Source organism: Vicugna pacos, chromosome 10 (genome assembly GCF_048564905.1).
Source record: "Vicugna pacos chromosome 10, VicPac4, whole genome shotgun sequence".
In the NCBI taxonomy this organism is placed as follows: Eukaryota; Metazoa; Chordata; class Mammalia; order Artiodactyla; family Camelidae; genus Vicugna; species Vicugna pacos.
The window spans coordinates 67,251,320-67,380,299 of record NC_132996.1 but is presented as its reverse complement, the minus strand read 5'-3'; the positions used below and the strand labels follow the sequence as shown (position 1 = coordinate 67,380,299).

Genomic DNA, 128,980 nt, shown 5'->3' with positions numbered 1-128,980 from the left:
TTGCCACGTAGGATAGAAAAATCATATACTTAAATCTACTATACACTGAAATTTAAGGTCTGTTACCTGACAGTATGGCAGTTTTGTTAGAACATACTTTTTTTTTTTTTTTTACCCTTCATTCCTAAAGATTCTTTCTAGAAAAGAGTCAAACATGCCTTGAAAAGCCAGGTAACTCATAATAAAAGGAATGAGCTTAATACTTTAGGGGAAAAACTTGAGTTTAAATGAACCACGTGACCTCTGATAAGTCACTTGAACTTGTGCCTTGGTCAGATTCACTGATTGTAGGTTTATATACATATACATGTTTTACACAACTCACGCGCAATTGTCATGTGAGACATTTTGTTTTTGAGAGTTCTGCATGAGAACAGAACTTTATTAAGGATTAGAGGAAAGGCGTTACCAAACATACTGCCTTTAATTGATGTCCTGTTTCATGTGGCTTAGCAGTAAATCAGGTCTTCATCCAAAACGTTTATTTGCATTCTTCTATGCACTAATGTTTCTAATAATGAAGCTGAAACAGTTTTATTTAGTGGCTCATCTTTTACTTTATACATGTTACTAGTCTGGTAGCTTTAAAATAACTTTGGCTTAGTAAGGACCAAAGTCCCACTTACATATGGACGTATAATATCTTGAAGTATCTAAGAATTCTTTTTTATTTACCTTGATTGATTTTTTATTTACCTTGATAAAAAAAAATTTTGTCTATTACTTGCCTTTTCCTTTGATTTATAATGGTGAATTTTTGTGGATTTTAAAACTTCATAAATTGCCTGCAAGTATTTATATGAACATTCAGGTATGTGAGCCTTAATTCTTAAGATAATTTTAAGTTTGTTGTGGAAGGGAGGTAGGAAGTTTTGGGCAGATTCTGAGCGTAAATTCTATGTACATGAAGTATAAAAGGAACATGGAAAAAAGAAAGTCTCTTCTGGCATGTATTCCCTTTATCAAAGAATGTTGACTATTTTATATTAATACTTTACCACTCAAGTATTTTTTTATAAGTTCTGAATTAATTTCAAGTGTTTTATATATTTTTTCGTATTTACATACCATCTTGCCCTGAAGTTTTTGCTATTTTTTGTCATTGTTAAGTTTTAGAAAAATTCCAGCTTGTTTTAAAAACTTCTAACTTGCATATCGGTGATGCTTAACTTTGTTAAATTAAAAAGCTTAGTTTTGAAATTTTGCTGCATTTTCAGGTGGCCTCTTCCTGAAAGTTCATATTTATTAGCTAAAGGCCTCGCAGGTGCTGAAGATACTTGGGTTTAAATGCTTTCTATAAGCACATTTATAGATTTCAGAACACTTGTCTAGAGTGAGCCCACTTACAATGGTGAGAAAAAGATGCTGTGTCTAAAACTTTAATACTAAACTATTAGGTTTTTAAAAATAAAGAATATGTGATAATGTATGGTTTAATGAAATCTTAGGATTTAGTTACTATTTAAATTCATCATTTCTGTTTTGATCTTAAAGGAGTAACTTGGTTTGATTACCCTGGAGAAGCTTTTTTTTTTTTCCTCCCCAAATCTTTGTTGGTTAATTTATTCTGTTTCTGGAAATTGTTTATAAAATTGTCTCAGTGAGGATTCTTATGAATTTCCTTTGGCTTGTTTTAACAGCAAATTGATGATTTTATATCAACTTTTCCAATAAAAGATGCATACTCATTGCTGGCTGTCAGTAGTCCTGGGGAGGTATGATCAGATTGAAAAGAATGTCTTTTCCCTTCCCTCAGCCTTAATTTGTGGGTCAGGAACATTACTTAGGACTATGAAGGTTTTGCTAGGTGGTTTTTTTTTTTTTTTTTTTTGCTTGGTGTTTGTCACTCTGCCGCTCCTGCCTTTCCATGCAAGCATTTTTAATTTGCACATTCCTAACAGGACATGGGACACATTCCTATTAACATATAAAAGGTTTCCAAATTTTTTTATGAGAAGAATTCATTTTAGGAGGAGTTAAATGTTAGGTTTTTGGGTATTTTTTAAAGTTTTTTTTTTTAATAGTTCCAGTTAGTGTCTTATAGTAAAAATAATAGAGTCAAAATTTGGATTCTTTCACTGAGAAATCTTTCTAGATTTTGTGTAGAGAAGATGAGGGAAACCAATCTTGTGTGGTTACAAAGCATCTTCAGAGTCATACCTTATTTTAGCAGTATGCCAAGAAATTGGTTTGTCCCCTGGAGTTTTATGTATTAACACCTACTTCATACTTGGTAAAGCTGCTGTGAACATTGTTTTTATTTTACCTGTTCTTTTTTTCTTTTTCATAAAGTAAAATTCTTTACGCGAAAAAACAAGACAAACTGCCTTGTATGGCAGTGTGTTTCTTTAGCAGGACATACCCAGCGTTCTCCCTGGCTTATGAAAATAGTATCTTAGGATGAGTTTGGATGAGTATGTATGAGTTATAGAGAAATTAAATAGTTGATTTAGGTCCAGGCAAAAGTGATAAAAAAAATAGTTTTATTTTTCCTTAGATTTTTTTTTAAATAATGTGACTTAATATGACCATCTTCATAGAACAATTCTTTTCCCCCGTAGAACTACTGAAATGCAATTTAGGATTATTTAGGATGGCTACCATCTAAGTCAGCCAACATAGGCTGCATCATTCCAACTTCCATTTAGATCCACAAAATTTTAGTCAAGGAATAAGGGCATAATGAAGACAGGCTCCAGTTACTAAACTACAAGTTATTTGTGTCAAGTGACATTTTAAAATGACATTCAGAAACGTATTGTAAGAGCCATTTGCAATTGAATAGTTTTCCTCCTGTTAAACCATACCGTAGCTCTGTTTTGGGTAATGGTTGCTCCCCAAAAAGCTATCTTGGAGTGCATAAGACTTAACCCCTGGGATGTGTTTAAAAACATTCAGATTCCCAGCTTTATACCCAGGGATTGCCTCAGTGAGTCTGGGTCTGAGCTGTGGCCCTGGAATCACCACTTTTATAAACAGCATAGCAGGTGGTCCAGAGACCGCGGCGATAGAGACCACTCGATGGAATGGGAAAGTGCAATTCAGTACTGTCTGGAGGCAAGTGGACGGCTTCTACCTGAGGTTCAGAATCGGTGGTGTCCTGCCAGATGCAATCACTGAGAGTTTACATACGGTGTTCAGAGAAGTAAGGATGCCTGTAATCTAGAGGCTTGTCTAAGCTTAAAAATGTTTTTTCTAAATTAGGATGTCATAGTGCCTTCTCTGAAAAATGAATGTACAAGTGTCCTATTTAATTACAGATGTAGTTATGATTAAAGAAACTATTTTGAAAGTTCTTTTAAAAAGCAAAATTCAGCACTGTGACTGGAACCCCTAAGTCTTTCATGCACAGAAAACCTTAAGCCATAAATAAAAATAATGAAGGAGAGGATCATAACTTTGAAATTCAGTGACAAAATACCCTTTGTCAGGGCCTTTTCAAGATAGATTTAAGGGCAGAAAGATTTTAGGAGAAAGTTTTCTTCCTTGGAAAGGAATTTCATGTGCCAGAACTAAAATTTAAATGTAGTCTTATGACCAAGGGAAGGTTGCATTTGATTCCCAAAGCTTCCCAGTTTAGATGAATAGATGCTGTCATGGATTTAAGCCTTAAATGAGTTAATTTTGAGCATATATAACTTTTCCTCTCTTATCTTTTTCTTTAAAAAATGATTTGGCTTAAAGCACTTTCTTCTAGACCCTATTTGAAATGGCTTTAAAATTTAATATACTTTTTTTAAAAAGTGCAATGGGATGAGATTATGCTATTAGTGTATTAAAAGCATGTTTCTGTTTCTTAGTTTTAAGGTCATTTAATGGAATAAAGATCACAGCACTATGTTGTCTGTGTTTTCTTTCTTTCTCTGCTCTTTAATATGGGAAGATCTGTGAAGTAGATTTGGGCTTGGCAAAGTGAATAGGATTTCTAAGGGATGAGAACTTGGTGTCAGAGTTGGTAGTGGTAATGTGGTTTGAGTGGGTCAGCTTTCTCTGTCCTGCAAGACAATACCGAACTCGTCTCTTACTAGCATAGTGCTGGAGAAAGCTGTGCTGTTGGTGGTATTACCTCAAATTGAGCACAATATTTAGAGTAATGGATATGTGAGGGCCTTTGAATGTGTAGCCCTTGCATTTGGTTGCCCCATCTGGAGCCAACTGGTTAAGTGTTTCCTCTTTTGGAGTAGGGTGAGGCAGCCTTCTACTGAAAGCGTCTCCTTTCACTGGTGACCTTGGAAGCAGCAGGGAAGTTGTATTGAACTTCTCAAATATTGGCTAACTGCTAGACATAACCCATTTAGCCCTACAATAAAAAGATTTTTTCCCTAGTTTGAAACATACACTGGGAGGGGTCAGTGGCCACCATCCTCTCCATCTCTGATCGTATGTCAGGTACCACTGAGTTCATCACAGTTTAGCAGGGAAGCGGCAAACTCAGTTGATGTGACAGAAGAGTAGAGGGAGTGCTGAGGACTGGTGGGGAAAAGTGGCCATGTGGGAATGGGGAGAAGTCAGACTGGCTTGTGTTTAGTTCACTGACATTCTCGCTTTTGATTACCATAAACAGTTTGCCAAAGATAGATGCAACTCTAATTAGCTCAAGGAAGAAAAAGACTTGTAACTAGGGAAACATTTCTTGTAATTGGATGTCTAAAAAGTTAAACTGACAAGAGGAAGAACTCAAATGTCAGCAGGGCTATGATGTCTGCAGTGGCCACATTATTTCCTCTTGAAGATAGGTTTTCTCCATGCGCGGGGGAGACAGGGACACATGGTTCCATGGTTACACCATCCCACATTAATGTCCCTAGAGGAAAGAGGCTTTGACCCACAGTCTATTAAAAAATGTGAGTGTGTGTGTGTGTGTGTGTAGAGATTCTGACTGGTCTGGGTTGGCTCATATACTCCTTTCAGGGTCACTGACTGTAGCCTGAGGGCTGGGGCATCCACCAGAACCACATAGTGTCACCAGATGAAAGGCTGCTGGACAGACAAAAATGAATGAATGTCCATTACAGGTATCAGTTCCCCAGACTAGCCATTTAACAGACATGGTGGAATCAGAGAGCCTGGAATTTCGGGGATGTGCTTCGAAGGGAAAGTAGAGGTGGTTATGCTGCACATTTTTGCAGTGGTCTCTCGCTAGGGGTTTATTCTTGCCCTTATTGGGAATTCAGGAGGATGTTACACTTATAAACCTCCTCTTCTTTCATAAAAGCCTGATTTTTCTGGTTAGAGCAAACTGTTGAAGTTAGTGTGGTCAGAAAGCCTGCACAGAGGGGCTTGGAGACATGTAAAAAGCCTGAATCCAGTTGGCTGATGGAGCAACTTTCCTGTGAGGGACACTCTGGTTTTGAGAGTTGCTGTTAAGCAGCAGAAGCCCTCCTGTTACCCCAAAATGCTCCTATGAGTTCTTTAGCCTTCAGTGAGGTTTGCCTACCCACTCTTTCCCCACCGCTCCCCATTGCCTCCTGCCCTGGCCTCCCTACCCGTACCCACCCATCCTGCTCAGACTCCCCAAGGCTCTCTTAGGTCTGCACAGCACTCACCCTTGTGCTGTTTCCTCCCACTTCCTCAATTACTCCTTCCTCAGAGATAGCCCAACAATGGATTTTCCTGGAGGAGCCGTCCTCCTGCTCAGAAGGCAGAGAATGGAGAGATGGCAAATAATTAAATATTGATGTTTTCCCAGAGAATTGTTAGGTAAGTGATGGTACTTGCCGTGATGGAATATTACAGAGTCATTAAGAATTGAAGATTCAGGTTTATATAAAACATAATACATATTACATATAATATATAATGAAGTCACAAAAGCAGAATGAAAAATTATATATCCAGAATGAGTGAAAGTATGTAAAAATGAATAAGAAAAGAAAAAAATATAAGGAGATGCACAAAAATACTCAAAGTGGCTGCTTGGATAATAGGACAAAGGCTGTTTTCCCCTTTCTTTCCTGTTATATGTATTTTCCAAATACCATAAGTATTGCATGTAGGATAATGAAATAAACATCTTTTAAAAAATATTAACGTTTTCCACCCATCATAGAAAGAAGAATGATCCTCCATAGCTGTGGTTGCAGAAAAGACCCCAGGCTTTGGAGGCAGATAGCAGTTTGATCCTGGCATGGCTGTCCACCCAAATCGTAGCAATGGGCTTGGAACGGAGCTTAAGGACCGCCTTGCCGGTGACGGTGCCTGCCTCCTGTGGTAGCTTCTCAGTCCCGGGGTCTTTCTTACAGAGCTCCTCTTTTGAGAGCTGTGTGAATGGTAAAAACCCTTCCCAGAAAGCCCCGCCTTCAATGTGCTTTTTGTTTTGTTTTGTATTTCCTGGCACAAGAACAGGAAAAAAAAAACAACAAGTAAAGGAAGTTTTTAATATTTGGGCAATACTGAAAGCAGAGATTAAGGAGAGGCAGAAATCAATCTGGTTTCCTCAAAATCGAAACTCTCCATCCTGGGCTTGGACAGACTTACAGATAATCACTTGCTCAATGTGCAGAACAATTTGTTGGGTGAATAGCACTGCACATAAATCTCCGTTGTTTACTGTTTTTTTTGAGGGGGTGGTGGAAATAATCAGGTTTACTTATTTATGTTTAGGGAAGTACTGGGGATTGAACCCAGGACCTCGTGCATGCTAAGCATTTGCTCTGGCTTGAGCTATATCCTACCTCCTGGTATTTACCTATAATGCCTCTGACTTTCTTTGTTGGGGAGCCAGCAAATAAAATGTGATGTTGATGAACACATGTCTTTCCTCCCATTAAAATGGCCAACGTGTCCTGAGTGGGGACTGACTGTATGCCAGACATTGGGCTCCCACTTTATGAGCCTCATTTCATCCATTACTCTCTCTTTGGGGAATGTGTTTTTATATATTACCTTCTATGTTGCACAATATCATCACCACTCCATTTTACAGATGAACAAACTGAGGCTCAGGGAAGGGTGCCCTGGACCCTTTAGCTAGCAAGTGACAGGGCCAGGATTTGGCCCACGTGTCCTGAATCCAAGGCTCAGCGCAGGCAGGAGTGGCAGGAATAGATATGAACAGGAACTGCTTCTACCCTGTGGAATCTCAGCCCAGTGCAGAGGAACAGCCTATGTTTGGTCATTCATTCATTCATTCATTCATAGTTGCCTACTGTGTGCCAGGTTTGTGCCAGGTTTGGGGGACATCTGTTGGCTTAAGACCCGTAAGTACTTAAGACTTAAAAGTACTTTCTGCTAGGCCCTTGCCTTTAAATGGCTTTAAAATTTAATATACAGTAGTCCCCCCTTATCTTAGGGGGATATTTTCCAAGATTCCCCAGAGGATGCCTGAAGCCACAGATAGCCCCAGACCCTAAGGTAGTCCCCCCCTTATCCCTAATATTGCCTCTCATGGTTTGTTACTCAGTGGACCCCAGAAAGCGAAACTGTGGATAATGGGGGCCTGCTGTACTTTTATTTTATTTTATTTATTTATATTTTTTATTGAATGAAAAATTCTTTAAATTCTATAATGTTTTACAGTTTTCAAAAGGATCACACATATTATTTCCCATAATCCCATAATCATAATCACATAAAATAATAATTCTTTTTTTCTACCCTGATATTGCCCCCCCTTCCCCACTGGTAACCACTAGTTTGTTCTCTGTATCTGTGAGTCTGCTTCTTTTTTGTTTTATTCACTAGTTTGTTATATTTTTTTTAGATTCCACATATAAGTGATATCATACAGTATTTGTCTTTCTCTGTCTGACTTATTTCACTTAGCATAGTACCTTCCAAGCCTATCCATGTTGCTGCAAATGGCATTATTTCATTCTTTTCCTATGGCTAAATAGTATTCCACTGTGTGTGTGTGTGTGTGTGTGTGTATTTTATATATATATACACACACATACATACACATATATATATACCACATTTTCTTTATCCATTCATCTGTTGATGGACACAGTTTGCTTCCATGTCTTGGCAATTATAAGTGATTTTGCTATGAATATTGCCATACCTGTGTCTTTATTGAATTAATGTTTTGTTTTGTCTTTTTTTTGGATATATATCCAGGTATGGAATTGCTGGGTCATATAGTAATTCTATTTTTAGTTTTTTGAGGAGCCTCCCTACTGTTTTCCACAGTGACTGCACCAGTTTACATTCCCACTAGCAGTGTACGAGGCTCCCTTTTCTCCACATCCTTGCCAACACTTACTGATTCTGTTCTTTTTGATGATAGCCATTCTGATGGGGGTGAGGTGGTATCTCACTGTGGTTTTGCTTTGCATTTCTCTGATGATTAGCAATGCTGAGCATCTTTTCATGTAGTTGTTGGGCCCACTGCAGCTTTTTTTTTTTTCTTGAGTGGCATATTTGTTGTTTTACTGTTAATTCGACACATCTGAACCAAAGCATTCACAATACTTGATATACTTTGAAGAGAATCATATACTATAGTCTTAGACATAACCACAGAACAAGCAGAACAATTAAAGCTACATAAGACCTTAAAATATATTCACAATGTATGTCATTTCAATATTCATTCATTTACAAATTGGTGTATATACTGTTAATTTTCTTTTTCTTTCATTGTTTTATTCAGGCAGGATTCATGCAAGAAAAGGCAACTTAGTTTTTGTGTGTGAGCTTTATTTTTTGCTACATTGGTTAATATAAAAAGTATGAATTAAATGTTTTCTTATCTCCTGCATCCAGGGGTGAAGCCATGAAATTCTCGGATAGTAATCCAAAACAACAGATTCTATTCTTAGAAACAGTCAAAGTGAAAAGGGACCAAATTGCCAGTGTGTTTGTGATCTTAAAGGACATCTAGTGGACTTTTAGGTTTCCTAATAAGGACAGTACTGCATTTTGACGAGGTTAGTTCACTTGAGTGGAGGAGACAAACTGTGTGTGTATACACGATCTTAAATACTGAGCGCGCTGCAGGACCGGTGTAGACTGGCTGAGAAGGAGGTGGACCTGAGCTCGGTTCGGGGGCGACTCGGGGCAGAGGAGGGTTTGAAGGGAACAGGGGGCATCCTGGCCTGTGTGTCCTAGAGGCTGGAGCAGGCTGTCCCTGTCGCCCGGGACAGGGAGCTCTGGGAGACTCTAATTAGTCACATGGGGAGGGGCCGGGCGACCTCACGCTGGTCTGAACTCTGCGGCCATTTAACCGGTTCCCTTTGCCGTGGAGGTTGCGCTGCCTCCCAAGTCCGGAAGGTGGGTGGAGCGGTATTTTTCGGGACTTAAGGAAGGCTTGGGGTGGCTCTCCGGGTCCCCGAGGCTGCGTGGGGGATGGGGAAGCTTGGTGAGGCGGGAGACAAGAAGTTAGGCAGCAGCTGCAAGCAGCGTCGCCTTCAGGGGCCCGGGAGGCAGGGCGGGGCGCGCGGGCGGCTCGGCTGGCTTTCTGGGGCGCCCAGGCGACACCGATCGCGCTCCCCGGCGCTGCGCCGCCCGCCTCTCCGGTGTCGGGTGAGCCTCCCTGCCCCCTTCAAGGGATTCATCCGTTCGAGGCCCAGTGCAGGGATAGGGAGAGGGGCGGAGGAACTCGCAGGGAGTGAGGCAGTTGTTCCCTAAGGGGTCGGAGACCAATCGTGCTCGGTCTGCCCACCAGCAGCCAGTGACCCTGAGGTCTTGGGGACGCTGTTTCCCGTTAATGACATAGCAAATCCCTGCTCCCCCTGCTTCAGGCATCTCCGCAGCTGATAAAGCCAACTCCTGCCTGAAATTGAGGATCCACGTCACCCAAGAAGATGCGCGCGCTCATTGTAAGTGTGGGGCTGTCGTGGGCTAGGGGTGGGGACCGTGTTTCAGTAGGCACTCGCTCCGGAGCCCGAGTTATCACTTCAGAGAGAGGATCCTTGAGGATGTAGGCGCCACCCCTTGGTCAGCCGCTGGGCATCAGGTGTCAGATGTGGGTCAGCTGGAGCCCTTTGGCGTTGTCTCAGTATCAGTACTTGTGTGGGCAGGTTTGGAGGCCACCCTTCCTGAAACAGGCCCACGGGAGGGCAGGACCTACAGGAACAGGGAGGCAGCAAGGGGAGACTCGCTCCTCCAAGACCCTGTGCTGCCTTCCAGAGTCAGACCAACACCTGCATGGGCTGCACTGGTCTGACCGCAGGTGCCTTTTCTGGTCTCAGCTGAGGTACCTCCTGACCAGCCCTGCCAGCAACTTTCCAGCTCCCACTTTTCCTATTTCTAACCTGTGATGTGGTTCCGAAATCAGAAAGGGGCTTAGTCAGTGTGCCCTTTCAACCCAGCAGGACCCGCTGCAAAGAGGTTCTGAGCCCTGGCTTTTGAGGTTGACCCACCTGGGATTGTGTTCCTGCTGAGCCAATAGCTGTTGTACTTTGATCAAGTTTCAGATCCATTCTGCTCCCCAGAGTGAGGGTCATATGACTTAATACTTATGAAGTGTGCAGAACAGTGCTTCATACACATATTAAGTGCTCAGCTGTAACTCATTATTATAATTATTTCTGTATTATTATTATCTCAATTCATGTAAAGGGCTTCACACAGTGCCTGGCATTAGGGTGTTCTTGGCATATTTGATGCCTGGATATGTCATTTAAACATATCCTTCTCTTTTATCTAACAGCAATATTTTCAGTAATAATCATGCAATGAATTGTAACAATGGCCAGAAAAGAAAGTAAGTTTCTTCTACTAAGCCTTGTACATGAAATTATGCCAGTGAAAAAGTAAAAAATGAAAAATAAAGTCAATGTTAAAATAAACAGAAAAAGAGAAAATAGTCATGGATTTGTAGTTTTTAATTGCATTAATGTATTTTGGAAGAAAACTTATTCTTACATATATATAGGTTGGTCACAGTAATGAATAATAAAAAAATTACAGTTTTTGTTTTGGAATTTAATTTCTGAAGTTATCCTTGACTTTGGAAAAATTCATCTTCTTTGCATGTTCATTTTCAATGTTCAGTCAAGCTAGATCTGTCAGTCCATGTTTGCTCACATTGATTGAAGAATACCTTTTATTAATTTTAATTTCAAAAGCTTCTCTCATATGAAACAACAGATACACAAATAGAAAAAGCCTTAACCATTAGGATAAGTTTGTCGGAAACCCATAAAAATCCCTTTTCATAATAAATTCCTGGAAATGCAATAGTGTCTATGTCTTTAGAAAAAAAAAAACACTGGTTTTTAAATGACTCCACATTTGAAACATTTTCATTAAAACATCTTCGCCAGAGAATTCATCATAACTTTTAATCTCATTTGACAAAATGCTTTCAAGTTTTTCTTCTGCAAAAGTCAGAGAAAGTGACTGATTGATGGTGAACTTTGACATTTATTTAATCCATTGCTTTGGAATGAGAGTCTAGTTCTTGGTGAAGTTGATCCAGACTTTTCAACCCTTTTCTTTTGGTTTCTTCTGGCCCTGGGCGAGCAGACTCTCTTCTGTTTAAACGCAGGAAAATGCAGGACCACAGGGGTTGGCGGCCCAAGCCCTGTGGAAAGTGAACTTGAACCATTCTGAGCCGTTCAGAACTTACTGTTGGAACAGACACATGTAGTTGAGTCTGTGTGATGGAGGTTGACCATATCACTGAGTGTTCTCTGATTAAGCTTCCAGGTAGAAGACTAAGTTTATCAAAGAATGAGAAATGAAAATGTGCTAATTTAAAGCTCACTTATATATTTATTATTATTGTTGTTGTTGTTGTTGTTATATATATATTAATTGAAGTATAGTCAGTTTACAATGTTGTATCAGTTTCTGGTGTACAGCATAATGCTTCAGTCATACATGAACATACATATATATTCATTTTCATATTCTTTTTCACCATAAGTTACTACAAGATATTGAATATAGTTCCCTGTGCTATACAGTATAAACTTGTTGTTTATCTCACTTATATATTGTTAAATCTCAACACTAACTGCATCTGTTAGAACTTAGACGGATACCACTAATATTGTTTAAAAGTGTTGGCACATGGTGATGAGAACAGCAGACTGACTTTTGATGTCTTATTATTGTTTTAAAATTCTCTGCGGCAACTCCCCCCTATTTGCCTGCACCGAGGGGACTCAGCCCCCACACCCCTACTCCGGGTGTGCCAATGCTTGGCGCTCAGGGCTTGACAAATGTTTGCTGTTGTTAAGGCAGCTCCCCGAACTCCCTGGGATGGAGAGGAAACTGATGGGCCTGCTCTGATCTCTGACTCTAGACTCCCTTAAGGACTCCTTTAGGACCCTCTAAGTTGGCCGGATGTTTTGACAGATCTCTGCGGGGCTGGTTAAGGTGAAAGGACGAGGGAGGAGAAACGGATGTTTCAGGCGGGGCAGGGGTTCAGCCGCACTCTGGAGGGGCCCCAGGCTGGGCGGGGCTGGGGAAGGAAGCAGTGCGCTGGTCGAGGCTGCAAATTTCTGCTGAGAACGTTGCATGCACCGAGCTGGCTGCTCAGTCTGCGGGCTGGGCGTGGAAACCGACCGCTTCTTCCCAGGGGTTCGGCTCAACAATCACAGTCACTGGAAAAGCAGGGCGGTGGCCGTGGGGGCAGCGACACTCTCCTGGGACGTCGGGAGGGGACGGGGAGGCATTGAGGAGGTAGAGACGTTGAGGGATGTGTAGGAATTTGCCAGAGAAGAGCCAAGGGAATTTGAGGCCAAGAGTACAGTGCTGTAAAGGCAGATCTCACCATGTGGGTCGTTATCAGATGTCAGTACCTTTGTGAATTCCTGGGTGTAGTGTCCTGGCCTTTGGATTCAGGCAGACCTGGAGCATAATCCCAGCACCGCTTCTCGGGCAGTTCTGAGAACTCAGGCAAGTTACTGACTTGGAGCTGTTTTCTGGTTGGTAAAAATGGGGCTGGTGTAAGGATTCCAGATAACTGGGGAAAACCCCGAGGAGTGCTTGGTGACGGAGGTTGGGGTGGGGGTTCCCAGATGAGTTCAGGGAGAGTCCTGGCTCACATAGGGTGAGGTTCAGCATGGAGAACAGATATGGGGCTGGGAGGTCAAGAGCCTGGGAGGGCGGATGAGTTTTGCCTCCTTTTTTCAGGATATTCATGATCTTTGGGCCCCTGGGACTGGACCTGGTGCCTACTGAAGCTGTCCCTGTCCCCCTCCCACAGGCTGACAAGGGAAGAGGTGATGTGTCAGCCCAACCTCTCCTCCGCCTTCTTGCTGGGCCTGAGGCTGGGGAGTCTGGCCAGTCTGGCCTCCCAGTCATGCTCCCTACACCCACCCTGCCTGGGGCATGGGGTCTCAGCTCTCTCATAGGCGTAAGTGATTTTAAGCTTTCACGCCCATCATCTCATTTGTTCCTCACAAAGGCCCTTCTGGATGGGTCTTGACAGCCCTCTTTTACCAGAGAAGCTGAGAGAGGTTAAGTGATTCCTGAAGGTCACACAGCAATATAGCAGAGAGGGCTTCAGACTCAGGTGGACTGGGCTCTGCTTCCAGAAACGCAGCCTCTGACAGTGGGCTCCTAGAGGGTTTCTTTTCTTCCTAAAACCTTCGCACCAAAACTCTCAGCTCTGCTGGGAAAACCCCTTCTGTGCGCTCACCCTGGACTTCAGGTTTCGTTTTTGTTTTTTTAACCACAAGCTTCTAGATGTCTTCTCCAGAATATCAGAACCGAAGCGGGTAAGGTGAGGGATTTCCACACTTACCACAGCATATAATTTTGGGACAAGGAGAACTTGCTCTCAGGCTGGGTTTCCCCACCTCCACGGTGTCTTCCAGCTGGTCCTGGAGCTGTCTGTGACATTTCCAAATCAAAAATAATAAAAACAAAGAGGGGAGGGTAGAGCTTAGCGGTAGAGTGCACGGTAGAGCGCATGCCTAGTATGCACAAGGTCCTGGGTAAAATCCCCAGTACCTTCATTAAAACAAATAAAATAAACCGAAGTACCTACCCCTACGAAAATGAAACAAACCCCACAAAAACCAAAGAACAGTGGTAGCAAAAACTGCATTTACAGAACACTACCCATGTGATTTGCTGAGTGGTAGGTATTAGCTTATCTGAGCCTCAGGACAACGTGGTGAATCAGGTACTATAATTATCCTCATTTTAGAGCTGAGGAAACAGGCTGGAAGAAGAGGGGTCACTTGCCCAAGGCTACCCAGTAGCAGAGCCCGAATTCAAATCCAGGCTGTCTGGCTCTAGAGCCCCTAGGCTCTCACCCACATCTTGTTTCTGAAAACTCAGTCCATCCTAATTGAAACACTGAGCAGTCATGCTCATGAGACTCCTTTGTGTATTTTCTGTACGTCTGAAATATTTCATTAAAAAGAATAAAATTGCAAAACTCTGATGATGAGGCCAAGTGAGGCTGAGCGTGGGTGGATTGGAATACTTCCCTAGTGGCCTTGAATTAGAGAAAAACATTCTTTCGTTTTTTGTTTCAACCCTGGGGTTGAAAAATTCTTCTGAAGGTGACTTTACTTTCTCCTGTGGTCCCGTCCGGGGCCCACAGCTGAGGATCTTGCCCCAGATCAGAGTTGCAGGAGTGGTGGCTTATCACGCAGGGGCAGATGGCCAACTCTGCTGGCCGGCTGGGCTGTGTCCTTTCTCCCTGTGGTGGGGGACGAGGCTGGGGTTCAAGTTCCTGCTTTGCTACTTCCAGGCTGACCCTGGGTAAGTGACCTCATCCCCCAGCCTCAGTTTCTCCACCTGCAAAATGAGGCGTGACTGCCTCTCTCTGCCTAACCCTCTCCCCGCTCAGACCTCCTCTCTTGTGGTTCTCACTCTGGGCTGCACAGTAGAATAACCTGGAAGCTTTAAAAAAAAAAAAGCCAAGCCTGGAGTCCACCCCAGGGTTCCTGCTCCTAGCCCAACCCCAAGAGCACCCAGAGATGCCTCCACCCTGTGCTTTTTCTTCTGTTGCCCTGCGTCCCTGTTTACCTGTCTCCATCTATCCCCCTTCCGGCCACTGCCTCCCTGCCGCCTTCACTGATTTCGGTAGAGTGTGACAGTTAAGAGCGAAGGGTCTGGGTTTGAATTCTGTCTCCACGACATACACGTTCCCTCTCATCTTTCAAGACTTCAACAAAAACCTCCAGTGCCGCCTTTCCTAGTGTCATCGCCAGTCCCTCTCCTCCCTAGATGACTTATTTACTAAGGCTTTAAAAAAAAAATCCTCTCTCCCTGATACTGATCAAAAGCTCCATGAAGGCAGAGATCTTTGCTTTGTTCAGAGACACAGCCCAGGTGCCTGGGGGCGGTGCCTGGGGTCCAGCTCTGTATGCTTCTGTTGAGTGAATGAGCAAATGAATGAGTTCCTTGACCCTCCTAGGCAGAGGTGGGCATCCCCAAGGTGAAGAGATGCTCAAAGTGTGTCGTTGACCACTTACACCACCTTTCTGGGGGCATTTGTAAAGGGCCTGGCGTAAAGGGCTGCACGCGTGCGCGTGCCTCCTGTAATTTGTGCGCAGGCTCAAGTCAGAGAACCACAGCTGGGTTCAAGTGTGGAGTCAAGAACCCAGTGAGTTCTAGAACACAGAGTTAGAGCATGTCACATGCTTAACTGCTGCTGTCATCGGCCTGGACTCCCTCAGTGTTTTGCCTTTGCCTCTCGCAGAAAGAACACTGATCATTTAGAAGAGCTTAAACATTTAGAAGAGCTTAAAGGTACTACACAGGTGGAATGAATAGGTGGACATTATTTGTGATGAAGGAAATACAGTAGCAGAATAGCAGAGTCTAGGTGGTGAGTATACAGATGTTTACTTAAAAATGCTTTCAATTTTGAACGTTTGAAAATTCAAACTGTATGTTTGAAAAACTGTCATAATAAAGTGTTGGCAAGCACATGTTATAAGCTTAAAAGTGTTCATTGTAGAAAAACTGGAAAATGCAGAAAAATAGAAGGAAGCAAAATAATCACAGTAACCACCCATAATTCTAGCACCTGGAGGGAATCTCTGTTAGGATGTTGGTGTATAGCTTGCTAGTCTTTTGCTGTGTGTATTCATTCTGTTACATAATAGTAGTTGTATGGATTGCCCCAGATTGAACACACTGATGTTTGTCAAGCCTTACTTTGTTTTTTTTTTGTTTTCGGATTCTCAAACAAATATATGTGTATTTAGAACATTTTGGAAAACTAGAAAAGAATTAAAGAGAGAATTAATACCCCAAATTCCACCACTGAGTAATAAACACTGTTTACATTTTGATATATTTCCAGTTTTTTAATGCATTGATTTTATTTTTTGGACAAAGCTTAGACAATATACTGTTTTGTGTGATACAAATTACTATATATAAAATAGATAAACAACAAGTTCCTACTGTAGAGTATAGGAAACTACATTCAGTCTCTTGTAATAAACTCTAATGGAAAAGAATCTGAAAAAGAATATATATATACTCAGTTATAACTGAATCACTTTGCTGTACACCAGAAACTAATACAACATCGTAAATCAACTGTACTTCAACAAAAAAAAGCACTGTTTTGTGTAAAGCTTTTTAAAAAAATATTTTATTTATTTAATTTATTTTTTGTTTGTTTTGTTTTTTGTTTGTTTCAGGGGGAGGTAATTAGGTTTATTTATCTACTTATTTTTTTTTTTGGTGGATGTACTGGGGGTTGAACCCAGGACCTCATGCATGCTAAGCAGGCACTCTACCACTGAGCTATACCCTCCCTACTGTGTAAAGCTCTTTTTTCTTTTTTGTTAACTTTAAAAAAATTTGGATTATAGTTGATTGTAAATCTTTTTTATTAAACATTATATTATGGACATTTCTTGTCCTTAAGTACTCTTTTAAAATATAATTTTTGTTTTTTTAATCTCTATTTTATTTATTTCCTCCCTGATCTTTATTATTTCCTTCTAAAATAAAACTTTTAAAACACAACTGTATAGTATATAAGTACATAAATATGGCAAGATTTAACTAATTCCTTTATGTAGGATATTTAGGTGTCTAATGTTTTGCCATTAGATGTGACTTTGTGATGGACATCTTTAGTAGGCATTTCAGATGATTGCCTTAAGATCTATAAATAGAAATTGAGTCAATGGATATGAATATTTTTAAGGTTAGTGATACAAGTTGCCAGATTGTCCTTCAGAAAAGTAGTACTGATTTATATTCCCATCTGCAGTGAATGAGAGGGTCTTTACCCACATCTTTTCCTATACTTAGTATTTTAATTTTTCCCCAAAACCCTTTTTAAGTTACACTTATTTGATTACTGGTTAGATAGAATATGTTTTCTTGTATTAGTGGTAATATGTATTTCTGCTTTTAAAATTATTTATTATAACCATGTCCATTTTTTTCTATTTTGGTGTTTAAATCTTTTTATTGATTCATAAAAATTCTTTATATATTAAAGTTGTCATTTTCTTCCAGTTGGTCATGGTAGTTTGTGGTGTTTTTTCCAATGCACAGAATGTTCTGGTCTAGCTCTTTTTGTTATAAGTAACAAGTACCCCACTTAAGCTAGCTCAAGTAAAGAAGGTTTGGTCTAAGGACACATGTTGGGAGGTAAGGAAATTCTCTTGAAAATTTAAGTACAGGAGCTGTAATAAGGTTGGGCCTCCCAGGGGCTGGAGCTGGGAGGCATTTCAGGGTCACAGCAGCTCTAGGCACTCAGCAGCTGGAGTTTGTGCATCTCTGTTCCTATGCGCCATCCTTCTTGTGACTAGGCTGGCTGTTTTTGATGTGCCCGCTTTCTTCTCTGTCAACAGGGGTTTTCTACTTGGTCAGAATGGATGTTCTCTCTTCTCACCGTTGGTTTGGTCTGTGATTCACTGAGGTCTCTCTTGCCTCGTCTGTGTCATGACTTTTTAGTATTAGCTCCTACTGCCAAAAAGCTTTTTTTTTTACCCCCCTGTTACTTGGTTCAGATTTTTGAGAGAGAGAGAGAGAATTTGATTGGCCAAACTCTACTTACTTTGGAGGATCATAGGATGCTGACCTGCTTGGGGCCCAAGCCCAACTGGCAAATGTGGGGTTGCAGTGGTCACATGGTGTAAAAATGGCTGCCTGGGCGCCGGGATTGTAGGTGATCATTTTCTCTTAAAAGGGAGTATGAACGTAACAGGCAATGACAGAAATTTTTAATCATAAGAATTTTAACATTTTTTTCAATTGTAAAAACTTTTAGTCTTTGACTTTTATCTTTAGAATGTCTTTCTCTATTCCAAGACCTGATACATATCCATCTATGTTATTTTAAATTTTATTTTATGGCTTTATATGTTACATTTAAGTGTTACTGATTTTTAAGCATCATTAACATGGTAATATTTATAGGCTCCAGGTGGGAGATGGTTTCAAGAGGTTTTGGGGACAGATAATGTCCACTTTTTCCAATTAAAAGAAAACTACAAGCTTATCAATATGAAGGATTTCTTTCCCATCTCAAAATCTTTTAAAAGTTTGTATTATATAAAAGTAATTTACATTGGTTAAAAAAACCAATAAAATAATGTAGTATAAAATGTAAAATCTCTGAATCCCAACCCCCACTGTATATAATATACAACAGTTTGGTGTATTCTCCTTAGCTCATTCATAGCGTATAATACATCGTACACTAATGTTTTTTAAGCAAAAATGGGATAATAATGGGTTCCAACTTACTTTTTCCTATTATTTCTATGTCTGCTCATGTAAATCCATCCTGTTCTCTCTATTGGCTGTACATAGTACAAATATAAGATTATTTATGTAATTGGTCCCTATTAATGTTTTTTAGGTTGTTTTGCCATTATGAATTTCAGAGGCCAGATATTGTTCCCCAGTTTGCTTGCTAAGGAAAATGGCTGTTACACAGCTCTTTGTAACTCTGCTTTTGTGGAGAGGATAAAGACTCTTTGTTCTGAAATCCCGTGGGTGCAGAGTCTCAGCTTTGCCATTGTGGTAGCCTGTGTGATGTTGGAGAGCCCTGGTTACTGTGCTCTGGAGAGTTTCTGGCTTCCTGCTGGCCCACCTCGTTCCTGGGTGATAAACCACTTGGCAACAAGATACACTCAGATTTCTGGGACTGAGGAGCAAGCTGAGTGAGGGTGAGGGAGAGAGAGCTCACTGTTGATCCTTTCATAACAAGAGTTTGGCAATTTTTTTCTGAAAGTGACCAGAGATAACTTTACTATCTCTGGTCTCTGTTGTAATGACCCAACCCTAGCCCTATGGAGAGAAACTAGCCTCAGCCAAAATGTCAATGATGGGTATGGCTTTGTGCCAATAACACTTAATAGATACTGATGTTTGAATTTCATATAATTTCACATATCACAAAATATTCTTTCTTTGACTATTCGCCAGCCATTACAGAATATAAAAATCATTCTGTGTTTGCATACAAAAATAAACAGAGTTACAAATTTGGCCCATGGACTGTAGTTCTCATACTTCTAATTTGAAAACATGATTTCTTGAGTTCTTAATTTTGATTCAGCTGAGTTGGCCCTATGTATCATTAAGTAGTTATTTCTCTAGTTCAAGTGTAGTGATAGAGTTTGAAATATTCATATCCTTGGTTCATGGCACCCTGTCCTCACTGGCCCCTGCAAGACCTCTTGTCTTCTGGGTTTTAAAATTTTTTTTATTTAAAAAATTTATTTTTTTTTTAAAGTTCTCTTTTATCATCAACCCTTACTCCATCTTTCCAATGGCTAGCATCCTCATATAATTAATATTTGTGCTTTAGTTTCTAAATTTAATGTGTGTTTTTTAGATTCTTTTCTTGTTGCTTTTTTTATTATTGTTGTCTATTTATTTTTTTAAATCACTCTGGGTGATTTTTTTTTTTAATGAAGGTACTGGGGATTGAACCCAGGACCTCGTGCATGCTAAGCATGCATTCTACCACTGAGCTATTTCCCTCCCCCTTCTTGTTGCTTTTTTAAAGTTATATTTTCTGGTATGGTTCTTATAAGATATGTATTACTGGTTTGTGTGTGGGTATCATTAATTTATATAAGTGGTGTTTTGCAAAGTTCATCCTCAGTTTTCCACTCAGCACTGTGTCTAAAAGATTATCCATGTGGTCATGTGAACATTGATTCCTTGCTTCTAACTAGTGCACAGGGCTCTGTGGGCAACTCCGCCACCTTCCACTTCACTTTTTAAAAGAAATTTCCTTGAGCGGTGTCATGCTTTAAGCTAGTGCATATTTGGAAATGTATGTCTTTTGCCCTTACAAGGGACAGGCAATATGATTCAGTTTTAAAAAATCACAGCTTTTTTGCTTTCCAATTATAGATAACCTTTAAAAATTTTTTTCTGTTTTCTATTTTACAGAGGTACATACAGATTGAACCCAGGACCTCGTGCATGCTAAGCAGGCACCTTACCCCTGAGCTATCCCTTCCCTCTGTAGATATCCATTTTTTAAAAAAAATTTTAAAAATTTATGTATAAAAAAAAACCTGGTGTTTAAAAAATTAAGGTCTAATTTACCCCTTTTAGTGTTCAGTTCTCTGAATTTTGATACACACATACAATTGTATAACCATCATCACCATCAAATACAGGGCAGTACAGGAAGTGTAATTGCCCTGAAATTCCCTCATGCCCCTTTGGGGTCAACCCCTCTCCTCACTCCCAGCCCCTGACAATCACTGATCACTTTGCTGTGCTATAGTGATGTCTATTCCAGAATGACATATAAATGGAATCATACAGTACATAGTTTTTTGGTATGGCTTCTTTAACTTTGCATCAGTATTATAAAGTTGAGTTTCTCTGTAGATAATTTTGTTGGCATCTTATGACTGATGTTCAAACTGTCTCCTTTTCTAATCGGTATCTTCCCTGAGGGCTGGGTCTCTGCCTTCCCTTTATGCCCTTGCTTATTCATTGAAATCCTCAGTTAAATTTCCCTTTGCGGATCCTTGAAGACCCCTAACTCACACCAAACAATTAGTATATATTTTTTCTTTTATTTGAGAAAACAAATGGGATTCATAATTTATGACCATTGTCCGTTGTTCTGAAATAGGTTCTCAGTAATGTCTGGGTGCCTTCTTTTGGGAAGATAAATTATAACTACTGAAATAAGACAACATGATTTATCTGTAAAATTCCTGTGAAAAGAGTGTTTTCCTGCCACAGGGGATGTTTGTTTGCAGTTTTAATGTTTCTATAAATAGAAATGAACTGCCATCGACCCTGCTTCATAGCCATTGCAGGGCTGTGATCGGCTAGTCCCACTGCCCGTCATTTTTATCCCAGGGGAGGCCATACAAGGGGAGTCCATGCTCCCTTTGTTACCGGAGATTAGGTTCTTGTCTCACTCAGAAAAGAATTCAAGAGCGAGCCATAGTAAAGTGAAAGTAAATTTACTTAGGGAGAGCCACACTCCTTAGACAGAATGTAGAGCCTCAGAAGGCAAGAGAAGCCACCGAGGTGTGGGGGTGGTTAGCTTTTATGCACTGGGTAATTTCATATGCTAACAAGTGGGAGGCTATTCTGTCTGCAGAAGGGGTAGGGATTTCTAGGAAATGGGCCCAGCCTAATTTTGTCCTTTTCAGGTCAGCCTGGGTACTGTCACGGTGTCTGTGGGTGTGTCATTTAGCATGTTAATGTGTTACAGTGAGCCTATAATGAGGCTTAAGGTCTACTGGAAGTTGAATCTTCTGCCATCTTTGGCCAAGTTGCTTCTAACCAGTGTATGTCCTATCCTCAATTGCTGTGTCATTCTTTTAATGGTTATTCCCTGCCCTGTTCCCTCCTGTCTCCCTCTTCATCTTTGATAGAATCTCTCAGTCAGGCTGACAGAGTTTGGCGGTGGGATGTGGGCAGATCCCTATGAATCTGTCCCCTAAGAGCGGGTGGGCCAGAGCCCTGGCCCCACCTCTTCACTGTACTGAAGGGTGAGCAGCAAAGGACAGAGGGACTCGAACAACCTCTGATGGGCTCCTTTGATAGGTGCTTTAAAGTGGTTTAAGGTTGGCTTGGGTGAAAGATGCTCATCACCTCTGATTCTGGTCCGAGTTGGTGTGCCCCTTCAACCTGCAGCACTGGGACCTTATTACATTGAATGAAAGTAATCTTGAACCGCCCCTGACTTTTCTCAAGCTCTGGCCATTCTTCCCTGACAGAGCGGGGCTCTGAGGAGCCTGAGAGTATCCTTCCTACCTTCCCCTGCACATACCCACATACTGTCACTTCCACACAGGCTCGCTGTGTTATTATATATATATATATATATATATATATATATATATATATAGTCTTTGTCTCAGGTTCCTGCCACAGCATTCCTAAAATCCGAGTAATTTCCTGAGTGGTAGAGGTGAGAGGAATGTCTTTTGTTATTCAGAATAAGCCTTTCCCAACCACATTGGAGTTTATACTAATAAAGTGATGGGGGCTCAGAGCCAAAGGAACCAACCAGGTGACCAGAGGGCTGGAGGTTGCCTCAATCACCAGTGGCCAGTGATTTAATCAGTCGTGCCTATGTAAGAAAGCCTCCATAAAACCCCTAACCCGGGTGTTGGTGAGCACTCAGAGGTGCTGGAGAGGGGTGCGCCTGGAAGGGACATGGGAGCTCCGAGTCCCTCCCCCCGTGGCTTGCCCTCTTCGTTTTTTCCATTTGACTGTTCCTGAGTTGTTTCTTTCTTTTATAATAAACTGGTCATCTAACAAGTAAAATGTTTCCCTGAGTTCTATGAGCCATTCCAGCAAACTAAGAAAGGAAGGGGTTGTGGGAATGCCCAATTTATAGCTGGTTGGCAGAGCACAGATAACCCGAAACTTACAGTTGATGTCTGTAGTGTTTGTGGGGCGGTCAGTCCTGTGGGGTCTGCACCAACTCCGGGCATCTGGTGTCGGAACTGAGTTAAATTGTGGGACACCCAGTCAGTGCCCACCGAGGACTGAATTGCTTAGTGTGGAAACCTCACACATCCAGGATCCAAGTGTTGGTGTGAACCCAGAGTAGAGTTTTCCCTCACTTGTCTCACACACACACACACACACACACTCATCCTTGGGATGAGCAGCCTGGCAGTCTGATACCAGTTCTCTGCCAGACAGCCTCCTGATTTGACAGCCTCTGGCAGGGTCCCCAGGTGGGCAGCTTCAGTCAAATAGCCTGTGGTGTCTGCCTGACAGCGAATGTGACGTTCAAGACACTGGGTCTGGGACTCAGACAGCCTAGTGTCCTGGCCATGTCACTCATGGGCTGTGTGGCTTTGTGAAAATTCTTTTGCATCCCTGAGTCTTGATTTCCTCATTTATAACATGGGGTTCACAGCAGTATCCACCATATAGGGTGGTGGTGTGAATTTATTGAGCTATACCTGTCAAACACATAGCAGGGTGCTTGGCTCAGAGTAAGCGTTCAATAAATAATATTCCTAGAAAAAGTAACAGTGAGGCAGAGGCCCCAGCTAGTGAAGAAGTGTTTTAGGTTCGCACTTTGCCAATTACTACGACAGGTGGACAGACTCATCCCTGAAGGTCTGGGACCCGGGCTTGTGAACTCGGATTGCCGTTGGATGGGCTGGGCAAGGCTCAGGAATCCGTCTAGATGAGCTGAGAGCTGGAGCCTGCTGAGCTGCACCCTCCTAGCTGAGCCCTGCCCCTGGTTCCAGGTCTCTTACCACCTCTAACAGCCCTGTTCTCCATTTTGCAGCCAGAGCCCCAGCTTGGAGACCTGATTGAGATTTTCCGCCCTTTCTACAGACACTGGGCCATCTACGTTGGCAATGGATATGTGGTCCACCTGGCCCCCCCAAGTAAGGGTGCCTGGGTCCTCTGCTGTGCTGGGGCTGAGAGGAGAGGGAGCTGGGGGAGCTGTGGGTGACAGGGGACTCCAAAGTTCTTCTCACTCCCCAACTGGTGGTTGGTTCCTGAGTGCTACAATAAGACAGCTGGGTGTCGGGTGATGGTTTTCAAACTCTTCTCCTTAGAACCCCAGGGGTTTGCAGAGAAACTAAGGCGAGCTTCCAAGAAGGCAGGTCTGCTTTTGTGTATTTTATATGTTATGACTTTGTATAAAACACTTTCAATCTTTAAGCATAAAACTCCTGGGACGAGCACGGGTATTTGGGCTGCAGTCCTGGCTGTGAATTCAGTTTCACTCTCCAGCCTTGGTTTCCTTATCTTCAAACTGAGGCTAAGAACACTTGACTTGGGGAATTGTGAGAATTCCTCACCCCTTTTCTCAAACTTTTTACTTAAACTGAGATATAATACCACTAATAAAGTGTGCCATATAGTCAAGTGTAAAGTCAGTGGATTAAAAAAAAAATGTATCCATCCATGTGACAATGACCCCTAAAAGGCTCCCCGCTCCTGTGCCTCTTCCATGTCGTCTCTCCCACCCCAGAGGCAGCCACTTTTCTAGGTTCTCTCACTGCAGGTTAGTTCTGCCTGCCCTAGAACTTCAGGGAAGAGGACTCACACAGCCTGTGCTCTTTTGTGTCCGGCTCTTTCACTGGGCCTGTGAGAGTCGTCTGTGTTGTGAGTAGCAGAAATTCTTTTTCATTGTGGTGTATCTTCTGTTCTATGGATACACCTCAGTTTGCTATCCATTCTTCCGCTGATGGACACCCAGATGGCTTCTAGTTGTGGGCTGCTCTGAGTGCCATCCAGTGATTACTGCAGAGAAGGTGAATGGGATTTGAAAAAGTGCATCCCATCCTTCTCGGAGCAAAGGAAACAAAGCCTCACAGCTGCTCCCAGAGGTGTGACACCAGGGAGGCCCAGCGGGTACACTGGCACAGCCCTGGCCGAAGCTGAGAGGCTGGGAGGGGCAACAAAGTTCCAGGAATGAAACTGCCTTGAAGAAAGGTATTCAAGGGTCAGCACAAGGACCAGGATGGTGGGGGAGGGAAAGCTAATGCCAGCACACGGACTGGGCATCTCTCTGGAGCCCAGCCAGCCTGCCCTGTGCAGGGAGGGGCGTGCTTTGGGTATGAGGGCTGGAAAAGTGGGTGTGCACTAAAGAGGCAGACCTCAGGGAACATCATGAGGGGAGGCTCACTCTCCCTCAAAGAGCCTCTGTGGCCCTGCTGGGATCGGGAAGCCTCAGGGCTCTTCCCAGCAGGGGAAGCACCCTGTTACCCTGGGCAGGACCCAACTTGGATCTGTCTTTTGCTGACCAAGAATGGTAGCAAACTAATGACTTCACCTTCTATTTACTGAGAAGTCAGAAGTAACCAGAGGCAGGGGGGAGGGTATAACTCAGTGGTTAGAGTGAATGCTTAGCATATATGAGGTCCTGGGTTCAATCCCCAGTACTGCCATTAAAATAAATAAATAAACCTAATTACCCACCCCACCCTCCCAACACACACACAAAAGAAGTAACCAGAGATGTCATCTTCCCACCCCTGATCAGCCAAACCACCAATATCTGCCCCCACATAATCTGCCTTTTCTTCTGTTAAAATGCAAAAGTACCCCAACCTTTGTTAAAAATCCAGCCCCTGTGTGTGGGCTCTGGCCCCCCTCCCCTTACTTTCATAAGCACTTTGCTCCTCAAACTCCCCTCTTTCTTAGGTATTGCTCCTCTTGGCCTAGAGATCACTGTAATATCTTCTGTTGACAAAACAAACAATGCCCTCCTCGATCTCACATCTTCTCTACCTAACTCCCATGGAGCAGATCTCTGGTCTACCACGGCCATTGGCCACCGCTGGTTCCTCACTTCCTTCCTCTCTTCTCTTCCCTCCACCTGGATCTCTTATTTACCCCCTCCCGGAGCAGCAGGTATCCAGGCTCCCATCAATACTACCAATATTCTGTTCACAGCTTCCTTGGCTTTTCTGTAGCATCTGACACGAGTGACCTCTCTCTACTCTTCATCTGGCCCCTGCCTTTCTTCCTCTCCTACTGGAGACCAAGACTCCTTGGTCTCCTGTGTGGGCTCCTCCTCTCCTGTATCCCCAGTCCTTACTTTCTCCAAGTGACCTCACTGGGTCTCCTGACTTCCAACACCTTCTATTTGTTGATGTCTCTCTAAGACCATAACCTTATCTTAGGCTTCCCTGCTCAGCTTCAGACTTGTATAACTTCTTGACTACTTGGCATCTTCACTTGGGTGTCTCATCGGCATGTTGAACTTGACATGCCCCACATGGAGGGTTCTGGTGGACAACACCATCCAGTTGCTCACGCCAGAAATCTCGGTATCATCCTCGGTCCTTTTCACCCCATGTATAATCCATCATGAAATCCCATTGGCTTTATCTCCCAAATCGATCCCCAATCTGGCCACTTCTCAGCATCTCCGCTGCTGTGCCCTCCGATAAGCTACCATTCTCTCTCTTGCCTGATGAGACTTCAACTTCCGGGTGGTCTCTCTGCCTCCTGCCTACTTACTGTCACTCCTTCCTCCCCTGGGCAGCCAGCATGATCATTCTAAAGTATAAATCCAATTATGTCACTCCCCTCCTTAAAATGTCCACAGGCATTTCCATCACACATTGAATAAAATTCAAATCTGTGCTCTAGCCCCTGCGGGCCTGCCCAGGACCCATCCCTCTGCTTCCTCTTGGTGAATCCACAGGTGAAATCCCGGGAGCTGGTGCGGCCAGCGTCATGTCCGCGCTGACCGACAAGGCCATAGTGAAGAAGGAACTGCTGTACGACGTGGCGGGGACAGACCGGTACCGGGTCAACAACAAGCACGATGGCAGGTACCCGCCGCTGCCTCCCAGCAAGATCGTCCAGCGGGCGGAGGAGCTGGTGGGGCAGGAGGTTCTCTACAAGCTGACCAGCGAGAACTGCGAGCACTTCGTGAACGAGCTGCGCTACGGCATAGCCCGCAGCGACCAGGTGCGTCCCCGCTGTGTCCGCGTCCCCGGGAGCCGGACCGCCTCCTCAGCTGTCAGGGCGTCTGTCGGGGCTGGGCTGGGCTGGAGACAGAGGCGCGAGCAAGACCAGGTAGCAGAGGCAGAATCCCTGCCCTCGAGGACGACACGGTGGGGAGGGGACGGGGGTGGGGAGCTGGGCGCTGCAGACCAGTGCGGTCCCGGGGAGACGTTCGAGGTTGGAACACGGCCATCACCGTCAGCCGGCTTGCCGAGCCCTCCCTGGCCGCCTGGCCCTGAGGTTGACCCTTCCCGCAGCCCCAGAGGCAGGATTCATTATCCCGCTTTACAGATGGGGAAACTGAGGCTCCCAGAGCTTAAGTAACTTGTTGGTGGCTATTCATTTCATCAAACAAATCTGTGTTTCTCTTCTCCTGGGAGTTGTCTGCGACTGTGCTGTCAAGTTGCAAAGGTGGGATTTGAAGCCCAGGTCTGTTTGACATGGTTCCGGTGCTTACAGAAAGCACTGTGCTCAGCCCAGCTGAAACCCCAGATCAGTCCAGGAGGCCCCAGCCCAGGCAGTTGTTTACTTACTTACTTGATTTTGGCCATGGCCCCTCTCTTTTTTGAATCTCTTTTTCTCCTGGGTAACTAGTTTCCTTCTCATTTTCTCTCACCTCCTCCCCTGCCTTTCTGCCCCTTTGACACCTTTTTTGTTTTCTTTTTCTTTTTTTTTTTTTTTTTTGGTGACAACATAGTCTGGAAAAGTTCTTAGCTGTCTGTTGATGCAAAAGAGTGTGACTTTAAAAATTTTTTTTCTTTCAGTGAATGGCAGGCAGTTAATTTTTATTACTTTTAAATTTTTTGAGGTCTGGTCTCCTCTTCCTCGGTCAGTGTTGGGCTCATGAGCATGGGGCCCTGGAGTCAGGCAGGCCTGGGCTGGATCTGGGCTCTGCCTTTGCCAGCTTTACGACCTTAGGAGATTTATTCAAGTTCTCTAAACCTTGAGAAAGCACCAGTGATAATACTGATCTTAGAGGGTTACTGCATGAATTAAATAAGAGCATCTTTAGGCACCCTAACAGTGCCAGCTCAGAAACTGCACTTAATAAATTATAGTAGTAACAGTAGTCAAAATTGCCCTCATCTTCATTCTTTTTCTTGGTTCATTCTCTGTTTTGTCCACTGGCCTATCGGGGCCACAGTGACTTGATGGGGAGGACATATCACTTTTCTCTTCCTAAAGCTTTAGTCTGATCCCCCACCCATCCACCCAAAAGAGGCAAAACCATGACAACGCAATAAAACAGTATCAACAATTCTATTGAACCCCCTTCACAGTACTCACAGTAAATGAAACCAGAGCACACTACGAAACAAGAAGAGGGGCCATCTATACTGTTTCCCAAGATTTCCTCTCTCATTTCTTGGCCGACATGAGGGTTTCTTAGCCTCAGCACTGTTAATATTTTGAGCCATTGACAAGTTCGATAAGTTCTCTCTGTTATGACTTGCCTTGTGCATTGCAGGATGTATAGTGGCATCTGTGGCCTCAGTGCACTAGATGCTGGTAGCATCCGCACCGCTAGTTGTAAGAACCGAGATGTCTGTAGATAATACCAGATTTCTCCCAAAGAGCAAACCTGTTCCCACGTAGGTGAGTCATGATGATAATACACGCTGTGGCCAAACTAAAATGTAGCTTCCATACTTGTCCCATCCCACTGGAGATGGTGGGTTTAGTGGGTGTTGGACAACGTCTAGCACTAATTTTCTTTGTAATCGCTGTCAAAGCAGTGACCTTCTTTTTCATTTAACTCAGGAGGACATTTTTGTGTGTCTTTAAAGAATCTGCTTGGCCATTATGTTTATTTGTGTTTGGCTCTTTGAAGTCGACTAGATTTTCTTTCTTTCTTTCTTTTTTTGTAGCTTAAGCAACAGAAATTTATTTTCTCATAACTCTAAGGGATAGATGTCTGAGATCAAGGGGTTGGCAGAGTTGGATTCTTGGAAGCTGACTAGATTTTCCTCCAACAGAAATATTTGTGACTTATCTAACTTTCCAGATAAAAAGGGAGGCAAAGCAATGGATTGAAACTAAAAGGTAGTTTGTGCTTTACATACCTAAAAGTATTCTTGAAAAGTTTCTCCTGTTTTCCACCTACCTAACTAAAAATACTCAGGCTTTGAAAAATGTATACTTAGTAAACTTTCGTAAATAAGCCTTCATACTGAATAGTACTTAAAAAAAAAAAGCAACTGGGAGCTACACTCATGCTGAAGTCTACTCTGTTTCAGATAAAATATTAAGATATAAGATAAATAGAAATTGAAGATGTGGACGATGATGATGTATATATTACACAAACCTGGACAAATTGCAGAGTATTATTTAAAAATGACTGTAAATATTAAAGCCAAATTTCTGTACAAATATTTTATAGCCATTCTTATTTTGTAAACTCTCTTAGACTGAGCTCAATTGCTTTCTGAATAACGTTACTCTTATATTCACTTAGAACATTGCTGAAAGTAAAGAAAGCACCTTAGAATTTTCTTTTCCCCAGAAACAATTCCGGGGCTTAACTCAGAGAAGCTGTGTAGCATATGCAATGAATTGTCTGCAGTCTGATAGATTTTCAGTTTGCCCATGTTAAAAAAAGATGGATTTCTTAGCATTTTTAATGATGGGGAATTTTTCTCTTTTTTAATCTTCTTATTGAAGACCTGGGACACACGCCATGTAGCCCATTTCCATGATCAGAACTCCTGTAATTTCAGGAGTGGCTGGGCTGACTCATCGGCCTTGCAGCAAGAAAAGTCCTCAATGGCATCTGAAGGTAGCCCTGTCTCTGCCGGGCAGATCATTCTTTCCATAAAATTTGCACTATCAGGGCTAACTATATACTACTTTCTTGGATTCAGTCACACACTTTGACTCGGTACAAAGCCTGAGCACAAACAATGAGGCTATTGTTGTTTTCCTTGACAAAGTATCTTTTGTACGAACTGGCTGCATCAGCGTTTCTTCTCACACTGTGAGGTTCTGTAAAGAACTGGAGGCTTATTGTTCCTACTCCATTATCTGCAAACCATTTCTCCCACCCTGACACATAGCTGAGGAAAGAAAACACTGGCTACAAGTGGTTCTATGCAGGGTCCCTAGCAAGAATGCAACAGAACCATGGTTGCCACAAAGCCAAAACTAATTACCTTTAATTTAAGAGGAAGGTCTAAAGACTGCCTGGCAGTCAAACCCTAGGTCAGTAGCTTCATTCAAACCTTTGTTGCCATGCGTTCTGCCGCTAAGGACACCAGTTCTGGGTACCTTGTGATGTTAGTTATGCTGGTGTATTTCCTGGCATTTCACATGACTATGCTGGACATGTTTATGGCTAGAGAGGACTGAGTGGTGCCAAGATATATGTATTTTAACCATTGACGCTTTCCAAATTCTTCTCTATGTTGGTCATGTGGGAGTTTTGCAGCCACAGCATATACAACCTAGGCAAACTTTGCGTTTAGGGTGCCAAGAGCAGCGTTGGTGTTGTGGTGTAAGGATGTGGGTTTGGGTACCAAGTCCACCTTTTCACCCTTTTTATGCTTGAGATTTTTGATACACTGTCTTCGTTGGATTTCTTGGCATAAAGTGGTTAAGAATTTTTTCTTTTGCTGTTCTTGATTCTGCTTAACTGCCTGGCTTGGTTTAAGGGCTAGATTTCTTGATCTGTGCTCATGACACTCTTAGTGGGAAAAAGTAAAGTTTTGCTGATTTGGGGCACTATGCTTTCATTGGGGACAGTCGCTCTAAGATGAAGAGAGAGTTTGTTCTCCCTTTGCATTGTCACAGGAGCTGATGTTCCCAGAGTTGGGGCCTGGGTAATGCTAGAAGTAGGAAGAGGCTGAACGTAATTGCTGTTGCTTGCAGATCTGAATCACTGCCACTCAGTTTTGTTACCTTCAGTGTCGCTGCTACACCTGATAAGACATGAAGGGCTGAAATAGTGGATGTGGGGACATTGTGGCTAAGGGGGTGGGAAGGAAGCTGGGGAAAGGGCCATTGGATACACTGGCCTTTCAGCCAGACTGCAGAGGGGGCAACACAGTCTGCTGGGAATGGTTTCTAAGCTTCGGAATGCATCCTCACCACTCACTGATAGAGGCTCTTTATCTGCACTGAATCTGAAGCTCTCAGTGTTTTTGGAGCTCAAGTCCATGGTTGCCATGTTTCAGTTCCGTGGCAGACTATCAGGTTCTGGAGTTGTAGATGAACAGTGTTGTGTACATCAAACGTACTTGAGTGCTGAGGTGAAGAAAGAGCTGGCTGTACTGAATCTAATTCTTAAAAGCTTATTAAAAGTAGACAAATCCCTGAAATCTGAAACACCAATAGCAATGCTAGGTGCACTTTTAGGCACTTGAGATAAACCATATTGAAGATCAGAGGTCAAAGGCAAAGGGGAACGTTCCAAACAAAGTGGAAGATGAATCTGAGCTGTGTGTGTGTGTGTGTGTGTGTGTGTGTGTGTTTGTCCTCTCAAGGCAATTGCCCATCACTGGACAAAACCAAGCTACCAAAACAGTTGCTTCTGTTAGATCTGAGCCAACATAGTTATCTGTATAATAGGTTAGCAGCATTTTCTTGCGGCTGTTTACTAGAATGCTTGTTTGTCTTCCTAAAACTTCCTGTAGTCTATACCCCCAGGATGGGATGGTTTCATCATCACCTTCTTGACTCTCAAGTTTCGTAGACATGGTGTTGATGTTTGAAATTAGTGGGTGCAATAAAGTTTTGTATCAGGTTCCCAGGCTTACTATTTCTTTGTCTTTTGTTCTTTCCGGGAAAGTTTTCAAATTTAATTTTTAGTTTTTCAAGGTTATACACGCACACAATTTGCAAAGGCAACCAGCACCAAAGACTTACAATAAAACACAGGATTCCTTACCACACCTCTCTCTACTCCTCCCAGCCCCCATCCCAAGAGGCCACCACTCTTCTTTTAGTCATTTATTTTGGCATTTACCTATTTCTGATTTTCTAAACAATATGAGGTTACTACTATTATCTTCTTATACAAAAAATTTAGATGTGTTCTTTTGACTTCTTGTAATGGTAACTGAAGATTAAACTGTTTAATACTGTCATCCCCTCCCCCTCCTCATTCAGTATAATTTCGTAGTATATATTGTTTATTAAACTGATATTCAGTGTTTGTTTTATGCCTAGGCAAATTTTGCTCATGGCTGAGTGAGTGTTGTGGTGTATTAGGATAGTTTCCTTCTTTTTTGGGTGACAGGGTTGTTTTTTCTCTTGAAGATAACTATACCTCCTTTCATTGCTTAGTTTTCCTTACACCTGTTGTCAGTTCTTCCTGCACTGTTCAGTTAGCTCTCAGTACAGTTTTCCACAAGAGAAATCACATCAAATAATCTAGCAGATCTAGTATATTTCCCATGGACACATCCGTCCTGGAAATGACCATTCTGCTGTCTACACGGGTTGGCCCTTGAATGACTACATGCTTCACCCTAGGACTTCCCTTTGTTGTCACCCTTGGGATTTCCTTTGCCTTTCTCTTGGATTGGGTTCCCTGGTTCCATGATCTCTTAGTTTCTTCACTCTTTCTCTTGTGCAGGTGGACCATATCCCCTAGAAGTTGCTTTAGGATATACAGGATAATGGTGCCAAATCAGGTCAACTCAATGTGCCAGGCTCTCATCTGTTTTGGTTACTGTATGAGTTTCCTACTGCTGCTTTAACAAGTTACCACAAATTTAATGGCTTAAAACAACACAAATGTATTGTCTTATAGTTCTGGAGGTTGGAAGTCTGAAGTGGGTCTCACTGGGCTAAAATCAAGGTGCCAGGTGGACTGCGTTCTTTCCTGGAGGCTCTAGGGGGGGGCTGTTTTCTTGTCTTTTCCAGCTTTTGCTGCCTGCATTCCTTGGTCTGTGGCCACCTTTCATCTTCAAAGCTGGAAATGGCTGGTTGAGTCTTTCTTACATTGCATCACTATGACCCTGACTCTTCTGCCTCCTCTTCCATCAGAAACTTGATTATATTGGGCCCACCTGGAAATACAGGATCATCTCCCTATTTTAAGGTAAATTGATTAGCAACCCTTGATTCCATCTGCCATCTTGTAATTCCCTCTCACCATGTAGCATAATATACTTACAAGTATTAGGCATTAGGACATATTATGGAATCAAGACATAGATATCTTTGGGGGCTATTATTCTTCCTACCAGTTACTCTCTACACCTGATACAATGTTATTGTTATTGTCCAGGGATGTCCCCTTTTTGTCATTCCAGAAAGAGCCTCTTCTTTTCTCTCCTGTACGGGAGCATCACCTTCTGTATCTCATGTCTTCTTTCTTGGTTTACTCCCTCAATTTGGTAGAACCTCCTTCCATAGCTTCCTGAAAAAGGATGCATGGAAGGTGAATTTTTTGAGTCCCTGTATGTCTGAATTATTTTTCATTTTGTCCTCCCATTTGATTTGATCGTTTGATTTGATTTGATAGAATTCTAGGTTAGAAATTGTTTTACTTTAGGATCTTGGAGGCATCATTCCATTGTTTTCTTGCTTCCAGCATTACCATTGGGAAGTATGAAGCAATCCTGATTTCTGGTCATTTCTCTGTTTCGTGTTTTTCTCCCCTGCTCTAGCAAGTGTAACATCTTTTGTTTACCCAGTGCTCAGAAATTTCACAATAATGTGCCTTGGCATAGGTCTGCTTTTATCCATTAAGATGGGCCTCGAAGCACTACTTCAATCTGAAAGCATACAGCCTTTGGTCCTAGTAAATTTTCATGAATTATTTCACTCTTGATTCCTCTTCTCTGTGTTTCTTCTATTGTCTCTTTCTGGAATGTCTATGCAGATGTTGGGCTGCTTGGATTATTTTTTCATTTTTATCTTTGGCATCTGTTTTCCATATCTTCATCTTTTTTGCTGTTCCTTCTGAAATCTTTATTTTCAACCTTTCTATTGAGTTTGTAATTTCCATCATATTTTTATTTTCTAAGAACTGTTTTTCTTCTCTCAAAGTTCCATCATTTTTAGTAGCATTTTGTTCTTTTTTTTGACTGTTTTAAAGATCTTTTTGTGTGTGTGTGAGAAGGAAAAATTTGGGCTGGGCCAAGACTGGGCCGGGCTAACTCACGGATTTTAAGTTTCACTCTTGCCAGACTGGTTTCAGGTTACTGGAAATGACTTTGCTTCCTCTTTTTTGACACTGCCTAGCTGTACGCACCCTATTGGTTAATGGACCCCCAAGCTTGTAAGCGACCCTATAAATCCTCACTCACACTTCCTAAAGGCGCTCAGAGCTTCGGAGCGTAAGCCCCACTGAGTCCGCCAGCGTAATAAACCTGAGTGCTCCAACCCTCCAAGTGGTGCTTGTTTCTTGGCTGGCCTGCCATTTCCGTAACATTTCTGGAGGCCCCAGTGAGACACAGCCACGCCGGCCACTTGAGTGGCTGGACTGGTGGCTCTGGCCAATCGGGGGACGAGACTCCGGCGACGAACGAGGTGGCGCCGCCCAACGGTATTCCGGGTTCTCTTTCGTGGCGGTGGCTCAGCCCTCCGTGAGGCTGGACCTCAGCCAGACGCAGTGGAGGGACAGACGAATGCACCAAGCAGCTGTCCAGACAAGGTAGGACCCCGGGATTAAAGTCAGGTCCTGTCCCAGTGGACAGAAGAGGAGGTTGATCTCCTCCTGCACCCAAATAGTGCACCAGGTTTCAGGATAATGTGAGAGAACTGTTGTTAACCCGTGTGTGTGTATGTGTGTGTGTGTGTGTGTGTGTGTGTGTGTGTGTGTGTGAATGTGCGGCCTGAAAAGCATGCGATCAGCCTTGAATTTGTAGCTCCACGGCCTCTGGCTATGGAGTTCAAGTTAGTCCCAACCTGGTGACCTCATACGGCTCAGGGTGGTATTGGCCCCTCGGGGTATCAATCAGAGTCAGCGGTTTATACTGACCCGCCAAAGCTAAGAGGCACCTTCGTCCCCGCGAGGGGAGCGGCCAGGCAGAAGCAGCAAAAGTCCTCCCTTGTCTTGTCTGTGACACCGGCACAGGGTGGCCACACCGAGAGGGAAAGGGACATAAAACGGCCAATGAGTCAGCGCCCCTGTGCCCCTGGAGCCTAGGCCGCCATTTCTTTGAGAAAGTCTCTTACCTAACCCGGTCACAGAACACCCGAGACTTGCTGTCCCAGCTCCTGAACCAACTTAACGAGTGTCCCTTTTGCCTAACCTCAGACCCTCAGGACTTGAGTTTAGAACAGAGATTTCTTCAAGACTGGGCTCACCTGGCCTTAGAAGTCCCCTTTCTAGTCCATTTGTTTAGCCATCAGCCGTCAGTCCCAGTCCCTTGGTACGTTAGTTCAGGATGAAGGGAGGATTTGGTGAGGAAGCCCCTGGAGCTGGCTCTTGCCTTGGGCTTTAGAGACATCAGCTGTGGCTGGAACCCAGACTCCTGACCAAGTTAGCCTTCAGACGACTCACAGAGCCAGCAAGAGAGCGGTCCTTCTGGGAGCTCCAGTGCTTTGAAGAATGGAGAAGGAGGAGATATAAAGGCTACCTTCCCAAGCACCCAAAGCAACAGAGCTACCACCCTTAAAACACCTAGACAAAATGGGGGGCTCGAAGTTGAAGCCCACCATCCTAGACTGCATGATTAAGAATTTCAAGAGGGGGTACACAGGAGACTATGGAGTTCGAATGAGCCCTGGCAGGCTCCGTACCTTGTGTGAGCTCGAATGGCCGGCCTTTGGAGTCGGGTGGCCCTCAGGAGAAACTTAGGACCTAGCAACAGTGCGAGCAGTCTATTGAATAATCACCGGAACTCCAGGCCACCCAGACCAATTCCCTTACGTTGACTCTTGGCTGAATATTGCCCAGACTCTACCCCCATGGATTCGGTTCTGCTCAAATGGACCTGGACAATGCAAGATATTAGCAGCTCAGCTGGTCCAAGCTGAAAAGACAGATAGAGAAAAGCCTATTTTCTAGGGAGACACAGAAGATGAGATATGCCTGCCCCCTCCATATGTCCCTGGGGCACGAACACTTCCGGTCCCACTGGAGACACTGCCACCCTCTGTGTCACCACCTCCCCAACCTGAGGACCCAGAGGCAGAGCCCAACCCTCAGCCTGAGCCGGTAGGAAGGAGACTCTGCCCAGCACAAGCCAGGAGACTAGCACCACCAGCCCTCCAGATGCTGCTGTGGGAGACACAAGGGCCACAGCAAGTTGGGGAAGACGGGACTGTTCAACCCGGGCACCCCATGTTTTACTATCAACCCTTTAGCACTATAGACCTTCTTAATTGGCGCCATCATACTCCTTCCTACTCTGAAAAACCGCAAGCTATGATTGACCTCGTACAGTCTATCTTCCATTCTCACTGGCCCACCTGGGAAGATGTCCGCCAGCTGCTTCTGACCCTTTTCAATACGGAGGAAAGGAGGGTGGGAAGGGATAGACTGGGATTTCAAAATTGTAGAATAGATAAACAAGATTACACTGTATAGCACAGGGAAATAAACACAAAATGTTATGATAAATCACAGAGAAAAAAATGTGACAATGAGTGTGTATATGTCTATGAATGACTGAAAAATTGTGCTGAACACTGGAATTTGACACAACATTGTAAAATGATTATAAATCAATAAAAAAAAATACGGAGGAAAGGAGATGCATTCTCGCTGAAGCACGAAAATGGCTGCAGGGCCGAGTCCCCGGGGACACACTGGATGCTGAAGGGTGGGCCATGACATGGGCCTCTGACACCAGACCAAACTGGGACTTTAACACCCAAGAAGGGAGAGAGGCACTACGTGAGTACCAGGAAGCCATCACCATCCTACAAGGGCTAAGAGCGGGGGCCAAGAAGCCAACTAACATGTCTAAAACGACCACGGTGACCCAGACGCCAGACAAAACACCCACTGACTTCCATGAGAGACTATGTGAAGCATTCCGAGTCTGCATTTCGTTTGATACTGAGGCCCAAGAAAACCAGTGATGCTCAACGCTGCTTTCATAGCCCAATCGTGCCCGTATATACGCCGGAAACTCCAGAAACTGGATGGAGTCACAGGGATGAACTCTGCACAGCTGCTGGAAGTAGCAAACAAGGTTTTCGTAAATCTGGAGCGGGAAGCCCAATGAGAGGCAGACCAGAGAATGAAGCAGAAAGCCACACTCCTTGCAGCAGCCCTGGAAGAGGGGACCCCAGAATCCCGTACCACCCCAGAAGAGGGGACCCCGACCCTGGACCCCCTTGAGTCGAGACCAGTGTGCATACTGCCGGGAGACAGGACACTGGAAGAATGAGTGCCCAAATAGAAAGGATGGGGAGAGAGTGCCCCTCAAGAAGCCTACCTACCAACTGGAACCACCAACTGAAAACCTCATTGGACTGGCCGGAATGGACTCGGAATAGGAAGGCCTGGGCCCCTTGCCCCCGGGCCCCCGGGAGCCCAAGGTCGAAATGTTGATGGGGGGCCAGCCAATGACTTTTATGGTAGACACAGGAGCAGAATATTCTGTGGTGACCCAGCCTATAGCTCCCCTGACCAAGAAAAAGGCAACCATTATAGGGGCTACTGGGGACTCGACTGCCAACTACGATCCTGCCAAGTAAGGGGCCACCTAGTGACACATGAATTTTTATACTTGCCTGAATGCCCGATACCATTGCTTGGAAGAGACCTTCTATCTAAACTGGGGGCTCAAATCAACTTCGTTCCTGGCGAACAGGCGCACATGACCCTCCAAGGAGGGTCCATGATCCTGGCTATCTCCGGTCCCCGAGAGGAGGAATGGCATTTGTATGAAAATAGTGAATCCCAGAAAAACCCTGACGGGCTCATGGAAGAGTTCCCATTGGTATGGGCTGAAATTGGGCCACCAGGCCTAGCAGATAATCAGGACCACTAGTAACTGACCTCAAGCCTGGAGCTAGCCCAGTCAGGCAGAGACAGTACCCTATGCCTCGAGGGGCACACCTAGGATTCCAGAAGCACCTACAGTGCCTACGACACGGGGAAATCTTAACTGAATGCAAATCTCCTTGGAACACACCGTGGCTCCCGGTGCAGAAAGCTGAGGGAACAGACTATAGACCATTTCAGGACCTTTGGAAGGTCAATGAAGTAACCATCACCATACACCCAGTGGTGCCAAACCCATATACTCTCCTAGGCCTCATTCCCACAAGTGCCAGATGGTTCACATGTCTGGACCTTAAAGGTGCTTTCTTCTGCCTTTGACCCTCTCCTGTGAGCCAACCCATATTTGCATTTGAATGGGAGGATCCTCATACAGGGAGAAAAACCCAACTGACTTGGATGCGCCTTCCCCAAGGGGTAAAAACAGAGGCAGTAGCTGCAGACCTTGTAAGATTCCCTGGGGAAACACTGAACTGCGCCCTGCTCCCACATGTGGGCGATTTGTGACTAGCCAGTCCAGATGAAGAAGACTGTTGGAGAGGAACTCGAACCCTTCTGGAGTTACTTCAGACGACGGGATACAAGGTCTCATAGAAAAAGGCCCAAATCTGCAAGAAGACAGGCAAATACCTGGGATTCATTATCTCAGAAGGACACTGAGCCTTGGGGCCAGAATGAAAACGAGCCATTTGCGCCACCGAGACCACAAACGAAAAGGAAACTGCGGGAATTCCTAGGCGCAGCCGGTTTCTGCGGGATCTGGATTCCTGGATTTTCAAGGATAGCCAAGCGCCTCGACGAGGCAACTGCCAGGTCAGGGAAGGAAGCCCTCAAGTGGGAAGCTAGACAAGAAAATGCCTTCAGGCTACTAAAAGAGTTATTGCCCCAGGCTCCGGCATTGGGCCTGCAGATGAGACACGGGAATTCAACCTCTTTGTACATGAAAGAGATCAGGCTGCTCTCGGAGTCCTGATTCAGAATGTGGGGTCATGGCAGCGCCCAGTGGCCTGTTTTTCCAAAACACTGGACCCAGTGGCATCAGGATGGCCACCCTGTCTGCGGGCCCTTGCTTCCACAGCCCTCCTGGTCAGTGAGGCAGACAAACTCATACTGGAGCAGACTTTAAACATAAAAGTACCCCACTCCGTAGTGACCCTGATGAACAGCCCAGGTTACAAGTGGATAATTACTGCAGGGATGACCCACTACCAAGGGTTATTATGCGAGAATCCAAGGGTGCACCTGGAGACTGTACGAACCTTAAACCCAGCCACTTACCTACCTGAAGGGGAAGGACAGCCTGACCATGACTGTGAGGAAGTCACTGGAGAAGTATATGCAAGCAGGCCTGATCTGACCGACATGCTCCTCCAAAACCCAGACTTGGAGCTCGTTATGCACGGCAGCAGTTACGTGCAAGATGGACAACGGCGGGCAGGATATGCTGTCACAACAACCTGCAATGTGATCAAGGCAGAACCCGTTCCCCCAGGATGGTCTGCCCAACGGGCAGAGATTTGGGCTCTGGTCCAGGCACCAAGAGAAAGAAAAGGAAAGTGAGTCAGTATATATACAGACTCCAAATATGCTTTTGCAACCCTACATGTACATGGAGCCATCTATAAGGAGAGAAGACTTTTGACTGCTGGGGGAAAGGAAATCAAGAACAAAGAAGAAAATTCTACAGTTACTGGAGACAGTATGGGATCTGAAGGAAGTGGCTGTTATCCATTGTAAGGGACACCATAAAGGAAATGACCCTGTGAGCCAAGCTGTTAAAGTTGCAGGAATCATCCCATGCATTCATCACTCCAGGATTAAGACGGTGACCCCACCCTAGGCATAAGGTCCCTGGAGAGCTGAGAGCATCCCAGGAGATCCACTCAAGCTCAAGGTCTGGAGAACCCAGGAGAAAGACTACAAGCCCTGCTCTAGCCACTCCAGGAGGCTGGCTAGTCAACGCAAGGCCGATGCTTGAGGAAAAACTACTGAATGTATTCCTCTTGTGCTCCCTTGCCTCTTTCCTTGTCTGCTGTGCTAGCCTGCTTATTGGCAGTGGGGCTGGCCAGCACTGCCCACCTGACTGGAGCATAGGCCAAAAGATCTTCATAGCCCTTTTATACCTTGTCATAACTAGCTCTCTCACTACGACAATATGTCTAAGATAATCATAAGGCTGATGTTATTGGCGCTTAATGCCTTCACTTCCCTGGGCTTCACAATGCACTTGCGTTGAACTGGTGACAGGTGGACCAAGTACCAACCTGGATTCACAGCTTATACCTATCAGCTGAGTCAATGCCATGACTCAGCTTCAGAGTGCATATATCAGGGCAGGCCCTACTGGTTTGGTATGATTAAGGCTTCCTCTGTATCTGGCATCAAGTGCTATGGCACACCAGGCAAGCTGGTGTGCTGGACCAAGCAAACACATTATGGGATGGATGATGGAGGAGGAGAACCAGACCAGGCATGCCAGCAAGCAGTCCGACAAGCAGTCCAGAGGCTATTGCCTTCCCGGGAGCCCATAAGACTCCCGCCTTTAGCCAAGCTTTGGAATCTAGCTCCACAAATAGATGGGCTGTTGGCCGCGGTCTATGGAATTCTTAATCATTCCAGTCCAAACCTAGCAAAGGATTGCTGGCTGTGCTTGCATCCCAGTCCCATCCAGCACCTAGCTCTGCATTTGGCAAACCTCACTAAGGTTTTCACCACGATTAACGGCGACGCTGCCTCCACCGCTAGGAGTCCTAGGCTGAACTGGGTACAGCTCGCCTACAAGGCACGAGAATATTATTTCAACAATGGAACCAATCCATTAGGGAGCAATCTGACCTTAAAGCAATGTCATAAAACCTCATACTGTATGGATCAGGGCTGCCAACCCACACAGGGATGGTGTTCTAATAATGGGACTTATTTTGTGTGTGGCGAGTTTGCCTACCGATGCCTCCCCGCAAATTGGACAGGGCTGTGTGCTTTAGCCCACCTCACCTCCCGGGTGGATATTTTGCTCAACAACCAGAGTCTCCCTATTCCAGTTGTAGCTCACCAGCACCCACAGAGAGTGAAGCGGGCAATCCCTTTGCTCATGGGGCTGGGAGTGGTGATGGGGGTAGGCACGGGAATGGTGGCATAACCTCATCCTCTTATTACTATTATCAGCTCTCAAGGGAGTTCAGGCAGGACTTCCAACGAGTTGCAGAAACTCTGGGAGCTCTGCAAAGTCAGATTGACTCCCTGGCTGAGGTGGTCTTACAGAACAGGAGGGGCCTGGACCTGCTCATGGCCAGAGAGGGGGGACTGTGCCTCTTCCTAAAGAAAGAGTGCTGTTTCTATGCCAATCAGTCAGGAATTGTCAGAGGGATGGTCCAAGAGTTACTGGACTGGGTGGAACAGAGAAAATATATTTCGGACAAGGGCCCATGGACAGGCGCCTGGGGCTGGACCTCCTGGCTGGCACCATTCATAAATAAGTCCCTTGCTCCTAATTTGTGCAGCTCTGTTTGGGCCCTGCATCTTAAACGTCCTGACCCATTTTGTCAGCGAATGGATAGAGGCTATAAAGCTCCAGATGTTAGCCTCCAATTATGAGCCTCTACAACAGATGGAGGATGATGCTTACTCAAACCTGGGTTGTGAAAGCATCAAGAGGGCGGAATGAGAAGGAAAAGGTTGGGCTGGGCCAAGACTGGGCCAGGCTAACTCATGGATTTTAAGTTTCACTCTTGCCAGACCAGTTTCGGGTTACTGGAAAAGACTTTGCTTCCGCTTTTCTGACACTGCCTAGCTGTACCCACCCTATTGGTTGATGGACCCTCAAGCTTGTAAGCAGCCCTATAAACCCTCACTCACACTTCCTGGCAGTGCTCAGAGCTTTGGAGTGTAAGCCTGTCTGAGCCCGCCGGCGTAATAAACCTGAGTGCTCCAACCCTCCAAGTGGTGCTTGTTTCTTGGCTGGCCTGTCATTTCCGTAACATGTGTGTGTTTGGGGATATTTAATATTTGCCAAATATACAGCCATAAAGAAATATAAAATAAAACATGTTCAGAAAGTGCATGCAAAGAAGAGGATCATTATAAACGAGCCTACTAATTACCCTTCTCATTTTGTTGCTGAAAGATCGGCCCCTGTCCCTGATGAGTCAAACTGAAACTCAAAGACAGTGTCTTAAGAGTGTGAAGGAAAAACAGGGCTGGTCTCACAAGATAACTCACAAGTCTAGGAATGCGAAGGAGAGGCTGGGCTGGTCTAACAAGATAACTCACAAATCTAAGTATTGGAATACTGATCTGAGTTCTGCTAGACTAACTTGTAAATCTAGGTTAATTAGTGTTGGTTTGCTGTTCATGTTTTCTGCTAGCCTGCTGGGTTTTCAAAGATACATATCTGGCTTTGGAATGTTGGTTTGCTGCCTCCCCGCCTCCACTTTTGTGATGATAATGCTGCTAAAGCTGTTCCATGCCTATTGGCCGAATACCCCAAGCTTGTACTTTACCCTATAAAACCTCACGTGCACATCTTGAAGGTGCTCAGAGCTTCGGAGCAGAAGTCCCTCTGAGCCCACCGGCGTAATACATCTGAGTACTCCAACCCTCCGAGTGGTGCTTGTTTCTTGACTGGCCTGTCATTTCCGTAACAAGAGCATAGAAGAAAATAGACAGCTTTATTGCTTTGCAGGGCAAAGGGGACTCACAACAGGCTAGTGCCTTCAAAACTGTGAACCCACCTTGGGGATGGGGCAGGGTGATTATGTAGCCATAGATGAAACAATAAAGCACCGATAACAATCAACAGAATTATTTTCTTGTCATAAGACTGAGAGTGGTGTCATGATGTCTCCAGGAGACCAATTCTGTAGAGGCCAGCAGTTGTCACTTTTTCAATCTCTTTATCTCCTAAGTACGCAAGGCGTGGTCTTCTTGGTAATTCAGGCTACTTTGTAAAGTTCCATGACCTTCTCCCTGGATAATAACCCAGGAGCCAAGTATGACTATTACTTTCAATTTACTGGAATAAAGCAGAAACAGTAATAGTAATAACTTTATTTTTACAACAGGCCTGGAGCTGTGAGTAGCAACCGGTCAGTCGGGTCAGGTGACCGTTTCAAGGGCAAGCATAAGAATGCACAATCAGTTAGCCTAAAGGCGGCCATTTTATTAATCCTCCTTCAGTTTGACCAGTGGTTCACATACATTTTTCACTTTGAATAACATACATCCATGCCTTACCTTCACCAATACCGAAGCAGCAATAATCAACATTATTTTAGCTCTAAGGTGCATCATCTCATTTCGACCTTATAGAAGCCCTTTTTTACAGATGAGTCAACTGAACCTCAAAAAGGAACCAACCTATCCAAGGTCACACAGCAAAGAGAGCCTGGAAGCCTGCTTTTTAATCCCCTTGTGCCCGGTAGTCTCCTGCCCACAGGCAGAAAAGATCTTGGCATTCTTCTGTTGAGTTCTACCTGCCTTATCTGCTTTTTCAGGCAAGCTTTCCTCAGGCTAAATCTAGCTCCTCCCAAGGCAAGATGAAGTATCTGATGCAGAGGACACAACAGGTCCAAACCAGTCAGCTCGGTGGTCACTCTGACCTTTTCTTTGCAAGAGGACTACCCGCTCCCCCTGGTTAAACAGAAACTTCCAGAGCGCCCTCCTACAGCGAAGGCCCAGAAGGTCAGCAGCTCTCCCTTTCCTCAGCCCTCCTCCCTCAGATGGCCGACCTTCTCGCTGGTACTACTTCTTTATAATATTGCAATATAAAAACAAAACCAAACATGAACCTTGGGTATGTCTCATCACCATGGAAACGACTGCAAGCCTGAGTGCCTCCAGGAGATGTGGGTGCTGCTCTTCCAGTGTCCATGGAAATAAGGGTCTGGGAACTGAACAGAGCTAAAACAAGCTCCTGTGGGATTAGTGGCAGTTTTGATAATAAACACCATGTTCAGCGTCAGATTATGTCATCAACAGCAGCAGCATCAACTTACATTTTCAACTTCCAACACCTTGCTGGCTCGGTATGGAGCATACCAGCCAAATGAACGCCAGCTCATACTATCCTACATTTGTGAAGGGATGTTTTAAACTCTATTAAGGTGGCTCAAAGAATGTGGTAGGGAAAAAAAAAACATAAACAGTAGTAAATTTCGAGACATTCTGTAGATGCATTTTTGTTTCTGGGAATGGGAAACCAAAATTTTCCTGAGACTCCATTATTAAAGCCATAAATAAAACACCCCTGATTCAACTGCTTGGTTGCTGTGCTTGCATGGCTGAAGATCATATTTTATGATTACTTATGACTACAAATATGTTTTCTACTGTTGAGAATTTTTTGGTTCAAATCATTTGTTAGAAAACCATCGCCTTATATCATACTGTTTGAGAGGATGTCCATTTTATAGAGCAGGGATCCTACAGTCAAATCCATTGGGGTCCTTTGAGAACCTTTTATCTTTTTAGGGTAATTTTTGCTTTTATTTGCCAGTGTAACTTAACTATAGTGGCTTGCAAATTTTTTGACCTAAAAAATACATTTTATATCATAATCCAACAAACACACACACATATATATATATGTATATTAACTGAAACCAAAGTTTTGCCAAAAATGTCTACCCTAACCCTGAGTTTTCTTGTTTTTAAGACTTCTTCTAGGTTTAGAACAAAACTGACAGGAAGGTACAGAAATGTCCCGTATACCCTCTCTCCACACACATGCATAGTCATTATTTTTATTTACCAGATTTGTACTTTTTTTTTTTAACTAAGGATGAAGGTACATTGACACGTCATAATCACTGAAGTCCACAGTCCACCTTAGTTTGGACTAAAGTATAATGACATAAGTCTTCATAGTTATAATGTTATACAAGGAATTTTCACTGCTCTGAAAAACGTCTCTATTCCACAATGGCATATGGAATCTCTTCGTTCCCTTGAAAAGAGGTTCAAAGCCTTCATGTCTATAAGACCACCCATGGCCTGCCCACCCATGCATGGACCAGACAGGCTCTAGGCAGCAAATCCCCCCACTAAATACTGTGGGTTTTCTTCCAATATTGAGCCTTGTGTCTCTGGTCCTGTCCAGCAGCCATGTGGAGGACACACATACACACACAGGTGGACACATGTAAGGTATCTGTTCATAGGATGGCCCCAAGTTTTTTGCCCTTTGTCACAATGAACCCAGATTCCTGTTGGGTGTGTTGTAAACAGGAAACTTTTAATCAAATCCCTTTACTGCAGATGAGTTTATGTGATTTACCTGAAATTGAACAGGTAATTAGTCAAGGTGTAGCTCCATGTTCTCATTTATTGGATGCAATATGTTCTTTTATTCTCTAATGATAATTTTTTCAAAGACGTTTTCTTTTCTTGATCTGGTTTCTGTATCTCCAGATTGCTTTTTCTGGTCTGTTTTGCTGTCTTCTATTTTAGAGGTCTTTCTCAGACATCTGGTACCTTGGTTGTGTGCTCATGATTAAGGGTGGGGGGCTCGCTGAGTGAGCTGGGAGGGGGCAGTGGCTCGTTGACTTTAAGATTCACTTTTGGGTGATCTGGGTAGACTGGGAATCCTCAGTATTGGTATCTTTTGTTATTTCCACTTGGGCCAGTCAAATTCCCCAGAAAAGTCTTCCTGACTCTAGCGTGGAGGAGAAAGTTCAGGGAGCAGACAGCAATACGACGGCCAAGAGTCTCCAGTTAGCATTGGTATGGCCTCTCAATCCCTTGGTGGTGGCGTGACACTCACACCTGCACATGTGCTTCTAGGTTTCCAGACCCCCAAATCTTCTGACTTTGTTGTGTGTGAGGGAGGAGTCTGGGGACCCAGCTAAAGCCTCTCTCTCTTTCGCCCACTCCCAGAGGTACCCGATGATGCCAATATGTGATCTTTTTCAAAGATCCTGTTGGAGAATTAGGATTGATCCTCAGATTCTCCCATGGCTGCTTAGCACTGAGTGTTCTCCGGGTCCTAGTGGAATTATGCCAAAAACGAATGCCCTACTTTACTTGCAGTTGAATTTCAGGAAGGCGTGGACTTTGACACATGTTCAGTTGTGACCCTGAAACTTACTCTTATTTTTGCCACTGTATTCTTTTCCAGTACAAGCCATACAAGTCAGATATCCTAATAATTCAAAGTATAACATCACTACTATTCACAGTTGAGTCCTTTATTTAAGAACATGTAAAGAGCGCCTCTCTGCCCGGCAGGACTGGGCCCTGGGGAGACAGCGAAGATTAAGACAAGTGAGGTCTTTGCTCCCACAGAGGTCATGGTTTACTGCGTATTCAATAGCAATTTCTCTTCAGCTTTACACTTGGCTTCAAGAGCTCCCTGTTGGCCAGCCAGGATTTCAACCCTCTGGCTTCATCTCCCTGTCCTTTCTACCCCCACTCTCTGGGGATCTGTGTGCTTTAAATACTCACAGGGTGAAGTGAGTTTCCCTCTTTAGGCCTGTGTCTGTTGCTGGCCAGCTGGCCCCATCCACCTATTCTTCCCCATCCAACCCTCTTCTCTCCATTTCTCTGTTGGCTCCTGAGTTTGTCAAAGAGGCTAAGGTGCATGTGAGGCTCCCTGAGCTGAATGTTCCTATTGAATGTACAGCCTGTACTCAGACTCTGACATGGAGTCTGACCCAGCCTCCTCTCTCTTGCAGGTCAGAGATGCTGTCATGATGGCTGGCGTCGCAGGCGTGGGCCTGGCAGCCTTGGGCTTCATTGGAGTCATGCTCTCAAGAAACAAGCGACAAAAGCAATGAGTTGAAGCGACTGTCTTGTCAGCAGTGATTTTATACATTAAGAGGGTGTCTGGTTCTGCTGGAGGGTGTGAAGTTTGGTTTGTAGGTTTCATTATTTTGTAACAAGTCTTATTTTCGTAGAATAAAATAAAGCCCAATAAGGGAGGATTTTATTGGGGGAAATGCAGCAAGAACTGCCTGGTGTGAAGTCTGTTGAGGGGCCAGCTAGGCTCTGTTCATGGTGATGCTAGGTTCTGCTCTGGAGCTTTGGTGGTTTTCTCGCACTTTCTCTTGGTGGGCTGTGTTCTTTTCATGCAGGAAACAGAGTCCAACTCCAGTTATAATAAGTGATGGGCATTTCTGGTTGTGAGGATACAGGAGGGCAGTAAGGGAGACAGACAAACCTGACTGATGCACAAGACCAGGAACCATCGGACACCTGGGACCCTTAGCCTGGAACTAGACCCAGGATGGCTTCTAGGACTCAGCAGCTGGAGTCAGGCGATGTTCAACAGAGTTCAAACCAAACCAAACCAAACCAAACCAAACTTCAGCGGTAAGGGAACAGTATATGCTCTTACCAATCTTGTTAAAACCTCCGTATCTCCCCCTGCTCTCCGCAGCTTTCCTCTGCCTTATGGCTTCCACCCCGCTGCGGCGTTCCTGCGGCCTCTCCACTCAGGCTTGTCATGACCCTCACTGGTCACTGACCCCACCCCTGCGCCCACGGCTTCCCTTCCCACATCCGCTCAGCTTCCTCCCTCCAGTGCAAGTTCCCAAGAGAGAATCTGATTGGCTCAGCTCACCACACATAGCTCAGGCTTCCGATTGATTGGCTGCCTTAGGGTCAGGTGGCACCACTAGGCCAATCAGCTCTGACCATTGGGACCAGGTCACATGGTAGGAGGTTGCCTCAGACCCTGAGGGATGATGATGTGGCTGTTCCCATGACCCACATCCCTGCTGCTTGAGCCCTCGAGGGAGGAGCTGAGGGGGAAGGCACGACCTTTTTGTGGTTGGTCCTTTGAGGTCTGCTGTTTCTGCTTGCTAGGCTTGGCAGCATTTCTCTGAAAGGCTTTCATGGATTTCTCAGAAATGTACTGCTGGGGCCAGTTGTCTCTGTTCAGGGCAAAGCTTCTCCATCTGCTTGCAAATGTTTCCTTTCTCAGTCCTGATGTCTGGGGACCACCGGTCTGTTGGAATCGTGGACAACTTAACAAATGGCTACCAGCTCCCTCCTGCCTGACTCACATCTGGTCCAAGATAAGCATATGTCCATCCATGCCTCAGGATTGATACAAGAAAAGCTTTCTCCTGGTGTAGTTTCCTTTCTTTTTGTCTCAGCTCTATTGATGTAGCATCTCATGCCAGTTCTCAAGCTCCCCAAACCCAAGAGATCCAGGTGAAACTTAAAGGGTGGGTTTCTTGAAGCCCGTCTCTCTCATGTGGCATAAGGCGACGGGGACACACAGAGTATTAACTTCCAAACTAATTACAGAGAAAAAAGGAATGAGGAAAAATAAACACAAGAAAGCAAAACAGAAACACCCATTTTAATTAAAAAATAAAGAAACATTACATACAAAAAGTGGGATGGATAGAAATAACCTAAGAAAATGGAAGAACTAATTCCAAACATGTAGGTAATGACTGTAAATATGTACAGACTCAGCTTGCTGAGTAAAAGACAAACATCACACTGGATTAGAAAACTAGTCCGGGGAATACTGTTTACAGCAGATACACTTGAAATACAAGGACACAAAGACCAAAGTTAGAAAGTTGGACATTTTACACAATGACATGTCTGATGTCTTAAAAAGTTATTGTTATTAAGGAGAAGAATTGAAGGTGTGTATAAACTGTGTTGAAAGACATGTTGGAGACAAACTCCACTAAATGTGAGGAACAACTATACAAACAATTTGGATGATTGGGGAAATTTGAATATGGACTGGGTATTAAAGAATATTAAGGCATTACTAATTTTATTAAGGGTGATAATCGTATTGGGTTTATATAAAGCCACATGACCTAATTAAAAGAAAGATGCAGATAAGGCAAATATGACAAAACAGTAAGTTGTTACTAGATTAACAAATCTAGGCAGTGGGCATATGGGTGGCCATTGTACTAGTTTTTCTAGTACTTTCCATACCTTAAAAAATTTACATAGTAAACATCTTAAAAATAGCTGAAATTTGAACTTGAAAATTTAAATAAAATAAAACTTTTGAAACTACTTCAATAGATTATAGAATAATTTTTTAACTTAAAAGAAAAAGATACACTAGGCAAATATTAACTAAAAACTTACAGTATACTTGTTAACTAAAAACGCATGTAACTATATATATATTTTTTAAACTTTTTTTTTTTAAATATAGCCAGTTGCGATGTGTCAGTCTCTGGTGTACAGCATAACGTCCCAGTCATTGTATAACTATATTGATATCAGAACATATAGGCTTCAAGCCAGAAATTATTACTAGATAGAAAGAGGATTAATAATGTGGCATAATATGAAATACATGTGGTCTTTGTCCTTGGTTCTTGGTCAGAGCTCCTAAAATCCTTGGAATTTCCTGAGTGACAGGAGTGTTTTTTGCTGTCCCTAACTGAGCCCCTTTGGATCAACCTGAGTCTGTGCTAAGGAGGTGACTGGGGGACCTTAAGATAGCCTTAGGGTGGGGCTGGTTATCAGAAAGATCAAGTGATTAGAGGGTTCACGTTCAGCCTACTGATCTCTAAGAAGGGGAGGTGGGGGTGGGGCAGGCAGCTGAAGCTTAATCTCCATAAAAACTCTTGAGCAAGAAGACTTGCCGAGCTTCCTGGGAGGTGAACCTATGGCGGTGCTGGGGGAGTGGCTGCCAGAAGAGGGCATGGAAGCTCTTGCATCCCTCTCCCCCGACACCTTGCCCTGTGCATCTCTTCTCTTTGTTCCTGAGCTGTATCCATTATAATAAACCGATAGACATAATTGAAGTGCTTCCCCAAGTTCTGTGAGCTGTTCTAGTGAATTATTGAATCTTAGGAGGGGTTGTGGGAACCCCTGATTTTTTAGCCTGTCAACAGAAGTACAGGCGGCCTGGGACTTGCAAATGGTGAAAGATGTCTAAAGGTGGGGGGAGGGCAGTCTTGGGGGGCTGAGCACTTCAGCTGTGAGACCTGGCCCAACTCCTGGTAGTTAATATCAAAACTGAATTGAATTGTTGAACATCCAGTTAGTGTCTGGAAAATCAGATAATTGGTTGCTTGGTGTTGGAAAACGCTCCAAGAAGGTTCTGATAAAAGTTTCATCTCACTAGGAAGATATAAAAATTCTAAAACTGTTTGCATCTAATAAGAGTCTTAAAAGAGATACTGAAAATTTGGCCAATTGCAAGGAGAAAATGACAAATTCACCATCATAGTGGGAGAGCTAGATATGCCTCTCTCAGGAACTAATAAATCGAGGAGACACAAAAGTCAGTGAAGATACAGAAAATTTGAAAAACTTACCGACAAGCTGCTTTAATGGACATGTATAGTAAAATTGTGAAATACAGATTCTTTCTGACCACGCACAAAGGAATGCTCTTAAAAACTGAACATATCCTGGGCCTTGAAGCAAGTCTCAACAAACTTCAAGGGACTGGTAACACAGAGATCATCTTTTCTGACCATAAATGCAATTAAGTTAGAAGTCAATAACAAAGAGATAGCTAGAAAAACCCTACGCTTTTAGACATTTTAGAACACACACTGTTAAATAAATTATGAGTCAAAGATGCAAATATAATGGAAACTAGAAAATATTTAGAACTGGATGATAATAAGAATACTAGATGCTGTATTTGGGTCATGAAGATAAAGGGATGCCTAGAAAGAAATTTGTAGCATGAATTCTTACATTAAGAAAGAAAAAGGTACAGACTAATGAGTTAATCATCCAATTTAAGAAGATAGAAAGAAAACATACAGATGGCCAACAGTTACATGAAAAGATGCTCAACGTGAATAATCTTCAGGAAAATGCAAATCAAACTACAGTGAGATATCACCTCACCACTATTATCAAAAAGACAAGAAATAACAACTGTTGGTGAGGATGCAGAGAAAAGAGAACCCCTGTCCACTGTCGATGGGAATGTAAATTGGTGCAGCCACTGTGGAAAGCAGCATGAAGTTTCCTCAAAATATTAAAAATAGAACTACCATACGATCCAGCAATTCCCATTCTGGGTATTTATCCAAAGAAAATGAAAAGATAAACTGAAAAGATACATGCACCCGCCATGTTCATCACAGCATTATTCACAATAGCCAAGATATGGAAACAACCTAAGTGTCCACCAGTGGAGAAATGGATAAAGAAATTGTGGTACATATATATAATGGAATATTACTTAGCCACAAAAAGAAATGAAATCTTGCCATTTGCAGCAGCATGAGTGGACCTTGAGGGCAATATGCTAAGTGAAATAAGTCAGACAGAGAAATAACAAATACTGTATAAGCTTACTTAGATGTAGACTCTTTAAAAAAATCATGCTCATAGATATAGAAAACATATTGGTGGTTGCTGGAGGTAGGGGTTGGGGGCAGATAAAGAGAGTCAAAAGATACAAACTTCCAGTTATAAAATAAATAAATTGTGGGGATGTAATGCACAACATGACTATAGTTAATAATAACTGTATTGCATATTTAAAAGTTGCTAGGAGAATAGATCTTAAAAGTTCTCAAGGAAAAAAGTTTTGTAATTATGTATGATGACAGATGTTAATTAGACTTACTGTGGTGATCATTTTGCAGTATAAGCAAATATCAAATCACTACATTGTACATGAAACTAATGTAATGTTATATATTAATTATACCTAAAAAAAAGACTGTAAAAAAAAGAAAGAGATAAAAGAAAAGAAAGTAAAAAGATATGAACAAGAAGTGGGGAGGGTATAGCTCAGTGGTAGAGTGCATGCTTAGCATGCATGAGCTCCTGGGTTCAAGCCCCAGTACCTCCATTAAAAAATAGATAAATAAACAAATAAACCTAACCACCCCTCCAAAAAAAGATACGAACAAAAACAAATGAAGCAAAATAAGCATATAAGAGAAAATGCACAAATCAATGTTTTTAGAAATAAAAAAGGCAATATGACTGCAGATGCTAAGGAGATCAAACAATAAGAAATATCAATAAATAACTTTATGACAATACACTAGAAGATTTGGATGGAATTGATACATTCCAAGAAAAACATGTTATCAAAATTGAACCAAGATAAGTAAAAACATTTAAGCAGTCCTATTACCTTTAAAGGGCAATAAATAAATCAATATATCATTAAAGGAATTAAATCAGTAGTCAGACATTTTCCCACAAAGAACTGGCATGCCAGGATGGCTTTATAAGTGAGTTTTACCAAACATTCAAGCAATACATGAATGAGCTCTCTATGGAGAAAATATTGAAGGACACTGAAGGAAACCTAATAATTGGGGAGAGATAAGTTATTCATGGATAGGAAACCTTATCATAAACATGTCAATTTCTTCTAAAATACATCTATAGATTTAATACAATTCCGAACCAAATCCCAACAGGGTCTTTCCTGAAATTTGCACTGAGATTCTAAGATGGATATGGAAAAAGTAAAGAGGCAGAGTTGGTTAGCTTTTTCATTATCAAGAAGAAACACCAGGCTATCAAATATCATGATTTATTATATTATTACTGTGATCAAGAGAGTGCATTTTTGATGCAGGCATAGTTGAGCTGACTGTTGAACTGCCTATTCCGTTGAATAGAGAAGAACCTCTAAAGCAGACCCACAAGTACATGAAACTTTCATTTACAACAGAGGTGGCACTGCAGATCAGTGGGGAAGGATGAGCTACTCAGGGCTGGCAAACTGATTTTGTGAAGGTTCAGGTACTCAATACTTTCGGCTTTGTAGGCTTCACAGCACCATAACTATTCAACTCTTCTGTTGTAGCCTGAAAGCCACCATCTACAATACAAGTCTGTGTATTGTAATACGTTGTTGTGTATCTAATAAAACTTCATTTATAAAAGGGATAACTTTATGTATGCTGAGATTGAAATTTCATGTGCTTTTCATGGGTCATGAAATATTAGTCTTCTTTTGATTTTTTTTCAACCATCTAAAAATTCAAAAACCAGTCTTACCTATTGGACTGTATGAAAACAGGTCAAGGACTGGATTTGGCCTTTGGGCCATTGTTTGCTGATCCTCAACCAATGAATGGTACTCAAGCAACTGCATAATCATGTGGACTTTGCACTGCACAGAAAACAGCAGGTTGGGAAGGATTTTGGACTTAAATGTGAAAGGCAATGTATTTGTTGGGGTTCTCCAGGAGAACAGATCCAACAGGACATAGATAGATAGATGAAAGATAAATAGGCATAGAGGAGGTTTATTATAGGAATTGGCTCATGTGGTTATAGAGGCTGAGAACTCCTACCATCTGTCATCTGTAAGCAGAGAACAGAAAACTCATGATATAATTCAGTCCAAGACCGAAAGCCGCAGAACCAAGGGGGCCCATGGTCTAAGTCCTAGTCCATCCATGGCTGAAGGTTGTTGAATGCGGTGGGAGGAGCCCTGGTGTAAGTTCTGGGGTCTAAAGGCCAGAGAACCAGGAGCTCTGATGTCAGAGAGCAGGAAAAGATGGACCTCCCAGCTCGAGAAGAGAGAGATTGTTCTTTCTTGACCTTCTTTGCTCTATTTGGGCCCTCAGCAGATGGGATAATGCTCGCCAACCTAAATAAACCTAGGAGACAATAGGCAGAAAGCATTTATTTAGGATAAAAAAAATTTGCAATTTGGTGCACACAGATTCTGGTAGCAGCCTAAACAGTATCCAGCTAGAGAGTAAAAGTCAGGGGTTTTTAAAGGCAAAGAAGGGAGGTGCCCAACGTGACTGATTGCTAAGGTTATCACCAGAGTGAGGTCAAGGCCGTTGCTATGACAAATTGAACATGTTCTTGCAGAGTCATTGAAATATTTGTGGTTTGGCTCAGTTCAAAAGTTCATGGTTCCACCTTGGGAGGATGTGAGTAAGGTTCACTTCCTTAATGGCCTCCTGATTCAATTAAAAAAACCCTTGACAGAAACAACATTGTAAAATGATTATAAATCAATAAAAAATGTTAAAAAAAAACCCTTGACATAAGTGACTCTATTTTATTTTACATTTCGCACTACTCACTTTGACGAGATCAAACATTTACTCAGTCTACTAATTCAAATGCTTAATCTCTTCTGGAAACACCATTACAGACATACCCAGGAATATTACACCAGCTCTGAGCATACCTTAACCCAGTCAAACTGAATTGAAATTAACCACCACAGGCAAAACTACAAAATTTTTAGAAAGAAATGTAGCAGAGTGTCTCTGTTCCCTTTCTGTAGTTCATAAGCACAAAAAAAAATACAGAAAAAAAAAGTAAAGCACAAAAAGATAAATTTGGCTCCATCAAATAAGAGCCATAAAAAAATGAAAAGGCAGGCCAACACTTGAGAGAAGGTATTTGTAACACAAAAACTGAAAAAGGATTAGTATTCAGAATATATAAAAACTCATATAAATCAGTAAGGAAAAGGCATCCCCACAGAAAAGTGGACAAAAATATTAATGAGCCTTTCACAGAGAAGTGAATATGTTGTCAGAGAATAGGTTCTTGCCTTGTACAGGAAATACTTCAAGAGTGAGCCATAGTAAAGTGAAAGTAGGTTTATTCAGGGAGATCCACACTCCACAGACAGAGTGCAGGCTGTGTCAGAAGGCAAGAGAGGTGGCCCCAGGGTACGGAATTGTTAGTTTTTAAGGACTGGGTAATTTCATATACTAACAAGTGGGAGGATTATTCCAGCTGTTTGGGGGAAGGGATGGGGATTTCCTGGAACTGGGCCCCATCCACTTTTGGCCTCTTATGGGCAGCTTGGAAACAGTCATGGTGCCTGCGGGTGTGTCATTTAGCATGTTAATATATTACAGTGAGCGTACAATGAGAATCAAGGTCTGCTGGAAGTTGAATCTTCTGCCATCTTGGCCTTAGTTGGTCCTAACCCATTTATGCCGTATCCTCAATGGCTATGTCATTCTTTTTTAAATTTTTAAATTTTTTGTTGGGGGTAGTTAGCGTTTATTTGTTTATTATTTTTTAATGGAGGTACTGGGGATTGAACCCAGGACCTTGTGAATGCTAAGCAGGCACTCTACCGCTGAGCTATACCCTCCTCCCTATGTCATTCTTTTGATGGTTGTGCCCTGCCCCCTTCCCTCCTGTCTCAAGTACAGGTGTTCAATAAACACATGAAAAAGTGGAGCACTTCATAAGTAATTACAGAAATGTGAATTAAAGGATCCTGTGGTACAGATTCCATGCTGACAAATATTTAAATGTTGGGCAATTGCAACTCTGGTATACTGCCAGTGGGAAGCCTATTTTTGCATTCTTTTTCTAGTAAAGCTGAAGAAGGTCATACCCTGCAACCCAGCAAGTCTGGTTTGTGACCCTTTAGTGAGTGATAACTTCCATTTAGTGGGTCACAGTCAATGTTGTAAAAATCATTCAAAGAGACAGAATAATAGAGAATAGGATTTTTTAGATCCTCATCTGGTTTATTGGTAATTTTTTTGTTAAGACTTATTGACCTACCTCAAATCTGTATATATCCTGATACATTGTAAAGTGTATTTCTTCCTGTGGGTCTTGGTCAAAAAGATGTGAAAGCCTCTGCTTAGAGAAGAGGCTCCAGGAGGCTTGGGTGAGGATGCTCACAGCAGTTTTGTCAGTAACAGCAACGTCCTGGGAACACCCACAATGTCCATTGAAAGGAGACAGAGTAATTAACTGCGCTACATTCTACAGTGGGAATACTGTGAACATGACTGAACAGTGGCTACAATCCATCAGCCTGGAACCTGATCCTGAACCAAAATAATCAAGTTAGAATGTATGGTGTTTGAGTCTGTTTTTCCCAAATTAAAAAATGTATTGTTGAGGGATACTTATTTATGTGTAAAGTTTTTAAAAAAGCAAGACATTAATAGGCACAAAATCCAGGAGAGTGGCTACAACAGGATTAGGAGGGAGAGGAACATGGGGGTTAATTTTTCTCATAACAGCTTTATTAAAATATAATACACATACCATAGTGTTCACCCATTGAAAGTGTACAATTCAGTGGTTTTTAGTATATTCCAGAGTTGGGAAAGCATCATCATAATTTTAGAACACTTTCAACCACTTCAAAAAGAAGTACCACAGCCTTTAGCTATCATCCTGCAGTGCTGCCTACATCCTTCGTCCTAAACAATCAGTAATCTACTTTTTGTCTCTGTATATTTGTCTATTCTGGACATTACATTTGAATAGAATCTTATAATATGTGGCATTTGTGAAAAATATGTGCAAGATCTGTAAGCTGAAACTTACAAAGCTTTGCTGAGAGAAATTAAGGAACACCCAAATAAATAGAACACCTGATCATTGGTCAGAAGATTCAGTATTGTGAAGATGCCTAATCTCTAAAAGATTTGATGTGATTCCAATCAAAATCTCAGCAGGCTTTTTGTAGAATCTAGGATAGACAAAAGAACTATGAAAAAGAAGAACAAAGTTGGAGGGCCAACATTCTTGATTTCAAGAGTTACTATAAACTATAGTAATCAGGATAGTGTGGTATTGGCCTCACAACAGACAAATAGGATCAATGGAACAAAACAGCCCAGAAAAGGACCCACAGGTACCATGGATAACTGGTTTTTTACAAGGTTCAAAGGCAACTCAGTGGGAAAAGGATAGTTTTTTCAACAAGTCATTTTGGAACAGGATATCCACAAGGGGGAAAAAACAAGCCAACATTGACCTATTCATTGTACCATATACAAAAATTAACTCAAGATGTATCAAAGATGTAAATGTAAAATGTAAAAACTAAAACTTTATAATATCTAGTAGAAAACAGTAGAAAATCTTTGTGACCTTGGTTTAGGCAAAGAGATCTCAGATACAGCACCAAAAGAACAATTCATAGAAGAAAAACATAAATTGGACTTCATCAAAGTTAACAGCTTTTTTTTCTTCAAAAGATATTATTGCTAAGTAAATGAAAACACAAACTACAGACTGAGAGAAAAATGTTGCAAGTACTATTGAACTACTGTATACAACTACTGATGAAGTACTTGTATACAGAATTTCTGAAGAACTCTCAAACATGTACACCAAGAGAAAAAATGAGGAAAAAATTTAGACACTTCATTAAAGAATATATATATGTGTGTGTGTATATATATGTGTGTGTGTACATATGTGTGTGTGTTTGTGTATATATAAATATATGGAAGACAAGTAATGTTCAACATTGTTAGGGAAATGCAAAGTGAAACCACAACGAGATACCTACATATCTATTAAGATAGCTAAAATTAAAGAGATCAACCATACCAGATGCTGCTGAAGACGTGGAGGAACTGGAACTCTCCCACACTGCTGGTGGGAATGTAAAACGGCACAACCGCTTTGGAAAACAGTAAGTTAAACGCGCATCTACTATATGATCTATCTACTATATTCCTAGGTATTTACCCAAAAGAAACGTATGTCTCAACAAAGGCTTGTACACAAATGTTCATAGCAGCTTCATTTGTAACAGCCAGACACTGGAAACAACCCAAATGCCCATCAACAGGTGAATGGCTAAACAAATAGTAGCATATCCGGATATACAGTGGAATACTGCTCAGTAACAAAAAGGAATAAATTGTTGATAACATGCAACAATGTGCACATAACTCAAAATAATTATGTGAAATTATGTGAAAGGAGACCCACCAAAAAGCACATACAGGAGTTGGGGGAGGTATGGCTCAGTGGTAGCATGCATGCTTGACGTGCGCAAGGTCCTGGGTTCAATCCCCAGTGCCTCTGTTAGGTGCGGGGAAATTTGTTTAAAAAAACGAGTTCATACAACATGATTCCATGTGTATAAGTCTTTAGTAAGCACAAACTAGCACATAATGACAGAAAGCAGATCAAGTCATTGCTTGGGGATGGAAGTGGAAAGGGGGAGGGATTTACAGAGGGGAACAAAGAAAGCTTCAAGAATGATGGAGGTGTTCATTATCTTGACTGGTGTTTTCATGGGTGTATACGTATGTCAAAACATATCCTACTGTACATTCTGAAGATAATGCAATTTATTGTACGTCAGTTATACCTCAGTAAAGCTCAATAAACAGCTCTATAAAGCTGTGTTTAAACAATTAAAAAGGCGTAAGCAACATCCCAAATCAGTGTACAATTCTACCCGCCACATTGTATGTAGGTAAGTCACCAAGAAACGGACGGTGTTTCCGGTCTGAGAATTCTCGCGATACCCACCTCCGCGGCTCGTTTTGTTAACCTGCCTGCACTGCCAGACTTCGGGGTCGAGTTCCACTCTGCTCTCGTCTGCTTGGGCGTGGGCTCCAGGTTAACCATAGGCTTCTCCCTACATAAAGTTTGGGATCATATAGTTAAAATACTTTTTAATTGAAGTACAGTTGATTTAAACTGTTGCATTAGCTTCTGGTGTATAGCATGGATGGACTTGGAGGGCATTATGCTAAGCAACGTAAGTCAGATAAAGACAAATACTGTAAGATAGCACTTACATGTGGAATCTAAAAAAATACAGCAAACTAGGGAATATAACAGAAAAGAAACAGACTCAAAGATGTAGAGAAGGAACTAGTGGTTACCAGTGGGGAGAGGGAAAGGGGCGGGGCAGAATGGAGGTGGAGGATTAAGAGGTACAAATTATCAGGTATAAAATAAGCTACAAGGATGGACTGCACAACATGGGGAGTATAGCCAATATTTCAGGATAACTATAAACGGAATACAACCTTTAAACACTGAATTACTGTGTTGTATACCTATAACATAATACTGTACATCAAATATATTTCAATTTTTAAAAATGATACTGTAAAATAAATACATAAATAAAATTTGAAAATAAAAAAATATATATTGTAAGCACCCTTGTAAAGTGATTCTGTTCTGAGGAGCTGGACAATGGCCCTGTGGCTAGACACTGCTACAAGGCAGCCTCCCACCAGCCCTTCCCAGGCTTGGTCTCCAGCTGTTACTACCAGGAGGAGCACACCAGCTTTCTGCCGACTGGTTCGTAGTAGGCTGGTTCACACAGAAACTAACCCAGGATTTGTTTTACAGAATTGCCATCAAAGTTGGTTCTTCAAAAGGCTTCTAACCACCCCAAAGCTCAGTCCTTCCATACAAAGAAAGAATCTTACCCTTGCTGGACGCTGCTTCTGCTCTGTTCTAACGTGCCCGGCTGTGGCTGCTTGGGCATGAGCTGGACCAACGCGTGAGAGCCCATGGAGTCTTCTAATTCAAGAGAAAAAAAAAAAAGTTCTTTAAACCACAATTGCCTTCTCTGGAGCGTGAACCCTGTGAAAGGAGAGTTGGAGCGAGCACCTCAACAGCTCTGCGAAGGTGGGAGCTCCTGTCTACAACCGAACGTGGCTCCTGATCAGCCCTCAATAAACTTTTGGATGAAGGGGGGCTCTGGGGGTGCGACCATTCTGGAGGGGGCCCAGTTCCTCTGGGAAAGAGAGACTCTGGAATTCCCAGAGACATAACAGGGGAGGGGACGAAGTGTGAGTTGCCACTACCGAAGATGGCAGAACCCTGGGGCTACACCCAACTGCAGAAGCTTCTGCCGAGCTAGAGCTGTTGTTAAGCCTACCTGCCCCGCAGCTGCCACGTCTGCCCCACGTCCACCCGAAATACACTGGGAAGGCAAATACCCGAGAGAGTCACTGGATGCCTGGCTCGCTTCAGTTAAATTAATAACGAAAGCTCATTCCGAAATCGTCACTCATTTCGGCTACAGGCATTTCGCACAATGAACAAGTATCTGCAAGGAGGGTTGAAAGAAACTGTGGTGACCTTGCTGGGGGTCCGATGGCCGGCTGGGACAGGGGGAACGATCCCGGGGGGTCCCAGGCCGGGGCGTGCTGGCTCGGTGGAGGGGAGCCTCATTCCTGCGGCGACCCGACTGGGGCACAGCTGCATGTCCCGGAGCAGGCTGACTGTCATTTGGCCGTATACTCGCGGTTCTCGACGCGGCTTTGAGGCGGGGCCGGGGGAACCTAGGCAAGCGGCGCCCGCAACCGCCCCCGGCGGCGGGGCTCAGGCCCATCCCGCTGCTGCCGCCCCGCGGGTCCCAGGGCCTCCCAGGGGGCGACGCCCCAGGCCAGCTCCCAGTCGGCGCGGCCCCGAGTCGGCGGAGCCACGGAGTCCAGGGCGCTGGGCGCAGCGCGGTGAGGAACTGCGCCCCCGAAGGGCGGAGGGGCGCGCAGCAAACGGCGGGGGCGCGCGGGGCGCGGGGAGCGCGTGCCCGAACGCCGCGGGAGCAGGTCCCGGCGCTTGAAGGCCCAGGAACCTGCGGGGTTTTGAGAGGAAAGGCAGAGAAAAGCCATAGAGGAGGCTACTGCTGAGGTGGAAAGGAACAGAATAGTTTGCTTAAGGCTCGGAGGTGGCATCTGATGTAGCTGGAGAAGACAGAGGAGTGACATCTGCCCACAGGTCCATGGAGCAGACAGAGGAGCAACACAGGGAGGCAGGGCTTGAGGCCAGGTTCGGAGGGCCTGGGGATCACACTCGGGAGTTAAAATTTGGGAGTATTCAGACTTTCAGGCAGATTGATAGCTAGATAGATCTTCTATATGTTTTATTTAAATTATATATAATACGTTTAATATATACAAAGAAATACATGGACCACATGTAGTTACGAAACATGATGAAAATTACCACCCGTGAATACACCATCCTGCGTTAAGAACCAGCACAGGTGCTCCTCCTACGTGTGTTCTTCCCTTGTGCCATCTTCCCGACTCCTCCCTCCCCACCCCAACCCCTCCCCGCGAACGTCACCTCTCTCCTGAGGTTTTGTCTATCAATCCGCTGCTTTTTAAAAGGTTTTGAAAAAATCTCTTCTTTGTACTCCTAGCACGTGTTTCGTTTTGCTCATTTGAAGCTTACAGAAATATCGCGCTCTACGTCATCGTCTACAATCTGCTTCTTTCCAAATTGTCTCTATAATACATGCACATTGCCCGTACGCATAGACCTGTAATTTGTTTTCCCCGCTGGAAAATATTCCATGATAGGAACTGCCTAGGATATTATGGGGTCTGCAACCCAGCAGGGAAGGGTCAGCATAATGTGGTCAACAGCAGTGTTTGGGGGGGGGGAATCAAGTTTCAGGTTTTGAGCTGAGATTCTGCAATAAACCTATGATCCAGAGGGGAGGGAAGAAGTTTGGTGGGATACACAGCAAAATAACCAGAAGTGCTGTGTCAGCCTATCAAGGTTATGGGTGATGCCTGTTCTTTTCCCCATTTTACACTATTTCTGCCTAAATGGTAAAAGAGGTAAATAAAAAAGAGGGAAAAGAGGTAAATAAAAAGCAACTGGCTCTGTCCTACTGGTTCTCCCCTCCAAGTGTTTGTCTTCTCTCTCCAATTAGACTGGAAGCTCCCTGAGAGCAAGATTGATCACTGCCCCCTGTAACGACCCCAGCGCCCAGTATGAAAAATGGCTGCAGCCACTAAAGCTCACTTATGGGACACAACAGCACCGAAAGAAATTGAAACTGGTGGGGAGGGTGATAGCTCAGTGGTAGAGTGCGTGCTTAGCATGCATGAGGTCCTGGGTTCAAACCCCAGTACTAGTAAAAAAAAAAGTATATGTCTATGTATACCTACTTGCCTTTCCCCCTCAAGAATGAAACTGTTTTCTCAAGAGAATGTTAACTTTCTTTCAGGCAACAGCACCTTCATTCCTTCAAAAACACGGATTAACCATCTGGTGTCCTGGCTCCATTCAGATTGATTTCTGTACCCCCACCTCCTCCAGAATGGTCTTGACTGGAATGAGCCAGCTTGCCAAGCTTCCAGATTATCTCCTATGTTTTTCTAGAACCTTCCCAATCATTTGGTTCAAGATGTTGGAGTCACTTTTCTTGGTTCTTTTTCCTTCATCTCCCTTATCCAGCCAGCTGTCAGATTCTATCAGTTCTTCTCGCCTAGTAGTTCCCCTAATTATCCCGCCCTCTGTTCCACGATGATGCAGAACTGGTCCCGAGAGAATGAGGGTCCATGAGAGTCTCCAGTGACCTGAGGGAACCAGATAGAAGGAAAGGGTGGAGATGTAGACCTATGCACTAGTCCCTCCCTAGGCCCAGAGAGTGGTGCCCATACAGGAGCAGGGATTGTGAAAGAGGCTGCTGGATCACAGAATGGGGGAGAGTGGGGCACCTGAGATCTCCGACCAGGGACTATGTTTCCCAGGCTAAAACCAGTAATTGACAGGTATCGTTAAAATTTTCTCAATTGTAATCTGTGGCCAGCTAGAAGAGTATGTGAGTATTTTGTGCTTGGGCCACAGTCCCACCCCTGCTGGGGGAGAGACAGACAAGGCAGAGGAGCCAAAAACCGTCACCACCTCTTTCACGCATTCACTCTCTAAATATATTTTGAGCACTTCCTCTGTGTCAGGCATTGCTCATTGCGGAGAGCGTAAGAATAAATGCGCTCTCATGGAACTTACAGGTGGGGGAGAGGGGGAATAGGAGACAAACCTTAAATAATTCTTTAATGTATAACAACGAGTTATGATAAGTGGTCTGAGGGGAAAGCACAGGGTGTAGGGAGCTGGGGTGGGTGCCAGCCTGGGACAGGGGAAACCCCCTGCCAGTGTCACGGTCATCCTCAGCCTCTTCCTGGACCTCTCCCACAAGCTCCCACTCACTCTGGCTCAGGAGGAGGAATTTGCCCTCCCCCACTCCTGGACAGACCAACAGACACTAAGGCCCTGTCTTATCCTGGAGCCCCTCAGACTGAACCAGCTCTGGACGTGTGTTTTAAGCCCAACCAGGCCCCTCCCACCTGTCAAAAGCTGGGGTCACCTGAAAAGAAATATGAAACACATCATCCCCTTCCTTCTGTTGCCTCCCCTCCCCACTGCAGGCCCTCTGCACTCCCCTCTCCTGACTGTTGCAAAACCCTGGGGTTACAGAAAGAGAATGGTTATGGCTGCTCCTTTGTTATGGGCTGAATTGCATCGAGTCCTAACTCCCTGCAACTAGAATGTGACTGTATTTGGAGATAAGGCCTTTAAAAAGGTAATTAAAGTAAAATGAGGTCATATGGGCAGGCCCCAGTCCAATATGGCTGGTCTCCTCATAAGAAGAGACTAGGACACAAAAGCCAGCAAGCCTGGAGTGAAGCAGAGCCCTGCCCCATGCCCCCCGCCCCACCCCCTGCCTCTTGTTTATGGGAAAGCTGAAGCCTCCTGGGCCTCCCTGAGTCTCAGGAGAGCAGGCTCAAGCAGTCGATGCCTAGGACAGCAGAGTCACAGGCTCACTGTCTGACACACATTCCTGAGTTGTTTTACAGGTACCATAACTGGCACCAGAGAGAGGGAGAAAACGCTAACTGCATGATGACCAGACTGCAGCCATGACACAAGCTGCTCCGTCTAGAGCAGGACTGAGTCTACGGCTAGCACAATGCCAAGAACTGGCCCTAAAGAGAATGAGCTTAACACTACTGCTCATAATCATCTGTATCTTTGTGGGCATCAAAATAATTCTAGTTTGTTCTGCCCCTGTATGGAAGCAGGCAACTAAAACTGTCAGCAAAGAGATGCTTCAACTAACCCCATGTTGATATCTTTTACCCTAAGACATCAACGGCTTTTTTATCAGCGTGAAGCAGTTACAGAAGACAGACCTTCACCCATAATCCATACAAATGGAATGACATCTGGTGTGGGGGCATTTGTAAGCAGCTCTTTGCAGAAAACCCCTTTTGCCTTGTCACTTTAGCAAAGGTACATTGTAATCAACTTTTAAATCTGGCATCCCCATGCTTTACAAAACTTTCGATCACACAATGCCTTGCCTTACCTGTTGGTTTTCACCATAGATGGGAGAAATAGAAATGGAGAATCAGTAATTCACAAATGACCAGGTCTCTTCCCTAGCTTCCCCTTCAGTAATCTTGTGAACAAACTGTGTGGACAAGATTGCATCTGAGGAAAAGGGGGTTGTGACAGCTCTGGTCCCCTGTCTCAGTGATCCACTGAGATTACTTCCTGTTTTCCCTTTAAAACTTTCATGGCTGAGTAGAAATTCAGAAATAGTTTTTGGGGACACTGAGTCCACTGTCTACCTCCCCAGGTTTCCGGCATTCTGATTAAAGGCAATTTTTCTATCAACATTGTCTCTTTCGAGCATTGATTTTTGAGCAGCGAGCAGCCAAACCCACGTTCGGTAACGAGACAAGAGGAGAGGCCCCAGGAAAAAGTGACTCTGCCAATGCCTTGATCTTGGGCTTCTAGCCTCCAGAACTGTGAGAAAATAAACTCCTGGTGTTTAAGGCACCCAGTCTATGGTATTTGTTATGGCGGCCCTAGCTAACTGAATCCTCTTCCATCCTCAATTCACAGAGGAGGCACTGAGGCTGGGATGGGAGTAGGGGAGGGGCACCATTTAGATGCAGTGAGGATGGGACCAGGACCCAACTGCCCAACTGGTTTCTCTACCTTTGGTTTGTACCCCCTGCTGTGTATGTAGATTCTGCTTTCTGAACACACCTCGGATTGAATTTCCCCACTCAAAACACCTTCAGCCACCCAGCTCTCACATACCCAGCAGGACAGGATCTGAACAAACTCTTTGGCTTGTACCCTAAGCCCTGCCAATTAGAACCTAAGTCAGTGCTTCTCCGACATTAACATGCATCAGAATCACCAGGAGAGTGTGTTAAAATGCTGACTCCTGGGCCCTGCCACCAAAGGTTCTTGTTCAGTACGTCTGGGGTGGGGCCCAAACATTTGCATTTCTAACAGGCTTCCAGGCGATGCGCATGCAGCCCTGGAATAGCTGCTCTGGCTAACAAGCCTCCTTTCCGCAGGGCCGCCCACGCACCCGCCCCCTCCAACAGAGCAGCTGATTGCTTTTCCCTCACCACCCCATGCCCTTGAGCCTTTGCCCAGCCTGATCCTGCCAGGAATTCCCTGCTGCCAAGTCTAACACTGGGGTCAGGTCCCAGGACCTCCCAACTCAGGATAAAGTTGACAGGGTGTGCTGCTTTTTAAAGGGAAAGCGTTACTGGAATTTGAACTAGAACTGGAATGACTCTAGTCCAAAGAATCATAGAGGAACTTGAGAAAGAAACGACACAGACATCTAGACCCACCCCCAGATACAGACCTCCCTTCAAGACACTGTGAGCCTGTGGTCATCCTTTCTATGTACAGATGATCAAAGGGAGTCCCAGAGAAGATAAGTGACTTGTCCCAGGGAACACAGCACATTAGAGCACACGCTGAGCAGGACCCCAGGTCTTCAGTGCAGCTGCGTGCTCCCCCCTGCCCACCTGTGTGCTCCCCACTGCCTTTTCTAACCCTAAGAGGGTCTCCTGTCTCCCTGCCCTTTCCCACCTCCCCTAACCCACTTTCCTATGACCCCAGATGGGCCCTCGCATTTCCAGCCAGTGCTGAAATGGAGCCCCAGAGGACTATACAACTTGCCAAAGGGACACGAGTAGGGAAAAGGACACGGAAATGAGGGAAAGAGACTAAAACCTTTTATGCAGAGGGGAGGCCACTCATTGGCGTTCAGGAAGCTGGAGGCGTGGCTTCTCCCGGGACCCACTCACTTGTTCTACCAGCCCTGCCTCTGACCCCAGGTGGGCTCAGACCACAGCCCTGGGAACCACAAACCCTTGCTGGCCCCAGAGGAGACAGACTCTGGCTTGTCTCGGCAACAGGCTGTATGCTTCATACCCTGAGGCACTGGTTAGTTAGTTGGTTAGTTCCTGCAAGCTTTGCACCCCTCAACACAGATTTCTGCTCACACCAGTCCAATCAGTGGGGCTGGAGCTGGGATGAGGCACTGGGGGTGACAGCTGCCCTCCCAGACCTGCTCCAAGTGTCATTTGGACCCTCCAGGTGCAGGTGAGACAAACAGCTGGGAGAGCTGCCCCAGACACTTAGGGTCCTGGCAGAGAAAGGGAAGTCATTCCAGTGGGCACAGGGTTCCTGGAATCGGGATCTGCAACCCAAGTCGGAGGTGCCCCACCCCCACCATGTCACCGGGAGAAACTCTGGACCCGCTGCCTGACACCCTCATTCTGCAGCCGCCAGTCTTCCACCCGGTAAGCAGCTGCTCGGATCTGGACCCTCCTGGGTCTCAGGGCTCCTCCTTTCCTCCTTTCCTCCTTCCAGCCGGGCCCAGACTCCTAGGTTGGGGGGTGGAGAGGCCCTCAGTTGTGAGCCCCGCTTCCCCAGCACCCGCCCATGGGCTCTGGAAGACCCTCCTGAGCTTGGCAAAGTGGCTGACCAGCTCATTCTCACTTGAGTGTCAGTTACTGTTGGGCTCACGGGGGTCCTTGCATTTTAAAAGTAATAGAGCCTGGAGACACAGTGTAGTGCCCTCCTGCATGATGGGTGGCCAGGAGGACCTGGGGGAGTGTGTAGTAGGGTAGGAGGGGGACACTGGTTACCTAGGAAGGGCAGTCGTATCTCCAGCCTGGAAGGGAGTCAGGTCAAAACCTCCAAGTCAGAGGTGGGGCTGGGGTCTCCTCGATTCCTTCTGTTTCCTCCTTTGGCTCCTGCAGGTGCCCTGCAGGTTTCCTGAAGCCTAGCAGTGCTTTACAGAAGGCTGAACTCCCAGCAGACTCCCCCCTCCCACTGATGAGCACTAATTATCACTTTCTCTTTACTTGGTCCTCTCCTCCCAGGAGAGCTCCAACAACTCACTTAATTACAGGCCAGGCCGGGAGCCTGGGAAGTGGGAGGGACTGACATGCTGAGCCTGGTTAAGCTGTGGGCGCTCTGGCAGCCCGGGGTCTCCTGCACCTTGTTTGGCAAGCTGTGAGCCCCCGCCTGGAGGGCAGCGCTGCTGGGTCTCAGCTCTTTCTAGGCGGTTTGGGCTTCTGAAGGCTGCTGGGAGTTGGAGAGCACCGCATGAGGGCCAGCCTTGTGATACTGCCCAATATGTACCAGCTGCTTGTTCACATTTACTCTGCAAACACCTCTTCAGAGCCCACGCTGTCCAGGCCAGGCACTGAGCCTAGGGAAGGGAAAGACAGGGCTTCAGCTGTGGGGGGCTCGTGCCTCCCGGCGTGAAGAGCCAGCCACACGTCACCCTGGAAGCCGGCCAGCCAAGGAGCAAACCAGCCATGCCAGCAGCGAGCACGGTGAGGGAAGGAATGATTCAGGCACCAAAATGGCTGATGCCTGGAGAAGGTGTCAGAGCCCGGAAAATCAAGTCAGATTTCACAGACTATAGGGGGAGCAGCAGAAACAGTCCCTGAAAAAGGAGGGAGTTGTATTTGAGGAACGCCAGGGGAAAGCTGAGCTGGGAAGGTAGGCTGGGGACATTGTCAGGTATCTCGCCCACGTCTGTATGAGGGTCTGCATTCAGGCCCCAACTAGTCCACCTTTCTGCCTCCCAGTTCCCAGACTCTGGCCAATAAGAAGTCCTCAGCAAGCCTCAACGCCAGGCTCCTGAAGGCCAGGGTGGCAGCCCGAGGACAGCAAGCCTCACTAGGGATACCACTGTGCCCTAGGAGCTGGGGAGAGGGTCTGGGCTGGTGCGCCAGGGGGCAGGGCAGCTGAATCCGGCTTCCGCAGTGCCATGTGGCTTTCTGTGTGAAGGTCCAGGAGAGGGGAGTAGATGGAAGAGAACGTTTCGGAGAAAGCTAATTTTTCCCCATCGGGACACTTTCTGTTTGGGGTAGGAGAGTTCACTTTTCTTGTTCCTCTTCCTTCCTCACCTCCCTGACATAGGGGTCCCCAGGTCCTTTCTCCAATCCTATATGGATGGGTTTTTTCCCCTTGTTCAGCTGGTTCCTTACGTCACGACAATTTTTGGCGGCCTGCGAGCAGGCAAGATGGTCACGCTACAGGGAGTGGTCCCTCTAGGTGCACGCAGGTAAGGGGAGGGCCCCACGGCGGTGCTGGAGCTCAGCCCTGGAGGCAATGAGCCGGGGGTTCCTCTCTGCCTTCGGGGTCCCTGGGGGTCCCTGACTGGAAGGGCCCTTTGAGAGCCTCACCTCCCCCCAGGTTCCAGGTGGACTTCCAGTGCGGCTGCAGCCTGCACCCCCGGCCAGATATCGCCATCCACTTCAACCCCCGCTTCCACACCACCAAGCCCCACGTCATCTGCAACACCCTTCACGGTGGGCAGTGGCAAGCCGAGGCCCGGTGGCCCCGCCTGGCCCTGCAGAGAGGAGCCAGCTTCCTCCTCCTCTTTCTCTTTGGAAATGAGGAGATGAAGGTGACTGGAAGGGATGGGCATCAGAGGGTCTAGAACTTGCGTCCTTCTGCCTCCCTTCCTGCAGCTGAATTCCCCATGTCACTGTGTTGAGGGGTACTGGGAGGGGGGCGGAGTCAAGTACACAGAGAACCAAGCTGCTACCACACCCTGTTCCCAGCTGCCCTGGGTCCACATGGCCCTGTACACAGGGGGCATTCAGCAGGCTCTATGGTGCTGGCCCTGGAGAGGGCGCCGCTGAGACAGCCACAGGGAGCATCTGGAAAGCGCCTGCAATACTGGCTGCTCTAAGCCCTTAAACATCAGCTTATTGAATCCTCACAACCCACGAGGAGGGTCCTTTCATTCTCCCCATCTCACAGCTGAGAGGGCGGGGACAGCGCGAGAGAATCTGACCTCAGTGTTCTTTTAATCACTGATGTAAACTCCTGCCAGAAGGATCTTGAGGCTTCTTCAGGGAATAGGGAGCTGGAAGAAGCCAGCAGTGGAGGGAGGGGCCTGTGGACAGAGGTCCCCTTTCCCCACCTGTGGATGGGGACTCTGCTGCTGGGACTGCTGGCAGGTCAGCTGCCAGGCGGAATGGGGCCTGCGTGGGGAAGTGCTGTGTCAGGGGCAGGGGTGGGCAGTGAAGGTGCCGCCATGTGCCGGCTCTGCAGCCTTGGGGGAAATTCCAGTAAGAGTGCTCATGGTGCCTGGCACGTTAGCGTGAACTCAGGAACATCAGCAGCTGCCAGGCCAGCCTCCATCTGTCTCTCCAGGTGAGTGTGAACGGACGACACTTTCTCCACTACGCATACCGGCTCCCGCTGTCTCGGGTGGACACCCTGGGCATATATGGTGACATCTTGGTGACGGCTGTTGGATTTCTGAACATCAATGTAAGTTCCTTGGAGGCTGACGCCTGGAAGGCAGAGGCCTCTGACTTCCCCTGATGCCTGCCTAGGCCTGGGACACCCTCCCACTCCAGACGAGCCTTATCAGCGCAATTATAACCAAGGTGGAAGGGCTTTGTAGAGGTGGTGGACACGAGGCGGGGTGAGGTGACCACAGAAAGCAGAGCTAAGAGCCTCGGGCAGCAGTCTGTACTGGGCGTGGGGTGTGGTCCACATGGAGGAGCCATGGCCAGGAGGCAAATGACTTAGAGGCTTGGAGCGGTGGGACCGAAACCTAGCAGTGGCTGTATGATTCCCGGCTGAGGGGCTTTATTCAAAAGGCAGATTTCCGGGATCTGCCACCAGAGATTCGGATTCAGGAAGTCTGAGGTGGGGCCCAAGAATCAGCATGTTCAAAATGCCAGGTTTCAGAAGCCCTGACGGGGCCTCCGGGGAGATGCGGCGCTCTCAAGGCCAGAGCTCGGCCTCTGCCGGCTTCCCAGGCACAGCAGGCCAGGCGGGAGCCAAATAAATCGCTCCAGGGCTTGCGGTGGAGCCGAGTCCGGCTCGTTGCTTTTTCTCTTTCCCAACGGCCATTTGTGGAGGGCGGCAGCGAGTATCCGGTTGGACACGTGAGTCTCTCGGGAGCTTGGCTGGCGCTCGCGGTCCCAACCACACTGGCTGCCCCGCTGGCTCTCCCTCCTCCCGGGGCCTGACCTGCCCCTCGCTGGCCGCTGCTCACGCGGCCCAAGGCCCAGCTGCCACCCACCTCAGTGCGCGGTTGCCATGGATACAACTGGCCCCGTCGTAGTCCCTGGGACCCGGGATTTGCCCCTCCCAGCGCCGGGGCGGTTCGGGAAGACGGATGCGGTGGGCTGGCTGCCCGGAAACGCCGGGGCCCCAGTATTCCCATCAGAAGCCTCGTCTCAGCTGGAGCTCTCAGCTCTCAGCAACCCTGCGAGGCTGCGGGGTTGGCCTGCGGGGCAGAAGGGGAGATGAGGCCCAGGCCCTCGCCCAGAGCCACAGGGTGTGAATGACAGACCCTCCGCCCCGTCCCCCCCCCATTATTTCAGAGCTGGTGTCCCTCTGAATTCAAAGGGACCCCTCTGGGGCTCCACTTACCTGCATTATCGCTCAGAGAGGCAAACCCCAAGTATCCCCAATTCTTAAGAATAAAGTCCAGAGGTTCTTTTTCACGGAGCAAACAGCACGTGGCCTCCATGACCCCTCTTTCTTCCCTTGACAGCCTTTCCTGCTGGAGAGCCCCAGGCTGGTGAGTGACCTCCCTCCTCGTTCTGGTGGGGGTACAGTCCCTCACCTGCTCCATCAGAGGTGGAAGGGCACCCCCAACTGGTGGGAAATGCCCTCAACATCAGGGTTTCCTTCCTGCTCCAGGGGTCCCTGGCCCCTGAGGGCAGCCCATGAAGCGATTCCTGCGCGTGGGAGCCCTCGCCACGCCCCTCTGTGAGTCCTCGTCTCAGTTATCTCCTGTGTTCCCTCAGGAGGTGCCCTGCTCACGTGCCCTTCCCCGGGGCCTCTGGCCTGGACAGGTCATCATAGTGCGGGGGCTGGTCTTGCCAGAGCCGAAGGAGTAAGTGTCAGAGGGAGGGGTATAAGCATCTTTGGTCTCTTTAACCTTCAGCACGAACTTTATAAGCATCACCTCTTTAATCTCCAGCACCACTACTTCATCCCCACCTTACAGATGAGAAGTAAATTGCCCAGGGTCGCACAGCTTGTGAAAGTCTGGTCTGTGATTGGTACAGGGTTCAGGCTGCTTTCGTGGCCCCAGCAGCCCCAAATCTGGGGGTATCTTCCCTGCCTGTACATCTGTTCAGGCCAACCAGCCTCTCCCCGCAGGTCCCAGCTGGAGCCTCGGGAAAAGCCCTGTAAAGGCACAGGCTGAGACCCAGGGAGAGGATGCGACCTCCCACAGTGACATAGTGCCCTGCTTTAGGAAACAGAGCCAGGCGGCCCCAAAGAGGAAGCCCTGTGCTGCAAAGTGGACACTTGGAGGGACACAATAACCAAGTGGATGCTGCTAACCTCTCCGACAGAGGGCGCTCCCGCTCCATTTCCCAAACCTGTGGGCTCCAAGTCAAGTGTCTTTTTCTTTTCCTTCTTTCCTTCCTCCCCTCCATCCTTCCTTCTTCCTGGAATTGCATTGGACTTCATGACTTTTCTGAGCCAGATTTCCTGGGTTTGACTTCTGCTGAGGACACTTACTACTTGCACAACTGCACAGCAGTTCCTTTTCCTTTCTGTGCTTCAGTTTCCTTGTGTGTACAAAGAGGTAAAAATAGTGCCGCCTTCAGGGATGGTATAAATGCATAGAACTGTGCCAGGCACATAGCATGTGCTCCACAACTGTGATGGTGCCACAGTCCTTGTGCTGGAGGGGCAGGGGAGTAAGAAAAACACCTCGTGTTCTCCTTGCCTGATCCCCTCCCGTTTGTTTTTGTTTTTGAAGTCACTGGCCTCACTCCACCCTTACCCTGCATGATCTTGATCAGGTGTGTGAATTCTGAGCAGACATGGAGGCTGTGGAAAGCATGGGCCTCCAAAGTCAGGCAGGACTGGTTGGATTTCTGGTTTTGCCTCTTATAAACTGTAGTCTTGAACAAGTCACTACACCTCTCTGAGTCTGGAGTCCTGAGTTTCCCTATCTGGTGGGGGGAGGGGGGAGATAATCCCAACACTACGGGGAAAAAAAAAGTTCCCAGTAATAGGACCCCCACTCCGCCCAAAATTTGGAGACAGGAGACCAGGTTCAGATCTTTGCTCAGGGTCACATGGTTATGATTAGTAGCAGCAAGTGATTTTACTGCTCTCTTTCAAGGGCCAGGAATTCACATGTCCTCAGGGGCCAGGCAGGTCACAGAAACACTGAGGCACCAGGCTGGGAAAGCTGGTGTAGTGGGAAGAGTATTTCCATAGACTCACTCATGCCAGACCTTCTATTATTTTAAAAGAGAAGCTGGAAACCATCTCTTATAAACTTTCTCATTTTTGAAAATGGTATTACTTTAAAGTTGAAGAATACTGCAGATCAGCCAGAACATTTCTACAGGCCCAGTCGGCCCCGGGCCACCAACATCCAGGCTGAGCGCAGTGCCTGGCACTTAGCCAGCTGGCAGTGAATGCCGCCTCTGTACTTCCTGCTGTTTCTGAAAGCAACTGTGGCTTGAATTGGACTGGGGTGGGGGGTGGGGGTGGAGAGAGTTTGGAGGGTGCCAGGTTCATTTGCATTAAAAGTTTGTCCTTCTCTATCTACCTCCCCTCTCCCCAAGCGCTGAGTCTGGATGTGGCTGCAGCTTCAAAGGGCTGAAACAAGAGCAGCACCGCGCACTGGAGGGAACCCTTACCCAGTGGAGGGCGGTGCTGGACGGGGCTGAGGTGGGGGGACACTGAGGCCTCCAAGAGTTTTCAGGCCAGTGGGAAGACAAAGCCTGATCTGAGGAGGCAGGTGGGGAAGGGGGCCCCCAGCTAGTGGGTGGCAACGTGGCAATTTAATCTCAGGTGCACCTAAGATTCAAGCAGGTGGTTCCTCTCTCTCTGGCCTGTTTCCCGAGGCCAGAATCTGCCCAACCTTCCAGCCACTCTCTTGCCTCCATCCCTCCCCTGAGGGCCAGCAGCCACAGCCTGGAAGAGCCAGGGAGCCAGGGACTGGGGGTTAGGAAGGCTGAGGCCCTTCTCCCGCCCCTTCCCGCAGTTTCACGCTCAGCCTGCGGGACGAGGCTGCCCATGTTCCTGTGATGCTAAGGGCTTCCTTCGCAGACAGAACTCTGGCCTGGGTCTCGCGCTGGGGCCAGAAGAAGCTGATCTTGGCCCCCTTTGTCTTCTACCCGCAGCGATTCTTTGAGGTGGGTCTTGGAGAGGCCTGGTCCCTTTGGGGTGGAGCACAGAGCTGCATTTGCATCCTGGAGACTGGCGGCATGTCCTGTGGGCCGGGAAGCCAGAGCCCCTAGCAGAGGGAAGGTCTATGCCAGGGCTCCACCCTCCACGCTGGTGCTGGGGTCCCGTGCCCAGAAGCCCTGGGGAGATGCTGGCATCGGCATTATTGAAAAGCCCCGCTAGTGACTCCAAAGTGCAGCTGGGGTTGAGACCACACCTCCAGGGGAATCAAGCCCTAGTACAGATGGTGAAACTGAGGCCAGGCCTGGTGACAAGCTGGGCCCCTTGTCCTGTTCTCTTCCACCTCTGGGTGCCTCATGGATCCAGTCTCTGATGGGAGGGGAGGCTGGCTGGCTGGGGATCAGGCCGGCAAAGGAGGGTCTGGAAGCCTGCAGCACCTCCCGCCCTCCTTTCCCAGGTGCTGCTCCTGTGCCAGGAGGGAGGGCTGAAGCTGGCGCTCAATGGGCAGGGCCTGGGGGCCACCAGCCTGGGCCAGCAGGCCCTGGAGCAGCTGCGGGAGCTGCGCATCAGTGGCAGCGTCCAGCTCTACTGTGTCCACTACTGAGGAGGGATCCAGAGGGCTGGCCAGAGAAGAGGAAGGCCCTCCTAAACCCAGGATGGCCCCGCTCTCCTCCTCTCATCTCAACATCCACCTGTCACCTGGTGTCAGGCCTGGCTCCCTACTGGAGCCAGCAGCCTGAGTCTGCAGGGGCTTTGGACTGCCCAGCAGAGGGTAGGCACAAGAGTGTGAGCGTTCAGAAATTCTGCAGCTCCCTCCACCAGGAGCCTGCGATCTGGTTCTGCCTTCCTTCAGGGCCTAGACAAGGAAGCAGGCTTTGTACTCTAACGAAGATATCCCCCCAAAATAGTGGCTGAAAATGTAGAAATTTATTTCCTTCCTATCTAACAGTTCTGGAGAAAATAGTCCGGGTCAGTAGGGCGTCTCTGCTCCATGGATCTTAGGGGTCATGCTAGTCATCATCCCACCATCCCCGGGGCGTCAGCATCACCTGCATGCCAGAAGCTCTAGGTTTCAACCACTGAGAAGACAGATAGAGAATATGGACAAGGTCCACCTGACAAGGTACGCCTCAGGCCTGGGCTTGGCATACACTGTTACACTCACGTCTCAGGGGCCAGTACTCAGATACCCAGCCCCACTATCTGCAAGGGAGGCTGGAAGTGTTCTCCGGCCGGAAGGCCACGTGACCGGCCACAGTTATGCTACTGGGCTTCCCGGTACGTTTGGTTTTACTTACACCATCTTATTTTGTGTCATGTATTTACCATTGCTATTTTTTCCTTATAATTTCTGCTTTCTTGCTTACTGTTGGATTGATGAAGTCTTCTTTACCACCTCCTCTGCCTTTTTTTCTTACATGGACTTGGAAGTTATGAATTCCATTTTACACTTCCAGTGGTTACCCCTAATCTTTATTTTATTTTCTTATTAACACAATATAATTGACTTTTGGGGGTGGGTAACATTCTGAGTTTTAATATGTATGATGATTTGTGTGACCACTTCCACCATCAGGATATATAACAACTCCATCATCCCCCAAAATTCCCCTGTGTCACTCCTGTGTACTCACACCTCCTCCACCCCTTCCCCTAACCCCCGGCAACCCACTCATCTCTTCATTATCATATTTTGTCTTTTTGAGAATGCCATATAAATAGAATCATATGGGGCATGACCTTTTGAAACTAGTTTATTTGAACCAGTATTATCCTTTTAAGATTCATTAAGTTGCTGTGTGTATCACCGACCCACTCCTGTTTATTACTCAGTAGTATTCCATTGTACCACCATTTGTTTATCTGTTGACCCACAGAAGAACATTTCAGTGGTTTTCAGTTTTTGATAATTATGAAAAGAGCTGCTAAAAACTTTTGTTTACAAGTCTTTGTATGAACATGACTTTTCATTTCTTTAGGGTTAATTCCTACTAGTGGAATTGATGGGTCATATGGTAAATGCATGTTTTAACTTTATAAGAAACGGCCAAGCTATTTTCCAGAGTTGTTTCAGAGTATCTTTGGGAATTTGGCATTCCCACCAGGAATGTATCAGATTTCCAGTTGTCCTGTCTTCTCATCGGTACTTGTTATTGTCAGTGTTTTTATGTTAGCCATCCTCATTGGCGTGTCGAGGTATCCCATTGTGGCTTTGATTTGTGTTCCCCTAATGGCTACCGATGTTGAGCACGTTTTCATGTGCTGATTTCCATCTGTGTATTCTCTGTGGTGTAATGCCTGTTCAGATCTTTTCTCCATTTTTAAATTGAGTTGCTTGCTTTCTTATCATTGACTTTTAAGAGTTCTTTATATAGGCTGGAGAAACGTCCTTTGTCAGATATGTGATTTATAAGTAATTTCTCCCAGTCTTAGCTTGTCTTTTCAGTCTGTAAACGGTTTCTTTCACAACAAATTTTTTAATTTTGATGAAGTCCAAGTCATCATTTTTTTCCTTTTATGGATCATATTTTTGGTGTTATATCTAAGAATTTTTTTGCCTAATGAAGATTTTCTCCTTTGTTTTCTTCTAAAAGTTTTGTATTTTATAGTTCACACATAGACCTATGATCCATTTTAAGTTAATTGTTAAATGTGATGTGTAGTTTAGGTCGAAGTTTATGAGGGTGTTTTGTTTGTTTGTTTGGTTGGTTTGATTTTGCATTTGGATGTCTGATTATTCCAATAACATTTTTGAAAAGACTGTTTATGCTCCATTGAAGTGCTTTTGCAACTCTATCAAAAATCAATAAAATTAGTCACTCCCTCACACCATAGACAAAAATAAACTCAAAATGGCTTAAAGACTTAAACATTAGACAAGACGGTATAAACTTCCTAGCAAAAACATAGGCAAAACACTTTCTGACATAAATCTTAGCAATGATCTCCTAGGGTAGTCTACCCAGGCAATAGAAATAAAAGCAAAAATATAAAATGGGACCTAATTAAACTTACAAGCTTTTGCACAGCAAAGGAAACCATAAGCAAAACAAAAAGACAGCCTTCCGAATGGGAGAAAATATTTGCAGATCATACAACTGACAAAGGCTTAGTTTCCAGAATATATAAACACCTCATACAACTTAACAACAACAAAACCAGCCCCATCCAAAAATGGGCAGAAGACCTAAACAAGCAATTCTCCAGTGAAGATATACAAATGGCCAATAGGCACATGAAAAAATGCTCAGTATCGCTAATTATCAGAGAAATGCAAATCAAAACTACATTGAGGTATCACCTCACACCAGACAGAATGACCATCATTCAAACGTCCACAAACAGTAAATGCTGGAGAGGCTGTGGAGAAAAGGGAACCCTCCTACACTGTTGGTGGGAATGTAATTTGGTGCAGCCACTATGGAAAACAGTTTGGAGAGTCCTCAGAAACTAAAAACAGACTTACCGTATGATCCAGCAATCCCACTTCTGGTTCTATATCTGTAGGGAACTCTAATTTGAAAAGATACATGCACCCCAATGTTCATAGCAGCACTATTTACAATAGCCAAGAGATGGAAACAAGCTAAATGTCCATCACCAGAGGACTGGATAAAGAAGCTGTGATATATTTATACATTGGAATACCACTCAACCATAAAAAAGAGTAAAATAATGCCATTTGCAGCAACATGGATGGATCTGGAGATCATCATTCTAAGTGAAGTAAATCAGAAAGAGAAAGAAAAATACCATATAATATCACTTATAGTGGGAGTCTAAAAAGGAAAAAGAAGACACTAATGAACTTATCTATGTGAAATCATAAACAGACTCACAGACATAGTAAACAATCTTATGGTTACTCGGGGGAGAGTGGGTGGGAAGGTATAAATTGGGAGTTTGAGATTTGCAAATATTAACTGCTATATATAAAATAGACAAAAACAAATTTCTTGTGTATAGCACAGGGAACTATATTCAATATCTTGTAGTAACCTATAATGAAAAAGAATATGAAAACAAATATACATATGTGTATGTATGACTGAAACATTATGCTGTACACCAGAAATTGACACATTGTAACTGACTATACTTCAATTAAAAAAAAAAACTAAGACATCTATATCCAATGCTAAAAAAAAATCAGTTGGCCTTATTTGGGCAAGCTTATTTTTGGACTCTATTCTGTTCCATTAGTCTGTCTCTTTGCCAATACCACACCATCTTGACTATTGTATCTTTATAGTAAATCTTGATATTGGGTAATATAATTTCTCCAAACTTATTCTTCTTTTTCAAAATTATTTTGGCTCTTACTGTTCTTTTGCCTTTTTGTATAAATTTTAGGATCAGCTTGTCCATACATGCAAGATAGCCTACAGGGATTTTGATTGGAATTGCATTAAATTTATAGAACAACTTGGGAAGAACTGGCCTCTTTATTATGTTGAATCTTTCAATCCATTAGCATATTATGTCGTACCACTTATTTAGGTCTTTGATTTATTTCATCAGCATCTTGTAGTTTTCAGCATACAGATCCTGTACATGAGTTGTTAGATTTATAGCTAAGCATTTAATTTTTAGGGGTATTGTCAATGGTATTTTTTAAACTTAGTTTGCAATTATTTATTACAATTATATAGAAACATGATTGATTTATCTGTGATGACTTTGTATCCTGGTACCTTGTGAAACTCCGTATTTCTAGAAGTGCTTTGTCTATTCCATAAAATCTTTAACATAAAACAATTGTTTACATGTTGTCTATGGAAAGAGACAGTTTTACTTCTTCCTTTCCAATCTATAAGTCTTTTTTAAAAAACTTTTCTTGCCTTATTATGCTGGCTAAGAATTCTAGTGCAATGTTGAATGGGAGGAGTGAGAGTAAACTTCTTTGTCTTTTTCCCAATATTAGGGAGGAAGCCTTATGATAGTAACTGCAGATTTTTTGTAGATGCCCCTTATAAAGTTGAGGACACGCCTTTCTACTTTTAGTCTGCTGAGAGGTTTTTTTATTATTATTACCATTATTATGAATTTATTTCAAATTATTATGAAAAGATGTTGAATTTTGTCAACGGCTTTTTCTGCATGAAATGATATAACCATGTGTTTTTTATTCTTTAGCCTATAAATACGGTGTATTACATAATTGGTAATCAAATATGGAACCAAACTTGCTTCCCTATGATAAGCTCTACTTGGCCATGATATATTATTCATTTTGAAAGTACAAGCACACCTTGTTTTGTTGCACTTCACTTTATTGCACACCCCAGATACTGCACTTTTTATAGATTGAAGTTTCATGGCAATCCTACTTTGAGCAAGTCTATTGGTGCCATTTTTTGAATAGCATTTCTTTTTTTTTGGATTTTAAGTAAACTTTTTATTTGAGATCATTGCAGATTCATGTGCAGTTACAGGAGATAATACTGAGGGATCCTATGTACTCTTTACCCAGTTTCCCCCAATGGTAACATCTTACAAAACTATAATACAATATCACAACCGGAATGCTGACATTCGTCCAGTTCTGTCAAGAGACAGAACATTTCCATAGCCACAAGGACCCCTTATGTGGCCCTTTTGTAGCTAAATCCACCTCCCTTCCATGAGAACCCCTTCATTAACCCCTGCCAACCACTGTGTTTTCCATTTGCATAATTTTGTCATTTCCAAATGTCATATAAATGGAATCATACAGTATATAACATTTGAGGATTGGCTTTTTTCACTCAGAATAATTCCCTAGCAATTCATCCAGGTTGTTGCATGTATCAATAGTTTGTGCTTTTTTTATTGTTGAGTGGTGTTCCACGGTATGGTTATACCAGTGTTTGTTCATCTATTTACCTGTAGAAGGACATCTGAGTTACTTCCAGTTTGGGGTTTTTACAAATGAAGCTGCTATAAACATTTATGTACAGGTTTTTATGCGAACACAAGTTCTCATTTCTCTGGATAAATTCCCCAAAGTGTAATTGCTGGGTCATATGGTAGACTCAGCAATTGAGAAACACTTTGTAGAATAAAATTATATTTCAAAGTGGATGGATCTAAAGGCTGTCTCTGGAATTGTTCTTCTACTTACTAGAGGTAAGGTTTTGTTTCTCTTGGGCTCTTTTCAAGGTCCAATAGCAAAATTTCTAAACTAAGGTATATACATTATTTTTTAGACATACTGCTATTGTATACTTAATAGACTACAATATAGTATAAAACAGAACTTTTATATGCACTGGAAAACCAAAAGATTCACGTGACTCTCTTTATTGTGATATTCACTTTATTTAGGTCTAGAACCAAACCTGCAATATCTCTGAAGTATGTGTGTAGCTGGATTTGATTTGCTAAAATATTTTTGAGGATTTTAACATGTGTGTTCATGAAGGATAATGGTCTCTAATTTTGCTTTCTTGTGCTGTCAATCATTGTCTTGTTTTGTTATCAGGATAATGCTATCCCCTCCTCTGTTTTCTGGAAGTTTGTGAAAATTGGGGATATTTCTTTAAATCTTATTTAGCGTTTTCCAAGGAAGCCATCTAGACCTGGATATTTCCATTTGGAAGATTTTTAATTAAAATTTAATTCCTTTGATAAGACATAGAAATAGACTGTGTATCTATTTCATCTTGGTTGAGTTTTGGTAGTTTGTGTTTTTCATGAATTTGGTCCATTTAATCTTAGTCATCAAATGTATATATATATATATGTAGAGTGCATAGTATTATTTTCTCATCATTTTAATGTCTGTATGGTCTTTACAGAAAGCCCTTCTCCCATTTCTGACACTGGTAATTTGCACCTTTTTCCTTTTTTTCTTTGTCAGGTTCACTAGACTTTTATCTATTTTATTGATCATTTTTTTTAAAACAGCTTTGACCTTGTTGATTTTCTCTATTGTTTTCTGTTTCAATTTTTATAGATTTCTGCTCTTACCTTTATTATTTCCTTCTTTCTGCTTGCTTTGGTTTATTTTGCTCTTTTTTTTTTCTAATTTCTTCACTTGGAAAAAGAATATTGACTTTAGACTCTTTCTCTTTTCTAATAAAAGTGTGGAAAACAATAAATTTCTTCTCAGCACTTCAGCTCTAACCAACAAATCTTGATGTTTTATATTTTCATTTTTGTTCATTTAAAAATATTTGTTAATATCCACTGAGCCTTCCTCTTTGACCCATGGTTTATTGGGAAGTGTGTTATTTAATTCCACATGTTATGGATCATTTTGCCATCTTTCTGTTAGTGAGTTGTAGTTTAACTCTATTATGGTCAGAGAATATACTTTGTATGATTTCAATTATTTTACAATTTTAAGATTTTCTCATGATCCAGAATATAAGCTTTAGTGAATGTTCTATGGACACTTGAAAAGAATGTGTATTCTGATGTTGGGTTGAGTCTTTAGTAAGTGTCGGTTAGATCGTGTTTGTTGACGGTGTTGGTTCAGTTTTTCTATATTCTTGCTGATTTTCATCCTACAAGTTCTGTCAATTATTCGCAGAGGAATATTAAACTATTATTGTATGTTTGTCTGTTTCACCTTTCAGTTCTGTCTGATTTTGTTTCATTTACTTTGAAGCCTTGTTGTTAGGTATATATACATTTATGCTGTGCAGAAAAAGTTTACCATACTAGACCTGAGACATCTATTCTCAGAAAGGCCTGCTTGCAAGGCTGGCTCTTGGCTAGTGTCTGGGAATTTGACTAGCAAACAATTCCCTATATTAATATTAAACATTCCCTAAATATTAAGAGTGGCTCATGTGCACAAACCATTTGTATTGTTTTTTAATGTAGTTTATGCTAAATACTTCCTTTCCTTCTGGAAGTCTAGAATTTTGGTACATGCTAGGCAGAGGGTGCCTATATGACTCACTCTTGATTTAAAAAGCCTGAACTTTTAGGCTCAAAAGAACTTTGCTGGTAGACAACACTCCACATGTATTGTCACAAGTCATCAGTAGAGGAATTAAGCACATCTTGTGTGAATCCACTGAAGAGGGCCCTGGGAAGTTTGCCCTTGGTTTTTTCTGGGCATCACCCTATGTGCCTTTTCCCTTTGCTGATTCCACTTTGTATCCATTGCTGTAATGTCCTCGCTGTGAGTATGACTGTATGATAAGTCCTGTGAGTCCTACTAGTGAATCACTGAACCTGGGGGTCGTCTTGGGGATCCCCAACACCCATGTCTTCTTCTTGATGAATTGACTCTTTGACATTTTGTAAAGTCCCTTGTTATCTCTTTACTGTGAAGTCCACTTTGTCTGATATTAATATAGCCACTCCAGCTTTCTTTCATTCATATTTGTGTGTTGTATCTTTTTTCATCCTTTTACTTTCAACCGATCTGTCTTATTCTATTTGAACTGAGTTTTGTGTACGTAGTATATAGTTTGGTTATGGTTTTAGTGATTGTCAGTTGGTTTGGTTTGGTTTTTCTTTTTTAATCCATTCTGACAGTCTCTTTCTTTTAATTGGTGTGTTTAGACCATTTACATTTAAAGTAGTCATTGATGCGTTTGGATGTAGGTGTACCATTTTATTGTTTGTTTTCTATTTGTTTGCTCTGTTTTCTAATCTTGTTTTCCCTTTTCTGCCTCCTTTTCGACTATTTGAACATTTTTAACATTCAATTTTAATTAATCTATGGGGTTGTTTTTTTTTTACTATATCTGTTTGCATAATTACTTTAGTGTTGTCTCTAGGGATTATAATACACACACTCAAGTTTTAAAAAAATTTTATTGAGATATAATTGACATATAACATGATATTAGTTTCAGGTATACAACATAATGATTCAATATATGTATATAGTGTGAAATGATCCCCACAATAAATCTAGTTAACACTTACCACCATACATCATTGTAATATTTTTCTTGTGATGAGAACTTTTCAGATTTATTTTCTTATCAACATTCAAATACACAATATAATATTATTATCTACAGTCACCATGCTGTATATATCCCTAGGACTTAAAACTTATAACTGGAAGTTTGCACCTTTTGATACATACTTAAATTTTTTAAATTTTTAAATTGAAGTATAGTCAGTTTACAATGTCATGTCAATTTCTGGTGTATAGCAAAATACTTCAGTCATATAGGAACATACATATATTCATTTTCATATTCTTTTTCACCATAGGTTACTACAAGATATTGAATATAGTTACCTGTGTTATACAGTATAAACTTGTTGTTCATCTATTTTATGTACATTAGTTAGTGTCTGCAAATCTAGAACTCCCAATTTATTCCTTCTCACTCCCTTCTCCCCCCCTCCCCCAGAAACCATAAGTTTCTTTTCTATGTCTGTGAGTCTATTTCTGTTTTGTAAATAAATTTTTTTTGATTCCACATACAAGTGAAATCATATGTTATTTCTCTTTCTGGCTTACTTCACTTAGAATGACATTTTCCAGGTTCATTCATGTTACCACAAATGGTATTATTTTATTATTTTTTATGGCTGAGTAGTATTCCATTGCATAAATATACCAGAACTTCTTTATCCAGTCATCTGTCGATGGATATTTAGGTTGTTTCCATGTCTTGGCTATTGTAGATAGTGCTGCTATGAACATTGGGGTGCATGTGTCATACTTAACTTTTAACAGTATACTTAGAGTCAATATTTTATCACCTCAAGTAGAATGTAGAAACTTCATCACCATCTATTTTCCTTTATCTTTCCCTCTTTCATATTGAAATTGTCTTAAATAATACACCTATATCTATTGAAAAGCCTATTTTGTTTCAACCAACAAATATATTTTTAAGAACTCAAGAGCAGAATGGTCTATTTCAGGATCTCTCAAGCTTATTACATTTGAGGTCATATCATTCTTTGCCAGGAGCTCTCCTGTGCTTTATACCATGTTCAGCAGCATCCTTTTCCTCTACCTACTGGATGCGAATAGTAACCTCTCCTGCATCCAAATCATGACAATCAAAAATGTCTCCAGACATTGCTAAAAGTCCCCTGTGGGGCAAAATTTCCCCAGCTGAAAACCACTGGTCTATCACACTTAGATTTTTTAAAATTTCTGTTGCTCCTCCTTCATCCCCGATGTTCCAGGTTTCCTTCTGGTGTCATTTCTTTTTTTCTGAGGATTTATTTTAGTAATTCCTTCAGAGCAGATGCTGGCAATGGATTCTCTTAGTTTTTCTTCATCTGAAGATGTCACTTGTTCACTTACATAAATACCTACGCGTGAGATTGCTGAGTTGTAGAGTCAGTCTGCATTATGGTAAGTGTACGAGGGGTCTGGGGTGGTGTGGGAGGAAGGGATGAGCAGAGTGTGCATGGGTGGGGGTGAGATGAAGGAAGAAGAAGGAGCAGCAGTTGAAGCAGCAGCAAGAGGGAGAGTAGTAAGAGTCTTAAGAACAGTCTACAAAAGACAGATTTATTTCAAAGATTAGTTATACACTTACCATATGACCCAGCAATCGCACTCCCAATTTACCTACGTGAAATGAAAATATATGTCTACAAGAAAATCCATATTTGAATGCTCACAGTGACTTTATTTATTAAAAAAAAAGTATATCATCTATACTTCAGTTTTTTAAAAAAGATGTATCAAGCTGTATACTTAGCATTTGTGTGCCTTTCTGTATCTGTGTTATTATACTTCCATAAAACTTTTTAAAAATTTAGAAAACCTGGAAATAATCCAAATGTCTCTCAATTTATGAATAAACAAATTGTAGTACATCTGTATAATGGAATACTACCCAGTGAAAATAAGTAACAAACTATTGATTCATGCAACAACATGGGTGAATAATAATCATTTTTAAAAGCATTATGTTAAATGAAAGAATCCAGACCCAGAAGGTTCCATATGGTCAACTCCACTCACATGACATTCTGGAAAAGGCAGACTACAGGGGACCAGAAGTGAGAGCAATGGTTGCCTAAGGCTAGGTGTGGGGAGAAGGTGACTACAAGGGACAAGAGGGAACTCTCTGGGATGACGAAATCTCTGTCTGGATTGTGGTGGTAGTTGGATAATTGAGTATGTTTGCCAAAACTCACAGACCTGAACTTAAAAATGGCAAATTTTACTGTATGTAAATTACATCTCAATAAACCGCCTCCACCTTAAAAAATGAGAAGACTACTTAGTGAAGGTAAGAAGATGGTAATCACTCAGAGCTAGCGCAATCGTTTTATAGGACAATTAGAGAAATAACCTTGCTTTCATTGCTTATATACTAGCAACACCATGTTAAGTGCGAAACTTACACTGAAGTACATTCCGCACAGAGCAAGCTTGGGGACCAGGGGTCAGATATTTTCAAAGATCAGCTGCTTTCAGCCCACAGCCACGCCCTGACTGCACATCCCAGACATCTAGCGAATTCTTAAAACATGTCAGTGCCTGGTGCCCACGGCAGATCCATGAAATAGAAACCTGTGCCTCAGTAAAAGTTCCCAGGAGATTTTGACATGCAGTCAGGCTTGAGAATGAACGTTTCAGGTCTTGAAGACTGAGAACTTCCAACCCTTTTATGTGTGAAATTGTCTCCAGGAAGGAAATGCTATGGCCAGCACAGCCCTCAGTAGGGGGCAGTTTCCAGCCAGCTGAGAGCAAGGTCTGAGGGATGGGACTCCTGGGGAAGTAGGGGTAGTGGGGAGGATGAAGTAGCAATGCCCGTGAAGGTGGGGACACCCCAAATTATGGATCCAAGACGTCGTGCACACTAAGAGCAGAGGGAGAGTGGAGAAAGGGCTCAGAGTGACAGGTCCTCTGCTGAAGAGGCTTAGGTAAATCATGTGACCTCTCTGAGCCTCAGTTCCCTCCAGCATAGGACAGGGATGAGAAGTCATTGCTCTGCTCACCCCACAGGGCGAGAGGACAACACACCATCGCGACAGAGGCTCACATCTGAGTGGGGCTCTCAGTTTTCCAGCCCTTTCCCGCATGTTCCCTTCTCGTAAGGACCCTGTGATGGAGAAGAGATGGAGGAAGGAAGCTAGCAGACTGGCCAAGTCACTTGTCAGAAGTGACATGGCTGGTCCGTGGATCTGCCAGAGTCGGAACCAGCTCCTCTGTCCCTGGGTCAGAGCCTGCCCTCCAGGGTCTCCACTGAGGATCCTTGCAAATGTCATTCCCAAAGAACACGATGCTATCATAGGAGGAAAAAACCAGCCACTTCTATGAGCTTAGATTCAAATCCTGCCACTTATACGAGCTTAGATTTCATGGGTTTGGGCAAACTCCTTGTGGCCACGTGGAGAGGTATGGGAAATAACACCAATAGGATGCTTGGGAGAATTCATGGGTCGGAATCACTTCAGATGCCTCGTTCTGAGTTGGAACTCAATAAATGGGGACTCTTACTGGTATTGTGAGCAATAAGGCTGGCCCCACTGGTGTTGCCAACGTCTCCTCCCCCAGCCCCAGTGGACCCTAAGGTGTCTCACCTGCCTACTGCTGTGGGAACGCAGCCCAGAACAGTGACGAGCACTCAGTGTTGCTTTCGGGGTTGGGGGTGGGAGAGATACTGCCTCCGCTAAACAACCTTCTTTGCAAAACTGATGATCCGTCTGCATCCCGGGGACTGTGCTGTCCAGGGGTTGTGGACCCAGTTGCTTAAGGATGTGGAGAACTTACCTGCAAATCACAAACAGACTCTCGACTCCGGGGGTATCCGCGTGCTGTGCAGAAGGAGGGAAAGGAGAAAGACAAGGGACTCCCTGCTGGCCTTTCACGGGCTCCGCGGTCCCATGCTCCCTCTCTCTCTCACTCTGTGCAGGATTCAATGATTCAATGTATCCTGCTCTAGTCACTTGATTATTCAGAAAGAGACATCTTTTCTTAACTACCTCCCTTGTGCCAAGCCCCGTGCTAGTGCCTAACGTGCTGTCTCAGCCCCTCCCTTCCTCATCCCAAAGGGTTACAAGTATTATTATTTTCCCTTTAGGAAAGTCTCTTGAGCCTTGGAGAAACAAAGCAGCACGCCTGAGGACTCGGCTGAGACACGGTGGAGCCAAGATTTGGAGTCAGGACTTACACACTCTGAAGATCTTGCCCTCTCCCTGGAGCCAGGCTGACACCTTGTGGACCTTTAGCCAACAATTTCCTTTAGGGATATGTGAGAGGGTTTACCAAAAAGTGCAATTCAACTGATGTACAACAAATTCCATCCTACTGAGAATAAAGGTGCAGTTTTTTATTTCCAAAGAACCCAAGGTGCTCAGTAAGAAAGAACATAGTATTAGAATTCAGTGTGCACACATTTATGCTTCTAAACTCAAGGGCTAATATTTAAACAGAAAATCCTTCCCTGCTTCCAGGGAGCAGATAGACCACATTCTTGTCTCACAGCCACTTCAAAAAATCTCAGCCAGGTCTCCAGGTGTACCATGTGTCCCTCCTGCCATAGAATAACCAGGTGGACACGAACCTGAGCCCTCAACTCTGAGAGAGTGTCTTCTAGTGCAGGGAAAGGGTGATGCTACAGCTTCATCACCTGGTGGGAAACCAGAAAGATGAAGGCCCTTGTCTCAGTACCTTCTGCCAAGACATGGGAAAGGAGGGAGGGTCCAGGGAGTGTGTCCGCTGAGCACACGTTCATTCAGATGCACGTTCATGTGCACACGGTGTGTAGATGTGTTTCTCCATGTGTGTACTCATGAGAATCTACAGCATCTTTCCATTATGTCCAAGCACCTTGCCCACCGAGGACAACATTGGACAGTTTGTCTTGAGTCCCTTCCCTCCTTGCAGACTGACCCTCAAGCCCAGCACTGCTGGCTCATGTTGCCCATGGCCATGTGGAGCCTGCTCCTTGAATCCCCTCCTGGCCTCAGAATGTTCTTTCATAGCTGATGTCCTGAGAGATGCAAGTTGAAGTTGACGTGATCCAACAGGCAGTTGGGCCAGGGACCAAGACCTTGTGGGCTCACACAGCTGTTGGCAGTGGGATGGACCCCTGCCATTCAGCCCCCCCCATCCACACGACAAGCTGACGATCAGCCCCTTGTATAGGCGCAGGAACCAGGGTTCCAAGAGGGGGATGATTTGCTTCAGGTCACATGCAAAGAGGCCAAGCTGGGACTTTTCTCTGCCCACAACTCTCAGAAAGCAGCCCACGGTCCTGCCTTCCTCCTTTCCTCACCCCACTGCTCATTGTCCATTCTACCCCAGGGCACCACAGACACAAGAACTAATACTTTTTCTGTTCCCACTAAGTTCCTGATCTGGGAAGACATCCTCTGCTCCAACTCTGCTTCCAGGTTTCCAAGTCCCAAGAGAGGACCATCCTCAGCCCTGCATCTGCCCAGCAAACTTCTCTTTCCACCCCAACATCACCCCACCTGCCACCAGCATTCAGTCACAAAGCCCATTCAGTGCTGACCCTGGAAATGTCTCCTGAATTCACTGCCTCCTCCATCTCCCGGGTACTGACCTGGCCCAGCGCAGCCCCAGCCTTGCCTCTGTCACCCCCACACCTCCTCTGCCTCCTGTCCCTGCCACTTCACAGCCAGCCTCCCCAAGACCCACGGTGGCCTGCCCAAAGGGCGTGTCTGGCAAGACTTCCCCTGACCTCAGAGCACAGGGTACACCCTTTGTGCAGCCCGCAGGCCCTTCCTGACCTGCCCTCCGTCCCCTACCCCCGCCTGCCCTGCCTCTCCCTCCCCCCACCCCCAGGCTGACTGGATGACTTGTCCTTTCCCTCCCCAAGAGCTCGCTCTGGCCTCTGCTCCTCTGCACATCTGGGTCTCTCTGACCCCGAACACCTGCCCCACACCCAGTCTTCCTCTCCTCCCCCAGTGGACATCTCTCCTCTGAGACGCTGCCCTGAAGGCCCCAGCCTGGCCAGCTGCCACCCCCTGGGTCCCCAGCCCTCCCGGGACCTCCCGCTCTGCCCCCACGGTCATGTCCTGCTGCAACTCCCAGTGCTGTCTGCACCCCCTCTGGACTTGGCGCTCCAGTCGGGCGGGATCCTGTGTCCTTATCCACCCTCCCTGCATCTCCAGCATGCAGAGAAGGGCCTGGCTTGGAAGGGCAGCAACAGAACTGTGCCAGCGGGAGGGCTGGAGGCTCAGCGGGACCAGGACTCCTGCCCAGCCCCTCTGCTCTCTCAGCCCAGGGCACCCCATCTGCCAGCGCGGAGGCCAGAGATGGTCATCATCTGGAGAGCATGAGGGGGCTACTGGCTCCATCCCCCAGTGTCTAAGGCCACGGCCAGGGCACTGTCAACAGCAGCCAGTGGAAGGGAGAACATCAGCTGACTCCCTGCCTAGATCAGGAAATGGGGCAGGATGCAGGCACAGAGCAGCACAGAACACGGCTGCGTGTCCTCCCTTCCTGTGGAATCGGAGACACGGCTTCCCGGAATCGGTTGGTTTTCGGGAATGCTAGGGGTCTGGCTGGTTTCTTTCCAGCTACACACTGTGAAATGAGCCTGCTCCCCACTGCAACTTCTCTCATTCAGAAAATCTGGGGCTCCTGGGAGGGGAGATTTCAGAGTCAGAATGCTGATATTTGGGGGCACTATAGAAGGCAGGACAAGAACCATGGGGGAAAGAGGGGTCACCAAAGTCCAGCCAGCGGCTGAGGCAGATGAGGTGGGATGCACCCCCTTCCCCACCCCAGGGACCCCCATCGGCCCACACCCCAGCTCCTTCCCCACAGCTCCCAGAGCACCCACACATCCTCCCCCACACAGGTCCCTGCCCTCACTGTGCCTGACGGATGCACACAGGAGGCTCCCTCTGCCCACAAACCCCACAGTCCTGCAGGAAAAGGCACTTTTGAACAACAAATATATTTTCCCATGAAAGCCTTCTAGAGACAGGCTCTGGGACCCGGGCTGAAGCCTTTAAGGGGAGCTGCCCTCTCCACAGGGCCAGTGATGGGAGGTGTCAGGGGACTCATCGAAGCCACCTGGAAGCCAAGGCGGTGTCTGGGGCACCACTGCTCTTGCATCTGGTTTTATGTCCAATTTAAGACTTTCACTTTCATTTTCTTTCTGACGCTATTTAAAAGCTACTATCACTAAACACTTTTTTAAGGGAGACTAAAGATTTCCTCTAAATGGAAAGGTCAATGGTTACCTACCTCAAAACATGAAATCACGGGGGCTTTAAAGGCAGCTGGGAGCAGGCAGAGTAGGAGGAAGGCCTTCCCTGCTTGAGAAGCCCAAGGTGTCTTCCAACAAGAACCTGAGCAGCGGGTCCTACTCCAGGAAGCGGGACATTTAGAAGCCCAGAGGTGCCAACCCACAGTGCACCTCCTTGGCCATTCACTTGTAACATCTTCAGAAAATTAGGGGTTAGAAGCCCCAGGGCAGGCCAGAAGGGGTCGTGCACTGGACGGGGAAAGCCTTCAGAAGGTGAGCACCTTGGAGCCTGTGGGGCCCAGGAGCTCATTGTTCCCCTCAGGATGCGTTTGTCTGCAAAGGAGTAGAATTTCACTAAATGTCCAGGGTTTTGACAGCCTGGACATTCACTGTCTCCGTAACATGAGAACACGAGGCAAGTGACTCAGATTGAGTTCAGCAGCTCACCAAGGCCACCAGGGACCCAGGCTTTTCCATCATGCTGCTCCTGTGTCTGCGGTGACACCTGCCTGGCCCACTATGGCTGCAGCAGCCTCGAGTGACACATTTTCACCCAGCGATGTGCAGAGGCACTAAAGGAAGAGGTTTCTCATGACTTGTCTCTTTTTTTGCAGGAGTAAAATCTTGCTCCCACCCTTCACTGGCCAGAACTGGATGTCACTTCCTCTCCCAAAGCAGTGGTGGCCAAAGAGAAAGGGGCCTCCTTGGGAAAAAGCGGGGCACTTCATAAGTAATTACAGAAATGTGAATTAAAGGATCCTGTGGTACAGATTCCATGCTGACAAATATTTAAATGTTTGGGCAATTGCAACTCTGGTATACTGCCAGTGGAAGCCTGTTTTCGCATTCTTTTTCTAATAAAGCTGAAGAAGTTCATACCCTATAACTCAGCAAGTCCGGGTTGTGCCCCTTTAGTGAGTGAGAACTCCCATTTAGTGGGTCACAGTCAACGTTGTAAAAATCATTCAACGAGACAGAAAAATAGAGAACAGGATTTTTTAGATCTTCATCTGGTTTATTGGTAAATGTTTTGGTAAGACTTATAGTCTTACCTCACATATGTATATATCCTGATACTTTGTAAAGCGTATTTCTTCCCGTGGGTCTTGGTCAACAAGATGTGAAAGCCTCTGCTTAGAGGAGAGGCTCTGGGAGGCTTGTGTGAGGATGCTCACAGCAGTTTTGTCAGTAACAGCAACGTCCTGGGAACAGCCCCAATGTCCATTGACAGTAGACAGAGTAATTAACTGTGCTACATTCTACAGTGGGAATACTGTGAACATGACTGAACAGTGGCTACAATCCATCAGCCTGGAACCTGATCCTGAGCCAAAACCATCAAGTTAGAATGTATGGTGTTTGAGTCTGTTTTTCCCAAATTAAAAGGATTATTGAAGGATACTTCTTAATGTGTAAAGTTTTTAAAAAAGCAAGACATTAATAGGCATAAAATCCAGGAGAGTGGCTAAACAGGATTAGGAGGGAGGGGCACATGGGGGTTAATTTTTCTCATAACAGCTTTATTAAAACATAGTCCATATACCATACTGTTCACCCATTTAAAGTGTACAACTCAGTGGTTTTTAGTATATTCAGAGAGTTGGGAAACCATCACCATAATTGTAGAACATTTTCAACCACTTCAAAAAGAGGTACCATAGCCTTTAGCTATCATCCCCCAGTGCTGCCTACATCCTTCGTCCTAAACAATCACTAATCTACTTTTTGTGTCTGTGTATTTGTCTATTCTGGACATTACCTTTGAATAGAATCTTATAATATGTGGCATTTGTGAAAAATATGTGCAATATATAGTATATATGTATTTACATGTAATATAATGTGTATGTGCAGTCAAACTATAATAATTCTACCTCATAAAACTGAAAAAGGAAAACAAGAGTACAAAAATATTTGAAAAAAAGTAGAATCCTGTAATATGTGACATTTGTGACCTCTGTCTTTCACCGGCATGCTTTTAAGGCTCCTCCACGTTGCAGCACGAATGATTACTTCCTTCCTATTTATGGCCAAATAATATTCTGTTGTATGCATGTGTATTATTCATTCACCAGTTGGTGGACCTTTGGGTTGTGTCCACCTTTTGGCAATTATGAATAATGCTGCTGTGAACATTTGTGTACAGATTTTTTTGTGTCATGGGGCTTATTTAAGATATTGGTTATTTTTCGGGTGGGTGGGGAGCGTAGCTCAGTGGTAGAGTGTGAGCTTAGCATGCCCGAGGTCCTGGGTTCAATCTCCAGTATCTTCATGAAAATAAATAAGTAAATAATAAACCTAATCACCTCCCCCCGCAAACAAAGAAAGAAACAAAAAATCCTGAAAAATTTTTAAAAAAAGATACTAGTTATTTTCCATTTCTCCAAGAAGGTTGTTGGTGCATGAGTGTGTTATTGTTAGTTCTTATATCTTAAGCTTACGAGTATTTGTCTATGCAGATATAAGATTTAACAACACTCATTAGAAAGTACACGTAGTCTAAGATATTCCTGGAAGGATACAAAAACCAAGAAACAGACAAGGTTGTCCTCTAGGGAGGAGAGCTGGGTGTTGGGGGCTGGGGGGTAGGGAGTACAGAGGCTTATTTTTCCTTTATATTCTTTTACACAATTAAAATATTATATATATATCTATATATATACACAGACTCTCACAAACACTCATATAAGACTAAAAATGTGTGTCTTCCAAGTTGTGGTCCTAGCTTGCCAGCAGGCTGATGCGTGGCCTGCCCCTGCCCCACGCTCTGCACAGCTGGGGGCCGTTTGGCCTCTTTCCTGCCCAGTAGCTCTGGGGACATTAGGGGGACAAGCAGGGTCCCGGGCCCACCAGCCCTTGCTTTCATGACTCTCATGTGGTTCTTGGGTCTGACACCCTAAACAGATTGGATTAGTGGAAAAGCTACAAGCCGCAGCAAGGGGACAGTGACATTTCTTCCTGTGTCCACCCTGCACCACTGGGTGACTCACCGTGGCAGCCCCATCTGAGGTCTCCAGCTGACCGCGCCCTCCTGCTCAGGGAAACCGGGTTGTGATGTCATGGCAAGGGGATGGCACAGATTGGACGAGCTGAGATCACGGGACTCAAGGCTGGCCACTTCAAAGGTGTCCAGCATCCTCTGGCGGGTGGGCGGCGGTGCTAGCTCAAAAGGCTCTGGCCAACTGTTCAGGAGGTAATTGGCTAAACTAACCCGACTATCTGTCTCCAGAGCAGAGGATGAGTGATACGTCCAGGATTGTCCCTGAAACCAGAGGAGAAGGGGCTGGAGATGGCAAGACCGTCTCCATGGGAGCAAAACCACGTGGGTTGTGAGAGCAGATGGTCTGCGGAGAGGCTGTGGATCCTGAAGAGTTGTCCAGTCTAAGTTTTAGTCCACCTGTATCCTGACAAGAAAGCTCTTTTTGTGCTAAAAGCCTGAAGAATCTAGGTTCATGGGCTTTGCTTCCCCGCCCGACATGCTCAGGGCCCTCCCCAGTCCCATCCACCCTGCCCAGCTTCCCAGGATCTTACAGCCCACAGGTGGGTGTCATATGTGAGACACTTATCTGAGGTTCTGGGTGGGGTAGCACGCTGGTGCCGAAAAAACAGCCCCTCCACTCCCGGCAGTCATGGGTTTGGGGGGTCCATTTGGTGTAGAATGTGTATCTGAACTGTGGGCCAGAGGGAGAAAGGGGAGTGGTCCTCAGCCATACCTGTGGCCGAGCAGGCTCCTTCTGTTTGCAGAGTCTGGGTGAGGTGGGAAGCCCCATTAAAAAAAAGACTGGCAGGACCCCCAGGCAGGGCCACTACTCTCCTGCCAGTACCACCCGGCTCCCTGGCCCAGCGCCTCTATCTCACTTTTGCCTCTGAAACGGCTAACTTCTAGGAAAGTGGAACTTACCCTTAAAAGTCTATTGCTTCCCTAAGCTAACTCCTGATTGGTCCATTTGTAGGACTTCGTTTGCATGGAGCGCACTCCTGATTGGTTATTTCTCTCCCTCCTGAGTGGTCCATTTCTACAAAGCTTGTTGCTAATTAGTTAACTTTTGTTATACCTTATTTGCATATGATGTTGCAAAGTGTAAACTGGCACCGTATAACTGGCAGCCTGTGTAAAGCTGCGGTTGGGTTCCAGAGCTTGGAGTGTTAACCTTTCCGGGCCTACTGGCATGATAAACTGAGTTCTCCAACTTTCGGAGTACTACTTGGTCTCTTGCTTAGATCTAGGTTTCTGTCACACCTGAGCTGTAACACGGAGCGGTAACACATTTTTCTGCAACATGGGGAGTGGGTCTCTGATGACCTGCTGTGTCTTTCAGGTTGGGGGAAAACAGTTCGAGCTTTCGGGGCTCCTTGGAGCTCCTCCTCCTCAGTGAAACTCCTCTACTGTGGCTTTGCATCTCCATCCTGCCTTGCCCCCACCACCTGGCTTGGCTTGTTTCCCTCCTTCTCTCTGCTCTCTGCCCTGAGACTTGGGGAGTGTTGATGGTGCCCCTGACCTCAGCCACCAGTAGCTCCTTCTGAACCTGTATCTGAAGCTCTGCTGCCTCGTCTTCCAGACCTGCTTGTCCACCAGGCATGTCCGCTGGTCCTGCTTAGAGACAGAGCAGTTTTCACGTGAGCTCTGACTCATGTTTCTAAATATTTTTTTCCCAGGCAGCGTCAGAGGAAAAACCAAACCCTTGAAGTTCTAAAGGCTGGACATCCAGGCAGCAACACGCAGGCACCATCTTTTTGTTTTTGTTTTTTCTTAAATCTTAGTTTTATTGTGATATAATTGATATAGCATAAAATTCACCCATTTAAAGTATATAATTCAATGGTTTTTAGTATATTTATAAAGTTGTGTGACAAACCACCACAATCTAATTTTAGAGCAATTTTACCACTCCAAAAAGAAACCTGGTGCCCATGAGCAGTCACTCCCCATTTCCCTGCACTCTCACCTTAGACAATCACTAATTTACTTTCTGTCCTTATAAATTTGCCTGCTTTGCGTATTTCATATAAGTGGAATCATACAATACACAGTCTTTCATGAGTGGCTTCTGACACCATCTTGATAGAAGGATGGCCTCAGTAAATTCCCAGAAAGCAGTTATTTTTATTTTGAAAAGAGCGCTGTTGGTGGTGATTATGCGGGGTTTCTTTGTTGGTCTGCAGCTCTGGCCCAGAGGGTGTGGGTACAACCTGAGGCCCGAGGGTGTGGCTGGGGTGGCGTGGGGTCCCCTGGGCTGTCCTGAGGGGTAAGGAAGGGTGGGCTCAGGGAGGACAGCCTTTGCCCGCTGCCCAGGCCCACCTCCTTAGCCACCCTGTCCTCGGTCATTGGAATCAGGAAAATGGTTCACAGCAGTGGGCAGTGGCGGGGGCTATCAGAAGGCAATTTTTCTTAAAATTTTATTTTTTAGAAATCATTGATTAGGCTTGCTAATCCATGATACATTTAAAAAATATTTTAATGTTATATTATATATTTATTTTGTTAATAATATTACATAATAGGCATTTATGTAAATATTATATAAATATGTATATAATACAGTATATTATATATTATATAAAAATATGTTTATTTATATAAATATTTATATAAATAATATGTAATATAACGTAATTTTACATAATTCCATATTATTTATATAAATATTGTAGAGTATTTATATAAACATTATATAATATTTTATTGAAGTGTAGTTAATTTACAGTGTTGTGTTAATTTCTTGTGTACAGCATAGTAATTCAGCTATACATTATATATACATATTCTTTTTCACTATAGGTTATTACAAGGTATTGGATGTAGTTCTCTGTGCTGTACAGTAGGACCCATCTGTTTATCTATTCAGCATATAGTGGCTTGTATCTGGTAATCCCAAACTCCCAATTTATCCCTCCCACCTCCTTTCCCCTTTGCAAACTGTAACTTTGTCTTCTATGTCTGTGAATAAATTCTGTTTTGTAAATAAATTCATTGTGTGTTTTTTAAGATTTCATATATAAGTAATATTACATCATAATATCATATCTGTGTCTGATTTACTTCACTTAGTATGATAATCTCTAGGTTCACCCATGTTGCTGCAAAGGGCATTATTTCATTCTTTTTTATGGCCGAGTAATATTCCAAGGTGTGTGTGTGTGTGTGTGTGTGTGTGTGTGTGTGTGTGTGTGTGTGTATTGTCTTCTTTATCCATCTGTCTTTGGACGTTTAGGCTGTTTCCATGTCTTGGCTATTGTAAATAGTGCTGCTGTCAACACTGAGGTGAGAGTATCTTTTCGAATTCGAGTTTTCTCCAGATGTATGGGTTTGCTGGATCATACGGTAAGTCCATTTTCAGCTGTTTAAAGAATCTGCATAACGTTTTCCATAGTGGCTGCACCAAATTACATTCCCACCAATAGCGGAGGAGGATTCCCTTTTCTTCACACCCTCTCCAGCATTTCTTGTTCGTGGACTTTTTAATGATGGCCTCTCAGAAGGTGTTCTTGTCCCCCCAGCTCCAAACAGCACCGGCCCCTCTATTCTTCCCCCCATCCCTTTATTCTCCTTCCACAGGTTTCTTCTTTCTCCTGACTCAATACAGCAGTGCTTCCTGAGTGCTCACTGCCGCTTGCAGTGTGAGAAAGGCTTTTATTTAATCTTTGCAACAACCCTGTGAAGTAGGAATAACTACTCCCAAGTTTATACGTGAAGACACTGATACTTCGGTAAAGTGAGTTACCCAAGAGGCAGAGAGATGATTTGAACGTAGGTGAGTCTGACTCTAGAGCCTTTACTTTAAAAAAAAAAAATTAATGTCTTTAATTCCACAAGAAATGCGTGAATATATTTTTCTTGTTAAAAACAGAACGAAACCAAAACCCAAATGAAAACTGTTAGCATGAAGGCTAACGTCCCCTTCCAGCATCCTCCCCATTGTAGATTTTTCCTCCTGTATATGGCTTGGTGTGCGCCCTTCCAGATAATTTTCTACTCATTTGCATACACAGGTATGGCTGCCTTTTAAGTGTTGTTTGGTGGCGTTGAGTTTTCTTGCAGTATTTAATTTGTTTCCCTGAATACAGTTCATTTAGGAAATGCTCAGATCTTTTCTTTGCTTACTAGTGTTTGAAATGCTATGGAGAGTCTTTTCTATCCTTTGAAGGTGACTAATGAATTAAAAAAATATCATTATGGACACATAGATTTCAATATATTTGATGTGTTCCGTTGTTCTTTTTGATCCTCAAACAGTCCCATCTTTGGCCAAGCTGACTCTTGACTCCTGTAGTCAAAGTCTTTACTCTTTTCTATTTTGTTCATATTTTTCTTGTATACATTTATTTTTATTGAAGCATAGTCAGTTTACAATGTTGTGTCAATTTCTGGTGCACAGCATAATGCTTCAGTCATTCACATAATCGTTTCCATATTCTTTTTCACCATAAGTTACTACAAGATATTGAATATAGTCCCTGTGCTATACAGTATGAACTTGCTTATCTATTTTGTGTATATTAGTCAGTATCTGCAAATCTCAGATCCCAATTTATCCCTTCCCACCCTTCTGGCAAAGGTTGTTTTCTGTGTCTGTGAGTCTTGTTTCTGTTTTGTAAATAAGTTCTTTTGTCTTTTTTTTTTTTTTTAAGATTCCACATAGAAGTGATATCATATGGTATTTTTCTTTAAAGGCTTTACTCTTGTCCATGTCTCCCCGTTAGAATTCTGGTCAGCTGGCATCCTCACTGTCCCCAGGGATAGCTCAGTCCCCTGGTCCAGCTGAGGCGGGGGCGGAGGGGAGGGGTGCTGGCTGGCCTCAGAGCGTTCCTGAACTAGAACTCCTGCGGCAAGGGTGTATCCTGCATTCCGAGTGTGACCAAGGTAACACATCTCCTGCTTCTGCAAACTCCAGAAGGGCTCTGCCCACCGCCGACTCCCACTGCGCCGTGAGTCCCCAGCCTGGAGCCCAGACCTCAGCTGCTCCAGGCTTGCCTGGGATGTTCTGGGATCATTAAGGGTGCAATGTTGGAAACATTCCAACCTAGGTTTCAATCTTGCTCCTCTAACTCACTAGGCAAGGATCTTTGGCAAGTTACCTAATCTCCCTGAGACTCAGTCTTCTCATCTGTCAAGTGGGGTAGTGACAGTTCTTACTCAAAGCAGTGATGGATAATGTGGGTCAAGTGTTGAGTACCATGTCTGGCACATTGGGCTTTGCAAATCACACAGGCCCGGGTGCCAGGCAGGTGGTCCTTTAGGAAGCATTTTATTGTTTTTTACTATTGCACTATAAAATGATATCTCAGGTAATTTTCTTCTCTTTTTAAATTTTATTTTTTATTGAAGTGTAGTTAATTTACAATGTTAGTGTCAGGTGAACAACAAAGTGATTCAGTTATATGTATACATGCAGATAGATATATTTTTCAGATTCTTCTACATTATATATGTTATTAGAAGAAATTGAATATAGTTCCCTGCGCTATAGAGTAGGTCTTTGTTGTTTATCTATTTTATATATAATAATGTGCATCGGAAGCATTTTAGACCTCCTTGGAGTCGGAGACACACTTGCTGACATATGCAAGCTCTGTGTGTATAATGCTCAGTCAGCTTGTGCACCCCCCGCCCCCATCACACTCCTGAGCTGCACGCCCACCGGCACTACCTCCCGACACCCTCTCCTTCGCTTCTTTGTTCCCTAAGAGCTCGTTTCCAGCCCAGCCATCCAAGTAAAGAGAGGAGCTTCTCATCTGGGTGAGGAGAGCTTCCACCTCTCTGTTTCCTGCAGGTGATGAACAGAGGGAGTCTGCAGGCTGCGCTGGGGCTCCCTGTGGGTCAGGTTCTAGAATGTTCCCTGTGAGGACTCACCTCTGCCTGTCTCTGGTTTCTCTGTCACAGGCCACGCCAAGACCGAGAGTTGGAGACCTGCGTGAGATGTCTCCCTTTGGCTGTGGGCACTGGGCCATCTGTGTGGGAAATGGCTGTGTTGTCCCTCTGGCTCCGTTCAAGTCAGGACAGGTTCTCTGTTTCAGCACCAGGGCTGAGGTGGAGAGTGTAAACAGTTGCACAATTATGTGCTTGTTCTCACTTCAGCGCCTAGCACAGCAGGCAGTCAGTGCCCGCTGGCTGAATGCATCAGGCTTCAGCCATGTTGCACCAATGGTGATTCTCGGCTAGCAGTGCTTTCAAGGACAGACTGTTGACCTTTATTCCATTAGAGTTTGGGGCTCAGCTCCAACCAACCCACTGTATTTGGGAAGCCTCCCATCACGGGTCCAGTCTCCTGTGTATTAGTAGTTTTAGAGGGACAACAAGAGGAAGAAAAAGCTATTTCCTTCAATCAGTTGACAACTGGCTGCACAACGTAAGGGAAGGAGGGTGGGCCTTCTCAGCGGCTCCTTCTGTGGCGCCTTCAGGCTGTCACTGGCTTTGGGATAGCTTCCTCAAAAGACAGTATATATGAATCAGAAATCCAGCTACCAGGGTCTTCACTCCTCCATCCAGGATCTTTACCAGCTGAAAGTGATCAGTCAGAATCCACAACCAGTCTGGTCAGGTCCTGCCTCCCCGTCCCAAGGTCCAGGAAGCTCCACTCATCTCCCACCCTCCCCAGTGGCCTGGCTTCTCGGCACCCCTTGGAGCCAGCCAGCCTAGGTCCTCTCCCATGGAGGATGCTGGGTGTGTCCTCAGCGGCTCTGTTTCCTAGGAAACAGGAGGTTGAGACCACTTGCCAGTGGTGGCCTTATCTGGGATTGTCCTGACAACTGGCAGGTGAGCTGGAGGAATCCTTCTGTGTGAACTTTCTGGCTGAGGACATTTGTTGTCGACTCGGGGTGGATAGGGAGGAGGGTATTGGCCTGGTTTCCCCGGGCCAGAGATTTGGGGGTGAGACTGGAGGCTGCTTCGTGTTCTGGGTTCTACCTGGGCTATACTGCTGCAGAGGGAGGGGCTTCAGCCGAAGCTGAGGGGAGAGCTCGGGAAACCACGGCCACAGGCAGGGGGCACACTCTGGGTTCACCATGCACTGTTCACAGGTGCAGCCCCATTTCAGCCCTGAACCCCAGACTGCCATGTGCAGCTGCTACCCGGTGCCTCCTGGATGTGTAGCCGGCCACCTCCAACATCGCACTGCCACATCCAAATTCTAGGCTTCCCTCCCCAAATCTGCTCTTCCCACCCTCAGCCTCAACCCATCCAAGGCCGCCACCCACCTTACCCCTTGGCTGGGGAGCCTAGGAGGGGCTGCAGTACAGCTGTAAAGAGCAGAGACCCTCCAAATTCACAGCTGGGGTTGGAATCCTGCTTCTGCCACTGAGTAGCTGTGTTTCAGGACAGCAAACTTGAAGACTGTGAAGGTGTGGGGGGAGAAGCTGCACCCCAGTCACGACATAAAAATGTTCCTGAGCTGGTACATAGACCCATGGACCTTGAGCATCCCTGCCTGGGTGCTCTCTGGAGCCTTAGGAGGCCTGTCATGGTCCTGGGTTGGTCCAGACTCCCCTTGACAACCTGCGAGGGCACCAGGAGCTGCCTTTAGGGTGAATATTAGAGGTCAAGGATCCTCGAGGTCAGAGCTGGCCAGGCCCCCAGAGGTCCTCCAGTCAAGTCTTCCTTCTACACCAGAGAAGACATGACCTATCCAAAGATCCTTAGTGGATGAGAAGCAAATCTGAGCGTTGAGCTGAAACTTCCTGACTCCCAGTGGGTGGGTCCCCAGGAGCCCACGTTTGCATCCTTTCTGGTGATTCTCCCCTCTGGCTGTGCAGCCTGGTCATCCCTGCCCCAAGCATACCTCCCTATGTAGGAGAGTAGGGGTCACCCGAAAGGGGGCCTTACCTGACTGCAGTGGGCCTTCCCGTATCTCAGGTAAGTGACGAAGTGCTCACAGTTCTTGCATATAAGACAATACTCTCTGTCCTCACCAATCTTCTCATAGGCAGACTTGAGGATCTTGTGCAGGGGCCATGGGCTGCACTGCTGGTCCAAGTAGTTGTTGATGCGATAGCGGCAGCTCCCTACCACGTTCTCCAGGCACTCCAGCTTCACCACCGCCCTGCAGCTCAGACTGGAGGAGAGGCTGGAGGAGCTAGCCCCGGAGAATCCACCTGGGATGGGAGACAACCTTCATCAGGAACTGCAGGGGAGAGGGAGGTCGGGAGAGAGGAGGGGCAGGACAGGAAAGAAGGACAAAGGGACTCCACTACTGAGCTTTGGGTGTTTATCGGTCACAAATGTGATTGGAGGATTCATAGTTTTTGCTCTTTTTTTACTCAACAAGCTGTAACTAACTAGCTTTTCAAGCCAATGAACGTCCTGAGTGTCACAGCTGTCGGTGCATTCCATTACATGAAGATACACCATCTATTTGACCAATCTCTCTTAACTTTCTTCCTTTATTTATTTAAATTTAATATTCTTAAATCATTTTAAAAGGTTGCTTTCAATATATAGTTATTACAAAACATTGGCGATATTCCCCGTGTTGTACACTACATCCTTGAGCGTCTCTTATACCCAATGGTATGTACCTCGCACTCCCCCATCCCCAGACTGCCCCCACCCCCGCCACTGGTAACCACTGGTTTGTTCTCTGTATCTGTGAGTCTGCATCTTTTTTGTGATATTCACTAGCTGGTTGTATTTTTCAGATTTCACACATAAGTGACATCACACAGTACTTCTCTTTCTCTGTCTGACTTATTTCACTTAGCATAAAGCCCTCCAAGCCCACCCATGTTGCTGCAAATGGCACTATTTCATTCTTTTTTATGGATGAGTAGTATTCCATTGTATATATTTATATACACCACATCTTCTGTATCCAGTCGTGTGTTGATGGACACTCAGGTTGCTTCCATATCTTGGCAACTGTAAATAATGCTGCTGTGAACACTGAGTTGTGTGGAAAAAGGGAGTCCTCGTACACTGTTGGTGGGAACGTAATTTGGTGTAGTCACTGTGGAAAGTCTTACGAAGGTTTCTGACAAAACGAAAAACACAATCACCATATGGTGCAGCAATTCCACTCCTAGATACATAGCCAAGAAACCAAAAGCACTATTTCAAAGAGATACATGCTCCAATCCCCTGTAACTGAGCATTTGGGTTGCTGAAAAACGTAACCGTTCAAAAGAATGATAATAAGTCATATTTGTTATTTGTCATCTTTGTGCACTTGTATATTTCAGAAAGAGCTTGAATTTGTTTTAGTACCCACTGTGTTTCAGACACTATGCTGTGCTGTTGTTCATCTGTTGCCCAATTCAATCTCCTTTTTAGCTGTCAAGGTAAATATTTTTATCTGCATTGTACAATCAATATTGGACCCAGAGAGACATTATCAGGCTTTTCTGTGCTGTGAAGAGACTTAGAACCAAAATGTGTAACAGCCTGTCTCAGGCTTCAAATGGCAGGTTCCTTCCACTACACTGAACTGAAACTCAGGGAATCCTTCTCTCCTAGGACTTGGTGCAATTCTGGGCACATAGAGAGGGTCACAGAGGAGCTCGTAGTGGATGGAGTCCAAATTCCACTCTATGGTGAGTCCAGGTTTAATTTTGTAGACAGAGGGTCTCATCTGGGCACACGAATTAAGCATGCTTCTTTTATGGTTCAAAACTGAAGTCTGATGCTTGTACTCAGAATCCATCCCCTTAAGGAAAACTGTCTACACCCTGGAGGTTTGGCACTAAAAGGACCCCCTGTCCTCACTGTCATGCTTTCTCTAAGTGTCATCTGGATTTAGTGAGCCTGGCTTAGTCTTTACCATGAATTCAGACATTTTAAAAAACTGCCTTGGAGTTTTTTACATGACCGCTTGGAGAAAACTGATAAGATGCAAATATGTTACTCTAATGGTGAGGACAGTGATCTTTATCCAGTGACAATGCCAACGTTTGGCGGAGAGCATAACATCAGAGTTTAGGGCGCCATTGCTCTGTAGGACACGAAGCCTTGTGTATCTAATGTGGCATCTTATTCCAGCATTTCCCCCTCTTTCATTGACTATACCTACATCTGTTTCCTGCATTGTCCTTTTTACTGGCTTTGTCCTCCTGCTGCTTCTGTTATCAAGGAGTTAAATAAATCCTTCATGTGTAATCACTATGCATCATTTGTATGAGTTGTCTTTTGGATCTGTAAACCTGTGGGAGCTGCTTCTGTTGGGAGGTAAGTAAATACTATCAAGACAGCTCGTTCTGGGAAATCACGGGAGTACAAAGGACACATCACAAAGAGAACCTTCTTCTCTGTGAGCTCGTAGACCTTCAGAAACATTGCTGGTTGAAGTCATATCGGACTCTGCATCCTGGGGGAGCTGGCATGAGCTGGGGACCCAGGATGCTGAGTAGCCCAGCTGCACTGGGGGAGCTCGGGAACCTCCTTCCCTGCTTCTGCAGGACCTGGGGACCCCACGGCGATTACTTAATGGGACCTGAATCTCCCGTCTGCTCAAGCTCTGTTCAGGGAGCAAGCAACCAACTGAGCTCTCTCTTTCAATTGTTCTAATTATGCTAAGAAATAGTTTGCAAATGAGATCAACAGCCCTTACCTGTAGGAACCAGATGGATTACATAGCCACCTCCCACGTAGATGGCCCAGTGCTGGTACAAATTGCGGGAAACCTCAATCAGGTCTCCAGGCTTGGGTTCTTCACAAAACTGCAACAGAAAAACCTGAGGTAGTGTAGACAGCCTTCCGGGCAACAGCAGGACCCCAGCTGGGGGGCTGCAGCTCAGCCTTGGGACCCCCTGATAGATGTTCATCACGTGGTGAGAGCTTGGGCAGGGGGAGGGCTCCTGGCCCCTGATGGGTCCCCAGCTTGCTGTCACGTTTAGAGGTTCCCCCACAATGGGGAGCTGGAAGCCTGGGGAAAATGACCTTGTGGAACGGGAGAGTGGAGATTTGTCCAGAGTGTTATGCATACGTGTGTGTGTGTGTGTGCATCATGCACGTGCCTGTGTGTGTTGGGTGTATGTGTGAGTGTTGTGTGTGTATCTGTAAGTATTTGTGTGTTGTGTGTTGTGTGTGTGCTGGGTGCACGCACACACACACTGAGGATGCAGTTGTGTGTGTTCAGGTGCCTTGTGCACGTGCTCCTGAGTGTGTTGACGTGAGAGCCCACCTGTAAATCCCCTTTGCCGAGGCTGGCAGCCCCAGACCCTTCCTCCAGCAAAGTCGGGCAGCTGAATTTGACCTTCTCTGCCCAAGACTGACTCTCAGGTCCTCTACACGCCTCCTGCCCTGGTTGTCCTGGGCCACACCAGGCATCCTTCCTCCCCAGACCCTGTTCCCTGCAGCTTGTGACGCCTGCCCTTGGAGAGACGTGGACCAACTGACAGCATCCTAATGGGACCTGAGCCTTGGAAGGGGCTCTGCCGGGGCTACCCAGCTTCCTCGGGGTGGCGGCTGCCACACACACACAGGCCTCCGTTGGCACTTTTCCTACGGTAACAGCAATCCCCACCCCCAGCCCCACGGGGAAGGGAGCCTCACCCCAACGCTGAGCTGGGAAACTGAGAATCAGAGAGATGGAGGGACTCGCCCAAGAATGGGAGGTGGTGGAGCTGGAGCTCTGTGCTTCTCTCCAGACCCCGACACCGTCCCGCCTCCCTGACCTTCTGCACCTCCTTCCTGCCTCCCCAGAGCCCCCAGCTTTGCAACTGGAGAATTTTTTTTAATTTTCTGCCTCTCTGTGCCTGACTTCAGGGAATGATAAACCTCCTCCATCTCTCACCCCAGGACCATCCAATCTGAGAGCAGAGGCTGGCTGCCCTTCCCCTATTTCTCATGTCAGTATCCCACAACAAGCCTGCCCCTGAGCTGTCTCCTGAATTCACTGCCTCCTCCATCTCCCGGGTACTGACCTGGCCCAGCGCAGCCCCAGCCTTGCCTCTGTCACCCCCACACCTCCTCTGCCTCCTGCCCCTGCCACTTCACAGCCAGCCTCCCCAAGACCCACGGTGGCCTGCCCAAAGGGCGTGTCTGGCAAGACTTCCCCTGACCTCAGAGCACAGGGTACACCCTTTGTGCAGCCCGCAGGCCCTTCCTGACCTGCCCTCCGTCCCCTACCCCCGCCTGCCCTGCCTCTCCCTCCCCCCACCCCCAGGCTGACTGGATGACTTGTCCTTTCCCTCCCCAAGAGCTCGCTCTGGCCTCTGCTCCTCTGCACATCTGGGTCTCTCTGACCCCGAACACCTGCCCCACACCCAGTCTTCCTCTCCTCCCCCAGTGGACATCTCTCCTCTGAGACGCTGCCCTGAAGGCCCCAGCCTGGCCAGCTGCCACCCCCTGGGTCCCCAGCCCTCCCGGGACCTCCCGCTCTGCCCCCACGGTCATGTCCTGCTGCAACTCCCAGTGCTGTCTGCACCCCCTCTGGACTTGGCGCTCCAGTCGGGCGGGATCCTGTGTCCTTATCCGTCCTCCCTGCATCTCCAGCATGCAGAGAAGGGCCTGGCTTGGAAGGGCAGCAACAGAACTGTGCCAGCGGGAGGGCTGGAGGCTCAGCGGGACCAGGACTCCTGCCCAGCCCCTCTGCTCTCTCAGCCCAGGGCACCCCATCTGCCAGCGCGGAGGCCAGAGATGGTCATCATCTGGAGAGCATGAGGGGGCTACTGGCTCCATCCCCCAGTGTCTAAGGCCACGGCCAGGGCACTGTCAACAGCAGCCAGTGGAAGGGAGAACATCAGCTGACTCCCTGCCTAGATCAGGAAATGGGGCAGGATGCAGGCACAGAGCAGCACAGAACACGGCTGCGTGTCCTCCCTTCCTGTGGAATCGGAGACACGGCTTCCCGGAATCGGTTGGTTTTCGGGAATGCTAGGGGTCTGGCTGGTTTCTTTCCAGCTACACACTGTGAAATGAGCCTGCTCCCCACTGCAACTTCTCTCATTCAGAAAATCTGGGGCTCCTGGGAGGGGAGATTTCAGAGTCAGAATGCTGATATTTGGGGGCACTATAGAAGGCAGGACAAGAACCATGGGGGAAAGAGGGGTCACCAAAGTCCAGCCAGCGGCTGAGGCAGATGAGGTGGGATGCACCCCCTTCCCCACCCCAGGGACCCCCATCGGCCCACACCCCAGCTCCTTCCCCACAGCTCCCAGAGCACCCACACATCCTCCCCCACACAGGTCCCTGCCCTCACTGTGCCTGACGGATGCACACAGGAGGCTCCCTCTGCCCACAAACCCCACAGTCCTGCAGGAAAAGGCACTTTTGAACAACAAATATATTTTCCCATGAAAGCCTTCTAGAGACAGGCTCTGGGACCCGGGCTGAAGCCTTTAAGGGGAGCTGCCCTCTCCACAGGGCCAGTGATGGGAGGTGTCAGGGGACTCATCGAAGCCACCTGGAAGCCAAGGCGGTGTCTGGGGCACCACTGCTCTTGCATCTGGTTTTATGTCCAATTTAAGAATTTCACTTTCATTTTCTTTCTGACGCTATTTAAAAGCTACTATCACTAAACACTTTTTTAAGGGAGACTAAAGATTTCCTCTAAATGGAAAGGTCAATGGTTACCTACCTCAAAACATGAAATCACGGGGGCTTTAAAGGCAGCTGGGAGCAGGCAGAGTAGGAGGAAGGCCTTCCCTGCTTGAGAAGCCCAAGGTGTCTTCCAACAAGAACCTGAGCAGCGGGTCCTACTCCAGGAAGCGGGACATTTAGAAGCCCAGAGGTGCCAACCCGCAGTGCACCTCCTTGGCCATTCACTTGTAACATCTTCAGAAAATTAGGGGTTAGAAGCCCCAGGGCAGGCCAGAAGGGGTCGTGCACTGGATGGGGAAAGCCTTCAGAAGGTGAGCACCTTGGAGCCTGTGGGGCCCAGGAGCTCATTGTTCCCCTCAGGATGCATTTGTCTGCAAAGGAGTAGAATTTCACTAAATGTCCAGGGTTTTGACAGCCTGGACATTCACTGTCTCCATAACAGGAAGACGGGAGGCAGGTGACTCAGATTGAGTTCAGCAGCTCATCAAAGCCACCAGGGACCCAGGCTTTTCCATCATGCTGCTCCTGAGTCTCCAGTCACACCTACCTGGCCCACTATGGCTGTAGCACCCTCGAGTGGCATGTTTTCACCTGGTATGTGCAGAGGCACTAAAGGAAGAGGTTCCTCATGAGTTGTCTCCTTTTTTCCTGGAGTGAAATCTTGCTCCCACTCGTCACTGGGCAGAACTGTGTGTCACTTCCTCTCTGACACCGGTAGTGTCCAAAGAGAAAGGGGTCTCCTTGGGGGGCTCAGACCACTCACAGTTGGAACTATGGATGGGCTCCTGCTGCCCGAGGAGCAGGCAGGTTGTGAGTCTGGGAGGAGGTGAGAGACAGTGGTGTGTGCTCGGCTAGGGAGGAGATGGCTGTTGGCTAGGCAACTAACAAGTGGGCTGCACTCACCTACGTGCCACCCATGGGAACAAACAGCTTTATTCCAAGTCTACCAAGAGATTGCAACTAGTTCTCTAGCAATAGACTTGTTCCCTATAGTGTGTGGCAGGGAATCAGGCAAGAGAGAGAAATAAAAGGGATCCAAGTTGGAAAAGAAGAGGTAAAAGTGTCAGTATATGCCAATGACATGTTACTATATATAGAAAACCCTAAAAGGTCCACACAAAAACTACTAGAGCTCATCGAAGAATTGAACAAGGTAGCAGGTTACAAGATTAACATTCAAAAATCAGTTGCATTTCTTTACACTAACGATGAATCAACAGAAAAAGAATGTAAAGAAACAATCCCCTTTAAAATAGCACCCAAAGTAATAAAATACCTAGGAATAAATCTAACCAAGGAGGTGAAAGACTTACACATGGAAAACATAAACCATTGATGAAGGAAATTAAAGAAGACTTTAAAAAGTAGAAAGATATCCCATGCTCTTGAATTGGAAGAATCAATATTGTTAAAATGGTCACACTGCCCAAGGCAATCTACAGATTTAATGCAATCCCTATTCAATTACCCAGGACATATTTCACAGAACTAGAACAAATCATAATAAAATTTATATGGAACCAGAAAAGACCTAGAATTGCCAAAGATTTACTGAAGAGAAAGAAAGAAACTGGAGGAATAACTCTCCCAGACTTCAGACAATACTATACAGCTACAGTCATCAAGACAGTATGGTATTGGTACAAAAACACACATACAGACCAATGAACCCAGAAATGAACCCACCAACTTTTGGTCAACTAATCTTTGACAAAGGAGGCAAGAATATACAATGGAATAAAGACAGTCTCTTCAGCAAATAGTGTTGGGAAAACTGGGCAGTAGCATGTAAAGCAATGAAGCTAGAACACACCCTTACACCATACACAAAAATCAATTCAAAATGGATCAAAGACTTAAACATAAGACAAGACACAATAAACCGCCTAGAAGAAAATATAGCCAAAATATTATCCTCTTCAGCAAATGGTGTTGGGAAAACTGGACAGCAGCATGTAACACAATGAAGCTAGAACACACCCTTACACCATATACAAAAATCAACTCAAAATGGATTAAAGACTTAAACATAAGACAAGATACAATAAACCTCCTAGAGGAAAACATAGGCAAAACATTATCTGACATACATTTCAAAAATTTTCTCCTAGAAGAAATAAAAGCAAGAATAAACAAATGGGACCTAATGAAACTTACAAGCTTCTGCAGAGCAAAGGAAATCAGAAATAAAACAAGAAGAAAACCTACGGAATGGGAGAAAATTTTTGCAAGTGAAATCGACAAAGGCTTGATCTCCAAAATATATAAGCAGCTCATACGACTCAATAAGAAAAAAATAAACAACCCAATGCAGCTGGGCTACTCAGCATCCTGGGTCCCCAGCTCATGCCAGCTCCCCCAGGATGCAGAGTCCGATATGACCTCAACCAGCAATGTTTCTGAAGGTCTACGAGCTCACAGAGAAGAAGGTTCTCTTTGTGATGTGTCCTTTGTACTCCCGTGATTTCCCAGAACGAGCTGTCTTGATAGTATTTACTTACCTCCCAACAGAAGCAGCTCCCACAGGTTTACAGATCCAAAAGACAACTCATACAAATGATGCATAGTGATTACACATGAAGGATTTATTTAACTCCTTGATAACAGAAGCAGCAGGAGGACAAAGCCAGTAAAAAGGACAATGCAGGAAACAGATGTAGGTATAGTCAATGAAAGAGGGGGAAATGCTGGAATAAGATGCCACATTAGATACACAAGGCTTCGTGTCCTACAGAGCAATGGCGCCCTAAACTCTGATGTTATGCTCTCCGCCAAACGTTGGCATTGTCACTGGATAAAGATCACTGTCCTCACCATTAGAGTAACATATTTGCATCTTATCAGTTTTCTCCAAGCGGTCATGTAAAAAACTCCAAGGCAGTTTTTTAAAATGTCTGAATTCATGGTAAAGACTAAGCCAGGCTCACTAAATCCAGATGACACTTAGAGAAAGCATGACAGTGAGGACAGGGGGTCCTTTTAGTGCCAAACCTCCAGGGTGTAGACAGTTTTCCTTAAGGGGATGGATTCTGAGTACAAGCATCAGACTTCAGTTTTGAACCATAAAAGAAGCATGCTTAATTCGTGTGCCCAGATGAGACCCTCTGTCTACAAAATTAAACCTGGACTCACCATAGAGTGGAATTTGGACTCCATCCACTACGAGCTCCTCTGTGACCCTCTCTATGTGCCCAGAATTGCACCAAGTCCTAGGAGAGAAGGATTCCCTGAGTTTCAGTTCAGTGTAGTGGAAGGAACCTGCCATTTGAAGCCTGAGACAGGCTGTTACACATTTTGGTTCTAAGTCTCTTCACAGCACAGAAAAGCCTGATAATGTCTCTCTGGGTCCAATATTGATTGTACAATGCAGATAAAAATATTTACCTTGACAGCTAAAAAGGAGATTGAATTGGGCAACAGATGAACAACAGCACAGCATAGTGTCTGAAACACAGTGGGTACTAAAACAAATTCAAGCTCTTTCTGAAATATACAAGTGCACAAAGATGACAAATAACAAATATGACTTATTATCATTCTTTTGAACGGTTACGTTTTTCAGCAACCCAAATGCTCAATTACAGGGGATTGGAGCATGTATCTCTTTGAAATAGTGCTTTTGGTTTCTTGGCTATGTATCTAGGAGTGGAATTGCTGCACCATATGGTGATTGTGTTTTTCGTTTTGTCAGAAACCTTCGTAAGACTTTCCACAGTGACTACACCAAATTACGTTCCCACCAACAGTGTACGAGGACTCCCTTTTTCCACACAACTCAGTGTTCACAGCAGCATTATTTACAGTTGCCAAGATATGGAAGCAACCTGAGTGTCCATCAACACACGACTGGATACAGAAGATGTGGTGTATATAAATATATACAATGGAATACTACTCATCCATAAAAAAGAATGAAATAGTGCCATTTGCAGCAACATGGGTGGGCTTGGAGGGCTTTATGCTAAGTGAAATAAGTCAGACAGAGAAAGAGAAGTACTGTGTGATGTCACTTATGTGTGAAATCTGAAAAATACAACCAGCTAGTGAATATCACAAAAAAGATGCAGACTCACAGATACAGAGAACAAACCAGTGGTTACCAGTGGCGGGGGTGGGGGCAATCTGGGGATGGGGGAGTGCGAGGTACATACCATTGGGTATAAGAGACGCTCAAGGATGTAGTGTGCAACACGGGGAATATCGCCAATGTTTTGTAATAACTATATATTGAAAGCAACCTTTTAAAATGATTTAAGAATATTAAATTTAAATAAATAAAGGAAGAAAGTTAAGAGAGATTGGTCAAATAGATGGTGTATCTTCATGTAATGGAATGCACCGACAGCTGTGACACTCAGGACGTTCACTGGCTTGAAAAGCTAGTTAGTTACAGCTTGTTGAGTAAAAAAAGAGCAAAAACTATGAATCCTCCAATCACATTTGTGACCGATAAACACCCAAAGCTCAGTAGTGGAGTCCCTTTGTCCTTCTTTCCTGTCCTGCCCCTCCTCTCTCCCGACCTCCCTCTCCCCTGCAGTTCCTGATGAAGGTTGTCTCCCATCCCAGGTGGATTCTCCGGGGCTAGCTCCTCCAGCCTCTCCTCCAGTCTGAGCTGCAGGGCGGTGGTGAAGCTGGAGTGCCTGGAGAACGTGGTAGGGAGCTGCCGCTATCGCATCAACAACTACTTGGACCAGCAGTGCAGCCCATGGCCCCTGCACAAGATCCTCAAGTCTGCCTATGAGAAGATTGGTGAGGACAGAGAGTATTGTCTTATATGCAAGAACTGTGAGCACTTCGTCACTTACCTGAGATACGGGAAGGCCCACTGCAGTCAGGTAAGGCCCCCTTTCGGGTGACCCCTACTCTCCTACATAGGGAGGTATGCTTGGGGCAGGGATGACCAGGCTGCACAGCCAGAGGGGAGAATCACCAGAAAGGATGCAAACGTGGGCTCCTGGGGACCCACCCACTGGGAGTCAGGAAGTTTCAGCTCAACGCTCAGATTTGCTTCTCATCCACTAAGGATCTTTGGATAGGTCATGTCTTCTCTGGTGTAGAAGGAAGACTTGACTGGAGGACCTCTGGGGGCCTGGCCAGCTCTGACCTCGAGGATCCTTGACCTCTAATATTCACCCTAAAGGCAGCTCCTGGTGCCCTCGCAGGTTGTCAAGGGGAGTCTGGACCAACCCAGGACCATGACAGGCCTCCTAAGGCTCCAGAGAGCACCCAGGCAGGGATGCTCAAGGTCCATGGGTCTATGTACCAGCTCAGGAACATTTTTATGTCGTGACTGGGGTGCAGCTTCTCCCCCCACACCTTCACAGTCTTCAAGTTTGCTGTCCTGAAACACAGCTACTCAGTGGCAGAAGCAGGATTCCAACCCCAGCTGTGAATTTGGAGGGTCTCTGCTCTTTACAGCTGTACTGCAGCCCCTCCTAGGCTCCCCAGCCAAGGGGTAAGGTGGGTGGCGGCCTTGGATGGGTTGAGGCTGAGGGTGGGAAGAGCAGATTTGGGGAGGGAAGCCTAGAATTTGGATGTGGCAGTGCGATGTTGGAGGTGGCCGGCTACACATCCAGGAGGCACCGGGTAGCAGCTGCACATGGCAGTCTGGGGTTCAGGGCTGAAATGGGGCTGCACCTGTGAACAGTGCATGGTGAACCCAGAGTGTGCCCCCTGCCTGTGGCCGTGGTTTCCCGAGCTCTCCCCTCAGCTTCGGCTGAAGCCCCTCCCTCTGCAGCAGTATAGCCCAGGTAGAACCCAGAACACGAAGCAGCCTCCAGTCTCACCCCCAAATCTCTGGCCCGGGGAAACCAGGCCAATACCCTCCTCCCTATCCACCCCGAGTCGACAACAAATGTCCTCAGCCAGAAAGTTCACACAGAAGGATTCCTCCAGCTCACCTGCCAGTTGTCAGGACAATCCCAGACAAGGCCACCACTGGCAAGTGGTCTCAACTTCCTGTTTCCTAGGAAACAGAGCCGCTGAGGACACACCCAGCATCCTCCATGGGAGAGGACCTAGGCTGGCTGGCTCCAAGGGGTGCCGAGAAGCCAGGCCACTGGGGAGGGTGGGAGATGAGTGGAGCTTCCTGGACCTTGGGACGGGGAGGCAGGACCTGACCAGACTGGTTGTGGATTCTGACTGATCACTTTCAGCTGGTAAAGATCCTGGATGGAGGAGTGAAGACCCTGGTAGCTGGATTTCTGATTCATATATACTGTCTTTTGAGGAAGCTATCCCAAAGCCAGTGACAGCCTGAAGGCGCCACAGAAGGAGCCGCTGAGAAGGCCCACCCTCCTTCCCTTACGTTGTGCAGCCAGTTGTCAACTGATTGAAGGAAATAGCTTTTTCTTCCTCTTGTTGTCCCTCTAAAACTACTAATACACAGGAGACTGGACCCGTGATGGGAGGCTTCCCAAATACAGTGGGTTGGTTGGAGCTGAGCCCCAAACTCTAATGGAATAAAGGTCAACAGTCTGTCCTTGAAAGCACTGCTAGCCGAGAATCACCATTGGTGCAACATGGCTGAAGCCTGATGCATTCAGCCAGCGGGCACTGACTGCCTGCTGTGCCAGGCGCTGAAGTGAGAACAAGCACATAATTGTGCAACTGTTTACACTCTCCACCTCAGCCCTGGTGCTGAAACAGAGAACCTGTCCTGACTTGAACGGAGCCAGAGGGACAACACAGCCATTTCCCACACAGATGGCCCAGTGCCCACAGCCAAAGGGAGACATCTCACGCAGGTCTCCAACTCTCGGTCTTGGCGTGGCCTGTGACAGAGAAACCAGAGACAGGCAGAGGTGAGTCCTCACAGGGAACATTCTAGAACCTGACCCACAGGGAGCCCCAGCGCAGCCTGCAGACTCCCTCTGTTCATCACCTGCAGGAAACAGAGAGGTGGAAGCTCTCCTCACCCAGATGAGAAGCTCCTCTCTTTACTTGGATGGCTGGGCTGGAAACGAGCTCTTAGGGAACAAAGAAGCGAAGGAGAGGGTGTCGGGAGGTAGTGCCGGTGGGCGTGCAGCTCAGGAGTGTGATGGGGGCGGGGGGTGCACAAGCTGACTGAGCATTATACACACAGAGCTTGCATATGTCAGCAAGTGTGTCTCCGACTCCAAGGAGGTCTAAAATGCTTCCGATGCACATTATTATATATAAAATAGATAAACAACAAAGACCTACTCTATAGCGCAGGGAACTATATTCAATTTCTTCTAATAACATATATAATGTAGAAGAATCTGAAAAATATATCTATCTGCATGTATACATATAACTGAATCACTTTGTTGTTCACCTGACACTAACATTGTAAATTAACTACACTTCAATAAAAAATAAAATTTAAAAAGAGAAGAAACTTACCTGAGATATCATTTTATAGTGCAATAGTAAAAAACAATAAAATGCTTCCTAAAGGACCACCTGCCTGGCACCCGGGCCTGTGTGATTTGCAAAGCCCAATGTGCCAGACATGGTACTCAACACTTGACCCACATTATCCATCACTGCTTTGAGTAAGAACTGTCACTACCCCACTTGACAGATGAGAAGACTGAGTCTCAGGGAGATTAGGTAACTTGCCAAAGATCCTTGCCTAGTGAGTTAGAGGAGCAAGATTGAAACCTAGGTTGGAATGTTTCCAACATTGCACCCTTAATGATCCCAGAACATCCCAGGCAAGCCTGGAGCAGCTGAGGTCTGGGCTCCAGGCTGGGGACTCACGGTGCAGTGGGAGTCGGCGGTGGGCAGAGCCCTTCTGGAGTTTGCAGAAGCAGGAGATGTGTTACCCTGGTCACACTCGGAATGCAGGATACACCCTTGCCGCAGGAGTTCTAGTTCAGGAACGCTCTGAGGCCAGCCAGCACCCCTCCCCTCCGCCCCCGCTTCAGCTGGACCAGGGGACCGAGCTATCCCTGGGGACAGTGAGGATGCCAGCTGACCAGAATTCTAACGGGGAGACATGGACAAGAGTAAAGCCTTTAAAGAAAAATACCATATGATATCACTTCTATGTGGAATCTTAAAAAAAAAAAAAAAGACAAAAGAACTTATTTACAAAACAGAAACAAGACTCACAGACACAGAAAACAACCTTTGCCAGAAGGGTGGGAAGGGATAAATTGGGATTTGAGATTTGCAGATACTGACTAATATACACAAAATAGATAAGCAAGTTCATATTGTATAGCACAGGGACTATATTCAATATCTTGTAGTAACTTATGGTGAAAAAGAATATGGAAACGATTATGTGAATGACTGAAGCATTATGCTGTGCACCAGAAATTGACACAACATTGTAAACTGACTATGCTTCAATAAAAATAAATGTATACAAGAAAAATATGAACAAAATAGAAAAGAGTAAAGACTTTGACTACAGGAGTCAAGAGTCAGCTTGGCCAAAGATGGGACTGTTTGAGGATCAAAAAGAACAACGGAACACATCAAATATATTGAAATCTATGTGTCCATAATGATATTTTTTTAATTCATTAGTCACCTTCAAAGGATAGAAAAGACTCTCCATAGCATTTCAAACACTAGTAAGCAAAGAAAAGATCTGAGCATTTCCTAAATGAACTGTATTCAGGGAAACAAATTAAATACTGCAAGAAAACTCAACGCCACCAAACAACACTTAAAAGGCAGCCATACCTGTGTATGCAAATGAGTAGAAAATTATCTGGAAGGGCGCACACCAAGCCATATACAGGAGGAAAAATCTACAATGGGGAGGATGCTGGAAGGGGACGTTAGCCTTCATGCTAACAGTTTTCATTTGGGTTTTGGTTTCGTTCTGTTTTTAACAAGAAAAATATATTCACGCATTTCTTGTGGAATTAAAGACATTAATTTTTTTTTTTAAAAGTAAAGGCTCTAGAGTCAGACTCACCTACGTTCAAATCATCTCTCTGCCTTTTGGGTAACTCACTTTACTGAAGTATCAGTGTCTTCACGTATAAACTTGGGAGTAGTTATTCCTACTTCACAGGGTTGTTGCAAAGATTAAATAAAAGCCTTTCTCACACTGCAAGTGGCAGTGAGCACTCAGGAAGCACTGCTGTATTGAGTCAGGAGAAAGAAGAAACCTGTGGAAGGAGAATAAAGGGATGGGGGGAAGAATAGAGGGGCCGGTGCTGTTTGGAGCTGGGGGGACAAGAACACCTTCTGAGAGGCCATCATTAAAAAGTCCACGAACAAGAAATGCTGGAGAGGGTGTGAAGAAAAGGGAATCCTCCTCCGCTATTGGTGGGAATGTAATTTGGTGCAGCCACTATGGAAAACGTTATGCAGATTCTTTAAACAGCTGAAAATGGACTTACCGTATGATCCAGCAAACCCATACATCTGGAGAAAACTCGAATTCGAAAAGATACTCTCACCTCAGTGTTGACAGCAGCACTATTTACAATAGCCAAGACATGGAAACAACCTAAACGTCCAAAGACAGGTGGATAAAGAAGACAACACACACACACACACACACACACACACACACACACACACCTTGGAATATTACTCGGCCATAAAAAAGAATGAAATAATGCCCTTTGCAGCAACATGGGTGAACCTAGAGATTATCATACTAAGTGAAGTAAATCAGACACAGATATGATATTATGATGTAATATTACTTATATATGAAATCTTAAAAAACACACAATGAATTTATTTACAAAACAGAATTTATTCACAGACATAGAAGACAAAGTTACAGTTTGCAAAGGGGAAAGGAGGTGGGAGGGATAAATTGGGAGTTTGGGATTACCAGATACAAGCCACTATATGCTGAATAGATAAACAGATGGGTCCTACTGTACAGCACAGAGAACTACATCCAATACCTTGTAATAACCTATAGTGAAAAAGAATATGTATATATAATGTATAGCTGAATTACTATGCTGTACACAAGAAATTAACACAACACTGTAAATTAACTACACTTCAATAAAATATTATATAATGTTTATATAAATAATCTACAATATTTATATAAATAATATGGAATTATGTAAAATTATGTTATATTACATATTATTTATATAAATATTTATATAAATAAACATATTTTTATATAATATATAATATACTGTATTATATACATATTTATATAATATTTACATAAATGCCTATTATGTAATATTATTAACAAAATAAATATATAATATAACATTAAAATATTTTTTAAATGTATCATGGATTAGCAAGCCTAATCAATGATTTCTAAAAAATAAAATTTTAAGAAAAATTGCCTTCTGATAGCCCCCGCCACTGCCCACTGCTGTGAACCATTTTCCTGATTCCAATGACCGAGGACAGGGTGGCTAAGGAGGTGGGCCTGGGCAGCGGGCAAAGGCTGTCCTCCCTGAGCCCACCCTTCCTTACCCCTCAGGACAGCCCAGGGGACCCCACGCCACCCCAGCCACACCCTCGGGCCTCAGGTTGTACCCACACCCTCTGGGCCAGAGCTGCAGACCAACAAAGAAACCCCGCATAATCACCACCAACAGCGCTCTTTTCAAAATAAAAATAACTGCTTTCTGGGAATTTACTGAGGCCATCCTTCTATCAAGATGGTGTCAGAAGCCACTCATGAAAGACTGTGTATTGTATGATTCCACTTATATGAAATACGCAAAGCAGGCAAATTTATAAGGACAGAAAGTAAATTAGTGATTGTCTAAGGTGAGAGTGCAGGGAAATGGGGAGTGACTGCTCATGGGCACCAGGTTTCTTTTTGGAGTGGTAAAATTGCTCTAAAATTAGATTGTGGTGGTTTGTCACACAACTTTATAAATATACTAAAAACCATTGAATTATATACTTTAAATGGGTGAATTTTATGCTATATCAATTATATCACAATAAAACTAAGATTTAAGAAAAAACAAAAACAAAAAGATGGTGCCTGCGTGTTGCTGCCTGGATGTCCAGCCTTTAGAACTTCAAGGGTTTGGTTCTTCCTCTGACGCTGCCTGGGAAAAAAATATTTAGAAACATGAGTCAGAGCTCACATGAAAACTGCTCTGTCTCTAAGCAGGACCAGCGGACATGCCTGGTGGACAAGCAGGTCTGGAAGACGAGGCAGCAGAGCTTCAGATACAGGTTCAGAAGGAGCTACTGGTGGCTGAGGTCAGGGGCACCATCAACACTCCCCAAGTCTCAGGGCAGAGAGCAGAGAGAAGGAGGGAAACAAGCCAAGCCAGGTGGTGGGGGCAAGGCAGGATGGAGATGCAAAGCCACAGTAGAGGAGTTTCACTGAGGAGGAGGAGCTCCAAGGAGCCCCGAAAGCTCGAACTCTTTTCCCCCAACCTGAAAGACACAGCAGGTCATCAGAGACCCACTCCCCATGTTGCAGAAAAATGTGTTACCGCTCCGTGTTACAGCTCAGGTGTGACAGAAACCTAGATCTAAGCAAGAGACCAAGTAGTACTCCGAAAGTTGGAGAACTCAGTTTATCATGCCAGTAGGCCCGGAAAGGTTAACACTCCAAGCTCTGGAACCCAACCGCAGCTTTACACAGGCTTTTATACGGTGCCAGTTTACACTTTGCAACATCATATGCAAATAAGGTATAACAAAAGTTAACTAATTAGCAACAAGCTTTGTAGAAATGGACCACTCAGGAGGGAGAGAAATAACCAATCAGGAGTGCACTCCATGCAAACGAAGTCCTACAAATGGACCAATCAGGAGTTAGCTTAGGGAAGCAATAGACTTTTAAGGGTAAGTTCCACTTTCCTAGAAGTTAGCCGTTTCAGAGGCAAAAGTGAGATAGAGACGCTGGGCCAGGGAGCCGGGTGGTACTGGCAGGAGAGTAGTGGCCCTGCCTGGGGGTCCTGCCAGTCTTTTTTATGGGGCTTCCCACCTCACCCAGACTCTGCAAACAGAAGGAGCCTGCTCGGCCACAGGTATGGCTGAGGACCACTCCCCTTTCTCCCTCTGGCCCACAGTTCAGATACACATTCTACACCAAATGGACCCCCCAAACCCATGACTGCTGGGAGTGGAGGGGCTGTTTTTTCGGCACCAGCGTGCTACCCCACCCAGAACCTCAGATAAGTGTCTCACATATGACACCCACCTGTGGGCTGTAAGATCCTGGGAAGCTGGGCAGGGTGGATGGGACTGGGGAGGGCCCTGAGCATGTCGGGCGGGGAAGCAAAGGCCATGAACCTAGATTCTTCAGGCTTTTAGCACAAAAAGAGCTTTCTTGTCAGGATACAGGTGGACTAAAACTTAGACTGGACAACTCTTCAGGATCCACAGCCTCTCCGCAGACCATCTGCTCTCACAACCCACGTGGTTTTGCTCCCATGGAGACTGTCTTGCCATCTCCAGCCCCTTCTCCTCTGGTTTCAGGGACGATCCTGGACGTATCACTCATCCTCTGCTCTGGAGACAGATAGTCGGGTTAGTTTAGCCAATTACCTCCTGAACAGTTGGCCAGAGCCTTTTGAGCTAGCACCGCCGCCCACCCGCCAGAGGATGCTGGACACCTTTGAAGTGGCCAGCCTTGAGTCCCGTGATCTCAGCTCGTCCAATCTGTGCCATCCCCTTGCCATGACATCACAACCCGGTTTCCCTGAGCAGGAGGGCGCGGTCAGCTGGAGACCTCAGATGGGGCTGCCACGGTGAGTCACCCAGTGGTGCAGGGTGGACACAGGAAGAAATGTCACTGTCCCCTTGCTGCGGCTTGTAGCTTTTCCACTAATCCAATCTGTTTAGGGTGTCAGACCCAAGAACCACATGAGAGTCATGAAAGCAAGGGCTGGTGGGCCCGGGACCCTGCTTGTCCCCCTAATGTCCCCAGAGCTACTGGGCAGGAAAGAGGCCAAACGGCCCCCAGCTGTGCAGAGCGTGGGGCAGGGGCAGGCCACGCATCAGCCTGCTGGCAAGCTAGGACCACAACTTGGAAGACACACATTTTTAGTCTTATATGAGTGTTTGTGAGAGTCTGTGTATATATATAGATATATATATATAATATTTTAATTGTGTAAAAGAATATAAAGGAAAAATAAGCCTCTGTACTCCCTACCCCCCAGCCCCCAACACCCAGCTCTCCTCCCTAGAGGACAACCTTGTCTGTTTCTTGGTTTTTGTATCCTTCCAGGAATATCTTAGACTACGTGTACTTTCTAATGAGTGTTGTTAAATCTTATATCTGCATAGACAAATACTCGTAAGCTTAAGATATAAGAACTAACAATAACACACTCATGCACCAACAACCTACTTGGAGAAATGGAAAATAACTAGTATCTTTTTTTAAAAATTTTTCAGGATTTTTTGTTTCTTTCTTTGTTTGCGGGGGGAGGTGATTAGGTTTATTATTTACTTATTTATTTTCATGAAGATACTGGAGATTGAACCCAGGACCTCGGGCATGCTAAGCTCACACTCTACCACTGAGCTACGCTCCCCACCCACCCGAAAAATAACCAATATCTTAAATAAGCCCCATGACACAAAAAAATCTGTACACAAATGTTCACAGCAGCATTATTCATAATTGCCAAAAGGTGGACACAACCCAAAGGTCCACCAACTGGTGAATGGATAATACACATGCATACAACAGAATATTATTTGGCCATAAATAGGAAGGAAGTAATCATTCGTGCTGCAACGTGGAGGAGCCTTAAAAGCATGCCGGTGAAAGACAGAGGTCACAAATGTCACATATTACAGGATTCTACTTTTTTTCAAATATTTTTGTACTCTTGTTTTCCTTTTTCAGTTTTATGAGGTAGAATTATTATAGTTTGACTGCACATACACATTATATTACATGTAAATACATATATACTATATATTGCACATATTTTTCACAAATGCCACATATTATAAGATTCTATTCAAAGGTAATGTCCAGAATAGACAAATACACAGACACAAAAAGTAGATTAGTGATTGTTTAGGACGAAGGATGTAGGCAGCACTGGGGGATGATAGCTAAAGGCTATGGTACCTCTTTTTGAAGTGGTTGAAAATGTTCTACAATTATGGTGATGGTTTCCCAACTCTCTGAATATACTAAAAACCACTGAGTTGTACACTTTAAATGGGTGAACAGTATGGTATATGGACTATGTTTTAATAAAGCTGTTATGAGAAAAATTAACCCCCATGTGCCCCTCCCTCCTAATCCTGTTTAGCCACTCTCCTGGATTTTATGCCTATTAATGTCTTGCTTTTTTAAAACCTTTACACATAAAGAAGTATCCTTCAATAATCCTTTTAATTTGGGAAAAACAGACTCAAACACCATACATTCTAACTTGATGGTTTTGGCTCAGGATCAGGTTCCAGGCTGATGGATTGTAGCCACTGTTCAGTCATGTTCACAGTATTCCCACTGTAGAATGTAGCACAGTTAATTACTCTGTCTACTGTCAATGGACATTGGGGCTGTTCCCAGGACGTTGCTGTTACTGACAAAACTGCTGTGAGCATCCTCACACAAGCCTCCCAGAGCCTCTCCTCTAAGCAGAGGCTTTCACATCTTGTTGACCAAGACCCACGGGAAGAAATACGCTTTACAAAGTATCAGGATATATACATATGTGAGGTAAGACTATAAGTCTTACCAAAACATTTACCAATAAACCAGATGAAGATCTAAAAAATCCTGTTCTCTATTTTTCTGTCTCGTTGAATGATTTTTACAACGTTGACTGTGACCCACTAAATGGGAGTTCTCACTCACTAAAGGGGCACAACCCGGACTTGCTGAGTTATAGGGTATGAACTTCTTCAGCTTTATTAGAAAAAGAATGCGAAAATAGGCTTCCACTGGCAGTATACCAGAGTTGCAATTGCCCAAACATTTAAATATTTGTCAGCATGGAATCTGTACCACAGGATCCTTTAATTCACATTTCTGTAATTACTTATGAAGTGCCCCGCTTTTTCCCAAGGAGGCCCCTTTCTCTTTGGCCACCACTGCTTTGGGAGAGGAAGTGACATCCAGTTCTGGCCAGTGAAGGGTGGGAGCAAGATTTTACTCCTGCAAAAAAAGAGACAAGTCATGAGAAACCTCTTCCTTTAGTGCCTCTGCACATCGCTGGGTGAAAATGTGTCACTCGAGGCTGCTGCAGCCATAGTGGGCCAGGCAGGTGTCACCGCAGACACAGGAGCAGCATGATGGAAAAGCCTGGGTCCCTGGTGGCCTTGGTGAGCTGCTGAACTCAATCTGAGTCACTTGCCTCGTGTTCTCATGTTACGGAGACAGTGAATGTCCAGGCTGTCAAAACCCTGGACATTTAGTGAAATTCTACTCCTTTGCAGACAAACGCATCCTGAGGGGAACAATGAGCTCCTGGGCCCCACAGGCTCCAAGGTGCTCACCTTCTGAAGGCTTTCCCCGTCCAGTGCACGACCCCTTCTGGCCTGCCCTGGGGCTTCTAACCCCTAATTTTCTGAAGATGTTACAAGTGAATGGCCAAGGAGGTGCACTGCGGGTTGGCACCTCTGGGCTTCTAAATGTCCCGCTTCCTGGAGTAGGACCCGCTGCTCAGGTTCTTGTTGGAAGACACCTTGGGCTTCTCAAGCAGGGAAGGCCTTCCTCCTACTCTGCCTGCTCCCAGCTGCCTTTAAAGCCCCCGTGATTTCATGTTTTGAGGTAGGTAACCATTGACCTTTCCATTTAGAGGAAATCTTTAGTCTCCCTTAAAAAAGTGTTTAGTGATAGTAGCTTTTAAATAGCGTCAGAAAGAAAATGAAAGTGAAATTCTTAAATTGGACATAAAACCAGATGCAAGAGCAGTGGTGCCCCAGACACCGCCTTGGCTTCCAGGTGGCTTCGATGAGTCCCCTGACACCTCCCATCACTGGCCCTGTGGAGAGGGCAGCTCCCCTTAAAGGCTTCAGCCCGGGTCCCAGAGCCTGTCTCTAGAAGGCTTTCATGGGAAAATATATTTGTTGTTCAAAAGTGCCTTTTCCTGCAGGACTGTGGGGTTTGTGGGCAGAGGGAGCCTCCTGTGTGCATCCGTCAGGCACAGTGAGGGCAGGGACCTGTGTGGGGGAGGATGTGTGGGTGCTCTGGGAGCTGTGGGGAAGGAGCTGGGGTGTGGGCCGATGGGGGTCCCTGGGGTGGGGAAGGGGGTGCATCCCACCTCATCTGCCTCAGCCGCTGGCTGGACTTTGGTGACCCCTCTTTCCCCCATGGTTCTTGTCCTGCCTTCTATAGTGCCCCCAAATATCAGCATTCTGACTCTGAAATCTCCCCTCCCAGGAGCCCCAGATTTTCTGAATGAGAGAAGTTGCAGTGGGGAGCAGGCTCATTTCACAGTGTGTAGCTGGAAAGAAACCAGCCAGACCCCTAGCATTCCCGAAAACCAACCGATTCCGGGAAGCCGTGTCTCCGATTCCACAGGAAGGGAGGACACGCAGCCGTGTTCTGTGCTGCTCTGTGCCTGCATCCTGCCCCATTTCCTGATCTAGGCAGGGAGTCAGCTGATGTTCTCCCTTCCACTGGCTGCTGTTGACAGTGCCCTGGCCGTGGCCTTAGACACTGGGGGATGGAGCCAGTAGCCCCCTCATGCTCTCCAGATGATGACCATCTCTGGCCTCCGCGCTGGCAGATGGGGTGCCCTGGGCTGAGAGAGCAGAGGGGCTGGGCAGGAGTCCTGGTCCCGCTGAGCCTCCAGCCCTCCCGCTGGCACAGTTCTGTTGCTGCCCTTCCAAGCCAGGCCCTTCTCTGCATGCTGGAGATGCAGGGAGGACGGATAAGGACACAGGATCCCGCCCGACTGGAGCGCCAAGTCCAGAGGGGGTGCAGACAGCACTGGGAGTTGCAGCAGGACATGACCGTGGGGGCAGAGCGGGAGGTCCCGGGAGGGCTGGGGACCCAGGGGGTGGCAGCTGGCCAGGCTGGGGCCTTCAGGGCAGCGTCTCAGAGGAGAGATGTCCACTGGGGGAGGAGAGGAAGACTGGGTGTGGGGCAGGTGTTCGGGGTCAGAGAGACCCAGATGTGCAGAGGAGCAGAGGCCAGAGCGAGCTCTTGGGGAGGGAAAGGACAAGTCATCCAGTCAGCCTGGGGGTGGGGGGAGGGAGAGGCAGGGCAGGCGGGGGTAGGGGACGGAGGGCAGGTCAGGAAGGGCCTGCGGGCTGCACAAAGGGTGTACCCTGTGCTCTGAGGTCAGGGGAAGTCTTGCCAGACACGCCCTTTGGGCAGGCCACCGTGGGTCTTGGGGAGGCTGGCTGTGAAGTGGCAGGGACAGGAGGCAGAGGAGGTGTGGGGGTGACAGAGGCAAGGCTGGGGCTGCGCTGGGCCAGGTCAGTACCCGGGAGATGGAGGAGGCAGTGAATTCAGGAGACATTTCCAGGGTCAGCACTGAATGGGCTTTGTGACTGAATGCTGGTGACAGGTGGGGTGATGTTGGGGTGGAAAGAGAAGTTTGCTGGGCAGATGCAGGGCTGAGGATGGTCCTCTCTTGGCACTTGGAAACCTGGAAGCAGAGTTGGAGCAGAGGATGTCTTCCCAGATCAGGAACTTAGTGGGAACAGAAAAAGTATTAGTTCTTGTGTCTGTGGTGCCCTGGGGTAGAATGGACAATGAGCAGTGGGGTGAGGAAAGGAGGAAGGCAGGACCGTGGGCTGCTTTCTGAGAGTTGTGGGCAGAGAAAAGACCCAGCTTGGCCTCTTTGCATGTGACCTGAAGCAAATCATCCCCCTCTTGGAACCCTGGTTCCTGCGCCTATACAAGGGGCTGATCGTCAGCTTGTCGTGTGGATGGGGGGGGGCTGAATGGCAGGGGTCCATCCCACTGCCAACAGCTGTGTGAGCCCACAAGGTCTTGGTCCCTGGCCCAACTGCCTGTTGGATCACGTCAACTTCAACTTGCATCTCTCAGGACATCAGCTATGAAAGAACATTCTGAGGCCAGGAGGGGATTCAAGGAGCAGGCTCCACATGGCCATGGGCAACATGAGCCAGCAGTGCTGGGCTTGAGGGTCAGTCTGCAAGGAGGGAAGGGACTCAAGACAAACTGTCCAATGTTGTCCTCGGTGGGCAAGGTGCTTGGACATAATGGAAAGATGCTGTAGATTCTCATGAGTACACACATGGAGAAACACATCTACACACCGTGTGCACATGAACGTGCATCTGAATGAACGTGTGCTCAGCGGACACACTCCCTGGACCCTCCCTCCTTTCCCATGTCTTGGCAGAAGGTACTGAGACAAGGGCCTTCATCTTTCTGGTTTCCCACCAGGTGATGAAGCTGTAGCATCACCCTTTCCCTGCACTAGAAGACACTCTCTCGGAGTTGAGGGCTCAGGTTCGTGTCCACCTGGTTATTCTATGGCAGGAGGGACACATGGTACACCTGGAGACCTGGCTGAGATTTTTTGAAGTGGCTGTGAGACAAGAATGTGGTCTATCTGCTCCCTGGAAGCAGGGAAGGATTTTCTGTTTAAATATTAGCCCTTGAGTTTAGAAGCATAAATGTGTGCACACTGAATTCTAATACTATGTTCTTTCTTACTGAGCACCTTGGGTTCTTTGGAAATAAAAAACTGCACCTTTATTCTCAGTAGGATGGAATTTGTTGTACATCAGTTGAATTGCACTTTTTGGTAAACCCTCTCACATATCCCTAAAGGAAATTGTTGGCTAAAGGTCCACAAGGTGTCAGCCTGGCTCCAGGGAGAGGGCAAGATCTTCAGAGTGTGTAAGTCCTGACTCCAGATCTTGGCTCCACCGTGTCTCAGCCGAGTCCTCAGGTGTGCTGCTTTGTTTCTCCAAGGCTCAAGAGACTTTCCTAAAGGGAAAATAATAATACTTGTAACCCTTTGGGATGAGGAAGGGAGGGGCTGAGACAGCACGTTAGGCACTAGCACGGGGCTTGGCGCAAGGGAGGTAGTTAAGAAAAGATGTCTCTTTCTGAATAATCAAGTGACTAGAGCAGGATACATTGAATCATTGAATCCTGCACAGAGTGAGAGAGAGAGGGAGCATGGGACCGCGGAGCCCGTGAAAGGCCAGCAGGGAGTCCCTTGTCTTTCTCCTTTCCCTCCTTCTGCACAGCACGCTGATACCCCCGGAGTCGAGAGTCTGTTTGTGATTTGCAGGTAAGTTCTCCACATCCTTAAGCAACTGGGTCCACAACCCCTGGACAGCACAGTCCCCGGGATGCAGACGGATCATCAGTTTTGCAAAGAAGGTTGTTTAGCGGAGGCAGTATCTCTCCCACCCCCAACCCCGAAAGCAACACTGAGTGCTCGTCACTGTTCTGGGCTGCGTTCCCACAGCAGTAGGCAGGTGAGACACCTTAGGGTCCACTGGGGCTGGGGGAGGAGACGTTGGCAACACCAGTGGGGCCAGCCTCATTGCTCACAATACCAGTAAGAGTCCCCATTTATTGAGTTCCAACTCAGAACGAGGCATCTGAAGTGATTCCGACCCATGAATTCTCCCAAGCATCCTATTGGTGTTATTTCCCATACCTCTCCACGTGGCCACAAGGAGTTTGCCCAAACCCATGAAATCTAAGCTCGTATAAGTGGCAGGATTTGAATCTAAGCTCATAGAAGTGGCTGGTTTTTTCCTCCTATGATAGCATCGTGTTCTTTGGGAATGACATTTGCAAGGATCCTCAGTGGAGACCCTGGAGGGCAGGCTCTGACCCAGGGACAGAGGAGCTGGTTCCGACTCTGGCAGATCCACGGACCAGCCATGTCACTTCTGACAAGTGACTTGGCCAGTCTGCTAGCTTCCTTCCTCCATCTCTTCTCCATCACAGGGTCCTTACGAGAAGGGAACATGTGGGAAAGGGCTGGAAAACTGAGAGCCCCACTCAGATGTGAGCCTCTGTCGCGATGGTGTGTTGTCCTCTCGCCCCTGTGGGGTGAGCAGAGCAATGACTTCTCATCCCTGTCCTATGCTGGAGGGAACTGAGGCTCAGAGAGGTCACATGATTTACCTAAGCCTCTTCAGCAGAGGACCTGTCACTCTGAGCCCTTTCTCCACTCTCCCTCTGCTCTTAGTGTGCACGACGTCTTGGATCCATAATTTGGGGTGTCCCCACCTTCACGGGCGTTGCTACTTCATCCTCCCCACTACCCCTACTTCCCCAGGAGTCCCATCCCTCAGACCTTGCTCTCAGCTGGCTGGAAACTGCCCCCTACTGAGGGCTGTGCTGGCCATAGCATTTCCTTCCTGGAGACAATTTCACACATAAAAGGGTTGGAAGTTCTCAGTCTTCAAGACCTGAAACGTTCATTCTCAAGCCTGACTGCATGTCAAAATCTCCTGGGAACTTTTACTGAGGCACAGGTTTCTATTTCATGGATCTGCCGTGGGCACCAGGCACTGACATGTTTTAAGAATTCGCTAGATGTCTGGGATGTGCAGTCAGGGCGTGGCTGTGGGCTGAAAGCAGCTGATCTTTGAAAATATCTGACCCCTGGTCCCCAAGCTTGCTCTGTGCGGAATGTACTTCAGTGTAAGTTTCGCACTTAACATGGTGTTGCTAGTATATAAGCAATGAAAGCAAGGTTATTTCTCTAATTGTCCTATAAAACGATTGCGCTAGCTCTGAGTGATTACCATCTTCTTACCTTCACTAAGAAGTCTTCTCATTTTTTAAGGTGGAGGCGGTTTATTGAGATGTAATTTACATACAGTAAAATTTGCCATTTTTAAGTTCAGGTCTGTGAGTTTTGGCAAACATACTCAATTATCCAACTACCACCACAATCCAGACAGAGATTTCGTCATCCCAGAGAGTTCCCTCTTGTCCCTTGTAGTCACCTTCTCCCCACACCTAGCCTTAGGCAACCATTGCTCTCACTTCTGGTCCCCTGTAGTCTGCCTTTTCCAGAATGTCATGTGAGTGGAGTTGACCATATGGAACCTTCTGGGTCTGGATTCTTTCATTTAACATAATGCTTTTAAAAATGATTATTATTCACCCATGTTGTTGCATGAATCAATAGTTTGTTACTTATTTTCACTGGGTAGTATTCCATTATACAGATGTACTACAATTTGTTTATTCATAAATTGAGAGACATTTGGATTATTTCCAGGTTTTCTAAATTTTTAAAAAGCTTTATGGAAGTATAATAACACAGATACAGAAAGGCACACAAATGCTAAGTATACAGCTTGATACATCTTTTTTTAAAAACTGAAGTATAGATGATATACTTTTTTTTAAATAAATAAAGTCACTGTGAGCATTCAAATATGGATTTTCTTGTAGACATATATTTTCATTTCACGTAGGTAAATTGGGAGTGCGATTGCTGGGTCATATGGTAAGTGTATAACTAATCTTTGAAATAAATCTGTATTTTGTAGACTGTTCTTAAGACTCTTACTACTCTCCCTCTTGCTGCTGCTTCAACTGCTGCTCCTTCTTCTTCCTTCATCTCACCCCCACCCATGCACACTCTGCTCATCCCTTCCTCCCACACCACCCCAGACCCCTCGTACACTTACCATAATGCAGACTGACTCTACAACTCAGCAATCTCACGCGTAGGTATTTATGTAAGTGAACAAGTGACATCTTCAGATGAAGAAAAACTAAGAGAATCCATTGCCAGCATCTGCTCTGAAGGAATTACTAAAATAAATCCTCAGAAAAAAAGAAATGACACCAGAAGGAAACCTGGAACATCGGGGATGAAGGAGGAGCAACAGAAATTTTAAAAAATCTAAGTGTGATAGACCAGTGGTTTTCAGCTGGGGAAATTTTGCCCCACAGGGGACTTTTAGCAATGTCTGGAGACATTTTTGATTGTCATGATTTGGATGCAGGAGAGGTTACTATTCGCATCCAGTAGGTAGAGGAAAAGGATGCTGCTGAACATGGTATAAAGCACAGGAGAGCTCCCGGCAAAGAATGATATGACCTCAAATGTGATAAGCTTGAGAAATCCTGAAATAGACCATTCTGCTCTTGAGTTCTTAAAAATATATTTGTTGGTTGAAACAAAATAGGCTTTTCAATAGATACAGGTGTATTATTTAAGACAATTTCAATATGAAAGAGGGAAAGATAAAGGAAAATAGATGGTGATGAAGTTTCTACATTCTACTTGAGGTGATAAAATATTGACTCTAAGTATACTGTTAAAAGTTAAGTATGACACATGCACCCCAATGTTCATAGCAGCACTATCTACAATAGCCAAGACATGGAAACAACCTAAATATCCATCGACAGATGACTGGATAAAGAAGTTCTGGTATATTTATGCAATGGAATACTACTCAGCCATAAAAAATAATAAAATAATGCCATTTGTGGTAACATGAATGAACCTGGAAAATGTCATTCTAAGTGAAGTAAGCCAGAAAGAGAAATAACATATGATTTCACTTGTATGTGGAATCAAAAAAAATTTATTTACAAAACAGAAATAGACTCACAGACATAGAAAAGAAACTTATGGTTTCTGGGGGAGGGGGGGAGAAGGGAGTGAGAAGGAATAAATTGGGAGTTCTAGATTTGCAGACACTAACTAATGTACATAAAATAGATGAACAACAAGTTTATACTGTATAACACAGGTAACTATATTCAATATCTTATAGTAACCTATGGTGAAAAAGAATATGAAAATGAATATATGTATGTTCCTATATGACTGAAGTATTTTGCTATACACCAGAAATTGACATGACATTGTAAACTGACTATACTTCAATTTAAAAATTTAAAAAATTTAAGTATGTATCAAAAGGTGCAAACTTCCAGTTATAAGTTTTAAGTCCTAGGGATATATACAGCATGGTGACTGTAGATAATAATATTATATTGTGTATTTGAATGTTGATAAGAAAATAAATCTGAAAAGTTCTCATCACAAGAAAAATATTACAATGATGTATGGTGGTAAGTGTTAACTAGATTTATTGTGGGGATCATTTCACACTATATACATATATTGAATCATTATGTTGTATACCTGAAACTAATATCATGTTATATGTCAATTATATCTCAATAAAATTTTTTTAAAACTTGAGTGTGTGTATTATAACCCCTAGAGACAACACTAAAGTAATTATGCAAACAGATATAGTAAAAAAAAAAACCCCATAGATTAATTAAAATTGAATGTTAAAAATGTTCAAATAGTCGAAAAGGAGGCAGAAAAGGGAAAACAAGATTAGAAAACAGAGCAAACAAATAGAAAACAAACAATAAAATGGTACACCTACATCCAAACGCATCAATGACTACTTTAAATGTAAATGGTCTAAACACACCAATTAAAAGAAAGAGACTGTCAGAATGGATTAAAAAAGAAAAACCAAACCAAACCAACTGACAATCACTAAAACCATAACCAAACTATATACTACGTACACAAAACTCAGTTCAAATAGAATAAGACAGATCGGTTGAAAGTAAAAGGATGAAAAAAGATACAACACACAAATATGAATGAAAGAAAGCTGGAGTGGCTATATTAATATCAGACAAAGTGGACTTTGTAAAGTAAAGAGATAACAAGGGACTTTACAAAATGTCAAAGAGTCAATTCATCAAGAAGAAGACATGGGTGTTGGGGATCCCCAAGACGACCCCCAGGTTCAGTGATTCACTAGTAGGACTCACAGGACTTATCATACAGTCATACTCACAGCTAGGACATTACAGCAATGGATACAAAGTGGAATCAGCAAAGGGAAAAGGCACATAGGGTGATGCCCAGAAAAAACCAAGGGCAAACTTCCCAGGGCCCTCTTCAGTGGATTCACACAAGATGTGCTTAATTCCTCTACTGATGACTTGTGACAATACATGTGGAGTGTTGTCTACCAGCAAAGTTCTTTTGAGCCTAAAAGTTCAGGCTTTTTAAATCAAGAGTGAGTCATATAGGCACCCTC

The 128,980-nt window shown here is 45.2% G+C and overlaps 5 protein-coding genes, 1 long non-coding RNA gene and 1 pseudogene across 17 annotated transcripts; 3 read left to right on the top strand and 4 right to left on the bottom strand.

The window, feature by feature from the left end:
• Positions 1-8,955: 8,955 nt before the first annotated feature.
• On the top strand, positions 8,956-46,622 carry LOC102533469 (phospholipase A and acyltransferase 3). 2 transcript variants are annotated; one of them, XM_072970167.1, is made up of 5 exons: positions 8,956-9,216; positions 9,687-9,764; positions 23,585-23,687; positions 26,465-26,733; positions 46,348-46,622. In XM_072970167.1, exons 2-5 carry the CDS (start codon positions 9,750-9,752, stop codon positions 46,447-46,449), a joined length of 489 nt encoding a protein of 162 aa, XP_072826268.1. In that variant the 5' UTR covers positions 8,956-9,216; positions 9,687-9,749; the 3' UTR covers positions 46,450-46,622. The 2 variants fall into 2 exon arrangements, with proteins under 2 accessions (XP_072826268.1, XP_072826269.1); XM_072970168.1 differs by lacking the exon at positions 8,956-9,216 and adding an exon at positions 9,246-9,468.
• On the bottom strand, positions 44,813-44,922 carry LOC116285539 (small nucleolar RNA SNORA11; annotated as a pseudogene).
• A 5,495-nt stretch (positions 46,623-52,117) lies between the features above and the next one.
• LOC102535742 (phospholipase A and acyltransferase 5-like) lies at positions 52,118-59,882 on the bottom strand. The gene is made up of 4 exons (XM_031690806.2): positions 59,411-59,882; positions 58,753-58,846; positions 57,836-57,944; positions 52,118-53,211 (listed from the first exon to the last, which is right to left on the bottom strand). Exons 1-4 carry the CDS (start codon positions 59,661-59,663, stop codon positions 53,092-53,094), a joined length of 576 nt encoding a protein of 191 aa, XP_031546666.2. The 5' UTR covers positions 59,664-59,882; the 3' UTR covers positions 52,118-53,091.
• Positions 59,883-65,223: 5,341 nt separating this feature from the next.
• Positions 65,224-85,760, top strand: LOC102535493 (galectin-12). Of its 2 annotated transcripts, XM_031690803.2 has the most exons (13): positions 65,224-65,332; positions 65,486-65,691; positions 67,384-67,472; positions 67,604-67,817; positions 68,573-68,692; positions 69,280-69,318; positions 69,933-69,959; positions 70,189-70,277; positions 72,399-72,549; positions 72,999-73,313; positions 73,491-80,657; positions 82,700-82,814; positions 85,498-85,760. In XM_031690803.2, exons 2-10 carry the CDS (start codon positions 65,623-65,625, stop codon positions 73,143-73,145), a joined length of 945 nt encoding a protein of 314 aa, XP_031546663.1. In that variant the 5' UTR covers positions 65,224-65,332; positions 65,486-65,622; the 3' UTR covers positions 73,146-73,313; positions 73,491-80,657; positions 82,700-82,814; positions 85,498-85,760. The 2 variants fall into 2 exon arrangements, with proteins under 2 accessions (XP_031546663.1, XP_072826267.1); XM_072970166.1 differs by lacking the exons at positions 72,399-72,549; positions 72,999-73,313; positions 73,491-80,657; positions 82,700-82,814; positions 85,498-85,760 and adding an exon at positions 71,977-72,392.
• Positions 68,207-70,161, bottom strand: LOC140698806 (uncharacterized). Its single transcript, XR_012076776.1, has 2 exons — positions 69,809-70,161; positions 68,207-69,662 (listed from the first exon to the last, which is right to left on the bottom strand). It is a non-coding gene; the product is annotated as an uncharacterized lncRNA (long non-coding RNA).
• Positions 85,761-94,561: 8,801 nt separating the features above from the next.
• Positions 94,562-107,674, bottom strand: LOC107035209 (phospholipase A and acyltransferase 4-like). Of its 5 annotated transcripts, XR_012076769.1 has the most exons (5): positions 103,492-103,685; positions 102,177-102,285; positions 100,435-100,604; positions 99,461-99,729; positions 94,562-98,140 (listed from the first exon to the last, which is right to left on the bottom strand). XR_012076769.1 is itself a non-coding variant. In XM_072970162.1 (4 exons), the coding sequence occupies exons 1-4, from the start codon at positions 105,690-105,692 to the stop codon at positions 98,045-98,047; spliced, it is 510 nt and encodes a 169-aa protein (XP_072826263.1). In that variant the 5' UTR covers positions 105,693-107,564; the 3' UTR covers positions 94,562-98,044. The 5 variants fall into 5 exon arrangements, 2 of the variants coding, with proteins under 2 accessions (XP_072826263.1, XP_072826264.1); XR_012076770.1 differs by lacking the exons at positions 100,435-100,604; positions 103,492-103,685 and adding an exon at positions 107,611-107,648; XR_012076768.1 differs by lacking the exon at positions 100,435-100,604.
• Positions 101,716-113,007, top strand: LOC140698805 (phospholipase A and acyltransferase 4-like). Of its 6 annotated transcripts, none has more exons than XR_012076774.1 (4): positions 102,263-102,396; positions 102,836-103,074; positions 109,676-109,944; positions 111,265-113,006. XR_012076774.1 is itself a non-coding variant. In XM_072970164.1 (3 exons), exons 1-3 carry the CDS (start codon positions 101,731-101,733, stop codon positions 111,358-111,360), a joined length of 429 nt encoding a protein of 142 aa, XP_072826265.1. In that variant the 5' UTR covers positions 101,716-101,730; the 3' UTR covers positions 111,361-113,007. The 6 variants fall into 6 exon arrangements, 2 of the variants coding, with proteins under 2 accessions (XP_072826265.1, XP_072826266.1); XR_012076771.1 differs by having other exon boundaries at positions 102,270-102,396; positions 102,909-103,074; positions 111,265-113,005; XR_012076773.1 differs by having other exon boundaries at positions 102,274-102,396; positions 102,892-103,074.
• Positions 113,008-128,980: the final 15,973 nt, after the last annotated feature.

What these genes read in the sequence shown, in the direction of transcription:
- LOC102533469 (XM_072970167.1), top strand. An exon ending in GGTCCACCTGGCCCCCCCAA is followed by an intron (nt 23,688 to 26,464) that starts GTAAGGGTGCCT and finishes GTGAATCCACAG; the next exon opens with GTGAAATCCCGGGAGCTGGT. An exon ending in GCATAGCCCGCAGCGACCAG is followed by an intron (nt 26,734 to 46,347) that starts GTGCGTCCCCGC and finishes TCTCTCTTGCAG; the next exon opens with GTCAGAGATGCTGTCATGAT.
- LOC102535742 (XM_031690806.2), bottom strand. Translation starts at nt 59,663, where the DNA reads ATGGGCCTGAGCCCCGCCGCCGGGGGCGGTTGCGGGCGCCGCTTGCCT. An exon ending in GCCATCGGACCCCCAGCAAG is followed by an intron (nt 58,847 to 59,410) that starts GTCACCACAGTT and finishes CTCTTGAATTAG; the next exon opens with AAGACTCCATGGGCTCTCAC. An exon ending in TAACAAAACGAGCCGCGGAG is followed by an intron (nt 53,212 to 57,835) that starts GTGGGTATCGCG and finishes ATTGTCTCCTAG; the next exon opens with GTTTATTTAGGTTGGCGAGC.
- LOC102535493 (XM_031690803.2), top strand. Translation starts at nt 65,623, where the DNA reads ATGTCACCGGGAGAAACTCTGGACCCGCTGCCTGACACCCTCATTCTG. An exon ending in TTGGAAATGAGGAGATGAAG is followed by an intron (nt 67,818 to 68,572) that starts GTGACTGGAAGG and finishes CTGTCTCTCCAG; the next exon opens with GTGAGTGTGAACGGACGACA. An exon ending in GTCTTGCCAGAGCCGAAGGA is followed by an intron (nt 70,278 to 72,398) that starts GTAAGTGTCAGA and finishes CCCTTCCCGCAG; the next exon opens with TTTCACGCTCAGCCTGCGGG.
- LOC140698805 (XM_072970164.1), top strand. Translation starts at nt 101,731, where the DNA reads ATGCATCATTTGTATGAGTTGTCTTTTGGATCTGTAAACCTGTGGGAG. An exon ending in GGAGCTGCTTCTGTTGGGAG is followed by an intron (nt 101,795 to 109,675) that starts GTAAGTAAATAC and finishes CTCCCATCCCAG; the next exon opens with GTGGATTCTCCGGGGCTAGC. An exon ending in GGAAGGCCCACTGCAGTCAG is followed by an intron (nt 109,945 to 111,264) that starts GTAAGGCCCCCT and finishes GATCACTTTCAG; the next exon opens with CTGGTAAAGATCCTGGATGG.
- LOC107035209 (XM_072970162.1), bottom strand. Translation starts at nt 105,692, where the DNA reads ATGCCACTCGAGGGTGCTACAGCCATAGTGGGCCAG. An exon ending in AATCCATCTGGTTCCTACAG is followed by an intron (nt 99,730 to 102,176) that starts GTAAGGGCTGTT and finishes CTCCCATCCCAG; the next exon opens with GTGGATTCTCCGGGGCTAGC. An exon ending in GGAAGGCCCACTGCAGTCAG is followed by an intron (nt 98,141 to 99,460) that starts GTAAGGCCCCCT and finishes GATCACTTTCAG; the next exon opens with CTGGTAAAGATCCTGGATGG.